Source organism: Artemia sp. Qi Xiang Cuo, chromosome 13 (assembly GCF_049724085.1).
Source record: "Artemia sp. Qi Xiang Cuo chromosome 13, ASM4972408v1, whole genome shotgun sequence".
NCBI lineage: Eukaryota > Metazoa > Arthropoda > Branchiopoda > Anostraca > Artemiidae > Artemia > Artemia sp. Qi Xiang Cuo.
The window spans coordinates 19,466,864-19,610,964 of NC_142806.1; the positions used below are offsets into that span (position 1 = coordinate 19,466,864).

General features: G+C 35.5%; 3 protein-coding genes across 3 annotated transcripts in view; all 3 read left to right on the plus strand.

The window, feature by feature from the left end:
• Positions 1-4,454: 4,454 nt before the first annotated feature.
• On the plus strand, positions 4,455-13,363 carry LOC148945045 (F-box only protein 22-like). Its single transcript, XM_089098933.1, has 3 exons — positions 4,455-4,507; positions 6,526-6,700; positions 11,449-13,363. The coding sequence occupies exons 1-3, from the start codon at positions 4,455-4,457 to the stop codon at positions 11,725-11,727; spliced, it is 507 nt and encodes a 168-aa protein (XP_088955059.1). The 3' UTR covers positions 11,728-13,363.
• An 18,800-nt stretch (positions 13,364-32,163) lies between these two features.
• LOC148945046 (mitochondrial inner membrane m-AAA protease component paraplegin-like) lies at positions 32,164-89,494 on the plus strand. Its single transcript, XM_089099506.1, has 12 exons — positions 32,164-32,271; positions 49,342-49,387; positions 54,510-54,764; positions 60,003-60,143; positions 66,752-66,988; positions 72,418-72,582; positions 76,065-76,216; positions 79,625-79,841; positions 80,914-81,207; positions 83,880-84,179; positions 88,005-88,193; positions 89,264-89,494. The coding sequence occupies exons 1-12, from the start codon at positions 32,210-32,212 to the stop codon at positions 89,441-89,443; spliced, it is 2,238 nt and encodes a 745-aa protein (XP_088955632.1). The 5' UTR covers positions 32,164-32,209; the 3' UTR covers positions 89,444-89,494.
• Positions 89,495-102,563: 13,069 nt separating this feature from the next.
• Positions 102,564-144,101, plus strand: part of LOC148945047 (choline/ethanolamine kinase) — a 99,246-nt gene continuing 57,708 nt past the window's right edge. Inside the window, exons 1-3 of the mRNA XM_089099355.1 lie at positions 102,564-102,698; positions 105,004-105,097; positions 110,461-110,689. Of these exons, the coding sequence (XP_088955481.1) occupies positions 102,602-102,698; positions 105,004-105,097; positions 110,461-110,689 (420 nt within the window). The 5' untranslated portion in view covers positions 102,564-102,601. The remainder of the gene's footprint in view (positions 102,699-105,003; positions 105,098-110,460; positions 110,690-144,101) is intronic.

Consider the following 144,101-nt stretch of genomic DNA (forward strand, 5'->3'; position numbering starts at 1 on the left):
CCAAATTTTAATATTATTTGATTTATTAAAGTTATAAAAGTAAAAACATTTATATTATTAAAAATTATGTTATGTATTAATACTGATATTAAAAATATCAGTATATGTCAGTCATTTATTTATCGATGCTGATTTGTGGTAGTTTCACGCTTGGTAGATTATAATAATAATATATAATAGGGCGAAATAACTCCTAATATCAAAGGAAAATTAACAAGAATAATATCCGACAATAGGCAAGTAAGGATTGAATAATGATGAAAAAAATATAAATGTTTTTACTTTTATAACTTCAATAAATCAAATAATATTAACACTTTGATTACTAAATATCAGTATATGTATATTAAACTGACAGTTCATATTCATTTGTATTTTTTCAGTAAAGTGCAAATTGTGTTCTGGCCTTGGGAAGGAATAGGGGTTTTGAGCCCTATTTATGTTAATTTCTGCTCATTTTGAGTTTGACTCGGTTATTTATTTTAATTTCTTTTCGTTTTGGGTTTCATTTATTTATCGATTCTGATTTGTGGTAGTTTTATGCTTGGTAGATTATTTGATTTTATTTTTGCTCATTTTTGTTTAATGGAATTCTTTACTGGAAAAAGTTTTTTTAATTAATTTCTGTTCGTTTTATATTTACATAGTCTTTTCAGGGAAAAAGAAAATAATACTTCAAATCTTTTCTTTTTTTTAAGGCTTTATGGTTTGGCCTGTTATTTGTATACTGTAGAAAAATTTTCAGCAATTTTTAACAACATACACCCTTTTAAAAATCCGGGCACAAATAGTAGCGGCGTTTAATTTAGTTTCATACCTCTTCTAGTTGACCTAAAATACAAAACTCGCAAAAAAAATCTGTTTACTTTCTTTGATAGCTTGGATACACTTACACTATTTTAATTTGGTTCAATTTTAAGAGCAAAAGTAGCCCCGAAAGTTTGAACATAATACCCTCCGTCGTTCCTGGGATACTGCTGAGATGCCTTATTGGGAATTAGCATTAAAACAGTGCATTTTTACTTGATCTTAAGGCAACATTTTGTTTTTAAACATAATGGGCAAATGGGTGGGTTGGCGTGGGGGGGGGACTAGTTGCCTTCCAATCACTTTCGACTATTAAAAAGGGCATTAGTGATTTCTATTTTCAATTGAATGAACCCTTTTCGAAGTTCCAGCGACAACTCCTTCGATACGAAGTGCCCTAGTCTAAACAAAACATAATGCATTGTACCCAGATCGATCTTAACTATAAAAATGTCAAGCCTTTCAATCACTATCAAAAATTAAGAAGGGCACTAGCCCTTTCAATTTCCAACCGAATGAGCCCTTTTTGAGTTTCTGCGACAACGTTATCTATAAACACCTTAATATCCCCCAGGGCATAACTTACAACCCTTGTTCTGAAGGCTGTGAGGGGGTTGTCATCCTCAAATACCTAATTTCAAGAACTTTCAACTACGTTAAACAGTAGAAAAAAAGGCTATTTCAAAATTTTATTTTATTTGTTTGGGGAAATGGTGGGCGTGATAGGGGATTAGTTGCCCTCCAATTACTTTCGATTATTCAAAAGGGCACTAGCTATTTCAATTTCCAATCGAATAAGCCCTTTTAGGAAGTTTCTACGACAACTCTTTTTATAAAAACCTTATATGCCCCCAAAGCATAACTTACAACCCTTGCCCGGAGGGCTGTGTGGGGGGGGGTTGTCATCCTTAACGACCTAATTTTCAAAACTTTCACCTACGTTGAACAAAATGACTATCAAAAAATTTTGATCAGATGTGTTTGGGGAAAAGGTGGGCTTGAGAGGGGAGTTAGTTGTCCTCCAATCACTTTTGACTATTAAAAAGGGCACTAGCCCTTTGAATTTTCAATCGAATGCACCTTTTTTCAAGTTTCTACGACAAATTTTTAAATAGAAACCTTATATGCCCCAGGGCATAACTTGTAACCCTTGCCCTGAGGGCTCTGAGGGGGAGGGGTTGTCATCCTCAAAGACCTAATTTCCAGAACTTACAACTACGTTGAACAAACTGGCTATCTCAAAATTTTGATTGGATGTGTTTGGATCAGTGGTGGGCGTGAGAGGGGGGGATAGTTGCCCTCCAATAACTTTCGACTATTAAAAATGGCACTAGCCCTTTGAATTTCCAATCGAATGAGCCCCTTTTCAAGTTTCTACGACAAAGCTTTCAATGAAAACTTTATATGCCCCCAGGGCATAACCCTTTCCCTGACGACTGGGGTGGGGGGAATGTCCCGCTCAACTGTATAATGTCCAAAACTTCCAACTACGTTGAAAAATTTGGCTATCTCAAAATTTTTGGATGTGTTTGTGGAAATGGTGGGCGTGGACGGGGTGTTAGTTGTCTTCCAATAACTTTTGGCTAGATTAAAAAGGGCACTAGTCATTGAAATTTCCAATCGAATGAGCCCTTTTTTAAGTTTCTACGACAGCACTTTCTATAAAAACCTTATAAGCCCCCAGGGCATAACTTATAACATTTTCCCTGAGAAATATGGGGGAGGTTGTCATCCTCAAAGACCTAATTTACATAATTTTGAACTACGTTGAACAAAATGGCTATCTCAAATTTTGATTCGACGTGTTTAGGGAAAAGTTGGGCGTGAGAGGGGGATTAGTTGCCCTCCAATCACTTTCGACTGTTCAAAAGGGCACTAGCCCTTTGAAGTTCCAATCAAATGAGCCTTTTTTGAAGTTTCTACGACAATACTTTCTATAAAAAAAAACCTTGAATGCCCCCAAGGCATAACTTACAACCCTTGCCCTGATGACTGTGGGGGAGTGTCCTCCTCATAAACATGATTTCTATCTGGAAATCAACTACGCTGAACAAACTGGCTATCTCAAAATTTTGATTGGATGTGTTTCGGGAAATGGCGGGCGTGGATGGGGTGTTAGTTGCTTTCTGATCATTTTTGACTGCTAAAAAGGGCATAAGCCACTTCAATTTCCAATTGAATGAGCCCTTTTCGAAGTTTCTAAGACAACTTCTTCGATACAAAGTGCCCTGGTCTAAAGGAAAGAAATATAAAATAATACATTGTGCCAACATCGTACTTATATGCCCCCAACGCATAACTTAAAACCCTTGCCCTGAGGGCTGTGGGGGAGTGTCCTCCACAAAAATATAATTTCTATCTGGAAATCAACTACGCTGAACAAAATGGCTATCTCAAATTTGGATTGGATGTGTTTTGGGAAATGGTGGGTGTGGAAGGGATGTTAGTTGCTTTCCAATCACTTTCGACTATGAAAAAGGGCACTAGCCGTTCCAATTTCCAATCGAATGAGCCCTTTTCCAAGTTTCTACGACAACTCCTTCGATACGAAGTACCCTGGTATGGAAAAAAAAAAGAAGAAAAATAATACATTGTACCAATATCGTTCTTTACTTAGGCAGCGTGATTGCGCTGCCTATGATATAAGGCCCTAACTACTACTACTACTAACAACTCACTGCAGCACCAAGCCGCCTGAGGCCAACACAGCTACACTCGCTTCTCCTCCATCACGATCTATTCAAAGCCTCCCTTTTCACACCCTTCCAGGAAGTTCCCATTTCCTTTAAATCTTTCTTTATGAAGTCCTCCCATGCCCAGACGAGAACGACCTGCTCTCCGTTTAGCCCTAGACGGTTGGCCGAAAAGAACAATCTTCTGCAATCTGTCATCCTTCATCCGCACAATGTGCCCTAGCCACCTCAACCTTTCTTTCATTATAGCCCTATAGAGTGGTATTGAACCACATTTTTGTACAGCATATTGTTTGAAATACGGTCATTCAGCCGGGTACCCAGAAAAATCCGTAAGCTATTTCTCTGGAAAACATCTAGCAAATCTTCGTCCGCTTTTCGGAGCGTCCATGCTTCAGACCCATACTTGACTACGGTCATAAATGTAGCTTCTAATTATTCTAATATTGGTTTGCAGACTTATCTCCCTATTCGTCCAAACTTTTTTTAACTGTAAAAAAAAAAAAAAACTCCCTGAGCCTTGGCTATTCTACTTTTAACATCTTCACTGATCCCTCCATCTTTACTAATAATACTACCAAGGTAAGTAAAGCTGCCCACCTGCTCAATTTTTTCGTTACCCAACGTCACTTTTTCATCTTCACCTTACCCTATCCGTAGTGGCTTAGTGTTTTTAACATTAATTTTTGAACGTATTCTAGCACCCTGAACTTGCAAGACCTCTAAAAGTTCATTCATTTTGCTCACACTTTCATCTTAGAATCGTAAATCATCAGCATAATCTAAGTCCAGGAGACTTTTTCCTCCCTATTTGATTCCGTGGTCTCCCATTGCCTTTCCTGTCCTCCTTAAGACAAAGGTAGTCCTAATTATTTCCATGGTTATCAATTTTGAACAGTTAAGACGTAATATACCTGAAATTCTAATAATAAACCTTGTGTGAATTATGTGACAATGGGGTTTGGCGTGGCAACCGCAGAAGAACCAGGTAGACGGGAAAGACCCAGGCAACCTGCCTATGGAAGAAAACATGTGACTTTTGTGATAAAGGGGTGTACGCAATAAGCCATTGGTGAGAAGCGAGACGAGAAAGATTAGGCCGCCTTTCAGGGAAATGACCCATTAGGTGCTCCGGTTCGAAAGAAAATGCTTTTACAAGTGTGCCAGCAAGTATGCCAGTTAGTATGACAGACCAGGTTGGCAAAAAGTTTAGAATACCTGATTTCTCCAGAAAAGTTTGAGAACATAAAGTTTAATGTGAGACACCAAATGTCGGGATTCAATTCCCATTTGAAGATGATTTGGTTATTCTAACTGCGGAATTGAAAAAAAAAATAATTAAAAGAGCAATTAAAAGAGACTGCAAATTAAAAATTCAGTATGAGATACCAGCATATATTCAGTTTAAGTTTTAATAAGATAAATTTATTGTAAATCAGAAAGAAAAAAAATCCAGAAAAGACAAAAAAAAACGATAAAGAGAGAGTATAATTTGAACGCTCTGGTGAAAAACACAGACATTATTGTTTGATTCTTTTGTGAAGATGAGTTGTTTGTTTTTACTAAAAAAGTAAGGAAAATCAAGAAAGGAAAAAGGAGTGTAAAAAAAACATGGTATGAAAATTTAGTCTGCCCTGGTTGACAGTAAAATTCTACGTGAAATGTCAGCCCACATTTGCGAACTTAGGGGAGGAGGTTTCTGTTCTATTAGCGCAAAGTAGAGGTTATTGGGAAGGAGAATGGGAAGGACCAAACTGGGTTTTGGAAATATATGGTAGTATTGACGTTGTGTTGACTTCGTGAGCCAAGAAAGGGACTATCAAATCTCTGAGGCAGTTGGACCTTGAAGGTGAGGGGGGGGGGGAGTCCTGTCTGGAGATCAGAAGTAATAGTCAGTTCCCTCAGCCAATAACCAGTTGTGACTGTTCATGGCTGGAGTTACCTTATCCACGATTATCCTTTCCTAAGTTCGGTCCCTGGGGGATACCCTCTCCTGTTACCAGTTACTACCTATTCTCCCCAAAGCTTAACTCTGTAGTCCTATACCTACTCTTACAGTCAGTTGTTATCAATAATTCCTACCTGTTTGACTGTTCCGTGGGTTGGGACCCATAAGAAGTTACTTTATGTTCGAACTTTACTTCATGTTACCTCTTATATTGTGAATTCACCTCCTCAAAACCAAACTATTTTGCAATGGTTTTGTAGCATATTAATCAAATAATCCTTTACTAGACACTCGTTTGATGGCAATGGATCTTCGGCTAAGCCATTACAGGCAAAATTGGGTTACCCTCACACTGGGCACAGATGAGTAAAAAAAAGAGAAGAAAAGATGCATAAAGTTTGATATTCTATAGTTTGACTTCTTTTTTTTTTACTAACCAAAAGGGAAGCGACTACTGCCATTTATCTTCGTGGGGGCATGTTGTGTAATAGTTAGTTGGATGGCTAGTTGAAAATTAATTTTTTTGTATAACTCGCTTTGTTCCTTTGTTATCTCGTGGAACATAGTTTTTTATTAATTTATTGTCTCGTAACATATAAGCCAGGTTTTGATTGGTTGATCTCCCGCTTGTTCCGAGTAAAGATGTGACCTTTCTTTGTGTTTATTTTGGTATTTCAAACTGATTTCTCATTTTACTATTGGTCTGATATTATGCATGTGAGTTTTTTTAAGATATCACAGGAGCTATTTTCCTCTAACCTGAGATAGGTTAGGGAAGATTTTCTTAGTCAATTTGTTCAGCCTTAGAGTGTGATACATACTTTTCGAAGTGGTATCCCTAGAAATACGGAATGCCTGAATATTGTGTTTAATGCTTCCGAGATAATCGAGGCAGTTATCCGCCGCCAGTGACAGGCAGACAAATATATGTCCTGTTTAAATTTTCTAAAAGTTCCTCAGACAATTCAAAGTTAGCTGTGGGACATGAAAAAAGAAAACACCTAGCAGAACCCTATTAATAGTAAATATTAAACGTCAATTAATTTTTTTTTCATTAATGTCTTACTTGGATTCTAGTACTTTTGAAGAAACCGTGGCTATAGGTGGTGGATTCGTCGACTTATCATTGACTCTGCCCGGACCCGGGTTTGGGTCTGTCACTGGAATAGCGTTCAGTGGAGACGGTGTGGAAGCAGCTTCTGTTGTTATCTCAAGCCAGGAGCATAGCGGAGTGGAGGAGAAAATGAAAGAGGTAAATTTAGCTTCTAGTTATTTGACTCCAAGCAAATCATAACAGAAATAAAACGGCATCATATTGTTGAAAGCTTTTTTGGGGGGAGGGATGACTGAGAGTGTGTCTGTGGTTGAAAGGAGAGAATATTTAAAGGGAAAGGGGTGTAAGGTCATACGCGGTCCAATAGTGCTGCCTAATTAAAAGGCGATATGAGCACGATGTATCATTTATTTACTGTTATTATACTTTTTTTTTCAAGGCACTTCGTATAGCCGTAGGAACTTCGCAGAGATTTTATTCGACTGGAAATTGAAAGCTTAATGCCCTTTTTCAGAGTCAAGAGTAATTGGAAGACAACCAGTCCCCTTTCCCACGCTCATTAATTCTCCAAATACATTCAATCAGAATGTTGAGGTAACCATTTTGTTCAACATAGTTGAAAGGTAAAGTAACTATGTCTCTGGGGATGTCAACCTCCCACAGTCCTGGGAGTGAGGGCTTTAGGTTATGCAATTTGTCCATTGTTCACATATATTATTTGTTATTGGGAAAGAGGGTATGTTTGTCGTTTATTGTTCCACAAGACCAAGGGAATTCAGGTGAAGTTTTCAGAGAATGTTTAAGGGAGTATTGAACTAAATAAAGACACATTATGTGCATATTGGTTTTCAAAAGGGTGTAACTCAGGAACGACTGAGGGTTTTAAGTTGGAACTTTCAGGGAATGATGAGGGGTATGATCAAATGACCAAAAAGGCAATATTTGTATGCTATTACTTCTTCCAGCACTACTACAACTGCTGCTTTTTAGTGACCACTTCTAAAGCTTTGGATATTGAGGTGAAAGTTGGAGGAAGTGTTGTGGGGAAAGTTGAACTAAAGAAAAACATACAATGCGCAGACAGACTGTTTAAAATGTCTTTTTTATTGTCGTTTACTATGGGCTGTGGTTTACTCTTACTAGGTTGCAGATATCACTGCTGCCAAGATTATTATTATTATTATTGATTCATTACCCGTCAATGTACTCAGTGAAGAAAATAAAGTAAAAAAGGAAGGAATACAGATAATAACACAGAAAATACTTGATAAAATCACATGAATCCTTGGCTATTGGAAATAAAAAAGTATATATACAATGGGGATAAAACAGAGTGTAAAAAGAAAAAAAAATACCATGTGACTGTTGTTTAGTGTGCAGCTATTGTAAATTTCTCAAGAGTGGAATTTCAGAATTCGTATTCATTCTTTCCATAGATTGTGATTTCAGATTGTGTACAAAGGGAGAAGGCCAAAATGTACATATTGAAGACAAGGCAAAATAAAAAAAGGAACAAACACATTTTTGCTGTTGCCCATTTTAAATTTATCAGGATTGTGATTTCAGAAGGTTTCAGAAGATTCATTAGAAAAGTGATCCTTTTGGGTATAATAGCCCGTTCAGACGCATGGGGAAACGCTCAAAAATCGTTAGGAAAACCGATCTGTTTTGAGGATAGGACTTTTTTCTAGTTTCCCTATAATACTGACCGATTTTTCGTGTGTCATCGAGCACAATGAGCAAGAGTTTTTGGCAGTGGAAAACAAGTCAACTGTTAAGCACGAGAAGGTTCGAGATTTGGTGATTCTTATCAAGAACCATCAATTTTTGTCTAACCTGAGTAATGCTTCGTTCAAAACTAACACGAAAAAAAAAGATACTTGGTACGATATACACTTGATCTAGAGACTTGGCGCATACAAGGGCATGTGATCTGTGTTTTTTTGGAAAAACTTTCCACCTATCGTTTGAACACTTTTCCTCTCGTACCGATCGGTTTTTTCATCAGTTAGTTTAAATAAATAAGAGTTTAAATGAATCATAATAGTAAAACTGGGAACGCTGCGAATGGAACAGAAGTATAATATACTGATTGATTTTCCAGTATATGGTGGTCAGAAGAAACAAATTATTTAAACAATTTGGGTTTTATTTTACTGAACCGGTTTAGGAAACATTTGGGAAATACTTTATCAAACCATTCCTGATGTTAAGAAAATATTATTTCAAATCGTATCGTATCTGAAGATCAGTCAGTTTTCAAATAGCAGTTTAATGTTGGATTATCCAAATTTCGACTTAATTTCCAAGAAATCCGGTGACACACTAAAAATGAAATATGGGTAAAGAATCAGCCAAAAATAAGCAAAACGAACATTCGTTTTAAGTTTGAATTGTTATTTGACTCTGTTTTTGCTTATCTTTTGTTTATATAGCTCTTTAGTTTTCTTTGTAAAACCTATTTTTGAAAAAAAGTTTCTTTTTAAATGAATTCATTTCAATTTTCAATTGATGTTTTTTTTCTGTTGGTCAATAATAAGGAATGTTTTTAGAATTTATGTCAGTTTTTCTGCTTACAATCATTCCCCTGAACATCCCAGAAAAGTTTCTAATCAATAATCCTAGCCATTCCTGAGGTATTTCAGATACCTCAGGCACTTTTGTCAATTTGGATGCACATGTTTTTTTTTTGTGTTTTTTTTTGTTTTTTTTGTCACCCGAAACATGTACTGAAATTTTAATGTCAATACACTCAGCCGTTCTTTAGCTATTGCAGATACGCATTCTTAACAACCTGCGTGCACATTGTTCGTTTGATTTAGTTCCACATCTCCCTCAATATTTTCTAAAAGTTTAAGCGTTATATTCTTTGCCCTTTTAGGGCACACAGGATCAAATATGCACCTCTTTCCCAATAATCAAACTATATCTAAACAATGGGCAACTTGCTTAATTTACAGCCCTTGCCTGGGGGTCTCTGGGATGTCACTTTTGGGCCTTTCGTCTGTTTCGAACATAATAACTTTTCAAAATTTTGATAATATATATTTAAGGATTGAGAAGGAGCTAAAAGGGCGTTGGGAGGGGACTAGTTGCCCTCTTAACATTTTTGACTGTTATAAAGAGTGCTAAAACTTTCAATATCCAGCCGAATGAGGCTGCTTCGAAGTTTTTACCACAGTGTTGTTAAGTTGTCTATTATATGACATGGAAGATTTGACATATGAAAAAAATAGTGATGCGGAGCTGTACCCTTTTTTCAATATTTCCATATCTTTTTAATTGTAAGTTATATTCGGAATTGAAGCCCGAAGATTATTTGGGGGATATTCACGGTATATGAACTGTCTGAATGATAGGTTCTAGGAAAATAAGAAAAATTTTAAGAAAGTGGAGGAAGCATTAAAATATGAACTAAGGAGGTGTAAAGTGGAGGCCATGGATAAAATTGACTAAGATCTGGAAGATGCAGCTAGACGGCATACTAGTTAAATATTGTACTGGTATGTTAATAAATTGAGAGAGATTAGTCAGACTGGACTTGTCCCAGTTAAAGATAGGAATGGGGCCACAATTAGTGACAAGGTAAGAGTTAAAGAGAGATGGGCAGAACATTTTGAGAATGTGCTAAACTGGAATAGATTAACAGGAAAACATATATAGGAGAAAAGCAGGAAAAGAATGAAAAAGTTTTTGGCATCTTTAATGTGAAGGAAGATTTATTTTGTGAGGAAGAATTAGCGAGTACTGAAACGATTAGAAAACAATAAGGCCCCAGGTGCTGATAGTGTTGTAAATGAATTTCTTAAATATGGTGGCTATGAGGTTAGAAATAAGTCTGCACCCACCGTCTTTACTAAAAATATTACCTATGTAAGTGAAGCTGTGCACTTGATCGACCTTCTCATTACCAAAAGTCACCTTTTCATCTCCACTTAATCCAAGCCTTAGCGACTTGTCTTCTTAACATTAATTTCTTAGCCTATTCCGGCACCCTAAACTCGCGAAACCTCTAAAGTTCTTTCATTTTACTCACACTTTCATCTAGGATGCTTATTTCTGCAGTGAAGATGTTAAAAGTAGAATAGACAAGGCCCAGTGTGTTTTTTCACAGTTGAAATAAGTTTGGAAGAATATAAAGATAAGTTTGCGAATCAAAATTAGAATATTGGAAGTTACAGTGATGACAGTGGTTTAAGTATGGTTCTGAAGCATGTATGCTCTGAAAAATGTAGGAAGATTTTCTAGATGTTTTCAGAGAAATTGCTTTCAGATTGGTATGGGTACAGAACTGACTGACCTTATTTCAAACAGTACGCTGTGCAAAAAGTGTGGTTCAATCTCGCTTTCTAGGGCCATAATGAGAGGAAGGTTGAGATGCCTAGGATATGTGCTTTGGATGAAGGAAGACAAATTGCCGAAGATCGTTGTTTACGGTTTAACCATCTACGGCTAAACGAAAAGCAGGATGTCCTCGGTTGGTGTGAGAGGTTGTCGTAAGGAAACATTTAAAAGAAATAAGAACTTTCTGGGAGGTTTTAGAGAGGGAGGCTTGACATGGAGGAGGAGCATGCGGAACTGCTTCGGTTTCAGGCGGCTTGATGCTGCGATGAGTTCATAGAAGAAGATTTGTTAGAAGGGTTACAATTTGCCTTTAATGTAATCTAAAATCTTGGGTTTGCTTTAATGACAATAGATTTCAATTTTATTCGAATGACAATCTTCCACAGTTCATCCTCCTTCTCAACCCCCTCCCCCGGCCCTCAGAGAAGTTTTCATTGGATTTAACATAACTCGAGTTTTTGTAAGGGTTTATTTGTGTTAGATATTAATTTTTTTTAATATCAGCATTTTTCTATCTGTTTTATTTCCTTTTATCTCCTTCTCTTTCTCTCTATTTCTTTATCTCTTTTGTTACTAATGGTAATGAACATATTCCATTTCAGTTAAAAGCTGCAGGCCTGCCTGAAGAAAAGTCCGTGTGTTTCATGTTCGCTTGTGTTGGAAGAGGCTATCACATGTTTGGCAGAGAGAACTTTGAATCACAAATGTTCAGCAGATATTTTCCCAAAACACCACTATTTGGATTTTTTGGACAGTGTGAAATAGGAACTGATTGCATTCCAAAAGTTTCAGATTCGAATGAAAAAAGACTAAAAATCAGTCGTGAGTTTGTCCATGGCTATTGTACAATACTAGTTTTCCTGTCTTTTAAAAAAAAATAATTATTAGCTAGCTCACTGTTGGTTACTGTCTTATAAACGTGAAAATTTCAGGTGTGACCTTTATGCCTAACCGCAACAATATTCAGATGTACAGTGTATAATGTGTGTGTATTAGTGTGTTTTTGTGTGCAGGTGTATGGTCTTTATATAGGCTTTAGACTTGCTTCTTAACACTTGAAGTTAGACATTTTTTTTTATTGCATCTTGAATGATTAATTTTCCAAGTTTTTTAGCTATTAAATTTTCGTTTTCCTTTTTTTTATACTTTTTTCTCCCGAGCTGTATAATAATCTCAAGCAGTTGATTATTTATTATCTCGTATTATTTAGCCAAATAATGCATTTTTCGAACTTTTTTTGCAATTTTTTATGTATTCCAACCATGCTTAGACCGTAGCCTCTCTCCCAAGAACAGGTAGATTGTTTGCGCTAACTTGACCCCTCCTCCTCCTTGAAAAACATGAAACGTCTTGTAAAAGATTTTTTGCGCTAACTTGACCCCTCCTCCTTGTAAAACATGAAACGTCTTGTAAAAGATTTTTTGCGCTAACTTGACCCCTCCTCCTTCTTGTAAAACATGAAACTTCTTGTAAAAGATTTTTTACGCCAACTTGACCTCTTCTCCTTCTTGTAAAACATGAAACTTCTTATAAAAGATTGTTTGCGACCCCTCCTTCTCCTCCTTGAAAAACATGAAACTTATTGTAAAAGATTTTTTGCGCTAACTTGACCTCTCCTCCTTGTAAAACATGAAACGTCTTGTAAAAGATTGTTTGCGCTAACTTGACCTCTCCTCCTCCTTGTAAAATATGAAACGTCTTGTAAAAGTATATAGTTTGTAGCAGTTTAATTCCTAAAAACAAGTTGACAGATACTTCTAAGTTTGGTATCCTCCCCCCCCCCCCAAAAAAAGGTTACTGCATTCTTAGCAAAATTGATTTAATTGAGTTCACTTTCCTATCAAGCGTAGCAGCAAAAAACTCATTCAGGCTGGTGTAAAAACCAGGACAATTGTAATCTTATCGTCGTTCAACTTGGTGTATCTTCTCCTCTTGGCTGAAGACAGAAGTTCAAGAAGGTATAGAACATATAGTTCAAGAAAGAAGGAACAGAAGAAGAAGGCATAGGATAAAAAACAAACGTGTAGGATTAAAGAAAAAACCACTAAAACAAATACAAAATAGTAGAACTATATAAAAAAAAACTATCTAATTTCTCGAAGTTTTTTTTCTGTCAGTTGCTCATTTTCTTGTTTTCTTTTTAATTTTTGTCTTTTCTCTCTTTCGTTCTATAGGAAAGGATAATTTGATAACATATATATATGTAATGTAACCTTAAATGTATAGGAAACAAAATATTAACTTTGCATCCCCCTTTGTGTAATAAATGTATCAATTTAATGTTTGTAATATATATATTTGTAATGTTGGTTTTGTTTCTTCATTGTCCCTTAGTGTTCATAAAACTGATACACTCAACATAGATCACAGACAGAAATGGTTGGTAACAGGATGGCACAACTTCCCAAACTTCGGGCCGATTAAAACTGGCAATCTAGTGTTATTGAACCTAGATATATTACGTTAAAATCTTCACATGGGATTTTAACTCCTTTTAAGTTCCGGTAAAGGAAGTCAAGATCATTTTAAATTATGATGGCTGCTCCTCTACCTTTTCAATGTCAGTCTTTTGTTTAGCCAGTCTATTCTGGTTATTTCATATACATTAAAATTTGAAATAATTAAATTGCACCACCAATGTCTCGTGTAGATAAACTATCTTAGGGGTTTTCATCAATTAACATCTTCTTAAATTCTACTAGTTTTTATTTATCTAAGCTGTTGCAGGGGAGTTGCCAAAATTTCATTTTGCTATTTTCAGTGTCCCTATTATCTTTGTTGATCTGGCTAGTCAGGGATAAAATCCCTGGGATAATGATTTATCCCCGGCTGCTGATTAAAAGACTTCTTCTAGTTCCATATCTGTTTTGTCAAAATAAATCATTCTGGGAGCATTTTTTGGCAACTTTTAATTTCCTATAACTTCAAGTTTTTCGTTTATGTTTGGCTTTGACACAATTTTTATTTTACAGACAAGAAGCTTTTACACTTGCAAAATTTTCAGTTTCGTTGCTGTTCTCAATCAGCATTGGTAAACTCAGCGGTTCAATAGTAACTTATCCAGTAATGAAAAAGGTAATAGCATAAATAATAGTACCTTCTTGCTTTGTCTACATGCTTATAGCCATTCGTAATAACTTCAAAGGAATTTTCGCCTAATTATTATATATGTTAATAAAGTACGATATTATTATTAGCGAGTGCTTCGAGGACCCGAATTATGGTATTTAAATCCTTTTTTTCAATAATTTTTGGTATATATTTAAAATTAATAGAGCCTACAGATCATTCATAAATCTTTGCTTTTTTGTCGACAGAGATAATTATATCAAGGAGGCACACTTGTGCCTCTATAAAGAGGCGACCCACCACAATGTTAAGCGATTTCAGGTCCTAGAGGTCGCAGAGAGACGGCGGTAATCGCATTTTGTAGCCCAAGCTCAAACTAAGAAACTTGCAAAATTTCATCCTCCTCCGAATTTATCTTCATGGGGTAAACTGGGCCGGAAGTTTGGACCCTCCCACCACAGCCCCCTTTAACGTTGTCCGATTGGGCTGAAATTTAGAGGTTAAGCTTTCCTAGGGCCCGGGAGCTTATCCTCGAAATTTCAGCTCAATCCGATCACTACTTCCCTGTTTTCAAAAAACCAAATATCGCCACTTAAAATTCATCATCATTTCTTTTTTTTCTTAGCCACGCCTACAGGCCATAGTTGGCAACGGATCCGGTTGAATGAGGACTCATTCGAAGCAAAATTCGACCTGTTAGGGCCTTTTGATATTTTCAGACCGAAAAAATTATCCCCCAAATTTACATTTACGAAAAACCTTGTTTTCCTATATTAGCCCATGTTAATTTTTCCCCCCCACAACCCCCCTTTTACGTTGTTTGATCGGGCTGAAATTTAGAGAATGATCTTTCCTGGGGCCTGGGAGCTTTTCCTCGAAATTTCAGTTCAATCTGATCACTCCTTCTCTGTTTTCCAAAAACCAAATATCAAGTTTTGCTTGCGTCAAGAAGATTCACTACATTACTAAAAAACAATTTCAGTTATGTCCCTTTAGTGTAGTGGTGAGATTCCTGACTGTCAGGCGGAAAACCCGAGTTCGATTCATCATTAGATCAAATTTTTTATATACTGAATTTAAATTAAAAAAAAAAATCAGTTTCTTTTTTAAATTATTTGAAAAAAATTATGTTTTCTAAAGAGTTAAAGAGGCTGAGTTACAAGGTCGACCCTTAAAACACCCTGTCGAGAAAGAAAAGAATAATACACAATCATCTAAAAGTTAGTCAAGCAATAATAAGTAATAAACTGTACAAAAACGTGCAGAAATTATTTGAAAAAAACTACGTTTTCTACAGAGTTAAAGAGGCTGAGTTACAAGGTCGAACCTTAAAACGTACAGGGATTAGGAGGCACAGTTGGGGGGCTGCCGCCCCCCAAACCCCCCGCTTTCGCAGCCTTTAAATAAAAAAAAAAGTTTTTTAAACTGAAAGTAAGGAGCGACATTAAATCTTAAAACGAACAGAAATTATCAAGGAGGCACACTTGTGCCTCTATAAAGAGGCGACCCACCACAATGTTAAGCGATTTCAGGCCCTAGATGTCGCAGAGAGACGGCGGTAATCGCATTTTGTAGCCCAAGCTCAAACTAAGAAACTTGCAAAATTTCATCCTCCTCCGACTTTATCTTCATGGAGTAAACTGGGCCGGAAGTTTCGACCCTCCCACCACAGCCCCCCTTTAACGTTGTCCGATTGGGCTGAAATTTAGAGGTTAAGCTTTCCTAGGGCCCGGGAGCTAATCCTCGAAATTTCAACTCAATCCGATCTCTCCTTCCCTGTTTTCAAAAAACAAAATATAGCCACTTAAAATTCATCATCATTTCTTTTTTTCTTAGCCACGCCTACAGGCCACAGTTGGCAACGGATCCGGTTGAATGAGGACTCATTCGAAGCAGAATTCGACCTGTTAGGGCCTTTTGATATTTTCAGACCGAAAAAATTATCCCCCGAATTTACATTTACGAAAAACCTTAGTTTTTTTCAAATAATACAGATAAACAGGTTAGACATGCTTTGTTATGAAAATATCTGCGCGTCAATTTTCATAACAAAGCATGTCTTACCTGTTTATGTGTATTATTTAAAAAAAACTACGTTTTATAAAGAGTTAAAGAGGCTGAGTTACAAGGTCAACCCTTAAAACGTACCGGGTTTAGGAGGCACAGTTGGGGGGGGGGGGGCTGTTAAAGAGGCTGAGTCACAAGTTCGAACCTTAAAACGTACAGAGATTAGGAGGCGCCCTGTACGACGTGATTTGAGTATTCAGGAATTAAAAGCCTTAACACAAGAATGTTCAAGAGCGGGGGGTTTGGGGGGCGGCAGCCACCCAACTTCAACTCCTGACACGATCAGCTAACAGTTAGTCAAGCAATAATAAGTAATAAACTGTACAAAAACGTGCAGAAATTATTTGAAAAAAACTACGTTTTCTAAAGAGTTAAAGAGGCTGAGTTACAAGGTCGAACCTTAAAACGTGCAGGGATTAGGAGGCACAGTAGGGGGGCTGCCGCCCCCAAACCCCCGCTTTCGCAGCCTTTAAATAAAAAAAAAATTTTAAACTGAAAATAAGGAGCGACATTAATTCTTAAAACGAACAGAAATTATTCCGTATATGAAAGAGGCTGTGCCCTCCTCAACGCCTCGCTCTTTACGCTAAAGTTTTTATTGTTTAAAAAAAAGAGTTGTAAGAAAGTCAAACTTTAGCGTAAAGAGCGAGGCGTTGAAGAGGGCACAGCCTCTTTCATATACGGAATAATTTCTGTTCGTTTTAAGTTTTAATGTCGCTCCTTACTTTCAGTTAAATTTTTTTTTTTATTTAAAGGCTGCGAAAGCGGGGGGTTTGGGGGCGGCAGCCCCAACTGTGCCTCCTAATCCCTGCACGTTTTAAGGTTCGACCTTGTAACTCAGCCTCTTTAACTCTTTAGAAAACGTAGTTTTTTTCAAATAATTCTGGCATAAAGCCCTTTTGCTACAAGTATAAATGTTATTAACAGAAAAGATAATTAATTCTAGTCAGTAATGGTTTCAATTAGACCCTCTTGCCGCGCCGGTTTTCTTTTTGGTGCCGAATACTTGAAATTTATGGGAAACGGCGACACGGCACCGGAGAATTGTTTTCTACAACGACGTGTCGGCGACTGACGCCGATTTTTCTTATTGGGAACGAGTTTCAAATCTTTTCAAAACACCCTGTGTGAGGTATCGTTTAATTCTGAATAAATAAAGCGAGTCCGAACCTTTGAGTAAGCCTTTTAGAACTCTGAGGGCACGTACCGCTGAAGAACCCACGCAGATTCGAAAAAAACGTATTTCTTCGTACTATATAATGACACACGCAGATTCGAATAAAACGCGGCACAAGCAGCAACACTAAAAAATCTGTAGGATCAAGAATTTTTTCAGACTCTTTATCTTTCTATTCAGTAAACGGTAGCGCTGGCTTCCCTCCGTGTCTGTGTTTTTATTATGCATGTAATTGTACTCAATGAAACAGTATTCACAGCGTTATACCTTTCTACCCACTGTAGGTCTAAATAGTGAAAAAGCTTCGTGTGCAGTAGAACGCAGAAGAAGCTAAGAACTCAGTTTATTTGGGAAAGAAAAGAAAAAACACAAACAATAACGTCTTGCAAAATAACGTCTTAAAGCGTTTAAATCGGAACCAGTTTGAAGGCATTAACCAGGACAAAATTTGAACAAGCCGTAACGCATGTATAAGCAAGCGGATGATGCTTTTTTAATCTCCACTCTAGCTGGTAGGAGCGTCGTGACGCAGGGGAGGGGGTGGTAACACCCCCAAACTTTTTGAGATTCGGTAAAATTTGGACCACAAGTTCGAAATTATACTACTTCTATTGCTAACAACTCACTGCATCACTAAGCCATCTAAGTCCAATACAGCTACGCACATCCTTCCTCCATCCCAGTTTATTCAAAGATTCCCTCTTTACACCCTCCCAAGAAGTTTCCATTTCCCTTAAATCTTCCTTAAGACAACGTCTCATCTTAACTGGGGACGACCTACTTTTCGTGTAGCCCTACACGGTTGACGGAAAAAGACAGTCTTTGACAGTTATCCAAGTTAATTGTCTTGGACGAATACGGTAAAATACGAAATTCGTTAACTTGGTATTTTCTTAGTTTTGCCAAAGCGGCCTTAAACTAAGAATCCAAAATCTGTTGCTGACCTAAAATTAGTAATTTGCTTACCGAATTTACGGCTTTTGCATTGGTTTTTCCTATTTTATTTTTCATCTTTTGTCGCCAAATTTGAAGAGCGATCAGCAAAATACAGCATTTACTGCAAAAGTTCAAGAGTATACTTCGAATTGCATCTTCTCAGGAAAACTCTTAATTTAAAATCACTAACATGAGCTAGTTTGTATCTGCGTTTAAAAAAAAAATTGATTTAATATATTACCCCCCCCCCCCTTCTCCCCAGTTTTCAGTTTGCAAAATCCGAAAAAATAAGTACAAACTATTGCGGTTTGTTCAGTTAAACAGTTCGTAGTAATAATCTATAAGTACGAAGTTACTCAGCCCGGTAGTGCCCGAAACTCTAAAAAATGGAATTCTGATGACAATACACACATACAAAAAAATTTTGTGCTGTGACTAAAGAAGATTGACAAATAGGCATGCAAGAAATAATCGAACCAGAGTTCTAAGAGCAAATAAGAGTGTTGAAAGGTCATATAAGTTATATCTTGGGAACAGCTTACCGTATCCAGCTGAAACTTCACGGTGGTGATGAGCAGGATGTTCAACTGACCAAAATGCAATATGGGCATACTTCTTTGCTACTTCAACCGCTGTAACTGCTGCTATTATTACTTACATGATACTATTACTACTAAGGCTAAATATCTGACGGTGAATAACTAAGAGAATATTAAGAGGAAAGGTGAACTAAATCAAAACACGCCATGTGGATGTAGGTTGTCAAAAGGTAGTTTTATAGGGTTCATTTGACCAAAAAGCAAAAAGTTCATATTCCTACTAATAATGCTACTGCTAATCCAACTACTACTTCTAAGGCTAGGAGTCTTAGGTGAACATTTGCAGGAATATCGAGAAAGAATTTGCACTAAATTAAAACACACTATGGGCATACAGTTTATCAAAAGGGCAGATCGGCAATATAATAGCAATGGATAATAATATTAAGTTGAAAATTACAGCACTTGTGGGGGGGACTCAACTGACCATTAAGCAACAGACTGTTACTTGTCCTCATGGGCGGGGGGAGGGGGGCAGCTGCCCCCCCTAAACCTTCAAATTTACTTTAGATATGGCTGAAAAAGCAGATGGTTTGGAAAAAGCAGTTGATAAAACTCCATCACACTATCGACTGCCCCCTCCCTAGACAATATGCTGCCTACGCCCATGCTTGTACTACTGCTGTTAGTGATACAAATAATCTTATAACTTATACTACTGCTGCAACTAAGGCTAATGGTATGCGGGTAAACGCATATTTATAAAACAAGCCCGAGCTAACTGACCCGTTACATTTCAAAAAGAAATCTACTAAAAAGTAAAATCTCGGTCTATCTTAAATTTCATATGATCTTCTCTTCTGCTTAATCTTCTTTTCTTCTGACTAATCTTCTGCTTAACACCATCTATTATATGGCCCAACAAGAAAAAGAAGAAATAAAGTGGGGAAACACTAATATGCAAAAATATGATTTTTTTATTTTGTTGGATTAAACTTAAACAAACAAACAAAAAACACAATTTAATCATTTGACAAGTAGCCGTTCAAGAAGAAACAAAGCTATGAGGACGGACGACTACAACAACCAATATAAATAATTTCATCTAAATATCTCAATATACATATTTATACATACACATGTATATATATATATAATAATAACATGTAAAATAAATATCAAAAATTAATCTCTCGTAAAAAAAGTATATAAATATAAATATATTAATTTAAATAAAAATAAACAAAGACTACACAAACTATGGTTCCTCAACCTTCCCTACCAAAAAATACTTCTTTAATATTTTCTTAAATTGCTGTAGATGTTCAGCCTCCTTAATACTCACCGGAAGCACATTCCAAACACTCGGTCCCACATAGCAATTTGTAAATCCTACCCGAGTACTCTGCCTATGCTCAATCACAGGGTTTTACACATTTCTAGTGCTATACTCATGTAAGCACCTATTACTCTTATAAAAATGAGAAACAATATCTGGGTATATATCATTCCGACATTGATATACAAAAATTGCAGCCTGATTATCCCTGAGCTGTCCAACATTCATCACTCTTAAATTTCTGTAGCACGTCTCTGCATCATTAAAAACTTTCACATATTCTCCAATTATTCTAACCACTTTATTTTGTAAAATTTGGATATTTTTATAATTAGAGTAGAAATTACTTGTCCATAAAACACAACCATATAAAATATAAGGATTAACTATTGCATGCTACAAAAGAACTGAAATTTTATTTGCAAGAAAATTTTCCAACCGACGAATAACTCCAACTCCTCTAGCCAGTTTAGTAGCAACTAAATCGCTGTGCCGTTTCCAAGATAAATTACAATCCACATAAAAACCAAGGTATCGCACACAATTTACCTGATTCAATGGCTCTCCACTCAATAAAATTTTTCCACCAAGGTCAATCCGTGTTCCCACTCTATTATACACCATAAAATTAGTTTTACTCACATTAACTGATAAAGGCTAAGACTAGTGAATATATAAAGTTGAACCCTTACACTATTAACCTTTTCTATTCACAATTCAACACAACAACTATAAAAAGTAAGAGCAGTATCATCTGCAAACGAAGTAAGGCAAGCACCCGGCAGGTAGAATCTCATCGTATCAACATAAATAAGGAAAAACAGTGGGTCTAGAACAGAACCCTGCGGAACAGCACTTTTCATAAAATACTGGCCATAAATAACATCATTTAATACAACTCTAACAGATCTTCCAATTAAAAAACTTTCAAACCACTTCAGATGTAAATCTCTGACGCCCAAACATTCTAATCTACGTAATAAAATATTAAAATCTACTGCATCAAATGACTTTAAAATTCACAAATACTGTAAGAGCAAGTTCACCTTCTTCAAGATGAGTATTCACTAAATCCGACAGGCACTGCACAGCATGGGACGTCGAGTGATTCTTCCTGAATCCAAATTGTGTTTCGTAAAGAAGTCCTTTTTTTGTCAAAAAATCATACAAACGACGGTCCACAATTTTCTCTATTATCTGAGAGTATGATGGTAGGATTGAAATAGGACCGAGTCCGTTGATTTTGAATTGAACATCAAGTATTTTACAGTAGGTTGCATCAAGAAATGGCTAATTGTAGAAAGAAAAAGCCAAGACAGATAGTCCAAGTAATTGAGAGGCATTGAGACCTATTTCCAATGGTAGGATTGAAATTTATGCTCTTTCACAGCCTGGATATATTTACACTTTTTTTATTTAGTAAAATTTTAAGAGCAGAGGTAGTAATAGAAGTAGCCCCGAAAATGTGAACTTAATACCCTCAGTCGTTCTTGGTATATTGCTGAGATGTCTTACTGGCAACCAGAATACTTTGATTTAATTGTAAAGCAACATTTAGTTTTTAACCATAATGGAAAAATTACACACCTGTGGAGGGGGGGGGGTGGTGGCGTATACAATAACCCTAAAGATATAGTTAATAGACCATACAGCTATGCAGAACAAAATGGCTGTCTTAAAATTTTGATTGGAAGTGTTTGTAAAATTCTGAGCTAAAGAGGAGGGGTGATTGACCCGCAATCCCTTTTGACTCTTAATATGGCACTAGAACTTTTAATTTTCAATCAAATTAGCTCATTTAAAATATAAATGATACTACTAGCTGTGATAGAGCATCACTGCCTATGTCCTTATGTGACCTATAGCGCTTATATGCCCTTTTAATACCTGCATGCATATAGGTTTTTCGTTTAATTAAAACTCCTAAACTTTCCCTAAAAGTTTGAACGTAATGCAATTAGTGTTGTTAGTTACAGTAACCGTAGAAGCAGCATTAAATGAATACACACAGTGTCTTCTGCCTAGATCAATATCTACATCGTATGAAGGTATGAAGGTTAAATTTTCAGACAATAGTTCTGTTTTATGGATGACAACCTGCCATCCATATGCAGGTTGTTAAAAGGGCATATCGGCAATATCTTAGGAACAGTTTCGTGTATGAAATTAGAACTTATAACGCTTGTTGTGCAGGATCTTGAAATAACCAAAAGACAATCTTTGCATCATAATACTAATGCTTCTACTCCCATAACTAATGCTACTATTACTATTACTGCTGCTACTACGACTGCTACTAAAGCTAAGACTACTACTATTAACTGTACTTCTACTGCTAGTACTATATTTACTGGTGCTACTACTACAACTAATAAACCTAGGTGTATTAAGGTGAAAATGTTTGGCAATATTGTAACTGTATTGAGATAAATCGGAACACACTATGCCCATATATGTTGTCAAGAGGACGTATCAGCAATGCTTCAGGACCGGTTGATGGTATTAAGTTAAAAATTTCATGGTGTGTAGAAGGGGATGTTGAAAAAAAAGTGCTATTTGCATACTGCTACTAATGCTACTATTGCTATGCATAATTACTGAACCTTTTAACAATGCTGAAAAAATGGATGTCTCAAAACTTTGTTTGGATATTTGTTATGGGAAATGACGGGAGTGGGGGGGGGGGGTTTCTCTCAAATCACTTTGATTTATTAAAGGGAACTATAAATTCCAACTTAAAAATCAAAGAAGACTCATCTTAATTTAAAACGACCATCTATTCTATAAGAATTTCATATTTCCCAAGTGCATAACTTAAAGTCCTTGCCCCAAGGCTTTGGGGGATTGTGCCAACCCTGGATGCATTGGTATATGTTCTTTTGACTATTTTAAATAAAATTACCATCGCACAATTTCAATAAAATGTATTTGGTGAAAAGAGGGGTTGTTGGGGGGGGGGGAGTGCTTCTTGACCTCCATCACTTAATTGGCTCTTGAAAGGGAACTAGAACGTCCAATTTTAACCAAATGAGCCACCTCTAAAGCTTATACAACCATCCCTTTCATAAGAACCTTAAATTCCCCAGGGGCATAACTTACAACCCTCGCCCTCAGGATCTGGTGGTTTGTATCAACCTCAAAAACCTTGTTATATGATATTTGGGCTATTTTAAATAAAAGGACTGTCTCAAAATATCCTTTGGATACATCTCAGGAAAACACGGTATGTTTGTGTGGGTGTTGGGGGAGGAGGGGGGGGTAGCTGCGCTCGGATCATTTTGACTCTTAAAAAGGGCACTAGAACTTATGATTACCAATCCAATGAGTCTCCTCTAAAACATATACGACCACCCTTTTTATAAGAACCTTATATGCCCCAAGGGCATAACTTACAACCCTTGGCCTGAGAGCTTTAAGGGGTGGGGGTGTATTTTTCAGAGATAGAAATTCTAAAACCTTCAACAGCAATGAATAAAGTTATTATCTCTAAGTTTTGAGTGAAGGTGTATAGCCAAATACAGAGCTTGGGCGAGAGGGGGGCTGTCTGCTGTCAAGTCACTTTGAGTCTTAAAAAGGGCACTGTAACTTCCAATTCAGATCAAATAAGCCCCATTTGAAGTTTATACGACCGCCCATTCCATTAAAACCTTACAAGCCCTTATTAAATAACTTACAATCCTATCCCCAGGGCGCTGGGGGGTTTTATCATCCCTAAAGAGATGATTATATATTCTTCAGGCTATTTAAAAAAAAAGTCGCTATCTCATAATTTCAATCAGATGCGTTTGGTGAAAGGAGAGGTTTTAGGGGAGGGGGGGGGGCTAAATGCCCTCCATCACTTTTGACGCTTGGACAGGAACTAGAACTTCCAATTTTCAACCAAATGAGCCTCTTCTAAAGTTAAATATCCATCCCTTCCATAAAAACCTTAAATACACCCCGGGCATAATTTGTAACCCTTGCCCCTAATCTCTGGTGTTTGTTTCAACCCCAAAAGCCTTGAAATATGACATTAAGACTATTTTGAAAAGAATGGCTATCTCAAAATTTCTATTAGATACATCATAAACAAAAAATCGCGAAGAAAGGAAACGAGGACAATTAACAGCCAGTGAAAAAATTGAAAAATTATGCAAATATTTCGGTCAAGACCTCCGCTTGACCGTCCTCAGTGCAGAATAAAACTGATAAAAATATAAAAACCAAACCTTAAAATAAAAACACGAAACTAAAATTGGACGACCCTTTCCTAGTAACGGTGAAAGGGTAACTGAATAAAAAACACAAGTCTAAATGGCATTTCAGAATTTCATTTTGCGTAAAGCACTTATAAAGGCTGATCGCTTTCCAGTTTGATTGTTATCGGAGTTTGATTGTTATTCAGACCCCACCGATAAGTTCACACGTTTAGTACGAAAGGAGCTAGGGATTTTGCAAACTGAAAGACTTATTACTCCACAAATGTATAAATTATTTTACCCTAAAGGTTGTTCAGCTCCTAAATTTTACAGGCTCCCAAAAATCCACAAAGATGGGGTCCCTCTACGCCCAATTGTGGCTTCTTATAGTTCTCCGACTGCCAGATTGGGGAAATGGTTGTCAACACTTTTTTGCCCCCTTATACAAACACAAACTTCATACATAAGAAACTCAGTTCACCTTGTTGAAAAATTAAAAGACATTGAAATAAAAAAAAGATACAATTTTGGCCAGTTTCGATGCCATTTCTATGTATACGTCTTGCGATATTAAAAAATGTGAACTAGCTCTTCAAAGGAAATTAGAAGATAATATTGATCAAATAGACTACAAAACACTCGATATAGAAACTATTATGCGTCTCGTCCGTCTTTGCAATAGGTCCTCCTCGTATTTCCGATATAATCATCAATTTTTCACCCAAATTAGGGGTTTACCCATGGGTACAAGTCTTTCACCATTTTTGGCAACTTTTTATATGGAATTCATAGAAATCTCTGCTCTGGAAAATTTTCCGATAAAACACCGTTTCTGGGGTAGGTTTGTCGATGATGTTATTTCTCTGTGGGAGCACGGAAGAGAGTCACTTAACTCCTTCTTAACTCATCTAAACACTTTGGACTCTAACCTTCAGTTCACTATAGAACTAGAACATAACCACAAACTTCCTTTCCTAGATGTTTTAATTTTCAATAAGTCTCCTGGCCTTGAATTTTCTATTTATAGAAAGCCTACGCATAACGATAGGTATTTGCATTTTTCCTCCAACCACTCTCCTTGCATAAAAAAAGGAGTTGTTATTTCTTTGGTTGACCGAGTAATAAGAATATGCTCAGAGCCTCACATAGACTCAGAATTGAACTATATTAAGGACATTTTATTTTGCAATGGCTACCCTATAAAATTACTTGAGACCATTATAGACAGAAGACGAAAAAAAGGCAGAGGGGAGGGCATCAGGTCCACAAGTCCCAACAGTTACCGTCCCATTGGTGGATGATAAGAAACTTTTCACTGTTCCACCCTACATTCCAAAATTGAGTGACAAATTGAAAAGAATCCTTAAAAAACATAAACTTAGCGTCGCCTTTAAAAATTCAAATATTACACAGAACTTTTTTAACAACAGCAAAGATAAAACCAGCCCCATTCTGGGTAGTGGTGTTTATAGAATCCCTTGTTCTTGTGGCTGTTTTTATGTTGGTAGAACCCAACAGCAATTGGGGGAGAGGTTATCTGAGCACAAGTCCTCAATTGACAAGGCAACGAGGTTACGCCAAAGGCCTGAGGTTTTTGATTCCGCCTTGGTGCAACATGTGTACGAGACTCCACACCATTTCATTTTGTTTGACGAGGCCTCTATCGTTGCCCCCGTTAAAGGTCTCACGCAAGTTTTCAGGGAGGCAGTTGAAATAAAAAAGCACATTCACGAAAAGGTAGCTCTCAATAGAGACACTGGAGAAATTTTTCTAAGTCCCATTTATGACAAAATTATTAATTCTGATCGTTTTTACATACATCCACAAAGTTATATTGTGCAATCGAATAGAGTCTCCGATAACAATCAAACTGGAAAGCGATCAGCCTTTAAAAGTGCTTTACGCAAAATGAAATTCTGAAATGCCATTTAGACTTGTGTTTTTTATTCAGTTACCCTTTCACCGTTACTAGGAAAGGGTCGTCCAATTTTAGTTTCGTGTTTTTATTTTAAGGTTTGGTTTTTATATTTTTATCAGTTTTATTCTGCACTGAGGACGGTCAAGCGGAGGTCTTGACCGAAATATTTGCATAATTTTTCAATTTTTTCACTGGCTGTTAATTGTCCTCGTTTCCTTTCTTCGCGATTTTTTGTTTATCATGATTAGCCAGTGTGGTCTCAGAAATTATTTACGACTAGATACATCTTGGGACAATACGAGATGTGTGTGGGGGGGGAGTATAGTTGCCCTCCGATCACTTTGACTCTTAAAAAGAGCACCAGAGCGTCGGATTACCAATCCAATGAGGCCTTTCCGAAGTTAATATGACCACGCTCTCTATAAAGACCTTATATGCCTCTAGGGCATAACTTACAACCCTTGCCCTGAGAGCTGTGGAGATTTGTTATCCTCAAAGAGTTAATTTCCGGACCTTTCAAATACCTTGAACAAAATGGCTACCTCCAAATTTTTATTACAAGTGTTTGAAAAAATGATGGGCGTGGGGGGGGGGTCATTTGCCCTCCGATCTCTTTTGACAATGAAAAAAGACACTAGTCCACTCAATTTCCAATTGTATGAGCTCTTTTTGAAGCTTATACGACAACACTTTTTATAAAAACCTTATATGCCCCGAGGGCATAACTTACAATCCTTGTCCTGAGGGCTATGGGGGGGGGGGTTGTCATCCTCAAAGACATAATTTCCAGACATTCCAACTATGTTGAACAAAATGGCCATATCCATATGTTGATCAGAAGTGTTTGGGGAAATTATAGGCGTGGGCAGGGGGGTGATTCTCCCTCCAATTACTTTTTACTATTAAAAGGCAATAGCCCTCTCAATTTCCAATCGAATGAGCCCTTTTTGAAGTTTTTTACGACAACGTCTTCTATAAGAATCTTATATACCCCCAGGGCATGACAGGAGGGGAAGGTTGTCATATTGAAATACATAGTTTCTTGACCCTTCAACTATGTTCAACAAAATGGCTGTATCAAAATATTGATCGGAAGTATTTGGGGAAATGATGGGCGTGGGGGGGGCGTTTGCCCTCCGATCGCATTTGACTATTAATAAGGGCACTAGACTTCTCAATTCCCAATTGAATGAGCCCTTTTCGAAGTTTCTACGACAACGCTTTCTATAAGAATCTTGTATGCCTCTGGGCATAACTTAAACCCTTTGCCCTGGGGGCTTTGGGGGTTTGTCGTCCTCAAAAACATAATTTCCGGGCCTTTCAACTACGTTGAACAAAATGGTTATCTCCTATTTTTATTGGATGTGTTTGGGAAATGGTGGGCGTGAGAGGGGGGATAGTTGGCCTCCAATTACTTCCGACGATTAAAAAGGGCACAGGCCTTTTCATTCGATTTCCAATCGAATGAGCCCTTTTTGAAGTTTCTACAATCACACTTTCTATATAAACCTTATATGCCCCCAGGAAACAACTTATAACCCTCGCCCTGAAGGGTCTGGGGGGGGGAGGGTGTCATCCTCAAAGACATAACGTCCAGATCTTTCAACTACGTTGACCAAAATGGCTACCTCACAATTTTTGATTAGATGTGTTTTGGGAAATGGTTGGCGTGTAAGGGGTGTTAGTTGCCTTCCAATCACTTTTGGCTATTAAAAAGGACACAAGTCCTTCCAATTTCCAATCAAATGAGCCCTTTAAGAAATTTATACGACAACTCCTTCGATACGAAGTGCCCTGGTCTATGAGAAACAAAAAAAATAATAATACATTGCGTCAACATCGTTCTTTACTTAGGCAGCGCTATTGCGCTGCCTATTATTTAAATTGTGAGAGCAGAAGCAGTAATAGTAGTATCCCCAAAACTTTAAACTTAATGCCCCCAGTCATGTAAGCTATTTTTGTGAGGGTGCTGAGGTTGTCTTATTTTCAACCAAAAACACAATACCATTTGATAACTATTAAAGCAAGATTTAGTTTTAAAAGATAATTGGCCAATTATATAATTGTGGGGGGTTGATATGCCTAATATCTCTAAAGACATAGTTGCTGGACCGTTCTACTATGCTGAACAAAATGGCTGTCTCAAAAGTTTGACTGGATGTGTTTGGAAAATGAATGGGCTTGAGAGAACGACTGCTTTCCCTCCAATCTCTTGTTACTCTTAGAAAGGGCACCAGACACTGGTGCTGTCATTGGAATGCAAGGAAGAGGACTTCCCCTTCCTTATATCTAGAAAAACATTTGAAACAAGTTAAAACAAAGTGAAAACATTTTAAATATATATTGTTTTCAGTAAAGTGCAAATTATTTTCTGGTCTTGAGAAGGCCTCGGGGTTGTCAGCTCTACTCATGTTTGGCCTTGATTTGCGCTCTTCTACTACAACAAATGGCCATCTCAAAATTTCTATCAGATGCATTTTGAGAAAATCTGGGGTGTGGGGAGAGGTGTCCACCCTCCGGTCACTCTGAGTCTTAAAAAGGGCACTAGAACTTCTGATTACGAGTCCAATGAGCCCCCTCCGAAGTTAATACGATCACCCTGTGTTTAAATACTTTATATGCCCCCAGGGCATAACTTACAACTCTTGCCCTGAGAGCTGGTGGGGAGAGGGGTTGTCATTCTCAAAGACATAATTTCCGGACCTTTCAATTACGTTGAACAAAATGGTTATCTCAAAATTTTGATTGGATGTGTTTGGGGTGTACAAAGACTCCAAAAATATAGTGCGAGAAGACATTTTGGGGCTTTTTCCAGAAGTGTCTAATACTTGGACACTTGGAAAGCCTAGGAATAGCTTTGCAAAATTTGATGGCGATTGCCTTTGACAATGCCAGTGTTAACCGTGGACATCAAAAAGGTCTTGGTTTACTGTTAAATGAATATGTGCAAGATTTGCCTGTGCTAGGCTGCACTAGCCATTGCGTTGCTCTCTGTTCTGTATATCTAGCTAAGAAGTTGCCAGATGGAACTGACATTTTTATTCGTGACATAGCTGCATATGTGGCAAATAGCCCGAAAAGACAGGATAAACCAAAGATCTACCAAAATTTATGTCACGTGGAAAACTATAAGCTTTTGCAGACTTCAAATACGCGACAGCTCACCCTTGAAGCTTCCATTGAACGGATCCTTGAGCAATGGAACCCACTCCTTTTATTCTTTACCAACCATGGAGAAGGTGACTCCGTTGGAGATAGAGTAGCCAAAGAAAAGGCTTATAAAATTCGCGGTTTTATGCGTGATTCATCTGTGAAAGTTACTTAGTATTTTCTATCATTTGTCTTACAAAAGATCAATGCACTAAAAAAAGAGTTACAAGCTGAGGGAACATGGATTCACAGGCTTTTGGGAAATTCACCACAGGCGTATCTGCTGCTCCTCGAGGGCTTTGTCAAAAAGGAAGAAATAGGGCGTGTACAAGATCCATTTAAAGTTCGGTTGAGCCCAGCTCATTTTCTTGCACTTGATTTTATAAAGTAGGGACCAAATGCACTGTGCCCCATGAGAAGCTACAAAACACTGGCCTATTGAGTGCTCAGCAGGGTCACCGCATCCAAATGAGCAGTCTAATTTTTTTTGGAATGGTGCTCACAAATGAGAAAACAGATTGACTACAATGACCTAACGTTGGAAATCTCAAAAGCTTAAGTCCAAATGTTGTCTTATCTGGAGATATCGACACTCCTGTGCCTCTTGTCAAAGATATATATATATATATATATATATATATATATATATATATATATATATATATATATATATATATATATATATATATATATATATATATATATATATATATATATATATATATATATATATATATATATATATATATATATATATATATATATATATATATATACATTATAAGCCCCCAGGGTACAACTTACCTTGTCCTCAGGGCTGTAGGGGTGGGGGGAATTGTCATCTTCAAAGACGTAATGTCCGGTTTTTTCAATTACGTTGAACAAAATGGCTATCTCAAAATTTTGATTGGATGTGTTTGGAGAAAAGGTGGGCATGAGAAGAGGTTAGTTGACCTCCGATCGCTATTGGCTATTAAAAATGGGCACTCGTCCTTTCGATTTCCAATCGAATGAGCTATTTTCAAAGTTTCTACTACAACAAATGGCCATCTCAAAATTTCTATCAGATGCATTTTGAGAAAATCTGGGGTGTGGGGGGAGGTGTCCACCCTCCGGTCACTCTGAATCTTAAAAAGGGCACTAGAACTTCTGATTACGAGTCCAATGAGCCCCCTCCGAAGTTAATACGATCACCCTGTGTTTAAATACTTTATATGCCCCCAGGGCTTAGCTTACAACTCTTGCCCTGAGGGCTGTTGGGGAGAGGGGTTGCCATTCTCAGACATAATTTCCGGACCTTTCAATTACGTTGAAAAAAATGGTTATCTCAAAATTTTGATTGGATGTGTTTGGGGTGTATAAAGACTCCAAAAATATAGTGTGAGAAGACATTCTGGGGCTTTTTCCAGAAGTGTCTAATACTTGGACACTTGGAAAGCCTAGGAATAGCTTTGCAAAATTTGATGGCGATTGCCTTTGACAATGCCAGTGTTAACAGTGGACATCAAAAAGGTCTTGGTGTACTGTTAAATGAATATGTGCAAGATTTGCCTGTGCTAGGCTGCACTAGCCATTGCGTTGCTCTCTGTTCTGTATATCTAGCTAAGAAGTTGCCAGATGGAACTGACATTTTTATTCGTGACATAGCTGCATATGTGGCAAATAGCCCGAAAAGACAGGATAAACCAAAGATCTACCAAAATTTATGTCACGTGGAAAACTATAAGCTTTTGCAGACTTCAAATACGCGACAGCTCACCCTTGAAGCTTCCATTGAACGGATCCTTGAGCAATGGAACCCACTCCTTTTATTCTTTACCAACCATGGAGAAGGTGACTCCGTTGGAGATAGAGTAGCCAAAGAAAAGGCTTATAAAATTCGCGGTTTTATGCGTGATTCATCTGTGAAAGTTACTTAGTATTTTCTTTCATTTGTCTTACACAAGATGAATGCACTAAACAAAGAGTTTCAAGCTGAGGGAACACGGATTCACAGGCTTTTGGAAAGTTCACGATAGACTTATCTGTTGCTCCTCAAGTGGTTTGTTAAAAAGGAAGAAATAGGGCGTGTACAAGATCCATTTAAAGTTCGGTTGAGCCCTGTTCATTTTCTTGCACTTTATTGTACAAAGTTGGGACAAAATGCACTGTGCCCCATGAAAAGCTGCAAAGCACTGGCCTATTGAGGGCTCAGCAGGCTCACTGCATCCAAATGAGCAGTCTAAATTTTTTTGGAATGGTGCTCACAAATGAGAAAACAGATTGACTACAATGACCTAACGTTGGAAATCTCAAAAGCTTAAGTCCAAATGTTGTCTTATCTGGAGATATCGACACTCCTGTGCCTCTTCTCCAACGGTTTCCAAATTTGATGGGTGACACTGAGGCATAACGTGATAAAATGCAAATAAAATGCAATAAACACGCAATTTTGTGTGCTCTTTTGAAGGATGATAAATCTGCTTTGTTTCTGCTTCTATTTTTTTTTCGCTGTGCTAGGGTACGGTATTTGACTTGACTACAGTGAAGTCAGCTATAGTTCACGACTAGTTACTTGAACCTCTTATATTCCTTTCAAACGTTTGGATACAATGGAGATGAAACTTTAATTAAAAATTGGATGCAGTCAACTATAGTTCAGTTAAAGATCTAAGCAATCAAAATAAACACCTGCAAATTTCAAGCAGAGTATTACCTTTTAAGCTAAGAAAAGAATGATAATCATTATCTAACTTATTGTTTAGAGGTTGATTTCCTAACTTTATTTTAAATACAATTGAAAAATTTAAAGATAATCTGTTTATTGATCGAATGGTAACTGACAATTATGTGTAAATTGCGTAAGGGCGCAAATTTTTTGACTTGCACACCCTTTTAACAGCTTGCACTCTTGTTTGGCCTTGATTTACCCTCTTTTTCACGTCGGCTGTTGGCAACCCTGCAACCCCTATTTGGATAGAAAATAAATTTTAGAATATGCTATAAGAGGAATGTTTAGAAAATTGCCTAGAAGATCTGACCCTGGAATTAAACTCTTTTTGTTGCCTAGGAGGTTTGAAATGATTAAATCGGTCATATTCTATAATTTAATCTCTATTATAAGTGTATTTACTACTGTTTTACTTATTGTTACAACTTCCAGTTACATAATGCCTCCTTGCCTTTTTCTTTGTTAATTTTTATTAAAAACAGAAATAACAAATAAAGTTTAAGAATATGCAATACAATCTATTAACCTTCTTATATTGAAAATATATATTTATTATTGATGAATCTGTAAAACATTATGTAGGGCCTACTATTTTCAAAAAATTAGAACAGAATAGGGCCTAGGCTCATAGAAAGGAAGCAAAATGCTGCACTTAACTAACTCAGGATGATTTTGCAAATAATGCTTTCAGGAATAAATATATTAGACAGTTAGGCTAGGTCAATATTTACCAAATCATATTAGGCCTATTGAGTTTCAAATAAAGTGAATACCGTATACCATTTGATGCCTTTTTTTATGCTGATTACAAATATAACAATCATTTCTATCAGAAATGAATTTTAGCCCCTCCCCTATATATGCCAATTCAGGGTATATATTTCTACATTAGCGGGGGTTGGGGCAAATTTTATTTGTGATGTAAATGGGAGGTAAGTTTAAACTTTACCCCCACCCCCCCTTAATGTAGAAATATACACCCTGAATTGGCCTATATAGGGGGGGGGGCTAAAATTCATTTCTGATAGAAATGATTGTTATATTCGTAATCAGCATAAAAAAAAGCATCAAATGGTGTATTCACTTTATTCATAACTCAATAATATGATTTGGTAAATATTGACCAACAGTTAGGCCTAGGGTGATATTTGAAAATACAGTTGGACCTCTAGCCTGCTTTCAAGCATAGGCCTAATTAGGTAGGCTAAACTTTGAGTTTTTTCCATTACTTAATTCAATAGAAGATGAACATACCACTCAGTATGTACAATCTTTTTATTCTCTTTCAAATATTTCCATTGGGGATACCACTTGATGGCTGATTTAACAGTGCATATATATACAAATCTTTAAATTAGCCAACAGTAGCTTATTTTAAGCCTGGAAGCCCAGCTGGATATAAGAAAACATGTTAAAAAAAAACTATTCTTACTTCATAATATGCAGAATAATCATAGTTAATGCATTTGCAGGGGGAGAACCTTCATCTTCACTTCTTTCCTTTGGTTTTGCAGTTTTTCTGAGAAATTCATGAATTTTTTAGAGCCTATATATTTACAGGATATATACCCCCATCCCCCTAATGTGCAATTATATACCCAGAATTGCATCCTGAATCTAAATATAACATTCATTTGTATCACAAATAATCTTTACCCTCATATTAGCCATATGATGGATGTCCAAAATGGTCACCAGAAATTCTAAACAGATACTAAAAAAAATATATAAAAGTCCTGAAAGGGGTGCAGAGACATGCTACCAAAGTGGTATCTGGCATGCTGGAGCTTTCCTACCCAGCAAGACTATCAAAGCTGAATCTCCCTACACTTGTTTACAGGTGAAATAGAAAAGATGCCACCCCTCTCAGCATTATTCCCTACTGTTGGTTCCAATTCGAGAACTAGAGGCTATTCCCTAAAACTTGTCAAACAGTCCACCTTTTCCTTTAGAATTGTCAACAGTTAGAATAGACACTCCAAAGAAACTGTTACTGCTGAATCTTTGGACATCTTCAAACAAAATCTGGTTGCTAAGTGGCCCTCCAGAGTGTAAACTCAACTGGAAAGCTATTAATCATTGTAACGCTCCTTGTCACTGAAGAATTTTGAATACAACTTAAATCATCAACTCTGGAGCTTAACAAGGAGTAATCCTTGGATTGCTCCAAGCTGCAATTTAAGGTAATACTGGTTCTGGTGTATAATCAGTAGCAGTTTTAGGCCTTATAATTTGGGGGAGGGGGTAGTAATACCCTAGGAGTGTAAAAATATAAAATGAAAGGAATTTGATGTCAAATATCAGAAAAACTGGGGACACCTGCTCCCTCTTTCTGCCTAGGCCTAGTACCACAACTGTATATTCACTCCTCTTGAGAATTAAATGTTGTAAATTTATAAAACCATATTTAAAACTTCTAAGACACTTTCTTATATTAATCATACAGGTCGTTCACTTTATTTACCCCCCCCCTCTCTCTCTCTCTCTCTCTCTCCCTCTCTCTCTCTCTCTCTCTCTCTCCCTCTCTCTCTCCTTAATGTGATAATATATAGACTAAGTTGTTCTCAGTATTTTTAAAATGTTTCTTTCTTAAGAGTGTTAATTTTTTATTAGTACAAAAATTGTCTTTAAATAATCATAAATAATTACTCATGCTCATATTGTTTTACTCACCCTCCCCTTATGGATAAATATTGCCTATAGGGTAAAGGTACCAATGATTTGACAGTTTTTGTAAAAAAAAAAAACACTTTTTCTACTCCAGAAGACTTAATTTAAAGACTTTTGGTTTGAAAAGGGTTTCAGTATGTAGGAAAAATATCTACAAATCTAACTGTTTCATTAGGAGTTTGAAGTTTCATCAAAAAAGGGTACAAAAATCCGATTTTTTTAAATTGGAGCATGTTCACCTACAAATTTGACAGAGCAAAAAATTCAGCTGTTTTCAACATAAGTTGGAACCTAATTTGACATGTGTTGAAATACTTGGGGGCAGATCCTGGTGGATTTGACATTTCATTCTTTTTACTTTGTTTCTTTGTTTCTCTTCATTTTTTTAAATGTGTAAATGTATAGAATAGCCTACCATTCAGATAGTGGAAGCAAAAAATTGCCTCAAGTATAGGGACAAAATTGGATAATCAAATGGAGTGTAATTGTGTGACCTAGATCTCTATAATACAATGTGTGATGTAGGGCTCTTTATCAATGCTATCTGGAAGTTAATTTACCAGTTTAATTTACTTAAAAAAATTTTTGTTTTGACTATCCTTTGTCTGGAAAGTCCAGAATTCTTGAAATATGCATGTCCTACTTAATATTATTAGAAGTTTGTAACGCCGAGGAGTTTAACAAGTTTCATTAGAATTTTGCGTGGGGTATGAATCCTATGCTAATTAGGAAGAGGTTCAGAGAGAATATTTGTACTTTACAGTTTAGGATCTATTTGAAACAAAACATGAATAAAATTTACTAAGATAGGGTGTACTTCAAATTTATTCAGCAATAAGTAAATTAGGGTGTTGTGATCAACCAAGTCAAATGCTTAAAAATATGAACATAGCATGAGGTCAAACAGAAGTTCCTCAGATGATGGAAAAACATAGCATCAAATCAATAAAACTACAGTTAAAAAAAAACTTTGTTTAATTTTTTTTCATGTGAAACATTTTTATAAAAAATTATCATCAAAATCTCTTGTTGTTAAGAAAGTACCTGTAAACTTGATAACAATGTTTTTTTCAGAGAACCCTTGAATTTTAACACCATCTGTTTATCATATATTCCACACGTTCACTTAAGTTTTGACAGAGTCACCTATACTTTGACAGGGCCTTTAGCTGTCTGTCAAAAAGTTTGACAAGGTTACTACAAGAAATTCTCAAAAGAAATGACTCTCATAATTGGCTGAAGAAACATTTTTAATTGGTCTGGTATTCCACTACATCAGACAAGAATTTTTGACACTTGGAACTAAGTTTCATCAATATAATAATAGCTGCCATTTTAACTTAATTTTATCAACAAAAGACCAATATAACTACATTTTAGAGAAGATCAGATGTATCTAGATGCATTGGTGCTAATCCCAACTTTTTTTTACAAACAAATAACTAAGTAATGACAGTTTGAACATTACATAGCAAAAATATTGTTGGGAGCTCATTTTGTGTTGAAAACAGGAAACTGACTGTATTCAATATTCTTTTTTTTATCTGTGTGTATTGTATACAGTGTCCACGTTTCGCATTCTCAAAATATAACAATGGTTTTCAAAAGATGGTGTTCCAAGTCACAACTAAGCAGAGTTATTCTGTTTTGAAGGAAAATTTTGACAGTGGCTCCAAAATTGCACTGTCAAATCATTGGTGCCTTTGCCCTAGTCTTCCCTTGGATTTTTCATTTGTACAACTCTTTTCTTCTATACTATTAAATAAAAAAACAAGTTTTTTTAACTGAAAGTAAGGAACAACGTTAAAACTTAAAACGAACAGAAATTATTCTGTATAAGAAAGGGGCTGTCCCCTCCTCAACGCCTCTCTCTTTACGCTAAATTTTTTAATTGTTTAAAAAAATATAGTTGTGATTAAGTCAAACTTTAGCTTAAAGAGCGAGGCGTTGAGGAGGGGACAGCTCCTTTCATATACGGAATAATTTCTGTTTGTTTTAAGTTTTAACGTCGATCCTTACTTTCAGTTAAAAAAACTTGTTTTTTTATTTAATCTTTGAATGTTTTGAATTAATGCAGGTTTTGATTTTGGCTCACAGTACATGAATAATTAAAAAAAATTGAATATTAATTTTACTTTTATTTGGTTAAATGGCTTTCTTGAAACCTGTTTAATTTTATTTACAAACGTTTTTATTAGTAATAAATATACGTAACTTGCGAATGTTTAGGTAACGAACCTCTATATTCTTATATTTTTAATACGTATATTAGAGGGTTCGCCCCCTAGTCAATGCCTTGCTCTTTAAGCTAAAGTTCAAATTTTGTTCCAATTCTTTAAAAATGACCCCTTAATCACAAAGGCCATTATTTAGAATAATTAGCTCTTATGAAAGTATTAAATAATCTTTGGCTTAAAGAGCGAGGTATTGACTAGGGGATGAACCTAATCATATACGTAATGTTTTCTGTCGTTTTAAGTTTTGATGTTGCTCCTTACTTTCAGTTAAAAAACTTGATTTTTTATATATAATTTCTGATCTTTTTTTAAATAATGCTGGGAAATCCGGCGCCCCCTTCATAGCAATGTCCCTTCTCCCATGAAAACTTCCTTCATGGTAAGATCCTCCAACATAACCCCCAACCCACTCCCCCCCCCACTACCAGAAAAAATCCCCTCTGATAACGTCTGTATACTTCCCAATAACCAATACTATATGTTAACATTGGGTAAAGTTCATAACTTTCAGCCCTCCCCTCAGGAACAATGGGGGATTAAGTCAACCTAAAAGACATAGTTATCATATTTTTGATCATTGTGAACAAAATAACTCTCTCAAAATTTTGATTGGATGACTTTGGGAAAAAAGTTAGCGTGGGAGGGGGCCTAGTTGTCCTGCATTTTGTTTTTCACTTAAAAAGGGCACTAGAACTTTTAATTTCCGTTCGATTGAGCCCTCCCACGATATTCTAGGGCCACTGGGTTGATACGATCACCCCTGGGGAAAAAAAACAAACAAACAAATAAACACACATCTGTGATCTTTCTTCTAGCAAAAAATGCAAAATTCCACATTTTTGTAGATAGGAGCTTGAAACCTCCGCACTAGGGTTCTCTGATACGCTGAATATGATGGTGTGACTTTCATTAGGGTTCTATAATTTTTAGGGGGTCTTTTCCCCTTTTTTCGAAAATCAGCCAAATTTTATCAGGCACATAACTTTTGATAGGTAGGACTAATACTTATATAAACTTGTATATTTATATATAAGTAAACTTATATATTTGAAATCAGCATTAAAATCTGATTCTTTTGATGTATCTATTGGTATCAAAATTCTGTTTTCTACAGTTTCAGTTACCATTGAGCCAGGTCGCTCCTTACTTACAGTTTTTTACCACAAACTGTTTGATTTTAGGTAAATATCTATGGATATATATATATATATATATATTATATATATATATATATATATATATATATATATATATATATATGTATATATATATAAATATATATATATATATATAAGATTCCATGACTAGCATAGGGACAAAATGAAAACATTAATTCATTTCTTTTTTATGTGGTTTTCAAATATAATAAACAATTCACTTGCAAATGCACCCCATCCTTCAATGGCTCCATATATAGCCCAAGTTGTATATAAAAACTAATACAAAACACAAAAAACAATATAATTTTTATGTATAAATTAATCTGATTATCATATTTTTCTTCTATTATTATACACTTTTCAAAATCATTTCAATCATTTATCTAGCATGGACCTTATTTTGCTCCAAAGTGCAAATTAAGGTAAAATAATATTTTAGTAAATGATGTACACAATCACATATGGAAACAAATTGCAAACTTGGAAGATAATCAGGTTAAAATGGGAGCTAGATGGTATGATTATATTGATATAATCAAGAGATACATTAGAATAACATAGGCTACATTAAAATATAGAGTCAATAAATGTATACATTGATGTAATCAAAGAAATCAAGCAGTATGTTCACCTTGTCACCATGTCAGTTATAGAATCTTGTGTGTGTACCTTTTTTGCTAATGAATTACTACTCCTAAGAACTCACTGCAGCATCAAGCCATCTGAGTCCAACACTGCTATACATGGTCCTCCATCCCAATCTATTCAAAGTTTCCCTCTTTACACACTCCCAGGAATTTTCTACTTCCCTTAAATCTTTCCTTATAACCTTCTCCTTACCCATTTGGGGACTATCTGTATTTTGTTTGGCCCTAGATTCTTGGCTGACAAGGACAATCTTTGGCAATTTGTCATCTTTCATCCACAGAGCATGTCCTAGACCCTTTCCATGTAATGGTAAAAGGGGGATTAAATAATAAATCTGACATTGAATGGCATCTGAGTTCATTTCATTTAATGCCTTTTAAAGCCCAATTACTTACCATGTCTGGTATCATCTGACATTCTATTAGGTTGCAAAATATTATGATGTAAAAGTGAAAAATCTAAATTGATTATTTCATTATGAATGAGGCTCAAATAATTTTCTCTAGTATCTATATTAAGGGCTAAGTTTTGTTGTAGGCCTTTATATTTCTGAGTTTCAACTGCCTCTCTGAAAACCCACAATAGACCTTTAACAGAGGCAGTCATGGAGGTATTTTCAAGTATTAATTAAAAAAAAACTTTCCACAAAATAAGTTTTTTAAAGGAAAGTAAAGAACTCCATTAGACAAAAAATGAGCAAAAATAAAATCAAATAATCTACCAAGCATGAAACTACCACAAATCAGTATCAATAAATAAATGAAACCCAAAACAAGCAGAAGTTACAATAAATAACCAAGTCAAACTCAAAACAAGCAGAAATTAACATAAGTTGGGCTCAAAACCCCTATGCCTTCCCAAGGCCAGAATATAATTTGTACTTTAACTGAAAAAAATATAAATGTTTTTAGTTTTAAAACTTTAATACATCAAATAATATTAACACTTTGATTACTAAATATCAGTATATGTATATTAAACGGACAATGCACATTCATTTGTATATTTTTGAGTAAAGTGAAAATTTTTTTCTGGCCTAGGGATGGCATAGGGGTTTTGAGCCCTACTCAAGTTTATTTCTTCTCGTTTTGAGTCTGACTTGGTTATTTATTGTAATTTCTGCTCGTTTTGGGTTTCATTTATTTATCTATGCTGATTTGTGGTAGTTTCATGCTTGGTAGATTATTTGATTTTTGCTTATTTTTTGTTTCATGGAGTTCTTTACTTTTCTTTGAAAAACTAATTTCTTGGAAAAAGTTTTTTAATTAATTTCTGTTTGTTTTATATTGACATAGTCTTTTCAGGAAAAAAGAAAATAATGCTTTAAATCTTTTCTTTTTTTTTAAGACTTTATAGTTTGGCCTGCTATTTGTATGCTGGAGGAAATTTTTTAATTTTGACCTACTTTCTATTACGTTGAACAAAATGGCTATCTGAAAATTTTGATTGGATGCGTTTGGGGGAGGGGTGGGCTTGAGAGGGGGTTAATTACTCTCCACTCACTTTTGACTATTAAAAAGGGCAATTTCAATTTCCAATCAAATGAGCCCTTTTTGAAATTGCTACAACCACTTTCTATATAAACCTTATACGCCCCTAGGGCATAACCTACAACACCTGCACTGAGGGCTCTGATGGGGTTATCATCCTAAAAGACCTAATTTCCAAAACTTTTGACTACCTTGAACAAAATGGATAGCTCAAAATTTTGATTGGATATGTTTGGGGAAATGTTGGTCGTGAGGGGGTGTTAGTTGCCCTTCAATCACTTTTGACTATTAAAAGGGCACTAGCCCTTTCAATTTCCAATTGAACGAGCCCTTTTAGAAGTTTCTACAACATCGCTTTCTATAAAAACCTTATATGCCCCCAGGGCATAACTTAAGACCTTTGCCCTGAGGGATTTGGGGGTGGAGAGGTTGTCATCCTTAAAGACATATTTACAAAAACTTTCAACTACGTTGAATATAATGGCTATCTAAAAATTTTGATTGGATGTGTTTGGGGAAAAGGTCAGCGTGAGAGGGGTGTTAGTTGTCCTTAACTCATTTTCGAGACTATTAAAAATGGCATTAGACCTTTCAATTTTCAATCGGATAAGCCCTTTTTCTAGTTTATACGACAAAGATTACAATAAAAACTTTTACACCCCTAGGGCATGACTTATAACTCATACTCTGAAGATTGTGGGAGGTTTTCTAATCAAATGTAAAATTTCCTGAACTTTAAACTACATGGAACAAAATGGATGTCTCAAAATTTCGATTGTATGTTTTTGAGGAAATGGTAGGCAAGGAAGGGGTGTTAGTTGCCTTCCAATCACTTTCAACTATTAAAAAGGGCACTAGCCGTTTCAATTTCCAGTTGATTGAGTCCTTTTTGAAATTTCTATGACAACACGTTCTATAAAAACCTTATTTGCCCCAAGGGCATAACTTGCAACCCTTGCCCTAAGGGATGGGGGGGGGTTGTCATCCTCAAAGACCTAATTTCCAGAACTTTCAACTACGTTGAACAAAATGGTTATCTTAAAATTTGGTTTGGATTTGTTTGGGGAAAAGGTGGGCATAGAGGGGGGTTAGTTGCCCTCCAATCACTTTCGACTATTAAAAAGGGTACTAGCGCTTTGAATTTCCAATTGAATGAGCCTTTCTTGAAGTTTCTACGACAACGCTTTCTAAGCCCCCAGGGCATAACTTACAAACTTTGCCCTGAGGGCTGTGGGGGAGTGTCCTTCTCAAAAACATAATTTCTATCTAGAAATTAATTATGCTGAACAAAATGGCTATCTAAAATTTTGATTGGATGTGTTTGGGGAAAAGGTGGGCGTGAGAGGGGGTTAGTTGCCCTCAAATCACGTTTGACTACTAAAAAGGGCACTAGACCTTTGAATTTCCAATCAAATGAGCCCTTTTTCAAGTTTCTATGACACAAATTTCATTAACAACTTATATGCCCCCAGGGCATAACTTATAACCCTTGCCCTGAAGACTGTGAGGGGAGTGTCCTGCTCAAAGGTATAATTTCCTAAACTTTCGACTGCATGAAACAAAAAGACTATCTCAAAAATTTTAACTGGATGAGTTTGGGGAAATAGTGGGCGTGGAAGGAGGGTTAGTTGCCCTTCAATCACTGTTGACTGTTCGAAAGGGCACTGACCCCTAGAATTTCGAATCGAGTGATTCCTGTTTGAAGTCTTTACGACATTGCATTCTATAAGAACCTTGTATACCCCCAGGGCATATTTTACAACCCTTGCCCTGAGGGCTGTGGGGGGATTGTCATCCTCAAAGACCTAATTTCCAGAATTTTCAACTACGTTGAACAAAATGGCTATCTTATAATTTTGATTGGATGTTTTTAGGGAAAAGGTGGGCGTGAGAGGGGACTTAGTTGCCCTCCAGTCACTTTCGAGTATTAAAAAGGGCACTAGTCCTTTGAATTTCCAATCGAATGAGCCTTTTTGAAATTTCTACAACAAAGCTTTCTCTAAAATCTTATATAACCCAAGGGCATAACTTACAACCCTTACCCTGAGGGCTTTTGGGGAGTGTCTCCCACAAACTCCAATTTCCAATTGAATAAGCCCTTTTTGAAGTTTCTGCCCTGGTCTAAAGGAAAAAAATATTAAATTATATATTGTGCCAACATTATTCTTATATGCCCATTAGGCCATAACTTAAAACCCTTGCTCTGAGGGTTGTGGGGGAGCGACCTCCTCAAAAACATATTTTCTATTTGGAAATCAACTATGCTGAATAAAATGGCTATCTCAAAATTTTGATTGGATGTGTTTGGGGAAAGGGTGGGCGTGGAAGGGGTGTTAGTTGCCTTCCAATCACTTTCGACTATTAAAAAGGGCACAAGCCTCTCAAATTTCAAATTGAATGAGCCCTTTTCGAAGTTTCTATGACAACTTCTTTGATACGAAGTGCCCTGGTCTAAAAGAAAAAATAATATGTGCTAAATTTGTTCTTATATGCCCCCAGGGCATAACTTAAAACCCTTGTCCTGAGGGCTGTGGGGGAGTGACCTCCTCAAAAACATATTTTCTATCTGGAAATCAACTATGCTGAGCAAAATGGCTATCTCAAAATTTTTATTGGATGTGTTTGGGGGAATGATGGACATGGGGGAAAGGGGGGGGGCTAGTTGCCATCCAATCACTTTTGACTATTAAAAAGGGTACTAGCCACTCCAATTTCCAATCGAATGAGCCCTTTTCGAAGTTTCTACAGCAACTCCTTTGGTACAAAGTGCCCTGGTCTAAAACCAAGAAAAAAAATAATACATTGTGTCAACATCGTTCTCTTGTTAGGCAGCGCTATTGTGCTATGACAGCCTATGACAACGAAATGGTGTGAGCTGTCATACATGTGTTGGGCCAAGATAAAATAAAAAATTATTGGGCATTTGTTGTAGCTTCATGGTTTTGTCAATTGAAATATTTGAAAAAATAATAAATAATACATTGTGCTAACATTGTTCTTATATGCCCCTAGGGCATAACTTAAGACCATTGCCCTGAGGGTTGTGGGGGAGTGACCTCCTCAAAAACATAGTTTCTATCTGGAAATCAACTACGCTGAACAAAATGGCTATCTCAAAATTTTGATTGGATGTGTTTGGGGGAATGATGGACGTGAGGGGGGGGGGGACTAGTTGCCCTCCAATCACTTTCGACTACTAAAAAGGGCCCTAGCCAATCCAATTTTCAATCGAATGACCCCTTTTCGAAGTTTATACGACAACTCATTCTATACGAAGTGCCCTGGTCTAAAGCCAAGAAAAAAAAATTAATAAATAGTGCATTGTGCAACATCATTCTTTACTTAGGCAGCGCTATTGCGCTGCCTATGAAAACGAAATGGTGTGGGCTGCCATACATGTGTTGGGCTAAGATAAAATAAAAAATTCTTGGGCCTTTGTTGTAGTTTCATGGTTTTGTCAATTGAAATATTTGCTTGGCATTTTTGCTTTTCATTGTTTGGAAACATCCTTGTTTTTACTCCTGCTTTAGTTCTTTTTCTTATTGTTTTATATCATTTTGGCCCTAGAAAGTAGAATTGATCCACATTTTGTACAGTTTACTGTTTGAGATAGTCAGTCAATTGGTTACCCAAAACAATCTGTAGGGTAAAGGTACTGATGATTTTGAAAGGTACAAAAAAAACAGTTTTTCTACTTCAGAAGTCCTAATTTAAAGATTTCTGGTTTGAAAAGGGTTTCAGTATGTAGGAAAAACACCTAGGAATCTAATTGTTTAATGAGAAGTTTGAAGTTCTATCTGAAATGGGTACAAAACTCCAACAAATTTTCCGAAATTAGAGCATTTTCACCTACAAACTTGACACAACAATAAAGTTACCTGTTTTCGACGCAAGTCGGAACCCAATTCAACACATGTTGGAATACTCCGGGAATGCCTGTTGGTGGAACCTGGTGTATTCAACATGTGTTGAAATACTTGGGGAATACCTGTGGGCAGAAACTGGTGTATTTGACATGTATATTCTTGTTTCTTTTTTTTTCTTCAACTTTATTTAATGTACAAAAGTATAAAACACTTCAAAAAGTAGAATCAATAAAACTAAAAAAATTGTTTCAAGTATGTAGTATTTAATATAACAAAATTGGTTAATCATAAGGAGTGTGATATTGTGACCTAGATCACATAAATTTTCTTTTTTCTTAGTGTTGCATATTTACCACAGGAATAGCATTTCCAAATGCCATCTGAAATGGCCCACTTCCTGTCAGTTTTAATGACCCAGCAAAGATTTGTTTATTGTTGACAGTGTAAATGTCATCAAAATTTGGTCATTTCAAAGCGTAATCTGTGATTCTAATCCATTTAAAAATTTTAGTTTGGACTGTCCTTTGTCAGGGAAGTCCAGAAACCTAACGACAAAATATGGCACCTCATTTTTTGTTGCTAAAGAAAACAGCATAGTATTTGTCAAGCTGCAGTTCAACTTCCAACCCAAATTTGAGAATTTTTTTTTTTTTAGTTTCATTGATAAGTGCTAAGGAAAGGGAAAAATGACTTCCATATGAACCTCTGCAAATTTTGGCAGTAGTGGGTACCCATAAATTTGACAGCAATATTTTTGTCAGTGGACCCTGGAATTTCAACACCAATTTTTTCTCATTTGTTTTACATGTTCAGTGAAGTTTTTGCAGAATCACCTATATTTCGACAGGGCCTGTTGCTGTCTGTCGAAAATTTCGACAAGGTTACTACAAGATATTCGCAAAAGAAATAAATCAGTTTATAAAAGCCATTATCTGCATTTGAACTTGACTAAAGGAATATTGTTTATGCGTCTGGTATTCAAATACATTAAAAAATAATTTTCAACACTTGGAACCTAGTTTTGAAAATGCAATATGTGTTCCCATTTTAATTTAATTTTATCAAGAAAAACTACTGTGACTAGAATTCAGATGTATCTTGATGCATTGGTGCTAGACCCAATTCTTTTTTTTACAATAAATAACCAAGTAACAGCAGTTTGAACCTTGCCTTCCTGAAAAATTGTCGGGAGCTCCTTTCTTGTTGAAAACAGGAAACTGACTGAATTAAATGTTCTTTTCTTATCTGGGTGTAGGCTACTGGATATTGTGTCAACGTTTCCTATCGTTGAAATACAAAAAATGGCTTCAAGAGATGGCGCCCCAAGTCACAATTAAGCAGAGCTATTCCGTTTTGAAGGAACATTTTGAGAGGGGTTCCAAAATTGCACTGTCAAATCATTGGTACCTTTACCCTAGGTAATTTCTCTGGAAAATATATAGTAAATCCTTCTTTGTTTTTGAATCACCCATGCTTCAGAACCATATTTGATGCACCAGATGCAAAGAATGTAAAAAAGGTATTCAGTAAAATTTTCATACCTACCAAAATAATCAAGAAAACCAAAGATATATCCCCAATGTTTGTCTGGTCACAATTTTAAAGCCAAGGCAAATATGCGTTTCAAGTCTGCACTTTTTTAAAAAAGATCAAGAACAAGCTTGTTTAGGTGATGCCATTTTAATTAGCCTGTAAGCTATTTTGGACTAATACACTCCCATTATTATTTCCCTCTGTTGGTCCCCTACTATTGTTTACAGGAGAAATAGAAAGGATGCCATTTAGCCTATATTTTAATGAAGACTAATACCCTCCCAGCATTATTCCCTACTGTTGGTCCCAATTCAAGAACTAGAGGTCATCAGTTGAAACTTGTTAAGCCGCCTATCCTATCCAGAGCCTGTTCTCAATTGTTTTCCTCAAGAATTGTCAACAGTTGGAATAAACTCTCTGAAGAAACTGTTACTGCTGAATGTGGGGACATCTTCAAACAAAGACTGGATGCTGAGTGGTCCTCCAGGGAGTGTAAACTCAACAGGGAAGTTATGGATCAGCATAGTGCACCTGGTCACTAAAGAATCCTGAATTCAACTTAAATCGTCAACTCTGGAGCTCTACAAGGAGAAATCCTTAGATTGCTCCAAGATGTAATTTAAGGTTTGAAATCTGTAACATAGAGAGTGGGCTTTAAACATGCTTGCAAAACAAGCCAATAACAAGCCAAATTCTTTATTTAAGTTTGTTTCAAGCATGCACTTTTGACAATATACTTGAAGTAAGCCTTCAAAACAAGCCAAAAATAAAGAAAATCTTCAATTCAAGCTTATTTCAAGTTAACAACATTGAAAGTCTACTTGAAACAAGCTTACACTATAAGCCAATGGTAGAGCAAATCTTTGATTCAAGTAGGCCTATTTTGTAAGGTAAATCTCTGATCCAGGCTTGTTTCAAGTCTGTAATATTGAAATTGTCCTTGAAATAGACTTGCAAAATAGGCCAATAGCAAGGTGAATTCAAGCTTGTTAAAAGTCTGCAGCATTGAAATTAAACTTAACTGAACAAAAGTAGGCCAATTAAGAAGATAAAGCTCTGAAAAAAAGCTTGAAAAATTATCTGTTTTCTAATGAACACTGATTCAGTCCATGTGATTTGGTTTGTTAGAGAAATTCTTTAGTAATTTATCTATCAATTTTCTTTTAACCTGCATAAAATACAATTCCTACTGAACAATTCTTATTATGATGGGAGAACCAATGCTAAAATCAGGGGCCAAATGAAAAATTTATCATGATAAAAAGAGACTAAATCAGGAGCAACACTTTTGTATTGCCTATTGCATATAGTAAAGAGCCATAAGGCTTCAATGTATTTTTTTTTAAAGCCACTTCATATGGAAAGGGTAGTCAGATAAACTTCAGAGAAGGCTTATCAAGGAGGCACACTTGTGCCTCTATAAAGAGGCGACCCACCACAATGTTAAGCGATTTCAGGTCCTAGAGGTCGCAGAGAGACGGCGGTAATCGCATTTTGTTGCCCAAGCTCAAACTAAGAAACTTACAAAATTTCATCCTCCTCCGACTTTATCTTCATGGGGTAAACTGGGCCGGAAGTTTCGACCCTCCCACCACAGCCCCCCTTTAACGTTGTCCGATTGGGCTGAAATTTAGAGGTTAAGCTTTCCTAGGGCCCGATCAGACCCTTGTCTGATCGGGCTGTTTTCAAAAAACCAAATATAGCCACTTAAAATTCATCATTTCTTTTTTTTTCTTAGCCACGCCTACAGGCCACAGTTGGCAACTGATCCGGGTAAATGAGGACTCATTCGAAGTAGAATTCGACCTGTAAGGGCCTTTTGATATTTTCAGATCGAAAAAATTATCCCCCGAATTTACATTTACGAAAAACCTCGTTTTCCTATAAGAACCCGCTATAAGCGGGCTAGCCCGCGAAAATGCGGGCTCGTTTTCCTATAAGAGCCCGCAAGCGATATCCGGTCCTAGCGGTCGCAGAGAGACAGTGGTAATCGCATTTTGTAGCCCAAGTTCAAGCTAAGAAACGTGCAAAATTTCACCCCCCTCAGACTTTATCAAGGAGGCACACTTGTGCCTCTATAAAGAGGCGACCCACCACAATGTTAAGCGATTTCAGGTCCTAGAGGCCGCAGAGAGACGGCGTGGATTGCATTTTGTAGCCCAAGCTCAAACTAAGAAACGTGCAAAATTTGATCCTCCTCCGACTTAGTCTTCATGGGGTAAACTGGGTCGGAAGTTTCGACCTTCCCACCACAGCCCCCCTTTGACGTTGTCCGATTGGGCTGAAATTTAGAGGTTAAGCTTTCCTAGGACTTGAGAGCTTATTCTCGCAATTTCAGCTCAATCCAATCACTTCTTCCTTGTTTTCAAAAAACCAAATATAGCCACTTTAAATTCATTTCTCTTTTTTTTTGTTATCCACGCCTACAGGCCACAGTTGGCAACTGATCCGGGTGAATGAGGACTCATTCGAATTAGAATTCGACCTGTTAGGGCCTTTTGATATTTTCAAACCGAAAAAATTATCCCCCGAATTTACATTTACGAAAAACCACTTAATAAAAAAAAAAAGTTTTTTAAACTGAAAGTAAGGAGCGACATTAAATCTTAAAACGAACAGAAATTATTCCGTATATGAAAGAGGCTGTGCCCTCCTCAACGCCTTGCTCTTTACGCTAAAGTTTGACTCTGTCTCACAACTTTATTTTTTAAAACAATAAAAAACTTTAGCGTAAAGAGCGAGGCGTTGAGGAGGGCACAGCCTCTTTCATATACGGAATGATTTCTGTTCGTTTTAAGATTTAATGTCGCTCCCTACTTTCAGTTTAAAAAACTCTTTTTTTATTTAAAGGCTGCGAAAGCGGGGGGTTTGGGGGCGGCAGCCCCCCAACTTTGCCTCCTAATCCTTGTACGTTTTAAGGTTCGACCTTGTAACTCAGCCTCTTTAACTCTTTAGAAAACGTAGTTTTTTTCAAATAATTTGATTAAGAGTTGAAAGTTTCAGTGGTCTTTAAAGAGTCAAAAGTGATTGAAGGACAACCATGCACCCCCTCCCCCACACCCCTTTTCCTCCCAAAGACATCCAATCAAAATTTTGATTCATTTTATACAACATAGTTCAGATATTAAATAGCTATGTCTTTGGAGTTGAAATAACCCAACTAGCCCCAAGGACAAGGGCTGTAAGTCATGCAAGTTGTCCATTGCTTACAAGTAAGGTTTAAGCCATAAGGCTTCAATGTATTTTTATTATTTTTTTTCAGGACCACTTCACATGGCTGGGGGTGTCAGATAAAATTCAGCAGGGGCTTATTTGATTGAGAATTGAAGGTTCTAGTGTTATTTTAAGAGTCAAAGGTGATTGGAGGGCAATCCCGCCCTCTCCCACGCCTTCCCCCCCCCCCAAAGACATCCAATCAATATTTTGATTATTTTTTGTTCAAAATAGTTCAGAAATCAAATAACTATGTCCCTGAGTTGACTAACCCCCACAGTCCCTTGGACAAGGGCTGTAAGTTATGCAAGTTGTTGATTGTTTACATGTAAGGTTTGTTCTCAGGAAAAGGGGTGAGGACAAAGAGTTGTAAGTGATGCAAGTTGTCTATTGCTTACATGTAAGGTTTGTTATTAGGAAAAAGGGGCGTGTTTGGTCCTGGATCTCTGAAAAGGCTATGGCTATTAATTTTCCTTTTTGGAACTTTTTTTCCACTTCCCACCTTCTCTGTCTCTCTCACTCCCTCTATATCTTTGTCAATCCCACTCTCTGTCTCTTTTTATTATCCACATAATAATGTTGTTGACTTTTATAGGACTATTCATAGCAGATTGCCTCTGAAAAGATGTATATCATGGATGGTGAGTTTATCCGTTTTATTTTTTTTTATTATTATTTTTTATTGAAGACCTAGTGTCAAATTCTATTTGTCAGAAATTCAGATAACTGAATACCCCAGATAAGGTGAAATACGGAAGAATTGCCCAGCTAGTGGCTGGGTAAGGAGGGACACTCCCTCCCATCATCAAAATAATATCAAAGCATATCTAAAGTACACATGGGACTTAGAAAATCCCCCTAAGGCCTGCTATAAATTTTTGTTATCCCTGCAAGTGTATGCTTTATCAAGTTGCCACCTAGCCAAAATTAGAGCCTAGACTTGAATGTTTACTTAGTGTCTTTTGGAAGAAATATGTAAATAAAGTATATGTGTAGTTTTGTCATCAATAAAACTAATTTAGCTCAAAAATAGTTTAAAAAAACAAATTTTCTTTCTTGCGTTTTGGAATAGAGCATATTCATTTGTTTCAGTAAGTTCAGGCTAGCTGAGGTGTATCAATATACACTCCAATGGAAAACTTACATAAAACAACACAAAATCTGTAGTTACAAGTGCTATTTTAAAGACAACACTGTTGGATTAAAAGAAATATCAATTTATGAAATCTTTTATTATAATGATAAATACATATTCTACAGAAGAAATACAACATATCTAAATTTTTGAAATTGAATTGTCTTAGATTCTCTATTATATCCTGTCCAGTATTTCTCATGGAAGGGGCAGATTAAGGCAATTCTGGATTTATGTGGAATGTCAAGTGAATGCAATGGGGGCTATAGTTTGGGTAGAAAAATATGAGAAGCTCATACTGGTTCAAACTACACTGGAGGTTCACAGTACACTGGTTCATTCAATTGTAGTTGATCATGAAATTCAGAAATTGTAATGTCAGGTCTAAACCCCAGGCTCTTTTGTTTTGTATTCTAGCATAAAAGAGACATAGGGGAGGAAGTATATTTTAGAACTGGGTTTCCAAGAGATGATGTTGAGTGTTTAATTTCTTGTAGACGTAATTTTATCCTGCTTGAAGATAGAAGAAGATATTTTGAAAGGGCTTGAATGAAGATTGCTTCTTACAGTTGTCTGAGATGTTGAGACTGGGAAAAAAAGTTTGCTGTATTTTCTGTGAAAGTGTGAGGGATTTGAGATGTGCAGTTTTTCAAATGAGTGAGGGGAAAAAGTTTTGAGTGGAGAAACTGTTTGAAAATGGGTGTTTTATAAGGTATTGAGAGTCTGGCATGGTTTATTGGTGTGAGCATAACCCACTGAGAGGGTTTTCTATGATGGTTGTGCTTTTGCTATTGTTTTGTTGGAATTTTTTACATTTTTTTTATTATTATTATTATTTTGTTTAATTGATTCTTATATTTACTTTGTATCGTTTTTTTCGTTTCTTATTACAATTTACCTATGGGTCTTTTTGTCAAATATGAATAAATACATATATTTTGCAATTTCTGTTGGCATGGAGAAAGGACACAATGGTGATTGTTGGAACAGAGGAATTTTAGTTTGAAGTCGGCAGATTGTATGTGCTGCCTCAATTTCATTTCTTGCTTCTTCTTTTGTCTCCTCCGTTATTGGGACTTGCCACAGCTGTCTCTCCCTCTGGGTGGCCTGCTGTGTAAGTTTGCAGAAGAACAGAATGTCATGTGTAAAAACTTTTGCAGAAAAACAGAAAGTTTGCAAAAGAACCGAAAATGAAATGGAAAGCAGAATATTAAATTTTTCATAATTTTCATTGTTGAAACGGAAAAGAAAAGTATATCTGTATTGGAAAAGCGTTCATTTGAGAAAGTCGTATGTACTAGTTTTCTATTTGTGCTACATTTTGAGACTGTGAGTTCTATTGAAGTTCTATTAATTGCATTTCTTTCACAGCTTTTGCAATTGTTGTTTAGGAATAACTATAATTTTTTGTCTCAAGACGTTATGATGGATAACGTCTTGAAATCCTTCAAGACGTATGAAGGATTTCAAGTCTAGCGCGCCAACCACACACCAATTCTCAGAAGAAAACCCCAAAAAGTTAAAACCATAAAACTTGTACAATTTCCATCAATAAAAATAGGATATTTTGATAGATGTCTAACAATATTTATAAAAAGACTTATAAGTAAAATTAAAGCAAAAAAATTAGGCGCCAATGAAATCACTCACCTTCTTAGAGATGCTCTTTGTTTATCTTCAGCTTCTTTGATTTTCCTTTTGCTTTTCGTGCTCTGGATTCGAACCAACAACATCCAACATCTTAATGGTAGAGCCTTTAGTAGACCTATCAGCCAGTGAAAGAGTCATCTTTCTATGTGTAAATGAGTCAGTAGAATGTGTACAAAAGCTGAGTTTTGTTTTTTTGAAAGCCGCATTCATTCTTTTGAAGAGCCAAATGCGGCTCGTGAGTCGAAATTTAGTCTTGTGTGCTATTGACGTTCTTTTCAAGTATTCCCTTGTTGTTCAAGGGACGGTAAGTTTCCTATATAGAGGCTTCGGACAAGGCAGTTCTAATGGTGTACTTCGATTTTTTATCTAACTCTAGTTTTAGGAGTTACGGACTGTTTCATTTTTTACTACGGGGCATGATCGTCTCTTACTGGGCTGCTAGCTACTGCTGCAACCTGGATAATATAGTATAAACACAGAGATTTCAAGTTTAGACAAATTTTAAGGCTTGCTAATACTAACAACTACTCACTTGTCCTTTGCTTTAAGAGAATTTTCACTTGGAGGTGGTTGCAAAATGCTAAAGAAATGGTTACTTTTAGGCTGCTATTTTTCTTGGAAGTGGGCTATTTGAACATAAGAAAACTGGATATAAGGTGATAACTCCCGTACTCAGGTTTAGAAAAGCTTATATTGGTATTCTTTTTGAAAAAAACAACGGAAAAACAAAATTCCCCTCATGCTCCTGGATTTTTTTAAATGCGTTTTTGTTGCTCCATTAAAAAAAGAAAAATAATTCTAGGCCTACTAAATTTTGTGAATTGACGCCCTTGGCCCTTTTCCATTAAATTAGTATTAATGTTCAGCTAACTACATTTATTTTGTGGTTGTTATATATTATTACTTTGGACCTGAACAAAATTTTCTAAACTAATACATCAATATTGGTCCTTCCCAGTGAGGAGAAAAAAAATCGATAGGGGATGGGTTTGAAAAGGCTAAAAAAAAGGTCAGTTTTAGGCTGATATTTTTCTTGAGAATATGCCTTTTGGGCATAAGAAAAGTAGCATGCGGTACAAATGACCTTTGAAAGAATAACCAGGCTTCATTTCTTGTTGGTTGCCTAGATTTGCAGAAGTGTTATAAAACCCTTTCAAAATGAATACTTGAAAAAAGAGGTGTTATTGTTCCTCCTCATTCCCTGTAATTTTTATGGAATGGCATTTCTGGATAGATCCCTCGCAAAGGAACTTTTTATGAATACTGGGATATAAAACTTATGAATATGCATGCATCTCTGTAAAAAGGAAGAAAATTTCCATTTTGATAATATCCTCGGATTAATTTTTTATTGGGGATACCCTCGAAAAGCGTTGTTTAATCTGATGTTTTGACATGTTTAAATGCAGAAAAGAATATAGCCTAGATATTAAAAATAAACTTTATTTTAAAGTTCGTTTTTTTGTCCATATGCACTAAAAATAAAAAAAATTTGTCTTTTTCTCCTACCTGGAAAAAGCTTAATTTTGTAGATACTAAAGGTGAAAGTATAGAGTAGCTATTCACTACTATGAATGCGCCTTTGGATGTTTATGTATTTCTTTTAAAAAAGGAAAAATTGTCCATTAATCTTGTTAATGTCCTTGGATAATAACCTTTTAATTTTCATTAGGGTTACCCTTGAAAAAGGTTATTTTATTTGATTTTGATATGTTTCAATGCAGAAAAGGACAACAATACTAATAATACAGATCCTTTTAAAGTCCATTTTTACGTACATCTACACTAGAAAGGACAAGGAAAAGGGAAAAGGACAACAGTACTAATAATACACACCCTTTTAAAGCCTTTTTTACGTACATCCGCACTAAAAATAAAGATATTAATTTCAACCTCCTAATTCCTACCCCGAAAGCATGTAATTTTGTTAAGACTAAAGACGAAAGTATAGAGTAGGCTAGTTATTAAGAGGTGGCGAATGTATGCTGGAAAAAACAAGTGGACATTCAACTTAGGAAAGTGTCTTATCTCAAATCACCAACGTACAACCAATAATATCTCTTGAAATGGGAAATATCTGTTTCACACTTAGAGCTAAAAATTCCCCGATCTTTATACACAGTCCTTCAAAGCAACTTACATCCTTCCCATACAAATGTAAGAAAAAATCCTCCAAAGGTTTAGATGGAATTGAATGGCATGATTGAATCATGCCAGATAGAAAAAGGTCCGGCGATGATTCATGATGAAGACTAAAAACCTATCTATGCCGCACGCCATAGAATACCTAATCAACAAACTAAATGGCTTCTGCACTTTTATTGATGTTAATTGATGTTTTTTTTATCATAAGTACTACTGTCAGTATTTATTTATGACAAGAGAAGAAGTCTACTTTTTGCTTTAAAAAGAGTGTTTTAATTTATGAAAAAAAGAGACTACAAAAGAAAGCTTTGAAGGTTTATTGATTATTTTGAGCAAACAAAATATTTTTCAACACCTAGGGAGGGGAATAAAATCTAGGGGCGCATAGGACTCCATTCTCTTAAATTGTAAATAAAGTAATCATTAAAATTGTGAGTTAGTTAATCAATATTAATTAATTTGATTTTGTTATCAGTACGACTATCTTAATTTGTGAATTTTCGGCCCTACTAAACCACAGGAAGCTGGTAAAACATATTGTACTAGATTAACCCCAGCAGATTACGTTAAATTAAATAATTTTAAAAAAGGACGAACCAACATAATTTTCGAATTCGGGCTTCTTTTTTGCGCATCTGTCGACAGACAATGCTTAGGCCTTTATCATACCTATATAGGCTATTTTTATATGGCATTATATAGCACTTTATATAGGTTTATGTATGATACCTTTATGGGCTCTAATGTTGACTATTTTTTTCTTCTTAAAACTCAATTTTTAATCCCAGGTTTGTTCTTCTATTTCATGCCAAATTTTGAATCACTTTTTTCAGGGCCACCAGAGTGCAACACTGTCAAGTTCCTCGGTCTTACCGAAAGGTATATTAGGCGCAACACTTAGAAATTTTAATACAACCACTTTTCGATATCAGAAAGATGAAGGTGATGATAAGAAGAAAAAAGAAAATGAGCAAGAAGAAGCTAGAAAGGCTGCCATCTTGAAGTTTGTCATTGGCGCTGTAAATGCCTACATTGTTTGGATGTTATTCCAGATGTTTGTTTTGGAAAGGAATGACCACGATCCAGAGGTTGTTTTTTTTTCTAATTTTTAGAAGTTTTTCTTAGGAATTTTAGGGGAAAAGAGAAAAGTCAGGTATATTTTTCAAAATCTAGGGGCATTTTTTTTTTTTTTTTTTACCAGAATTACAAAAAAAGCATTTTTGAATGAAAATACTCCCCTTTCCCCCTAAAATTTTTTTCAAAACCAAGGGGGGGTGAAATCTAAGGGACACATGAGACTCCATTTTCTTAACTTTTTTTTGTGTTAGAGTAACATAAGTTTATTTTCCACACACAGGACCACGCGCAAAAAGCAAAGCAAATCGGACTGATCCAATTCACAAGGTCATCTGTTTGAGTGGATAAATACCAGTAGAAACTAAACTAAAGGAAGAAAAGGGCAATAAGGGGAGCAAAATTGCATAAGTTGTAAAAATGTTTCTGGAACACCAAGAAATAATTTGAAAAATAGTAAATAAATACAATAAAAATTGTTGATAACGCTTTTTAAGGTCTATGTTTCTTATGTTTCTGCTTGTCTACGGTTTTAATCAACGAAAAACAGCAATTTTACTACCATTCCATAACTGAGACTCAGTTCTACCCAATTGCCGAATTAAATTTTTGAATTTTGTTTAACATAGTTTTTAGATAAAAATAGATTGAAATTTTGTTGGAAACCATAAAAAAAAAATTATTTTCCTATTTTCTTCAGTAAGTTTTAATGCTTCTGTAAGAAAAAGTCCAAATAATTCTGGTCTAAAAAAATCCTTTTGGTGCAGGTTAGAGCTGTAGGCTTGTCGCAAAATTGCTTCTTTTAGAATATATAGGTTACGTTCGACGAAAAAAGAAGAGAAAATATAATTAGAAAATAACCAAGAAACCGAGGGCGATTTTCAGTCAGTGGACAAAAAGAAGCGAAGAGGCGAAAGCAGATATTTCAGCAAAGACCTCCGCCATGCCGTCCTCAGTATTAAAAAAAAACTAGCTTTTTTTTACTTCAAATCTCAGATGCCTCATCAGGGAAAACGCTGGAGTTCTCTGTGTCTACCACAGTGAATCTGAAGGCAGATACCGAGAAAGTGATTGATGTCTCAACGAACAGTTCACCGTCACTAATGTCTGAAGTGATAATCACAAAAAAATACCTCAAAACTCCAGTAAAACCTATATATTCTGGATAAAATGGGTTAAATTTTAACTAGTCGAACAAAATTTCGGAGGGGGGGGGGGGGGGTTAAACTCGGTATCCCCCCCCCACAGATACGGCCTTGATTGCAGGTGTGTCAAACTGAATATTTCGAAGTGCCAGTCATTTTGTCAAAATTCATCCGCTGGTCAAGTTTTCAAAAAAAAAAAAAAAAAAGAAACGCTGAGGAGGTGATTGTTTCTTCTGCTTTTTTTGGGTTTACTTCAGAATTTTTTTTTTTTTTAGTTAGTAACTAATGGAGTAGGTTTTCTTAGAGTGCTCCTAAGGTCACTGAACTCTAGGAATTCAATGTCATGTATAATACTGTATTTATATTTAGCCATTCACACTCAAAAAATGTTTCACACAAAAAATCGTAATTTTTTCCAAAAGTAGAAGTCAAAGGGATCGTTCTTAACGTGGCAAAAGGCATTCTGCTACCCCCTCCTTTTTTATGGGGGTGGTAAATTCAGTATTTAGTAGTTGTGGAACCTTACGTCTTTGTTAAGTCGTTGTAAATACCCTTTAAGGTCCTTGATCAATTTACAAGCCTTAACGTATGTAAGAAGGATGTCTATCTTAAGAACAATATAAATTTTTACCATACGAATTGTGTTGTCAGCTAAAATGAATGAGCTCTGCACGTGAGGCATCAAGCCAGTCATAGAATTTGCATGTTCTCCCTTTGCTGGTGCTCTAATCGCTTCAAGTATTCAAAACCGAGTAGTTCTTGCAGCACTTTCTAGCAACTCTGGAGGTTCATTTTGACGTGACGTCTATGTCGGTGTTCTACGCATAAATGCATTGCCGTCCATCTGAGGAGGTAATGAAAGCCGTTCTGGACAGAGCAAGGCCTTTGTGATCAACTCGGCAAAATACAGTTTCTCAGGACTACTTTGTGTAGGGTACACCCTGCCAGCAACAGTTGAAAACAAATTTCGCCTGACGATCCACCGCTTCATGGAAAGCGGGGTACTTACCAGGACTTACCCTGGGTTCCCACTGATGCGATTTCACGCAAAAACGGCCGTTTTTGCGTGACCCGTCAAAGTTACTCTGTTTTTGCTGGAAGTTTATGCGTCACAACGATTCAGCGGCTGCGTTGAAATATTTCTACTGAGCCGTTGAAAATCGCATCCGTTATTTTGAAAGCATTGTAGAAGCATAAATTGCAAGTAATTGAGAAACTAAGAATATTATAGATAAGAATTAAATTTTTAATTAGGCGTAGGTAGCCTAGGCTATTGCAGTTTAGCCCTTTGAATATTTTTCTTTGCTTTTAGAACTTGATTTAGCCTATTCCTATGCATATACTTTTTAAATATATCATAGTATCTTTGCGCTACAACGGCTGTAGTGAACCGTTTCTATGTGAACATTTTTGCGATTTTCCCGCATCCGCGAGCCGTTTTGCGTTAAAAAAAAATAATCGCACCAGTAGGAATCAAAGGTTAGGCATATCCTCCCTTGTAATGGAGCGTGAAGCATATAATAATAAAAAAAAATAAAAAAAAAGAACGAGTAACTCATCATGAGAAAAATTAGAGACGAGCTAGATTATTTCTCAATAGAATTGGTCTTTTACTTGAGGCAGATTTTTATTGGTTGGCACATTACATATGACTGTGAAGAATTCCGCATGATTAGGCTTAAAATGGGTTCATAGCAGACGGCCTGTTATAGAACCATAGTAAAGTGCCAATGTGGTTCTCTTATCAAGTACCAAACCAACACCGGCTCTCTACGTTCCATTGATTATCGCCTATTGGCGCCAAGCCCTCTTGATGCTCGTCGGGCAAGTGCATGTCAATCCTTTTTAAATTAAATGGTTGAAAAACCTAGGATTAAGCAGTTGAGGCTTTGGAGAATATTTAAGTACCAAGGACATGAAAATAAGAAATATTTTTGTCTCGACCGGTTTTAGGTTTAGTCGTACCTGAAAGTCATACCTAAGGGTTTTTGTTCAAAATTGTCAGTGTTGCCAGATTGAACAGTGAAAATAAATAAGCGAAACTAATTAGTTAAATTTGACAAGCTTTTTGTCCATAAATATTCACCCATTTGCAATTTGTTTATTCCTATTTACATTTTTAAGCTGTTTGAGGCCATATGTTTTTAACTCATTTTTTGCTGATTTTTTTACCCAAGTTTCTTTTTTTTAATGTGACGCCCTTTATTACCAAAAACTGCATCATTGCCAATGAAGTTCTCTCATTAAAAATTAATTTCTGTATTTAACCTGTTTTTAAAGGTATTTATAGTTATGCTATTTCCCACTTAACCAGTTCAAACTAGCATATTCCACTTTTATTGTTCTTGATGCTTCAGGAGTTCTTGTCTGTGATATGGTACACTTGAAGGAGGTGCATTTTTTTTATTTAATCAGTTTGTCTTGCTGGAAAGTCCGTTATAATGTGCATCGGTCAGTCCATAACAATATCCTTATAATAAAGTAAGGCTGGAAATTTAAATTTGAAAAATATCGCTGCGTTTTTAGTTTCTATCATAAGCATAGCCCTACCTCAGTCAAGTAGTTTTTTTTTTGTAAGAACAGAAAGCGGTATTTGGCGAACATTTACAGCATGAAAAACGTTTTATCCCTTTTTTCGTGAATCAGTTTCTTTGAATTTACCTTGAATTTTAATTCTAAAATTTCGACCCTGAACTGGCAACCCTGACTTACTCCTTGGTAAACCTCAAATTTTCTGACCTGGGACAGAGGATGGCAGTGATGGGTAAAAAATCTCCAGTTATCACCCTACGTTGTCCATCTTGATGGAATAAGTTTCTTCTTCATGGACACCTTTTTTATGAGCTTCTTCTATATCAATCAATTTCTTTAAATTTACCTAGAATTTTAAACACACCTGAAAGTAAAGAGTATCCTGCCACGTGGCATTGTATTCGTCTAATGTATTTCGTCTATACATAATGGTGGTTAATATATATAATTATCTGCATTTGACTCTATTTGAATTGTTTGCCATTTGACTGGTTTGATTCATCTGAGACTCTAGTCATTTGTTATAAATATTGGATACTGGCTTAAGAAGAAGGTACAGAATACGGGGGATAGAGTAAGAAAAGGTGTATAAAACCTTGCAAAATGCATTTTTGATGCAAATTATTCTGTTTTCCTTTATATTGATTCAGGTAGTTGCAGATCCAGGTTTGAGGAGTGGGGTATCAATTCTACAACAGTAGTGCATATTATAGTTTCATGAACAATTTTATTCGGAAAATGCTTCTCCAAACTAAAAGTGTCCTTAGACCTTATCATTATTTTGTTTATTGTATTGGTACCAATCTCTTTATCCTTCCAAAGTCTCTTTTTTTTCTTTTAATTTGCTTGTTTCCTTTTCTCTCTTGTTTCCTTTTTTTCTCTATGCCTTTCAAATTTAACTGTGATAAAAAAAAAAATCCCTTTTCAAGCCTTAGATTTTCTTTGATCCTTTGTTTTGTACAGTCTTTTTTTTATAGCAGCATTATTTTTTCCATGGCACATCTTATTAAATATGCTTAGTCGCTTTTGTTTATTTCCTTTTGAAGTTTTTTTTAACCAATTTCTTACCTTCTGTTAAATGTTTCCAATTTGGAATTTAATGATTCCACTAAATCCTGCCTTTTTTGTTCTTTTCTTCACTACTCTTTCTGTTCAATTATTTTTTTTTTCTTACAAGTAACAGTCTATGTATCTTTGCTCTTTAAGATACAAAGAGTAAATCTTTAAGATACAAAGACTAAATCTTAGCGATATTTGTTTCCGATACTTCTGCCTTTCAATGGAGGAGTAGATACCCTCCCCCCAAACATTGGCCCAAGTGATCCCTTCCCTTAAATTTATGCCCTAGATATTCACTTAATATATTCTAATAACAATATCCCCACTCTCTAGTGCTCAAACATTTTGAGTGCTTGATTTTCGATATTCTTTCTCCGCATTAATATATTTATATTCATATATTTGATAATATAATTGTCATAAAAAAATGTTGCCTTTTTTCTTTAAATGGCAATGGACAATTGTATAAGAGCTTGTAACTAAATTTAAATATATTTTAATTGTGTTTTGTTTCAGACAACGTTACGTTATGTGTCGTGGAATGAATTTGTTCACTTTATGCTTGCCAAAGGAGAAGTGGAAGAAATTATCTTGCGTCCGGGTGTAGATGTCGTGACCGTAGTTCTGCATGATGGTGCTGTCATTAAAGGAAAGAAAGTAGGTCTTAATCATGTCATAAAGCTTTTTTTTATTATATTTAATATATATCTTATTTTCAATAAAGCGCAAAAGACTTCAGAGTGCTTATGGTTACGGGAGTCCATACTGAGATTGTGGAGTATGCGATTTTGCAGAGGAAAAAGAAGGATTTATTAAAAAAAAACACATTATTTTATTGTTAATAATTTATTTTATTTATAATAATTTATTAAAAGATCTATTAATAAATATTAATAACATATTTTACTACCTCACTTAAAAGCAGTGCTTGTCCATAAGGAAGGTACAGGAAATAGTCACGGAGGAATAAGGTGGGAAAACACTTTGCCACCGACGTCACCAGTACCACTGCCACCATATAAAAAGAAATATGTTCTTTTCTTTACTCCGAAAACTATATATCATAAAAATTTCCAATAAACTGTGAATAAATAAAATATAAGAATTCATATTTTATGGGAAAACAGTTCCTTAATAGTTTTCTGATTAAATAATGACCATAAAATAGTCAACATCACTGTAAAAATATTCTATTTTTGGACATCTTTTCCATGGTATACCTGTGTATGGTATATGGTATCCTTTGTATAGTATCCCTTTGTATCCTTTGTATAGTATCCCTATGTATGGTAAACTATACCATTGTCCGGTATCCCACCAAATGAACTTTTTCAACATAAGCAAAAGTTTCAGTTTTGGGGGGAAATGTTTATTAAGATTCCAGCATTCGCGGGGGGCTTTTTTTATTTCTTACAACTTACAGAGAAATTTTATATAATGCCCGAAATACAGGTAGGTTTTGTTTTGAATCGTCCTTTGGTACTTGTATTATATAGCCCCTACAGCTGAAGTTGTTCATTCATTGACGCATTATAAAACCGTTTTTTTTTTTTTGTTAGTTTCTTTCAGCATTGCGTGAGACAAGACAAAAAGAAGTGACAGAATAGATGGAAAGTATGTAATTTGGGATGTATATTTGTATATTAGGAGGGGGGTAGTTAGAAAACAATTGTGAAACTAGAAAACAATTCTTACTACATAATAATAATAATTTATTTATGCCCGCTCATGAACAAAAATGACAAGCGGAGTACAAAGAGAGAAAAAGGAAAAAAGCAAAGAAACTGCAACAATCAAAGTCATACACATTATAATACCACACTAACTAATCAGCACAGTGATAGAGGGTGTGCACCGGCAATAACTCGGATAATTTTTCGAATTATCTTTTTCTAGCCTGATTTTCCAGATCTGGCAGAACTTCGGTTGGGTTGCGCAAATTATACGAGCTCAGGAGACAAGTGTTACGTTCGTATAACGGTAGACGCTGCAAAAATTTCAGATACTTCCAATAAACTGATTGAAGTTTCATTTTTTGCTGTTGCCGTTAACCAGTCCCAAAGCGGTGAGATATATAGAAGATGTGGCAATGCAATCGCTGAATAAAGTCGTGATAGCACTTTTTTATTGTAACTGTACTTGAGTGCTGCTAACTTCGAATCGTGGTAGATACATTTTCGGTGAAGCAGGGTCCTAGAACGGATGATGCCAGAGCCATACGTAACACCAAGGTAGTTAAGTTGATGCACCGAAAATATTTTCGTTCCAATGATGATGACATAAGGCTCAATTCTAGATACTAGACTACTCGAGGGCGACCGTGGATGAATAACCTTGAACTCTGTCTTTTGAGCATTCACTTTGAGACCTAAGCCATTGTACCCACCAATCAGCTGGTCGGGGTTACCCTGGAGGCTTGCAAGGTTGCTACTTATCATAAGCACATCATCAGCGTAACATAATAAACTAAAATCACAAAGACCTAGGGAGAACCCTCCATATATATGCTTTGTTACTGACGAAGTAAGAACATTGAACATCACCGGACTAAGAATTGATCCCTGTCGAAGCCCTCTAAAAAGCCTTATAGGACTAGATAATTCTTGACCTAGTTTAACCCAGATAAATGAATAACGATAGCACCAAGAATGGCAAGCTACTACATAAGCATTAACACCATTTTCCAACAAATTAATAAAAACCTGGGCTTGAATTGCCGATTCGAAAGCAGACGATATATCGACACTACACACAAACAGGGGCTCCCCGAACTTCCTGCTTTCGAGATAATACGCTTCAAAACCTGATGAGCAAACGCGCAGCTCAGATTTCGACGGAACTCAAACTGACCGTAATCTAAAGAGCATTTCGACACTATTTCCGGCAAAATAATTCTTTCTAAAACGTTGCTGAGGGTTGTAGATACTGTTATGGGACGATAACCAGAACATTCATTTGGGCTTTTACCCTTTTTTGGGAGATTACTCAAAACACCCGCACAAAAAATTTCGGGACCACTGCAGAATCTATGCACATTTGATACAGAAGTGTTAGATGTTCTAATAGTAGTGTAGAACCATTAGACAGATGTTCATACGAGATTGTATCAAATCCAGGAGCTTTCTTTCTCTTTAGCTGTTTAATAGCAGGCCTAACATCAGCTTTCTTAACTACGAACGAACTTCTCTTTTGAAGCAGGGGTTCTAGTTTACTTTTCAGTTCGGACTCACTAGCACTTTCAAGACCCGGATCTTTAGATCCAAAAACAGATGAATAATGTTTTGACCATACATCTTCACTCATATTCGTAGCCGATGCCTTAGGCTGCGGTTTTGATTTTCTGAAGCAATTCCACATACTGGTCGGATTAATTAAAGCGTCACTTGATGCTCTTTCTGCTTCGTTCATTTTGAGATTTTCGACTAGCAAACTATAGTCTTTTTTTGTAGAACGAAACAAGTTATGTAAAATACCTGACCTAGGCTTATCTGATTCATGCCATATATGATATCATAGCTTTGCGCATCGTTTTGCGACTTTGATTGACGGACACTCATCCCAACCCGGTCCACGAGTTCCTTTTAGCACTCGACACTTTGGCACGGCAGCCGACTCTTTAACTTTCATAGCATGGATGATTTCCGAACTGTATATATCTAAAGCGGTTGGGTCTTTTGTACCATGCATCAGTAGATGGAAAGGCACTTTGATTTTGTTCAAGATGTTGTCGCAAGTTTCTACATATACTTCACAGTTTATCTTACGCCACTCAGTCTTTGTGTAGAACATACCGCCAGTGTTTCGTATCGAAGTTGGGCTAGACGGAACTCTGAAGTTTAGGCCAAGATGGTCCCTCACTACGTGATCTAAGTCAACTTGAACTGAACCGCTCAACTTTAAGTTTGACAGTACATGGTCAATGTTGCTGGTAGAACCAGAGTTATGAATACATGTGAAATCCTGTGTTTTATTATTTACTGCAACACAGTCAGGTAAAGAGGCTCTTAGAATGTCGGATAATTTACCTGGTAGCATGAGGTCGCAGTGGAAATCACCACATATAACATACCGTCTGTTACCAAGCCTTTGCGCTAATCTGCCTAAGCGGTTACACGTTTCGGCAAACTTCTGCTCTGATCGTATATTGTTCATATTTGCTGGTAGGTACACATTCACAAGAAAAAATCCAGTAGGACCTTGGAATCCCACTGCCGTGTAGAAATCAATAGATTCAAGGAATTGACATTGTAGGCGGTCGTCAACAATCACTGCAGTACCACCGGATGACCTTCCCCTGCTGTAACGACGCTTAGCTTCGTGAATAAATACGGATTTGCCCGGATATTGCTGCAGGAGTCCGAAATTATCACGGGTAAGGAGGTGCTCTTGAAGACAGACGACGTTATAAATCCAACACAGTTCATGAATATAATTGAGCTTTCCTGTATTATGACCATACACGTTACGGGAAAAAATGGACAGATCTGTCATTTGTTTCCTTGTTTATTCTTTAGCATAGATTTCTTTACGGCAGGACAGCGAAGGCTATAACAGGGGTGGTCAATAATGCTGGCAGGGTACAGTGCACATTTCACAGGTTGAGATTTATACGGGTTGTCCTTGGTTCATTCGTGGGGGTTGGTACAGCGGGGGTACCTCATCTGCTGAGTATAGTCTTTAGCTATATGATCGAAGGATTGGCACTTATAGCACCTTCTCAGCACTTCTCTGAATTCGGTTACTCTAAGGTGAGTATATCCACATAAAGTTCCATGTTTCAGGGCCTTGTCCCGAGAGTATGCGTCAGAGAATAGTAACTTGACGCTGCCCGAGTTATCGTATCTCCGGGCTTCGGTTACACTTGGGTTGCGACTGCGAATGTCATCTTCCGTTGTCTCTTGGGGTACGAATTTTGCTATGGCGGCAAAAATCGGTTTACGATATTTTACTTTCAGATCTGGCTTACTGGCAAGGGCACTTGAAAGAGATTGGGCAGCATCCTTTGGTTTCAAATATGCCATCATACCACCCTCCACTAAGTCTATTTTCTAAATCGGGTCATTCCCAACATGGTTAGTCAAGAATTCCTTTTGCTTGAGACACGATTCCCTAACATCAGGAGGGATGTTCCCAATGAAAACTCGGTTCAAGTTCATTTGGGCAGGAGGGAGTGGGGGCTAGTCACCAGGAGTCAGGACAGAGGCTACGCAAATGAGCGACTCAAGTTTATCGGTACACTCGTTTACGCGAACGGTCAGAGCTGTCAAGACATCCTGAGGAACTCTAGGCACTTCCGAGATTTTCCAGATGGTGAACCGGTATTTCCATGCGGGAATATTGGCAGCTGTCTTGAGGCTATCGTAAATATCGCCGAGCAGAATATCTATTCCAACTTGAGATCGTCTTTCTTTAAATCAGGTTTTCATCAAATCCTACGAGCAGCTTAATTAAGAACTCTTGTGCTTGCTTGATTGCTTCTTTCGGAAAAAAATTGCCTTAGGTGCTTATTACAAAGTCTTTCACAATATCGGCATGTCGCAAACACATTTCGACAAAGTTCATTACTGGCGAATACACGTAATTATAATCGCCCATTTCCACTCACGCACCGTTATCAAGTCCAAAACCAAGTAATATTCGTTACCAAAAGTACCGAATTACCAAATTACCAATCCGCAATCCGTTATCAAGTCCAAAATCAAGCTATGTTTGTTATCTATGCTCGCACAATAATAATCAATTTATGTAGCTTTGACCTTCGCACCGCGACTGCTGAATGAATAAAGAAAAACTTGTCATACAGGTTTGTCAATAGTCCAAAGTTTATTCCAATGATCCAGTGTTCACTCAATGAAAGCTAGTTACATATGCAGAATAATCGTACCTAACACAATAGGCATGCGGATTCGCTGTACTCCCACCCACCCCCAAGGTGCAAATATATACCCCAAATTTTTTTATAAAGCATTCTGTTTTTATCATACTTAGGTATATTTCATTAGGATTGAGCGTCAGAGAAACATATTAGAAGATTATTAGGTAGGGGTATGTCATACAAGTACCTTATTTTTTAGGATTATTTTCCTTTTTTTTTACCTTCGATTTGAAAATAATTTCACAGTATTTTGCTTAGTTATTACTTAAAAAGATTACTATAAAGTTATGGCTCGTATCCCACAAGCTGGACTATACAAAGCAGAAAAACACATACCGGAAGATATTGTATTGTATCTTAGCTCTAGGATATTGTATTATCCTAGCTCTAGGATATTGTATTGTATGCATGTAATGTCAGTTTTGTAACTCAAATTGCTGAAATAAATAAATAGAGCAAATCCACTCTGTTTTCTAAGAAAAGACAAGAATAAAAAATAGAATGAAACAATAGCTAGAATTGATGTCACGCCACCTTTAAGGTGGCAAAGGTCCTTTACTTTTTGTATTGGATCTTGTGGAAGCTTCATGAAAAAGCTTGTCTAATTATTTGTTCATTTTATTAGTTTAGTGTAATTAGATTTAAAATTCTTAATATTTTGATTGATTAGTGTTTTAGTTTTTCTTTATTAATGTGTTTAGTTTGCTTTTGCCCAAGCAACTTTGAATTAAGATCAAACTAATCTTTACTAGTTTTGATTTTATTTTGTTTAATTTTTTGTTTTATTATATAATTAATATTCGTTTTAATCATTTATAATAATGAATACTAATTATATATTGACAATAATTATTATAATAATATTAAGTAATCATAAATTGATGAATAACAATAATTTATCATTTTAACCTTGCTCTCTGCTTGTTCAGATTGGATAGACTGAATTGGTCTATATATATTTATGACAGATCAACTTTTAATTTTAATTAAATTTATTTTTAATTTTTACTTAATTTAATTTTATTTTGTTTAATTTTTATTTTATTATATATGTAGTGTATACTAATTATTCATTATTTTACCCTTGTTCTCTACTTGCTGAAACTGAATAGACTAAATTATGCTATATAGTTTTATGACAGATTATAACCACAGTTGATTTCATTAGCAAGAAAAAATCACTAAAGAATCACCAAAATTTGAAAGTTTACAAAATAAGAATTGCTTTTTTGCCATATATTGGATGGCTTTTTAGCAAGAGTGCATTATTTCTTTAGAGCTTCTGAATTGTTTTGATTTATCTATTTGGGTTTGTTGATAAATTGCCAGTATTGGCAACTCTGGTTATAAGCAAATAAAGCTCTTGCATTGTATATTTCTCTTACTCTAGGTAGAACATAAAGTGTTTCATGTCAATGTGCCTGACATAGACAAATTTGAAATGAGACTTCGTGATGCTGAGCAGAAGCTTGGCATACCATCTAGTGATGCTGTTCCAATTGTCTATGAGCGATATTCCAGTGTTGCCGGCAGAATATTATTTTCTCTCATTATGTTTGCCATACTTCTCTCAATCTTGTCCAAGCGAAAAGGTGGAAAAGGTTTTATGTCCCAATTCGATATGTTTGTAAGTTTGTTTACTATGATAATTTCTTAAACCACATTGGCCTGACATCACATAAAGAAAGAAAAACGAGCAAAAATGGGGTTTTTAAAGGCCAAATGAAAATACTGAAAAAACACAAAAAAGCGAATATTTCGAGAGGACAAACGCCTCCCTTCTTTAGCACGAAACGAAATAATGTATCCAAGGAAAGTGCCGAAGAAAAAAACAACAAAAAACAAACGCGTAAAGTCAATGTGAAAAGAGCCAAAAAACAAAAAACTTAAAAGATGAATAAAATTCAATAAAAGCCAAAAATTATGAGAATTAAAACCAAATACCTAACAACCATAAAAGTGAGCTATTCGCCAATATCCGCGATTTGCACAAAATCCAAAAAAATATGAACTTCCATCGACGGATACTAGCGAACAACTGAGAAATAAACGAAAACAAAACAATTCATTCACTCAAAAATAAAACGAACCAGCAATTAAATAAGTTAGAGAACTAGGCTATGTCATCTGACTTCGGATTTTAATTAATGCATTTCTTGCAGACACCCTTTGAGACCTAAGGGGTTGTTCACGTGTTTGATTATATGACTGGGAAAGTGGTTCAAGGTTTATTTCAGGGATTACTAAAGTATCGGCTTCCTTTTTTGAGAAAACCGAAATATGACTCGTTTATTCTTAAATCACCGGAATCTCTGTTTAAAGTTAGACCTAAATGTTGGTATTTATAAATTTCAACAGCTTCTCTGTAGTGCTGGACAATACCTTTGTCATGCGAAATTAGGCCAGCTTAATTAAACAAAATAGTATGGTTTGGGTTTTCAAAAATGTGCTCTGCAAGAGCAGAGTTAAATTTTTTTGTTTTTTTTTCCGCTTTTTAAGTGTATTGTTTATTGAACTAGAGTGCTGAGTTAATCTATCCGTGAGTCGCTGATCAGTTCTTCCGACATACCAAAGACCACACGAACAAGGAATTCTGTAGACACCGGAGTTTTCACCTGTCGGGACAGGGTCTTTACCTTGATAAATTTGGGACCTGATAGTTTTTCTGGGTCTATAGTAAGTGTAAATGTTATTATTTCTTAGATTTTTTAAATGTGGTCTGAAACCCCTTTAACGTATGGGAGACCAAGATAAACTGAATTTTCCCTTTGATTTGTGTTTTCTGTGTAATTATCTGATAATCTTTCAATGCGTTTTGCAATTACAGAATTTATTAAACTAATTGGATAACCATTTCCAAATAAAATATCTCTAAGGTGGTTGAGCTCTATATCCAAGAAGTGTGTTGAACAAATTTTCAATGCTTTATCAACTAGAGAAGTGACAACTCCTCTTTTCACAGCAAGTGAATGATTAGAGGAATAATTTAAGTAACAGTCATTATATGTGGGTTTCCTATAGATACCAAACTCGAAACATGTATCATTTCGGTGCACCAGAACCCAGAGACTCGTCTCTGGGTTCTTTTCTTCACTTGCTCTACTCCTTGGATCCAAAACTTAAATTTACTCAGGAATCAGAGGTAGAGAGGCGTCTTCTTTTCTTAGATGTTCTGGTGCACCGAAATGATACATGTTTCGAGTTTGATGTCTATAGGAAACCCACACATAATGACCGTTACTTAAATTATTCCTCTAATCATTCTCCTGCTGTGAAAAGAGGAGTTATCACTTCTCTAGCTGATAGAGCATTGAAGGTTTGTTCAACACGCCTCTTGGATTTAGAGGCGTGTTTGGATTTTAGATTTTAGACTTGGATTTAGATTTGGATATGTCTGTATAGCTTTTGGACAGTTTAATAAGCAAATTTTTCATCGACTGTAAATAATAATTATCAAACAGTTCGTGGTAACAAACTGTAAGCAAGGAGCGACCCGGCTCAATAGTAACCGAAACTTTACCCAATAGTAAACGAAACTTTAGTTTTACCCATCAAAAGTTACGCGCCGGAGAAAATTTGTCTTATTTTCGAAAAAAGGGGGAAATACTCCCCAAAAAGTCATAGAACTTCAATGAAAATCACACTATCGGATTCGGCGTATTAGAAAACCCTACTGCGGAAGTTTCAAGCTCCTATCTGCAAAAATGTGGAATTTTGTATTTTTTGTCAGAAGAAAGATCATGGATGCGTGTTTATTTGTTTGTTTTTTGTTTTTGTTTTGTTTGTTTGTTTTTTCTTTGGTTTTCCCAGGGGTGATCGTATCGATTCAGTAGTCCTAGTATATCGTAAGAGGGCTAATTTGAACGGAAATTAAAAGTTCTAGTGTCCTTTTTAAGAGACTAAAAAAAATGGAGGTCAACTTGGCCCCCTCCCATGCTCATTTTTTCCCAAAGTCACTAAATTAAAATTTTGAGATATCCATTTTGTTCAGCATAGTCGAAAATCTAATAAATATGTCTTTGAGGATGACTTAAGCCCCCACAGTTCCCGGGAGAAGGGCTGGAATTTATGAGCTTTGCCCATTATTTACATATAGTATTTGTTAATGCGAAGTATAAAGACGTTTCAGGAGGGATTTTTTCTGATGGGGGGAGGCGTCGGAGGAGGGGGTTACGGGGGAGGATCCTTCAATGGAGGATGTTCCCTTGGGGGAAGGGACATTTCTAAAAAGGGGGCGCCGGATTTCGGAGTATTAATTAAAAAACGATCAGAAATTAAATAAAAAAACCAGGTTTTTTAGCTGAAAGTGAGGAGCAACATTAAAACTTAAAACAAACAGAAATTATTACGTATATGAGGGGGTTCGCCCCCTGGTCAATACCTCCCCCTTTTCGCTAAAGTTTTTTTAGTACTTATAAAAAAGCTATCTATTCTAATTAACCTGCCTTTGTGATTCAGGGGTTTTTGATTCGAACAAAATTCGAACTTTTGCGTAAAGAGCAAGGTATCGACTAGGGGGCAAACTCTCTAATATACGTAATCAAACTTACGAATATAGAAATTCGTTACGTAAGTTAATTCGTAAGCTACGTCAGAACAAAATTTCGAGAAAGCCATTTAGCCAAAAAAAGGAAAATTAATATGCAAATTTCGTTTTAAGTATTCATGCACGGTGACCCAAAATCAAAGCTACATTAACTCAAAAACGTTCAGAAATTAAAAAAAACATGTTTTTTAAAATGAAAGTAAGCAGTGACATTAAACTAAAAACGAACAGAAATTATTCCGCACATTAAAGGGGTTGTCCCCTTCTCAATACCTGGCTCTTTACGCTAAAGTTTGAATCTGTCACACAACTTAATTTTTTAAAACAATAAAAAACTTTAGCGTAAAGAGCGAGGTATTGAGAGGGACAGCCCCTTTCATATACGGAATAATTTCTGTTTGTTTTAAGTTTTAATGTCACTCCTTACTTTCAGTTAAAAAAAACTTGTTTTTTTTTTTAATCTACTGATAGTCTGAATTTTGTTGTTGTTTTATTATAAGTAGTTTTAGAAGAGTCTGTAAAAATTAATGTAATAATGTCTATTAATGATTTTCAACAAACTTACGAACAAGGAAAGTAGGGTTTCTTGTGTTTTTCGGTTGAAGGCTGAAACCAATGTTGAATTAGTCTCTGACATGCTGTATTTGATGGCATAATTTTTTCCATAAAAATAGCACTTTTAAGTAGGATATGTCCCGTATGTCTAAGCTATGCAAATGTCCTTGAACTAATTACTTCAGGTGGGTAAGCCAAGACTTCATCTAGAGTCAGTGTAAAGTTAATATACCTTGTTGTGCATTTATTTTTTTGGAACTATAGTTTTTAGTTCTCTTTTTTTATTATTTTATATTTATTATTTTGTAATAATCAGCTTGGTTTTAATGTATTTTATTCTAGTAGGAATTAAATTTGTCTATTTTTTGTCAAAGAAAAAAAAAATGCCTCCTTCAAAACAAAATAAAAGAGTGAAATTAGAACTAAAAACGAGCAAATGTACGGAAGCAGAATGAAGAAATGAAACCTAAAACAAAAATGGAGTAGAATGAGGGAATGAAACCCCCAAAAAGGAGCAAAATAATGAAAAAACGTAAAACAAGCAGAAACTACTGTCAGTTATTATTTCAATCTATATAATCTGCCCCGTAAGGCTCCGTTGCCAGGAAGGAACAGGTGAGAAGCATTAAATAAAAGAAATTTACCAAAAAAGAAACATTCAAAAAATCCGATCTTCCACCATGAAAATCCCGAAATCACAGGCTAAACAGAAGAGTAGCGCAAGCGATTTCAAACGAAACAACCAATAAAACTTAAATAACCGAAATAATATTATAAAAAACGTCTCAATCTAGAGATATCAACTCCGGGGAAGATAAAAAAAAATTATATTACTAATTAGATATTGTTTGACTTTTTTTTGAAGATACAGAACGAGTCGGCGCTTCGCGCAGATTCTGGGAGCATGCTCCAGATCGTATTACAGCCTATCAGGGGGTTGAAGTCCGACTGCAGGGATGGAGCATAAGGAATCTCTAAGTTGTTGGAATTGCGGAGATGATAATTAGATTGATCAAAAATAAAAGAAATATTATTATACAGGGGAGCAGGAAGGTGACCGTGCAGTTGTAGAGGATGAAAGAAGTACACTATAGAAAATAAAGAAAAATTTTATATCAAGCAAGAGTTTAAACTAAGAAGGGCTAGTTTCGAAAATGGCTTCTTTAAAAAAAATAAACCCTACCTCTTATACATGATGAATGTTGCAAAAACATCGGAAGACCCTATATGAATGGGCAAAGGTTTTGATTAGTCCTTTAGTTGCGTAGTGGGTTTGACCTCAGCTTGGCAATACGGGACCCAGGGATCGAACCTTGCTGTAACAACACACTGCGGGTGTGACGCAGGGACCTTAGTAGTCAAGAAGCGTCATTAATCCGGTTACTTACTTACTTATAGTTTTTAATAAGTTAGTGTTGAGACAAGCTTTTGAAACCTACTTTTTGCCATTTTAATTCTGAGCTTTTGTACCAAAAGCGTGGCATTAAAAAATCATGCCTTTTTATCGACAGGTGCGGCTCGGATATAAATGCTTCTACATGAGGTACGTAAGGTTCTCGTAAAGCACCGTTCCCATATGTCTTTACCTAGACTTACATGTCTTATAGAGAGTCTTATTTTTATTGTTATTGCACTGAGGACGGCTCTTGGCTGAAATATCTGTATTTTTTCTTTATTTTCTCTGTCAGCTAGTTCTTGTCGCTCTTTTCACTGTCGCCGATTTTTCTTATTATCACCCCAATTTAAGTAAGCTTTTAATCTCTTGACGTGACCTGCCCTTTGAGTCCAAGGACCTCCCAATTTATGAAGAAGAAGAAGGCTTATGTATTTTAATTTTATATTCTAGGTAGATGTTCTTCATTCGAATGACATTTTATTGATGTATTTTATCTGTGGATTAGGCTCCATTTTCTTTATTGTACATAACACTCGTTTTTAAATGTAATTTTTTTTAGTCGTCTGCATCACGAGCAAAATTCACGTTGATTGATTCGACAGCGGGTCAAGGAAGAGGTGTTCGTTTTAGAGATGTTGCAGGATTAAAGGAAGCCAAACAAGAAGTTATGGAGTTTGTGGACTATCTCAAACGACCTGAGCGATACAATTTTTTGGGAGCCAAAGTAAGTAGTAATTAAAAAAGAGATATTTGCAAGACGAGTTATTAAACTAAACTAAATGCAGTAAAATAAAAAAAAATAAAAATCAAGGTCGGGCGGCATGGTTGTGCATGGATTTGTTGTTAGTAGTAATGGTAGTAGTAAATGCAGCAAAAATAGTGGTTAAATTACCCTCCATAAACTGTTACTCTATTTCTGTATGTATTTTAGTTCAAAAGTGGTTATATGATGCCTTGATAACCCCAAAACAATAGAAGAATTTTTTATCTCTATAATTGGAGACACCAAAGTCTAGCTATTTGATTCTGAGCTCCTTCTGAACTGCAACCCTAGATTAGTTACTTTTATGGAAATTGTCATTGTTATTCTTATAAATGGTAGAGTATCTCTAATTACTAGAAATAGTTGCTAGAAAAAACCTGATACTTAGGTAGCTACTAGAAAAAATAACCACTGTCACTTGCATGAAAATTTGCGACAAAGATCGACTTAGCTCACTAGCATCCTGTATTTTTGTATTCGTTTATATTAGGCATTGAATTTTTATTTGTATATTATTTCTTATAATTATTATCTGTAACACTACTATGTTTTTATTGCTGCATTTTGAGTAAAACGAGTAATAGATAAGATAAGATTCGAAAGTAGAAGATAAGAAAGATAAGAAAGTAGAAGATAAGATAAGAAAGTAATAGATAAAATTGCAGAAAGTCTGCGGGCCATAGCAGCACAGAATACAGCTACAAACAAAGCATAGGAACAAAATGCAACTTTAGATAATATAAATAAATAAAAAATACTACTATATGCTAGAATAATACTACTACAGTTTACATATATATATATATATATATATATATATATATATATATATATATATATATATATATATATATATATATATATATATATATATATATATATATATATATATATATATATATATATATATATATATATATATATATATATATATATATATATATATATATATATATATATATATATATATATATGTATACATGTATATATATGTATATATATATATATATATATGTATATATATATATACAATTTTAATTGTATCAACCGTTTGTTATTCAATTATACATTCATACATATCTTGCCTAAGATTCGAAGATATCCTCCCTCTTAATGATCTTGGCATAAAACTGTACTTTTTCTATGTTTTTACCCCCTTCACTTGCTTAAGGGTGTATATACTTATGGTTAGAAGTGCCCTAGGTTCTATGGTTGTTGTTGTGTGTTTTTTTCGTAATTTTTATTCTGTGCTATTTTCTGGTTCATTTCTGGGTGTTCATAAGCGTTTTTTGTTGTATAGGAAATTATAATCTATAGTTTTTTTGTCGAAGTTATCTTATTTCGGTAGAAGTCGCTGCGTTTTTTGGTTGAACTTTTGTTCTGCCTTAAGATATTTTTTTTTTCTAAATATCGTTTGCATAGAATATTTTTTTCAGAATATTTTTGGAGACTCCTTGAAATTTGTGGCTTATCACTTTTGATTTTACCATATCACGTTTGCAAGGGTGCATCAAGAAATTTGGTTTGGGGAAGGTAATAAGAATTTTCAATATATGTTTTGCTGCAAATGAAACTGACAATTAAAATTACCGGGAAAACCAAATTTTCTGTACCATTTTAGCTATTTTTGTAACACGATTCACAAAGGGGAAGGAGCACTTGTATGTCCCTAGCCCCCAGGGTATGCCCCCAATTGAATGGATTTTGGAATCCCCCTTACTGGTTACTCTTCTTTCTTCTGCTTCTTTTTTATATGTTGATTAATTATACCTTTTTTCCATGGAACCAATGTGGAGATCAGTAAGTTCGTACACATTATTTTATATTTCTTGATTTTTCTACTACCCATAATAAGTGACTTCTTACCGTACCGGGTAGGGAAGATTTTACAAGATTTTGGAGTGAGGATTTATGAAAAAAACAGATAGGGTAAAGATAATGAGGTGGCAAAAATGATCGGAAATGTTTTACGAGATCAAGAGGTATAAGTTTGGGACTATGAAGCCTTTCTGATCCATCTTCTGTGTCTCTACGCCGTAGTACTGCCTTTCTGCTTCCCAGTGCCTCTACATGGTGATACAGTCTTTCTATATCGCTGTGCATCTATGCGACGGTAAAGCCTTGCTGGTTCCCTGTGAATCTACGTGGTGAGGAAGGAGAACATAGGTTGAAGAGGTACTTTTTAAGGTGTGTTTCAGAAAGGGGGAATTAAAGCACATTATTATTAAAGGTGAATAGTTCACCACTACTACTACTACTACTAACAACTCACCGCACCACCAAGCCGCCTGAGGCCAAACACAGCTACGCACGCTCCTCCTCCATCCCAATCTATTCAAATCCTCCCTTTTTACACCTGCCCACGAAGTTCCCATTTCCTTTAAATCTTTCTTTATGACGTCCTCCCACCCCAGAAGAGGACAACCTGCTTTTCGTTTAGCCCTAGACGGTTGGCCGAAAAGAACAATCTTCGGCAATCTGTCATCCTTCATCTGCCACAACCTGCCCTAGCCACTTCAAACTTTCTTTCATTATACCCCTAGAGAGCGGTATTGAACCACATCTTTTGTATAGCCCATTGTTTTAAATATGGTCAGTCAGCCGGGTACCCAGAACAATCCTTAAGCAATTTCTCTGGAAAACATTAGCAAATCTTCATCCACTTTTCGGAGCGTCCATGCTTCAGAGCCATATTTGATCGCTGTCATCACTGTAGCTTCCAATATTCTAATCTTAGTTTGCAGACTAATCTTGCTATTATTCCAAACTTTTTTAACTGTGAAAAAACACCCTCAGCCTTGACTATTCTACTTTTAACATCTTTACTGGTCCCACCGTCCTTACTAATAACTACCGAGATAAGTGAATCTGCCCACCTGATCAATCTTTCATTGCCCAAAGTCAACTTTTCACCTTCACTTATTCCTAGCCTGTGTGACTTCGTCTTCTTAACTTTAACTTTTAAGCCTATTCTTGCAATTTGAACTCGCAAAACATCTAAAGCTTCATTCATTTTGCTCACACTTTCATCTAGGATGCTTAAATCATCAGCATAATTTAAGCCCAGGAGACTTTTTCCTCCCCTTTTGGTCCATCATAATAATCCATATAAAGGGGGATAGAACACAACCCTGCTTAACTCCTGTTTTAATACAAAATCAGCTGCTAACCTCATTTCCTACCTTAACCGCAGCAGTGTTATTCTCGTACATAGCACTAATCACTTTAATGTATTTGTCTGGTATACCATACAAGGATAAAACCTTTACTAAAGCTCTTCTATCAACAGAATCGAACGCTTGCTCATAATCTATAAAACTGAGGTGTTTGCGTAATGTTAATGAAGTGGGAAATAGTTAGAATAGCATTTTTCATTTTATGTTGCCATGGCTTAAGGGCTTCTAGACGAATACCCAGTTTTATAATTATTATTCTTGTTTTAGCCACCAAAGGGAGCATTGCTTCTTGGACCTCCAGGATGTGGAAAAACACTTCTTGCCAAAGCGGTTGCAACAGAGGCTGGGGTACCGTTTCTTAGTATGAACGGCTCAGAATTTATTGAAATGATCGGTGGCCTTGGTGCTGCTCGAGTAAGGTAAATATTGTGCCTTTAGTTTTGTCAATTTTCGCTGGTTTTTATCATTGCCCTTCTCGCATTTGCTGTCTTAATCAGGGTTGCCATCTGAGTATCTTTTCTGTGACTTGTTTCTTATTTTTCGACCTTGCAACACAATGCCACTTCTTCAACCTTGAAATGCTTTTGATTTCAGAATTAGTTATTTTTCCCTTAAAGAGCCTCTTTTTTAATAGCTTTTTTTCTCCCGCTTAAAAAGTTATCACTTCATGATCTTGCCTCTTAGTAGTTTATCTATTCAAATCTATGCAAATTATTATTTTTCAAATTTTATCTTTATCTTTATTTATGCAAATTATTATCTTTCAAATTTTATCTTTATCTTTATTTATGAAAACTGTTATCTTTCAAATTTTATCTTTATCTTTATTTATGCAAATTATTATTTTTCAAATTTTATCTTGATCTTTGTTTATGCAAACTATTATCTGTCAAATTTTATCTTTATCTTTATTTACGCAAATTATTATCTTTCAAGTTTTATCTTTATCTTTATTTATGCAAATTATTATCTTTCAAATTTTATCTTTATTTATGCAAATTATTATCTTTCAAATTTTATCTTTATCTTTATTTATGCAAATTATTATCTTTATCTTTATTTACGCAAATTATTGTCTTTCAAGTTTTATCTTTATTTATGCAAATTATTATCTTGCAAATTATCTATTTATGCAAATTATTTTAGAGTAAAATAAATTATCTTTCTATCGATCTAATTGCTGGTCAAAAATCAACTTCAAGTTCTTATGTTGAGTAATGTGGGTTCATGTTTCAGGAAATTAGTATCACTCAGCGTTGTTAGACCAGGCGCATTCGCGCTATTTTGGTATTCTTAGGCTTGCGCATTGGCCTCTTTAAGTCAGTGAATTTTTTGTTCATAAAAGTTGCACCTTGAGTATGCCTTTGCCCCAAAAATGATACTTTAGGTGCATTTTCACGGTTAATACTGTGCAATCTTACACCAGGCATCTGGTAACACTGGTACGATAATATATGTCTGTGACCTTTTTATTTTTAAGGAATCATTCCTCAGCTTTAGGTGCATTTTCGTAAACAGTGGTAAAGGTTTGAAAATTTCGTGTTTCACCTGGTTATATGAGTATAATAATAGAGGCCTGAAGCCTGTTTATTTCTAAGGAATCATTCCTTAACTTTTGGCGCCCTTTTTGTTATTTTGTTAACACTGGTAAAGGTTTGAAAATTTTCGCGCTTCTTCTAATAACACTGGCCATAATAGAGGCCTGAGACCTGTTTATTTTGAATGAATGATTCCTCAACTCTCAGTTCGTACTTAACAAAAAATTTATTCAGTTCATACCTTAACAAAAAAAAAAACTGAATCATGAATGAATTGGAATGGCGGTTTCTTATTAAACTGGTATCCAGTTCTGCCGAACCCTGAAATAAGGTAGAATGGCCACACGTGCAGGTGCGTTGCTTTTCTTGTTTTATATTAGATGTATATTACCAGATGAGTTAGTAGTCCTCTAGTGTCTTATAGCACTATTATTTTTTTTTTTTTTTTTTTTTTTTACCCACTTTTTCTCCTCTCGGTGACATAAAAATCTTTTTCAACTAATTTCAAAACTTTAATGTCACCTACAATAATTTAAAAACGTCATTAATTTTTTTAATTGGGTAGCCAAACAATATTGATGAAAACAAGGTATGCTACTATAAATATTTAAACTGATCAAAATTTTTAATATGGAGTATTAGCCTTCATTATCATTTTCTGTATTTTTATCCTATATATTTATTTTTTTATGGCATTTTTCTTATGGTATTATTTAAATTAAAACTTTCTTTGATAAAGGTCTATTGCACGAAAAGCATTAATCGCATCTGTATAAATTTCAAATTGAAATAGTCGCCAACAATAAATTTCAAAGTAATTAAAGCTTTAAAAAAAAGACCATTGGAGCAGGGCTATAGCCCCGTCATCCGAATGTTAGGGCATAAATTAACAGCTGTTGAAAGCGAAAGATGCTTTAGATGTATTTATCGTTTTTTATATTGTTTTGTTTTGTTTTTTTGTTTTTTTAAGAAAGGATTTGGAGTTGTGTCTTATTAATTATGATGTTTTGATTTTAAAATAACAATAATAACAATCACTTTATATGTAATAACTTATTTAAAGCCAAAACCATAGTATTTAAAGGAAATAAAAATGATATTTCAAGTGGGAATAACAACTAAATGAGAAAAGTAATGGCGCAAGGGGGGGGGATACTTTTATATGCATATGGGTAGTTTGCCAACAAGATCCATAAGGTTCAAACTAAGGTATTTAAAAGCCAAAGGCCATATACATGAATATTCAATCAACTAAACAAAAATAATGAAATTACACTAAACAAAAATAATGAAATTCAACTAAACTATTGAAACAAGAAAATAAATTTATACAAACAACTAAAAGTTTCTTCTCGTTATTTTTTAACTACACACTTTTCCTTAAATTCAAAACTTCCTCAAGGTAGCTGCAAACTGCCTCTATCACGGGTTTTGCCCTCGACTCAAGAATACCAGGGAGAGAAGGAGCGTTTGACGTTTCGACTAATGCACCACACAGGCAAATAATAAACAGAAAAACTGGAACTGATATGACCAGACTAAACAAATACCTTTGTTGCAAAGAAGAGAGAAAAAAGAAAAAAAAGAGAAAAACGAGGAGAGAAAGAAGAAAAAACAGAAGGACCTGTAAAAACCTGGTGTAATCCTGTATGAAGCTTTGTTAGTGTATCCACCTCGATTTTCAATGTTGTTAAGTCATAAACAAAGTTGAAATACACCATTTTTTTCAATTGTAAACTTTATTTTTTAAATGATTTATTTGTCAATGAACGAAATAAACAATATGTTTACAACATAAATGATAAACAAATAACCCATCTTAACCGCTCTTCTGGGCTGCCTTGGAACCTGACTCCAGATTATCTTAAGGGGCAGACCGTATTAAATTATGTTTTATGTATTAAATTTAATTATTAATTATATTAAATTATAATTATGTATTAAATTAAGTTAAAATTAAGATAACATAAATCTCACACTTTAAAAGGATAAGTATGCAATCATTTGGAATAACAACCTACATGACTAGCCAGTTATTTTTCAATCTTTTCACCTGTGAGCCTCATAAAAATAAGAGCTAAAAAAAATGCAAAAAAAAACTGTCAATCCAAAGAATGATTGTATTCAACTTAGAAACATGAGAAAGCGCAACACTGCTCAAATGATACAATCTGAACCTGTCAAATTACCGTAGATCCGCCCAATTACCTACAAAATAATCTGTTAAATATCAATCCTTCATTTTCCTCCAATTCCCCACAGAAATAAAATTCATAAGTGTTTTTTTAGGGACCTATTTAAAGAGGCCAGAAACAGACTTCCTTGTATTATTTATATTGATGAAATAGACGCAATCGGTCGAACTCGAAGTGATTCCACTCTCGATATGGGAGGTGGTGAAGCAGAACAAACCTTAAATCAGCTGTTGGTTGAAATGGATGGAATGGCGACCAAGGAGGGGGTCATTGTATTAGCATCAACGAATAGAGCTGACGTTTTGGACAAGGTAGAGTATTCTACTTCTTTTCCGACATTTGAATTTTAATTACTATAAAATCTGATTACTGTGTTTTAGAAAATTGTCAACTATTGCTGAACTAGAAAAAAATATTGCTCAATTATCAATTGTTGATAAGAAAATAATAATAATAAAACTTGGTGTATTCTCTTCGGAGCACCGGAGAAAAAATATGCTGCATCCCGTTTCACCAGCGCAAATTTGAGTTGCACTTTGAATTTGAAAACTCCCCGCCATCGAAAATAAAGAAAAACCAACACTTTGTTTTTCTTTTCTTGTTTTTTTTTTTTTTTTTTTTTTTTTGATGCCTTTTGAGTTTTAATATAATTTTTTGTGGATTTGTTAGATTATCCCTCCTCCATATCATGCATTGGCATTTCGAGGGGATATTGTTATGCTAAGTTTTTCGTAAATAATTGATATTAAATCAATGAAAAACTATAAAAAAAATGAATGTTTGGAATTTGTTGCTCCCTTTCATGTAATTTTGAAGAACTCAGTTTTTTTTAAGTTTCTTTTACGTTTTCAGTTTTTTTTTCAGTTTTTTGTATTTTTGCAGCGTGTTGGCATGTAATTATTCTGTTATTCATTGGAATCATATTAATCTCCTTAATACAATTTTTTTATATAAAAATATTTTTTGTAAATTATTTTTTTATAAAAATATTTGTTTTTAAAAAATTCTTATAAAAATATTTGTTTTTAATATTTTTTTCTCTTTCTTTGTGGAGGCTAGTACCTGTTTGTAAGTATATACTTATATAGTGTACGTTTTTGCAGTCATGGGGTGATTTTTTTTTTTTTTTTTTTTTTTTGTATGGTATTTTTTTTTTTTGAAATCATCTTCAAGATTAAACTCCTAGTGACAAAAAAACATTAAAAATCTACACACCAAAGATGAGCTAAGGGCCTGCAACTAGTCCAAGTAAGTAAGTATAATGGAAGGAAATCAGTTGATCTTTTGCAATTTTGTAATAAAAGGAAATTATATTCAAAAACTTCAACAAATGTCAGAACATCTAAGAAATCTAAGACTTTACTCAAATTTCCGTCTGTTTAGGCCCTTTTACGTCCTGGGCGATTTGACCGACACATAATGATCGAACTACCTAACATGGCTGAGCGGAAAGAAATTTTTGAAGAACACCTTAAGGGAATTGTTTTGGAACGCCCTACTTCATACTATTCCCCACGGATGGCATCGCTAACCCCTGGATTTAGCGGAGCAGACATAGCCAATGTTTGTAATGAAGCTGCGCTCCATGCTGCAAGGCTGAAAAATAAAGTTGTTACTGGCGGGGACCTTGAATATGCCGTAGAGAGAGTTGTTGGTGGGATTGAAAAGAAGTCACAGGTAAATTTGGATTTTATGTTGGAAATTTATGTATTGTCAAGGTCGTATCCGGGAGGAGAGGTTACTGGATTTGAACCCCCTCTCCCCGAAGTTTCTTTTCTGAATCGCAAAAAAAGTATCAAAAATGCATATAAACAATTTTTGTTGCTTTTTGTAAAGTTTTTTGTAATTATTTTCCGCCGCATGAATCAAAACTAAAAAAAGGATTTTTTTATTTAATTTTTTGTCCTCTTTGTTTTATGGGATTTGGTCAGATTCGCTATTGAACTGTTCAGATCTAGGTAGCTATGTAAAGACTAAGGTATAATTACTCGATGATGAAGTCTTGATTCATAAAAATAAGACTTGCGTTACTTTTTCTGTTATTTTTCTTTGTATGAATGTTTCCTAACGGGGATAAAGACACACATAAATAATACTATCAGAAGACTTTCAGGCCACAGCTTAAAAAAAATAGATTTTAGTGGCACTTGACTTGCACCTAAATATGCACACTTTCAAAGATACTTTGTGAAAGCATCCATACCAAAATTTGACAAAATACCTTTGTCCTTTAAACACTAAATAGTTAATGCCAATTAACTATTAAGGTAATTATATAATTATAGTTAATATAATTAACTATATGGCCAAACTTCTAAACTCTGAAAAAGTTCTCAATGACTCTTCACAAAAGAATTTGAACAACCGAAAAAAATGTATGATATGATCGAAAAATGTCTTTTTGGTGGTGTTTTCACAACAAAATGTCTTTTTTGGTATTTTTATTGAAATTGTTGGGGAAAACTACGATTTTGCTTCTCCTCCCTAAATTTGAAAAATATAATTTGCCCTCCGTTCCAAGTTTTTGTGAATTGACGCCACAAAGTATGTTTTGGCAATTAAAACCAATAATAATAATTATAGGTAATAGCAACAACAATAATAAGATTCAATGCATTAATTACAAATATTTTCCTGGAAATCGACTGAATTTGACTTAGCATCAAACTTATAACTGCAAAAAAAGGAAGTAAATGGAAGTTGAGAGCGAGATTTGGTCGATGGTAATACCAAGGCCGGGCTTGTCAAAGTGATAAATTTGGTCAAAGTGATGAAAGACTTAAAGTCTGATTAGAGTTAAGCAATGACAGATTGTCTGTGAAAGGTAAATTCATATATAGCACTTTGTTTGAATTGTATCCGCTAGTTCTTTGTCAATATTATTATATGAAGTTGTGCAGCTTCCAGGTGCGTCAGTTTTTCCATCCATAAATGTGTGGTTTGATTTCAAGAATTTAAAATCAAAACCTGGCCTGCACAAGCTAGGCCTAGGTTAGCTAGAGAATATCCTGATAGGCTAAGCAGGTTAGTTGATTTTAAGATTGTAGGCTTACCTTCCCCTGCGTATTGAAGTATCTGTGAAGACAAGTATGGAGCAGTTTTGAGGTCAAACAAAGTCGCCAGACGCTAGATGGCTTTACTGGTTTTCTTTTCGATTCTATCTCCAGTCTCCACTTGTGTAAATTTCCTGGATTCAATGGACCGAACCAAGAAGAACAGAAGCCTGATAAGAGAGTAAACTTGTTCCTCTCGAAGAAAAAGTAACCAACGCCATCTAACATAACAAGCAGCTTTTTTCATTTTATCCTTTTTTGTTCTCTTTGCTTTTGGGCCGAAAAGCTTACAATAGATATATTTGTCTGCATTTTTTTTACTAGCCTATGTTCTGTATATTAAAGTAGCCCTAACTAGTTATAATCAATGCTTAATTACTTATTTCAGAGGGATATGGTACCTTAAAGAATCGCCCTATATCGTTCTTTACAAAGTTTTTAGTTTGTTTTGCTAAACTAATGAGAATTAATTGGACCATTATGCCATTGTGTATTGATCTTGGATAAGTAATCCGAATAAAGGACAGAAAACTAAAAGCTGACACCTGTTTTCCCAGAAATCTTAGAAAGACCATTTATCTTCTCCCGTTTCATGCAGGAGATAGGGATATTTAGATTTAATGGAACTGACATTATTAGAAAGTATGGATTTTTTTCGATTCAACGGAGCTGCATTTTCTTTTTATATTTCAGGAAAGGGCAGTCCCTAAAAATGTTCTAGCATACCTATTAGGAAAACTTATTCAGCTCAAATGAAACATTATTGGGACAATTCGGCAGCTTTGGGAGTTCCCTGTTTTGCTACGTGCTTTGATTGGAAACTTCACTGATACAGAGGATGTATATGCTGTATAGTGTAGGACATTGAATGGACAGCGCTTTGCTTAACAATTGTTAAGATATTGTGTTTTTTTTTCTTTACATTAAACTAGCTTCTCGTCAGCTTTTCGAACTGTTCACTCATTCAATGTCCATTATCAAGGTAGGTATTTTTAACTAAATAAAAAAAATATATCATTTGAGTAATGTGGCAACTTTGAGAGTTCCCAATGGCGCTGGGGAAATTCCCCTAATGAGTCCATTGTTATTGAGATGATCAGGTGACGCTGAGGTTCACTAAATCTATTTAATATATTAAATGGCCTTTGACTTGTTTTGAATGCTGTAGTTCTGCTGCTTTGTCAGTGGTGCTAGCGGTTTCTATTCTTAATGAATCCGTGCTAAACTACTTCAGTTCCCTCTCCTTCCAGTTGCTCGAACTGAAGTGATACTGAAACAGAATTTCCTTTTTTTAAGGCTATATCTCCTGCCGAAAAAGAGGTTGTAGCATACCATGAGTCTGGCCACGCCCTTGTTGGATGGCTATTGAAGAACACAGACGCTCTCCTGAAAGTGACAATTGTACCACGGACCAATCAAGCTCTCGGTTTTGCTCAGTACACGCCCACTGACAAACGACTGTATTCTGAAGATGAATTGTTTGAAAGAATCTGTATGGCCTTGGGTGGTAGGGTTGCTGAGTCAGTTGTATTTAACAGAATTACTACTGGAGCGCAAAATGACTTACAAAAAGTTACAAAAATAGCTTATGGACAGGTGAGTCTTTTTTTTTTTTTTTTTTCTTTTTTTTGTTTTCTTTTTTTTTTGACCCTTTGTCCGTGAGGACGGGGGTTCGATTCCTGATTTTTGCCGGTCATTTGGTTTAATGGGGATCAGTCGCGTGACACTGTAAGTCCAAACCTTGGCTGAAACCGTGAATGTTCTGACAGATCCTCTGCAATTCCACCATTGAATTACAAAGAAAACGACGCAATTCTTTCAACTATTAAAATACGAGAATCTCCTGCGAGTCTCAAATTTTGATCCTTATAGTGAGCTTGACTTGTTGTGAATCGTGTCTTGGCACCTAAAAGCTCCATGACCTTCTTAAAATGGATTCATGCAAACAATATATCGAGGACCAGCTGCATCAATGACTGAGTTCAATTTATACTGACAGACCATCCAACTGGTAACTCGTCGAATTTATTCGAGACTTTTTTTATATCCCTTTCGGGTTTTTTTTATTATTCTTTATTACGACGCTGATAGTTCCATAAAAGGCATTTCTTCCAAAAGTGTTTTATAATCTAAATTTTTTCACCCTCTCCCCTCGTACTTTGAGGGAAGACTTGACAAGTATGGCAATAAAACCTGCTACCTGTTACCAATCTTGTTACAGAAAAGACATCTTTTTGTTTGTTATGATTTCCATTTTATTTAATTTTTGGCATTAAATAGCATAAGTGTCAGTTTTGTAGGTTTCTAAGTCCTTTTTTTTGTTTTTTCATTATCTACGGCCAAGAAAACTCTAGAAAGGACACCTTATTTGCTAAAATGGGATATGTCATTGTTTTTTGGAGAAAACCGCTTCCGTTTCAAACACTGAAGAGGAATTCCCAAAAATATCCCTATTGTACTGGTGATGGACCAATTTTATATTCATGTTTTTTAATCTATGACCCCAATACCCCCATAGAAGACTTATTTTACTATGTTTTATCGGATAACGAACGTTTTGCTTCTTGTCCCTCATCCGCAATTTAAGGGTGAGTTTTACCCATTTCGCCTCGGGTTTGCGATGCCGATTTTGGATATGTTGATAAGCGCGTTTTCCTCTATCGAGTGGTATAAAAATCGTTTCGGTTGCAATTTGTTCAAGGTCTATCCCTTTTTTGTCGTATATTTATTTTACATTGAGTTTCATTAGTTTGGAGTGTAATTTTAACGTACAGTTTAACGTAATGCCTTTTGAATTAAATGAATTGTATTGTTAACATTTGTGCTATACTAATTTTTTGTTGGTCACTGTTGAATCCAGGGGGTGGGGGATCCTGCCCCCCCCCCAAAAAAAAGAAGATTTTTCTGGTGTTCATTCCGTGTTTTCTCTGTTTTTCACTCTGTTTTAAATTAGATTGACAATTTAGTCAATTATTGGCGCCCTTATCACGTTAGACCCTCCCCAAAATTTTTCTCAAGATCTACCTTTGTTGTTGGTGATATGTATAACAAAAATTAAAGAAAAATGTATCTCTCAAAATATCTCAAAAATGTCTCAAAATTGTCAAAAGCGGTAAGATGTAAAAGTGCTCCTAGCGGTGAATTTACCGAGTTCGAACCCGATCTCACCTGTATAAGGAGGAGCTCCCTAAATTATTTCCGTCAGGATTTTTGACTGAAGGGGTTGTCGCATTTCTCAGACCTCGCTTTGCCCCTTCCCCTGACCCCAGTTTGACCTCAGCTGAAATTCAGTTTCTTCAAAAATCTTGCCTAAAAACTAAGATAAGCCTGCATAATTCAAGCATCCACAGAAATAGGTCAATTCCTTTAGTATATCTTTACCTATAATAATAATAATAATAATTTATTTGTAACCCACTTTTATACAAAACAAGCGGATTAAATTACACTAAAAAGGAAGAAAAATCAAATACACAGAAACAAAGATAACTTAAACCTTTATCACAGACAAAAACACACGGATAATATTATGGTTTGGGCCTAGGGGCACAAAGGTATGTCCTGTTAAATTATTACTAAGCAATTCAAACGATAGGATAATTTCGGTAGCACCAGACTTCTCAATAATACGTGTATTACGATATGAAGTGGGGAGGTACAGTAAAAATTTGCAATATCTAAAATAAGCGATACGGATCTGGCGCAAATCATTCTTATTCAATAACGAATACATTCCACTTTAAAACAAGACAGAATGGTCACAATATGTGGAATATATTTTAGCTAAAGCTCGGCGTGAATATTGTCCATGGCTAGGTACAATTTTTGCATATCCGGTATTCAACTTTTCTTTAAAATCTCTCAATACTTGAAGTCGCAAAAGCGTGAGTGTAGAAAAAATATTAATTTCTAATTACCATAAGATCGTAACATTCTGAATTACTGAGGCTCCACAGAACAAGTTATTAGCTGATGATTTGGGATTGAAGACTAAATATTCGTATTTATCAAAATTCAAAAACAGACCAACATACCGAAACATCATAGAAATATGTTGCACAGATAATGCCAAAATAGACTTGGTTCGGCTTAAAACTAGCAGGTCGTCCGCATACGCAATATAAGACACATCAGATAAATTATAAAAATACGAAGGCTTGATTCCTAATAACACATTTTGAATGCAGGCATTAAATAGATAAGGTGGTAACACTTACCCTGTCGTACTCCAGATTGAACTCGTATATTACCGCAGTACCCTGTACCAGATTTTAAACGAAGAAACGAATTACTATACCAAAATTTAAGCAAATGTATGACAGAAGGGTTCACTCCAAACTCTGACAAAGAATGCCACATTTGTGCATGGTAAATACTATCGAAGGCTTTAGATAAATCCAAAGCGCAAATATGTAATTCATAACCTTTAGACTGTGCATCATAAAGAGTTGAAGCTAAGACCTTATGCGCATGTTGGCACCCAATACGAGGTTGAAATCCAAATTGGTTAGAGTCTTTCGCAGTTCGTTCAATATTATATGGGAGCAGAACATATTCAAAAACCTTATTAATATTGGAAGCGACAGTGATGGGCCTATATGAACTGCAATCAAAAGGGTCTCTTCCACGTTTAAGAATCGAAGTTACCGTTCCGCAAAGGAAGGAATCAGGCACCATTGACAAACTGAAAAAGTAACTGGAGCTGAGCGACTAGTGCTGGACAATCACAACGTAAATGGTGAGCGCTAATCCCATCAAGATCACTCGATTCAGACTTAAGTTTAAGCATACAATTAAGAATACTTTTAGTTGAGACGGAAATAACATGACGTTGCAAAGCTTTAGTAAAAGTTTAGAAATTAAGCACTGAAAATGATAAATAAGTTCAACCTTTAAATAAACTGGTTGAAATTGTGAGAAATATAGGTTAAATAAACATTTTAATTAAACTGGTTGTAGCTTTACAACCAAATGAAACTCCGAGAAGAACATGGGTGCTTAAAAAAATACTTTTATACCTCCATTTAAAAAAGGAGAAATAAAATTCCATGTCCATCTAAATTTTCATGAATTTATCCCTGCGTCAGGATCGCTAGATTTTAACATTATTGGTAGTTTGAACTTAAGATTATTGACAGTTTAAACTTAGAGTTAGGCTTAACAGATGGTACTCAAGTTTGAATTTTTGTTTCTTTTTATTCCTTTATTTTCTTTTTTAAGTTAGATATTTAAATAAACGGGTTCTTGTCGAAAATCATGAGGAAAGCGTGAAACATTGTGTAAAAACTACTTTTGTGTCTTCATTTTAAAAATCATAAAAAAAGATAACACCTCCCCCTCTCCTAAATTTTCGTGAATTGACACCCGTGGATCAAGATGACGCGAAATTTTAATCTTATTCACATTTTGAACAATTTCTAGATTCGATCTTTTGGTATGAACCCTATTGTTGGTCACGTATCATTTCCTGATAACGAGGCCGAATTCGGAACTCGACCTTACAGCAAAAAGTTGGCGAGTATCATCGATGAGCAAGCCAGGGTTTATATAGCCAAAGCTTATAGGCGAACAGAAGAACTCCTCAGCTCAAATAGAGACAAACTTGAAATGGTTAGTAACTGTCTTATCAATTTTTTTTATTTTTTAATATCGTGTACTTGTATTGATCACAAATATTGGTAAATAAACATAAGGACAAATTTGTGAAAACAGCAACTTCTATGCAATCCTGTGTTAATTCAAGACTCTATGTACAAAAAACGTTGGTTGTTTTGTATTTTGTGGAAACTTAGGTAAGACCACGCCCTTATGTCTAAGTATTGTGTACTTTGTACGCATGTGCGTTTTGAAAGAAGGTGAAAATTTGGAAAAATGGAAAAAAAGTATAGTAATTTAATTGAAAATGTAATCGTCTGTAAATAGTAAAACTCTTGAATTGTGGGGAGTTGGTTCCAAGGGGCTTTGTCCCTATGTATATGGCTAAATCGTACCCTCTAATGTGAATAATCATGATATTAAAATAAAGAATAAATGAAATGTTCACTTATGCCCGTGTTGCAAAATGCTTCAAGCAAAAAACTCTTACCATAGGCTATTTAGTACTTTTTTCTACTAAAAATCTTTAAAAACTTACATGCTAAATGTATTATAAAAAATTAAAAAAAAGTTTTGAAAATGGTAAATCCTATTAAATGTAATTTTTTTTTTTTTTTTTTTTTTTTTTTTTTTTTTTTTTTTTTTTTCCTTCAGGAATAAAGTAACTCGTAAACTTTGCTGTAACCAAAAAAAAACAAAAAAACTCGTAACTTGGTTTACAGTAGCTACCTTTACTGGGTGCTAAATTTTACCTTTTTTATTATTTTTATTCTTTTTCTGTTTTATTCTTTTTTTACCTTTGTTAATAGGATCTTCAAATCCTCTGAACCAGGGAAAGTATATAGATTTGAACTTAAATGCCTTTTTAGGACCCAATCTAAGATTTAATTACCGTTCGTTAAAGTGTAGTTAAATTGAACAGACTAGGACGGAGCTTATTGAAAATCTCTTTCGCTTACTAATACCCTTTTTCTTACCCACATTTACCCATATTACTCGTACTTCACCTTTCGATACTTGACGAGCATAAAACTGCTAAATCTTAATTTTATTTTTAAAAAAAATGCTAAATCTTTGTTTTTCAGTTGGCAAGAGCGCTTTTGAAGAAAGAAACTTTGAACTATCAGGATGTTGTTGACCTAATTGGCCCTCCTGCTTTCAAAGACAAAAATTTGGTTGAACCAGTTCAGTTTGAAGCCATGCTTAATGAACAAGCCGGCGTACAACCAGGGAGAATGAACCCCCCACCACCAACGGAAGATTAGATTATTTTGTAAATATTCTCGGTTTAGCATTAAACGTTACATTTTTACGTGTTTTAGAGGTCAACGTTACATTTTTACGTGTTTAGAGGTCGACAAATCGTTTCTATATCCATAATGTATTAGAAAACTTCTTTTTCGAAAAGTTTTTTTTTTAATTAATGACAAGAAATGATGAAGCACACGTAAATTAGCTTAACAAAGAAAAAGGCTTAATAAAGTAAAAAGTTTGCTTTTGTTAAGGATGATGTCATATTTGCGTGATTCTGCTGTCTGACTCCCCGTTGTTCGTTCTTTATTAGGTTCCAACTAAGCATGGGCACTGTTCTGTTTTTCTGAAGAAACAGAAAAAAAATAAACAGGGATTGAATAAAACAGAACAGAAACAGAACAGGTCAAAAATAGAACAAAAAACAGAATACCTGTTTCTGTTTCTGATCTGTTTTTTGGTAAAAACAGAAAACAGCTGTTTTTGATAAAAAAAACAGCTTTTTAAACCGCTGTTTTTTATTAAAAACTACTCGTGCCATGGGTAGTTGTTTTTCTGTGGCGGTAACACTTTTGAGAAACCCTAGTACTCTTGGAGTATTTTTTCCACAAAAAGAGCAGTTTTTCTAATATAGGGACGAGACATTGCCTGCGCACATAAATATTGCTATCATTTTTTTCTTTATGGTTATTTTTCTTCTATTTTCCCATTCCAAAAATAGACTTTTATATGTTTATAATACATACTAGTTACTCGAGACATTTGGAAAAAAAAATTCAGCATGAAATTAAGCAGTTAGCTCAAAGTCATTAGTATTTAAGCAGAGCATATAGTTGATTTGGGAGGGGAAATTTTGCCCCTCCAGACCATTCTTCCCCCCCCCCCCCACTCTATCTTGATGTGTGGAAGTCATCTTAAACAAAAGTAAGAAAGAAGAAAAATGCACGGGAAAATGACACTTCTTACTGTCAATTAAAAAATTGTTTGTTACCTTGCAGCTTAAAGCAACCTTTTAAGATTAATTATTTCCAAGCCAAATTGTGTGAAAAATTTTCAAATTAATACCCCTCAAATAAACCCCTATGCCTTCCCAAGGCCAGAACAAAATTTGCACTTTACTGAAAAAATATAAATGTTTCAATTTTTATAACTTTAATAAATCAAATAGTATTAACATTTTGATTATTAATTATCAGTATATGTATATTAAACTGACAATGCACATTCATTTGTATTTTTTCAGTAAAATGCAAATTTTGTTCTGGCCTTAGGTAGGAATAGGGGTTTTGCACCCAACTTATGTTAATTTCTGCTCGTTTTGAGTTTGACTCGGTTATTAATTGTAATTTCTGTTCGTTTTTGGTTTCATTTATTTATCGATGCTGATTTGTGGTAGTTTCACGCTTGGTAGATTATTTGATTTTATTTTTTTTCATTTGGGGTTTAATGGAGTTCTTTACTTTTCTTTGGAAAACTTATTTTGTGGAAAAAGTTTTTTAATTAATTTTGGTTCGTTTTATATTGCATAGTATTTACAGAGGAAAGAAAATAATACTTTATATCTTTTCGTTTTTTAAGACTTTATAGTTTGGCCTGCTATTTGTATGCTGGAGAAAATTTTTTAACAACCTACACCCTTTTAAAAACCTGGACACAAATAGTACTATTTGATTTAGTTTCATACCTCCTCTAGTTGACCTGAAATAGAAAACTTGATACCATTCGCAAAAAAATCTGTTTACTTTCTTTGATAGCTTGGATACACTTATGCTATTTTGATTTGGTCAAATTTTAAGAGGAGAAGTAGCCCCGAAAGTCTGAACATAATACCCTCAGTCGTTCTTGGGATACTGCTGAGATGCCTAATTGGGAATGGGCATTACCACAGTGCATTTTGATTTTACCTTAAGGCAACATTTAGTTTTTAAACATAATGGGCAAATGGGAGGGTGGGTGTGGAAGGGGGATTAGTTGCCTCCAAACACTTTTGACTGTTAAAAAGGGCATCAGCCCTTTCGATTTCCAATCGAATGAGCCCTTTTCAAAGTTCCCACGACAACTCCTTCGATACGAATTGCCCTGGTCTAAACAACAACAAAAACTAACTAGTTATACATTATACCCGCATCGATCTTTACTATAAAAACGTCAAGCCTTCCAATCACTTTCGACTATTAAAAAGGGCACTAGGCCTTTCGATTTCCAATCGAATGAGCCCTTTTGGAAATGACAAAGCTTACTATAAACACCTTATATGCCCCCAGGGCATAAGTTACAACCCTTACCCTAAGGTCTGCTAGGGTGGTTTTCATCCTCTAACACCGAATTTCCAGAACTTTCAACTACGTTAAACAAAATGGCTCTCAAATTTTGATTGGATGTGTTTGGGGAAATGTTGGGCGAGAGAGAGGCGGTAGTCGCTCTCCAATCACTTTCAACTATTAAAAATGGCACTAGCCCTTTCAATTTCCGATCAAATAAGCCCTTTTGAAGTTTCTACGACAACGCTTTCAATAAAAACCTTATATGCCCCCAGGAAATAACTTACAACCCTTGCCCTGAGCTGGGGGGGGGGGGGGGGTTGTCATTCTCAAAGACCTAATTTGCAGAACTTTGTACTACGTTTAACAAAATGACTATCTGAAAATGTTGATTGGATGTGTTTGGAGGAATGGTGGGCGTGAGAGGGGGGTTAGTTACCCTCCAATCACTGTCGAATATTACAAAGGTCGCTAGCCCTCTCAATTTCCAATTGAATGAGCCCCATTTGAGGTTTTACGACAACTCTATCTATAAAAACCTTATATTCCCTCAGGGCAGAAATTACAACCTTTGCCCTTGGGGCTCTGGGGGGTTTGTCATCCTTAAATGCATAATGTCAAGAACTTTCGACTACGTTGACCAAAATAGCTATCTCTAAAATTTGATTGAATGTTTTTGGGAAAACGGTGGGCGTAAGAGGGGGGTTAATTACTCTACTCACTTTCGACTATTAAAAAGGGTAATTTCAATTTCCAATCAAATGAGCCCTTTTTGAAATTTCTGTAACAACTTTCTATATAAACTTTATATGCCCCCAGGGCATAACTTACAACCCTTGCACTGCGGGCTCTGAGGGGGGTTATCATCCTAAAAGACCTATTTTCAAGAACTTTCCACTACGTTGAACAAAATGGATATCTCAAAATTTTGATTGGATGTGTTTGGGCAAATGGTGGGCGTGAGAGGGATGTTATTCGCTCTCCAATCACTTTCAACTATTAAAAAGGACACTAGCCCTTTCAATTTCCAATTGGACGAGCCCTTTTGAAGTTTCTACGCTTTCAATAAAAACCTTATATGCCCCCAGGGCATAACTTACAACCCTTGCCCTGAGGGCTATGAAGGGGGGTTTGTGACCCTTAAAGACCTAATTTCCGAAACTTTCAAATACTTTGAATAAAATGGCTGTCTAAAATATTGATTGGATGTGTTTGGAGAAAAGATGGGCGTGAGAGGGGGGTTAGTTGCCCACAAATCACTTTCGACTATTAAAAAGTGAACTAGCTCTTTGAATTTCCAATCATTTTCAAGTTTCTACGACAAAGATTTCAATAAAAACCTTATATGCCCCCAGGGCATAACTTATAAACCTTGCCCTGAAGGCTGTGGGGGGAGTGTCCTGCTCAAAGGTAAAACTTCCTGAACTTTGAACTGCGTGGAACAAAATGGCTATCTCAAAATCTTTATTGGCTGTGTGTGGGGAAATAGTGGGCGTGGAAGGGATGTTAGTTGCTTTCAAATTACTTTTGACTATTAAAAACGGCTCTAGCCCTTTGAATTTTCAATAGAATGAGCCCTTTTTGAAGTTTCTACGACAACGCGTAGTTGTCGTAGACAACTGTCCTCCTCAAAAACATAATTTCTATCTGGAAATCTACTACGCTGAACAAAATGGCTATCTCAAAATTTTGATTGGATGTGTTTCGGGAAATAGTGGGCGTGGAAGGGGTGTTAGTCTCATTTTCGACTATTAAAAAGGGCACAAGCCGCTCCAATTTCCAATTGAATGAGCCCTTTTCGAAGTTTCTACGACAACTTCTTCGATACGAAGTGGCCACTCTAAAGGAAATAATCATTAAATAATACATTGTGCTAACATCGTTCTTATATGCCCCCAGGGCATAACTTAAAACCCTTGCCCTGAGAGTTGTGGGGGAGTGTCCTCCTCTTTACTTAGTCCCCGTTTCTTGTCTCGTTCTCGAGTGTCCCCGTTCTTAGGCAGCTTGATTACGCTGCCTATGATTTATACAACAAATTTCTATATAAAACTTATATGCCCCAGGGCATAACTTACAACCCTTGCACTGAGGGCTCTGAGGTGGTTATCATCCTAAAAAGCCTAATTTCCAGAACTTTCAACCACGTTGAACAAAATTGATATCTCAAAATTTTGATTGGTTTGGGAAAATGGTGGGCGTGAGAGGGGCGTCAGTCGCTATCCAATCACTTTCAACTATCAAAAAAGGCACTTGCCCTTTCAATTCCCAATCGAATGAGCCCTTTTCAGGTTTCTACGACAATGCTTTCAGTAAAAACTTTATACGCCCCCAGGGCATAACTTACAACTGTTGCACTGAGGGCTCTGAGGGGGTTATCATCCTAAAATGCGTAATTTTCTAAAGCTTCAACTATGATCAACAAAATTGCTATCTCAAAACTTTGATTGGATGTTTTTGGAAAATGATGGGCTTAAGAGGGGCTTTAGTCGCTACCCAATCAGTTGCAAATATCAGAAAAGGCACTTGCCCATTCAATTCCCAATTGAATAAGCCCTTTTGAAGTTTCCACGAAAATGCTTTCAATAGAAACTTTTTATGCCCCCAGGGCATAACTTACAACCCTCGCCTTGAATGCTGTGGGGGGGAGGGGTTGTCATCCTTAAAGACCTAATTACCAAAACTTTCAACTACTTTGAATAAAATGGCTATCTAAAAATTTTGATTGGATGCGTTTGGGGAAAAGGTGGGCGTGAGAGGGGGGTTAGTTGCCCTCAAATCACTTTCGACTATTAAAAAGGGTACTAGCCCTTTGAATTTCAAATCAAAAGAGGTCTTTTTCAAGTTTCTACAACAAAGATTTCAATGAAAATCTTATATGCCCCAAGGGCATAACTTATAACCCTTGCCCTGAGGGTTGTGGGGGAGTGTCCTCCTCAAAAACATGTTTTCTATCTGGAAATCAACTACGCTGAACAAAATGACTATCTCAAAATTTTTATCGGATGTGTTTGGGGGACCGATGGGCGTGTGGGGTATAGTTGCCCTCCAATCACTTTCGACTATTAAAAAAGGCACTAGCCCTTTGAATTTCAAATCGAATGAGCTTTTTTTGAAGTTTCTACGACAACGCCTTCTATAAAAACCTTATATGCCCCCAGGGCAGAACTTAACACCCTTGCCCTGAGCGATGTATGGGAGTGTCCTCCTCAGAAACATATTTTCTATCTGGAAATCAACTACGCTGAACAAACTGGCTATCTCAAAATTTTGATTGGATGTGTTTGGGGGAAATATGGGCGTGGAGGGGGGGGGCTAGTTGCCCTCCAATTACTTTCGATTATTAAGAAGGCACTAGCCCTTTGAAGTTCCAATCAAATGAGCCTTATTTTAGTTTCTACGGCAACGCCTTCTATAAAACCTTATATGCCCCCAGGGCATAAATTAAAACCCTTGCCCTGAGGGTTGTGGGGGAGTGTCCTCCTCAAAAACATATTTACTATGTGGATATCAACTACGCTGTACAAAATGCCTATCTCATAATTTTCATTGGATGTCTGGGGGAATGATGGGCGTGGGGGGGGGGGCTAGTTGCCCTTCAATCACTTTCGATTATTAAAAAGGGCACTAGAACTCTCGATTTCCAATCGAATGAGCCCCTTTTGAAGTTTCTACGACTACCCTTTTCATATGGTGCCCTGCTCTAAAGCAAAAAAATTATAAATGATGCATTGTGCCAACATCGTTCTTATATGTCCTCAGGGCATAGCTTAAAACCCTCACCCCGAGGGTTATGATACGAAATGCCCGGGTCTGGAGGGAAAAAAAACAGAAAAAAACATTGTGCCCACATCGTTTTTATATGCCCTTAGGGCATAACTTAAAACCCTCGTCCCGAGGGTTGTGATACGAAGTGCCCGGGTATGGAGGAAAAAAAACAAAAAAACATTGTGCCCACATCGTTCTTTACTTAGGCAGCGCTATCGCGCTGCCTATGATTAGAATTAAAGAATGGTCGTATTTCTTCTCTTCTTATTCTATATTTCACTATTTCATTATCCTCTGTGTCACTTGCTTTGCTATTGGGAGCTTTCTTTAGGGCAGCAGCCTGACTTGATATATATTTTTTTTTTAGTTGGTTTGGATTTGTTATTTACTGCACCAGCCGCATATACTTCATTTTTGTGCACATCAATTATATCCTTCCTTTTAAGATGGTATATAAATGTCGTGGTAGAGACTCCCTTAGCCTTTAGAGACACTTTGCAGAAGTTGCACCTGACACTTTCTGTGATTCCTTTTTCAAATGGGATACTCAGAGAGATAGCTCAGAAGTTTTAGTTGGAACATCCAAGTCGTCATCAGAAGATGACATCATGCTTTTCTTAGCACAAAGGTTGATTTTACGATTTTTTTACAAAATTAGAAGCACCTTCCAGTAGCCTACTATTTTAAATATTGCATCTCTACCCAAATATCCGAGCTCTTTAAACTCACTAATATAACTAGGAGAAAAGCGACCAATTGCCTCCTGAGCTGTTTTTTTTGTCACAGTAGGTCAAAGAATCTGTCTGCTTATAAAAGCGGAATGACATATCACAACTAGGGTTTCATAACAACTTCGACCATTTGAAGCACAATATTAATTTTTACGGGAATTAGCTTGTCTACACTTGGTATTTATGAGACATATACATGAAATAATTCACCGCTTAGTGTTAATTTTTTGAATTTCTTTTGCTGTATGGTAAAAAATACTGTGTTCACCGGAAGATTGGTATCCTATGGAATGAGAGAAGTATATCAGCATTTTATAAGAATTTGTCCCTTCCAGAAAATCAGCTAGTTTCAACTCTAGACTTTTCCTTGAAAGGATTTCTATCGATTGTAGAGATGATTTTAGTAACATGAGAAAAAGTATATTTGGCTATCTTGTTATGTTGATGCAAAAAAGATTTGCTAGCAAAAACTTATATTTCTGCTGGACAAGACTTCAATCTAATTAAATTGCTCTCTGACTAAGCATTTAAGAGAATTTTACAAATTAATAATCAGTATTTATCATGCATAGACCAGCATGGTAATCGTAGCAAGTCACTGTTATTTAGCAGCATAAACTCCATAAAAACAGTTAAATCAAAGTTATCCCGACTAAAGGTGCAGATTACTCCCCATGTAATGTAGGAGACAGAGGCCCTGCCAATAGAACCAGGATATACAGTAATAAGTGATTTGTTTGTATCCTGTTTTTCCTGGACAGTAACTGTGCAACTTTCCCGCTCAATTGATGGAATAATATACTGTAAGCAATACGTCTTTTTAGAGGAATTAAACTGCACCTTTACCGTCTTAACATTCAGGGGCTGATTTAAAGTAAAATCTCTGGTGAGGCCTAATGTGACAAGGCCACCAATGAGCAAAATCTTGGGGGGACCCAATGTGACAAAGGTACCAATAATTGACGAAATTGAAAGATTTACTCTAAACAAAGGAGTGAAAAACAAGTAAGGAATGAGGGTGCAGGAAAAAATCTTTAGGGGGGGAGACGGGTCCTCCATGGATTCACCACTGCTAACACTTACGCAAATGCCTACTATTATCTGACTCCTAGTCCCTAATTCTGCCTAGCTGAAACAATCAAACAGAACTATGTGATACGCTTGACAGACTGAGTTCCATCATTTTACTTACGTTCCAATTCTAGAAGTCCTATGAGGCGTAACCACACTTCTACACAATTTCAAATTGTGGTTTAAAAATCATTTTGTAAGTTCAAAATCCTCAAATATTTCATTCTTGTATTACTTAAATAAAATCAGAAAAAGAAGAAAAACAGGTAGGAAAAAAACAGAAACAGGACGAAATAGCTATTATCAAAACAGAAACAGAACAGAACAGGTAAATAAAAAACAGGTCATCTGTTTCTGTTCTGTTTCTGGTTTTTTTTGCATAAACAGAACAGAAACAGGTACTTTAAAAACAGAACAGAAACAGAAAACAGAAACAGTGCCCATGCTTAGTTCCAACTAAGAGAACGCCGATAGCTTTTTCTCTTGTGATCTATAATTAAAATCATGGCTGCATGGATGCATTTTAATCTAGGAAGACCAAAGTGATTATTTTTACGCTAGCTTTCTTATTGCAAATAATGTGCTTACTTTGCAAACAGTAAGCGTTGCACACAGTAAGTGTGTGCACAGAGTAAGTTGCACATAGTTTTAGAGGTCAACAAATCGACAAAACGTCTCTATATCCATAATGTTTTTTGTAATTTTATATTTATTGTCTGACATTTTATTTATATCTTTATGAAAAAAATTTTAATTTTTATTAATCTTAATTATTTGTTTTATAAATCTTTTAAACGCTTTATTGCAGTTGTAAGATATAATAAATCTGCTATAAGTACAAGAATAATTAGTTACGTTTAAAAATTGTAATCCTGTCCCCCTTCTAAGTATTACAGCAATACTGCTATGTGGACACAACGAAGGACCGTATGTGAATTAAAAAGCTTATATACGTAAGTTATTTTTAAGAAACACATTTTTATAATAAAATTGTTTTGTTTTTTTTTGTTTTTTTTTAATCGCGAGAATGAACCCATCACCATTGGTCGAAGATAAGATAATTTTGTAAGCATTTTTGATTCGGAATAAACATAACAATTAATTTTTCTATGAGACAAGTTCAACACAAAGAAACGTAGTTTTTTCATGATTTCAAAATATTGAGAATGAACCCACTACTACCGGCAAATAATAAATAATTATTTATTACAATTAAGTAAATATTTTTGGATAAAACTAAACTGTATATTTTAACGTCTTTATGAGAGTAGCTCGACAAAATATGAGTCAGGTTCAGGTAAAAGTATGTTGTTTCTTTTATTTTAGAGGTTGAGTATTCTAAATAGTGACGCAAGAAGGATTGATACCGCAATACGCCTTAGATAACATATTTTTCATTAGTATTTTTTAATGTTTCGAATCCCTGTTGTATAGTTCTCCAGTTCACCGTGTCAGATACGTGATTTTTTTTTTTTTTTTTTTTATAAAAAAATGCTTGTATTGATTCTTAGCGTGAAATGTTCTTCTTATGTTGATCTAATTCAAATTTCATGCCGTGAAGACGCCTCAAAAAAGTTTCAGAAACAAAAAGGAAAATCAAAAAGGAATTTCTATCCAAAGTTCCTTAAGGTCTATCAAAATGATCCATATAAAGGGGGATAGAACACAACCCTGCTTAATTTCTGTTTTTTTTTTTTTTTTTTTTTTTTTTTTTTTTTTTTTAGATGACCAATGGATCCTACAAGAGACTGATTCTGCGTTTTCTGTAATATGACAGGATAATCGAATCTGGAGTAACATGATTCAAAAACAAGGGGCAAAGGAATGTTTTAAAATAATAAAAGTACATAAAACTAGGTAACCACTGTGTTGAAAAAAAGGAACATGAACAACACGGGTGTTAGAGGGAGAACATACGTTTTGGACTCTGAGCAGTATCTATGCTTTCAGTATAGGCTTGGCGAAAAGCAATCAACGCCATCCAGCATCTAGCAACAATTGATGATAAACCAAAACAGTAAGCATAGTCATCCAATATCTACCAACGAAGCGGTCTAAAAAAAAAACAATTGATGAGAAAACAAAACAGTATTCGACACCACACAATGATCCCAGAGCAAACGTTTACGTCCTAGCAGAAGCCAAATTCCACGCAAAGCTCTTAACTAAACTATTTATGAAAGAAGAAATCTCGCATACTAGAGGACTGCCTCAATGACTGTCATGATATAGCTAGCGCAAATACCATCTCTAGCCAAATGGGGGAGCTACGTGGTAAGGGAAGAAAAGGTTAAGTATGCAGCACCGGCCTTAATAGTCATAATAACTAATATTATTGAAAAGAACTAATGAATTAAGATTGACAGTTTAACAAATATTGATTCTTGAAAAACTCAGCAATTTTAATTTGTTAATGTTACAAAAGCGGAAACTTTTACAATGTATTTTGTTTTTGTAAAGCATAAGTGACGCTCTAGTCCTTATAAAACTTTGGGGGCATAAGCCCTACTCTTATTTATTGGTTATGATTTCTGTTTATTTTAAGGATAAACTATTATTTGGCTTTATTTCTTCTCGTCTCTGATTGATTGCAGCTCTTTACTTGATGTTGAAAAACTTCTTTTGTGAAAAGAAGTATTTTTAAACTGATTTATGCTGGGTTTCATTTGAACATAGTTTATTTTATTGGTTGATAAAAGGAATATTTATGAAGCTTTTTCGTCTTTTCTCCATAATAATCACAATTCTGGCTTGCTTTTTTTTATCTTGAATAAAATTTTAGTTACAGTTGTTTTATAGAACTTTGGATGAATGGGAACGAGGGTATTATTCGAATAAATGAATTGAAAATATGCACGGCCTTTGGGCTTCAACAGGGTTGAAGCCATTCTAACCCTCATTATGCTACACCCTTGAGTGTAGACTAACATTTATCTTCCATTACAGCATAAGAATCTCATTGTGTAACATTTGTTTTAACTGCTTATTTTGTTTAAATAAATACATTGCTAACTCATTTATTAATAATATTTCCGATTTCTTGTCTTAGAAAAAGGAAAAAATATGACGTCAACAATCAATACAATCAGATTTTTTCCTAGATGAGGTTTCCTTTTTGTTTTGGGCTTCAACAGGGGTGAAGCCATTCTAACCCTCACTATGCTACACCCTTGAGTGTAGACTAACATTTATCTTCCATTACAGTATAAGAATCTCATTGTGTAACATTTGTTTTAACTGCTTATTTTGTTTAAATAAATACATTGCTGGCTCATTTATTAATAATATTTCCGATTTCTTGTTTTAGAAAAAGAAAAAAATGTGACGTCAACAATCAATGCAATCAGGTTTTCCTTTTTGTTTCTGAAACTTTTTTGAGGTGTCACGGCATGAAATTTGAATTAGATCAACATAAGAAGAACATTTCACGCTAAGAATCAATACAAGCATTTTTCAATTGAAACATTTTTTATCCTTGATGGAGGTTTGGAGGGCCCCCTTAGTTTCCCCAAGACAAAATTTTAAATCAAAACGATCTTTCCGTCCAATGATCCCTCACAGTTTCAGCTGGGTCCCTTAAGCCGCTAATTTGTATCATTAGCCGCAACTAAAATATTGCATATATGCCCTTTTGACAATCTGGATGCACGTAGTGTCTTCTAATTTAGTTCAATATTCCCTGAACGTTTCAATTTAGTATCCTTAGCTGACCCTGCTATGTTTTAAATATGCCTTTTTGACAACCAGAAGGCATTCGCATCTTTCAAGCGAGCTTAGAGACAAAATTGAGTCAGTCCAATAGCGTTCGCTCAGGATCATCTATAAAGAGAGCAAAACTCCATACTCCTTCCTCCTTAAATCCGCAGGTATTACCACGTTAAAAGAAAGGAGATTACAAATTTGTTTGCGTTTCGCTAAATCCGCAATATCAAATCCTCGTACTGAGGGCATCTTTCCTGATTTACATGACCCCAATAGACCCTGTCTCCCCCACTTAGCTTCCTTGGCAATTCCAACATATTCACCTATCCATACCGTTACTGAGAGGTTCCGGAAAAGTTTTATCCCCTTTATTTTGGCGCACCTAAATAACCCCTGAACTATGCTCTGTACCAAAATTAACACCTCCGTCCCTTATTTTAGTTGCTGTGTATGTTCACAATAATCATGCGTAATTTTTTTCTCTTTGTCTTTGTCACTTTTATTTTCCCTTTTGTTGATACTTATTTATGCTAAATTTCTTTTCTGACCTTTAATTTTAAATATTTTTTCCTTTAATTGTATTCCTTTCTTTAATTGTAAATATTTCTTTTGGCTTGATTTTAAGTGTTTTTTTTTTAATTTTATGTACTTGACCTTGAACACGATTTCGGCAATGTTTTTCTTCTTGACTGTGATTTTCTTTTACCCCCCACCCCTTCTTCTTTTATTTTTCTGTTTCTATTCTAGCCATTTGTTAAATTCTTATCGACCATTTTTATGCTTGATTGGTGTTTCTTTTCTTGCTGTATTATTTGTTTCTTCATTTTGCTTTTTCTATTTCTTTTTGACATATGAAGCGAATTGGGCTCTATTAGAGCTTGTGATAGCCTTTGGAAAATAAATATTATCTTATCTCTTATCTTATCTTATCACAGTCTTTCCCCCAGGGGCTTTCAGGGTCATGTCAACCCCAGAGGCAAAGTTATTTTATTTTTTGGCTATTTTGAGCAAAATGGCTGTATCAAATTTTCATAGGATGTTTATAAGACTAAAGAGGCAGTCAAAATAAAAAAAAAGCATGGGAAAGAGGCTGGTTTTCCTCTAATCTCTTAAAAAAGGCACTAGAACTTTGAACTTCTAATCGAATAAGCACTCTCTGAAGTTTCTACGACAACCCCTTCCATAAAAAGAAGCCTTGGAGAAAATAATAACATTACTACAGGATAGCCACGTTGGCTAAAGTCCAAGGTCAACACGTACACAAAGAGGTGTTTAGATGCTGTTCCTTGTTCTGGATTTCATCTAAAGAAATCTTGTGGTTTTGGGATCCATGCTCGTCAAATACAACTTTGTTAGTTTTTAAGTCAGTCTCAAGGCAAATGTGATGTACTGCCCACACAGGTTGGTGGTTTCCAAGTTTTATTCCTTTCCATTCCTTTTTCTCTCCTTATTACTAAAACTGGAAAAAATACGTCACAGTTTGTTTCTGAAAATTGTAGATGTGACAACTCTGCCTGCTCTGCTGTTTGCCTCCAGGAAGAAGGCAATTTGAATTAAGAAATTTTAAGGTTAGTCATTTGTGCTTGAGCATTGAAGAAGTTGTTGTCCACTTTTCTATTGAAAGTTTAATTTCAAAAGGATTATGTTGATTAGCTACGAATCACCTGTTGCAAACCTTGCTGTGAAAAATAATAAGCAGTCCACAAAGGAACAGAGAGGTCCTGATAGGACTAAAAATGGCAAGTTGATATTAACCCCTCATGGCCCAAGGGGGGTACAACTGTACCCCAGGGCGTTTTTTTTGTACTTTTAGGAGATAAGCACAATTCCTTTTAGGACTTTTATTTATTTATAATTATGCATAGGATAGGCCTACATATAGGCTAGTTATAGCCTAACCTATAGGCTACCAGTCCTTAGGCTGCTCCCAGCAGACAGGAAAATGTGGGTTCCAGTCCTTACAGGCTGGTGAGAGTGGATATAATATTTTGACTGTATTGGTTAGGAGTGTCCAAAACCACATCATTGTCCTCATGTGTTATCTCTCTATTCAGGTTACAGGCTTAGAAGGTTGTAGCTATATTCAGGTTCATAGCCTAGAGGCCTACAGATGTAGGCCCTTGCGCTCTTGCTGGCTTGTCACTTGATTCCTAGCAGTAGACAATGGAAGATAATTATATTGACAGTACTAACCTAGGGTAAAAGACCTCTTATTGGGAAAGACCACTTTTCTTTGGTGGTAAATATTTACCAAATCATATTGCATAAACATCAAAATTTTGCTAAAATACCAGAATATCAATTTTTCAAAAGAAAGTATAGAGCAATTTCTGAGAAAAAAATATACATATATACACAATTATTGCTCATTTAAAGAGATAATATATATATATATATATATATATATATATATATATATATATATATATATATATATATATATATATATATATATATATATATATATATATATATATATATATATATATATATATACTTCACTTACTATATATATATATATATATATATATATATATACATACATATATATACTAACAACTCACCACTGTACCAAGCTCCCAGAGGCCAACACAGCTACACATGCTCTTCTTCCATCCCAATCTATTCAAAGCCTCCCTCTTTACACTATCCTAGGAAGTTGACCCTGAAAAACACTCTGAGCCTTGGCTGCTTTACTTTTAACATCCTCACTGCTCCCACTATCTTTACTAATACTACTACCAAGGTAAGTGAAGCTGTCCACATGATCAATCTTTTTGTTACCCAACATATTCTTTTCATCTTCAGTTATTGTTTGGCTTAGCAACTTAGTCTTCTGAACATTAATTTTCAAGCCTGTTATAGCACCCTGAATTTGCAAAACCTCTGAAACTTCATTCATTTTGCTCACACTTTCAACTATGATGCTTAAGTCACCAGCATAATTTAAGTCCAGGAAAGTTTTTCTCCCCATTTGATTCCGTATTCTCCCATTGCCTTCCCTGTGCTCCTTAAAGTCTATCAAAATGATCCATATAAAGGGGGATAGAACACTACCCTGCTTAATTTCTGATTTGATATATATATAAGCTCCCCGAGGCCAACACAGCTACACATGCTCTTCTTCCATCCCAATCTATTCAAAGCCTCCCTCTTTACACTATCCTAGGAAGTTGACCCTGAAAAACACCCTGAGCCTTGGCTGCTTTACTTTTAACATCCTCACTGCTCCCACTATCTTTAATAATAATACTACCAAGGTAAGTGAAGCTGTCCACCTGATCAATCTTTCTGTTACCCAACATAACCTTTTCATCTTTACTTATTGTTAGCCTTAGCAACCTAGTCTTCTGAACATTAATTTTCAAGCCTGTCTTAGCACCCTGAATTTGCAAAACCTCTGAAACTTCATTCATTTTGCTCACACTTTCAACTATGATGCTTAAGTCACCAGCATAATCTAAGTCCAGGAAAGTTTTTCTCCCCATTTGATTCTGTATTCTCCCATTGCCTTCCCTGTGCTCCTTAAAGTTTATCAAAATGATCCATATAAAGGGGGGTAGAAGACAACCCTGCTTAATTTCTGATTTGATACATATATATATATATATATATATATATATATATATATATATATATATATATATATATAGAGAGAGAGAGAAAAATTCAATTTGCAAATTGTAGGGATGTCAATCAATAAGTGTAGGTGTAATGGTTTTTTTTTACTAAGGAAATGAAGATTATAGAAAGCACCTATTGAAAATTTTATTAAAAAATATGTGACACTTAGGAAGTAAATCAAGAAAATCAACTGAAAAATCAGGGTATAAAATTGATTTCATTCATTCCCTTCTGTTTTGAAAAAAACAATGCTGATACCCTTGTTCCATCTCAAGGTTGTTTCTGTGTATCTATACATTTATCAAACATCTGTATCTACATCTGTATGCTACTCTGTTGAGGTATGTCTACCTAATGAACTTTGTTATTGTGGTACTACTAGACTTCTAGAAGGACCATAATTTATCTACTTTTTTTCAGATATGAGAGATAAGGCATATAGGATTTGTCGGGACTACCTTAACGGAGCTTGGAAGACAATAGGGCCAGATACAATGGTACTTAAGCAGATAAGGTAAAAGTGAATATTATTATTATTTTTTGTTCTGTGCTTAGAAAGGATTCTGTGCTTAAATATGCCCTTTTAAAGATATGTGGATCTGTATGACTGTTTCTTAATTTACATACCTAAAGTTTGTTTGGACCTTAGCATCAACATTATCAGGATAAAAAAAAACAATTGGTATAAAAAAATCATATACCCAAGACTAAGCTTAGATAAAGACCTTAGTACCAAGATTATCAGGAAATAACTTCAAGTAAGATTGTTAACAGTATTCTAAGATTTTAAGATTAAATACAAGGTTTATATAAAAAAAAAGAAAACATACATAATGCTTATTTAGAGTATATCAAACCTTTAAACATACATAATATAATTAGATAAGGAAATAAAAATTAAGAAACAGAAGAAAAGAAGGAAAAAAAATGTGGACTTGCTCAGCTCCAGGTTGCAACAATCCTTCATGTACTGACTGTACCTCATTCCATGTACCAACACATGCAATACCCCTCCATCCATCCAACAAAAAAACAAGCCAAATGCAACCCAAATTATCAAGAAATGACTTTCAGTTAGATCTTTCTAAATGTAAAAGCACAACAGGCTTGAGTAAAAGCACAACCAATGGGCTGGGCACCTCTTTTGAAAGCCTCCAAGACTACCAGCAAAGTTCATCTACATCTTTTACCCTGTCATAACCAGCTGGAAGTGACCCTATAGTCAGCTAAAGAAATAGGGGTCTGACAGTCTATTCAAGTTTCTCATGGTTGCAAACATGAGACTTGGTGAAGCAGTTGCCATAGACCAAAGTGGATAGATGAGGCCAATGTCATTCTGCTGAGTAGCACCTGGGAGAAGATTTTGCCCTGTATCCTTCCCTTCTTAAGTACCACCATATGTACAAATTTTATTGGTCCTAAATTCTTGGTTTACCATTTTTTTTTTTTTTGGAGACCAACCATTCTGAAATGCTTCATCTATACTTTCATTGAAGTGTTAATTCTTTAAAAAAAAAATTGCACTAACAAATGAATTTTAAGTTATACAAGTTCAACTCCTAATGTGAGGTGCATGTAAAGCTATTTATGTGAGGTGCATGTAATCTTATGTGAGGTGCATGGAAAGCTACAACCTAATGTGAGGTGCTTGTAATATCTATAAATTCCTGAGTAATTTGCTCCAGGTGCAAATCTGCTTCAAGTTAAACAACAAAAATAAACCTTCTGTGTCACACACCCCGCGACCCCTCTTCCCTCCATGGGCTTAATGGTAAAGAAATAGGGGAAATATCAACCCCCCCCAAAAAAACAAACAAAACAAACCTGGTGCTAATTATCACAACTAATCAATTCAAATCTTGTGGTACAAGGTTTCACAGCCCTGGCCAAAAAAAGGCATATAAAAGAAAAAGGTTAATTTCACCCTCTTATAACCAATACAAAAACACAATACCATGATATAAAACGCCACCCTTGTATAACCAAGTCAGAATAAAAAATGGAAGTAGTTTCAAAAATCAATCATTAATGTGTGGCAGAAAAAGAGTCATACTAAATGGACATCCACCATATGGCTAATATGGGAGTAAAGTTCATTTGTGATGCAAATGGGTGTTATATTTAGATTGAGGATGCAACTCTAGTTATATATTTGCTCATTAGGGGGTGGGGGTATATATTTTGTGAGTTTATAGGTTCTAAGAAATTTTTGAATTTCTTAGAAAAAATGGAAAAACAAGGAAAGAAGTGAAGATAAAGGCTCTCCTCCTGCAAAATGTGTTAACTAGGATTATTCTGCATATTATGGACTAAAAATTGTTTTCTTAATATGTTTCCTTATGTCCAGCTGGACTCCTAAGCTTAAAATACTGGTTGACCAGTTGGTTAATTTAAAGATTTGTATATATATACACTGTCAAATTAGCCATCTGGTGGTATCCCATATTAAATGTACATATCCAAGCTTTATGACAGAGTAATAAATGATCTTTCAGTAACTATTTATATATTTATGTAAACCTTTAAAAATTCAACCATCAGACATTTGAAAGTCCCAACAGAATGTCAGTCCTGTACCACAATTTAAAGCTCATTCCAACACCTCTAAGATGCCACCAGAAGGTTAAAATCAGACCAAATGCAGGGCATGGTAGATATTCTGATGCTGTCACAACATCAGCTACTTATTACCAACTTTCTATTCAAGCACATACATTTTCTATTACATGCCTAAACAGAGGTGATATGTTGGGCCAGAACCTGAATCTCATTCTGCTCCCTGTATTCTAAACCCTTCATACAGCACATACATGACATGTTTAAAATTTCGCTCCATGAATGTAGACAATACATGTGTTTGACATTTTTGCTTTGACAAGCACTAATAATCAGGGCGCTATTCAGATATTGTGCACTTAGGGCCATTGAAGTGTCAGGGCCTTTAAATAGAACATATTTCATAAAAAAAACGAAAATTTCCAGGAACAACCTTCTAATAATAAGTTTAAACAGAAATCAAAATGCATTGAACAAAAAATATAAATTTCCTGCTCCCTAGATTTTTTGTCTCCTACTCCCTACATTTTTAAAAATAAATTTTTCTTCTATTAAAAAAAAACTGTGTATTTTTGTCCCCATAATACCCATTTACCTAATGGTTTGTCAATATTCTGTTCTTAACCTATATGTTGTTGTATTTTAACTTTTGCCCCATCTCCCCCTTGTTAGGGACCATTGCCCCCCCATCAAGAATTTTTGGTATCTTACTTGAAATAAAGAAAGCAAAAAAAAAAAAAATCAAAATTGCCTCTCCCCTCCTCCTTCCTAGATATTGAAAAGGTCTTCTGGTTCTTCATTTTGAAAATAAAAAAAACTTGTCTCACCCCTACATTTTCATGAATTGGTGCCCCCATGGTTACCCCCTGCACATGAAATGAAGTTTTGGGTTCTGGTTATAGTGACATCTCAACTGATCATTAAGCCTGATTAATGCCATTTCTTGTTTATATGGTTACGAACATAGCGCTGCTATGCAACACTGGTAAGAATGTGAAATTCAGAATCTAGGAAGATATTGTGGACTCAGGGCCATTGAAGTGTCAGTGTCTTTAAATAGAATTAAATAAACAAGAATCTGACGGTGTGATTTTCATTAAAATTCTTTTACTTGTAGGGGATGTTTCCCTCCTCTTTAAAAAATCAGGTAAATTTTCTCAGGCTCGTAGCCTTTGATGAGTAATACTAAACTTAATAAAATTTATATATTTAGAATCAGCATTATAAACACATTCTTTTTATACATTTATTGACATCAAAGTTCCGTTTTTAAAAGTTTCGATTACTATTGAGTAGTATTGCTTGTGTTTTTTATTGTTTTTTTTTATTACGCATATGTTATTATGTATATGAGGGGGTTCTCCCCTTAGTCAATACCGCGCTCTTTACATTAAAACTTAAAAAAAAATTTTCATTCACAAACCCCTGAATCACAAAGGCCGTTTAATTAGAATAGATAGCTCTTTTGAAAGCACTAAAAATAAACTGTAGCGTAAAGAGCGAGGTATTGACTTGGGGGAGAACCCCCTCATATACGAAATAATTTCTGTTCGTTTTAAGTTCTAATGTTGCTTCTTACTTTCAGTTGAAAAAACTTGTTTTTTTTTTAAATTTAATTTCTAATCGTTTTTTAAATAATGCTTGGAAATCCGGCGCCCCCTTCATAAAAACGTCCCTTACCCCAAAGAAACATCCTCCACGGAAAGATTCTCCCGAGTAACCCCCTCCTCCAGGCCCCCCCCCAAACCATAAAAAAATCCTTCCTGAAAATGTCTGTATACTTCCCAATAACCAATACAATATGTAAGCAATGGGCAAAGTTCATAGCTTGCAGCCCTTCCCCTGGGAACTGTGGGGGATTGAGTCATCCTAAAAGAAATATTTATTAGATTTTCGACTATGCTGAACAAAATGTCTATCTCAAAATTTTAATTGGGTGACCTTGAGAAAAAAATGAGCGTGGGAGGGGGCCTAATTGCCCTCCATTTTTTTTGGTCACTTAAAAAGAGCACTAGAACTTTTAATTTCCGTTCCAATGAGCCCTCCTACGATATTCTAGGACCACTGGGTCAATACGATTACCCCTGGAAAAAAAAAAAAATAAACACGCATCCATGATCTTTCTTCTGGCAAAAAATGGAAAATTCCACATTTTTGTAGATAGGAGCTTGAAACCTCTACAGTAGGGTTCTCTGATACGCTGAATATGATGGTGTGATTTTCATTAACGTTCTAATTTTTAGGGGTCTTTCCCCCTTTTTTCGAAAATCAGCCAAATATTCTCAGGCGCGTAACTTTTGATGGGTAAGATTAAAGTTGATAAAACTTATATATTTGAAATCAGAATTCAAATCTGATTCTTTTGATGTATCTATTGGTATCAAAATTCCGTTTTTTAGAATTTCGGTTACCATTGAGCCGGGTCGCCCCTTACTTACAGTTCGTTACCACGAACTGTTTGATATATTTCATCAAAAAAACAAAAATTTCCAGGAACAACCTTAAAATAATAAGTTTAAACAGAAATCAAAATGCTTTGAACAAAAAATCTAAGTTTCTTGCTCCCTAGATTTTTTGTCTCCTAGTCCCTGCATTTTCAAAAACACATTTTTTCTGCAATTAAAAAAAAACAACTTTGTATTTTAGTATTTTCGTCCCCATGATACCCATTTGCCTAATGGTTTGTCAATATTCTGTTCTTAACCTATATGTTGTCGTATTTTAACTTTTGCCCCTTCTCCCCCTTGTTAGGGACTATTGCCCCCCCTCGTCACGAATTTTTCGGTATCTTAAATGAAGTAAAGAAAGCAAAAAAAAAAAAAAAATCAAAATTGCCCCTCCCCTCCTCCTTCATAGATATTGAAAATGTCTTCTGGTTCTTCATTTTGAAAAAAAAATTGTTTCACCCCTACATCTTCATGAATTGGCGCCTCCATGGTTACCCCCTACACAAGGCTATACCCAGGATTTTTTTTCGGAGGGTGTTTTACTAAAAAAAATCGGGGGGGGGGGGTTACACCAAAAACCTCAAAAATGCATACAAAATTTGTTTATATCCATATTTGTTACGTTTTTACTAGTAAAACAAATATTTCGGGGGGGGGGGTCAAACCCCCCTATCCCACCCTCTGGGTATGGCCTTGCCCCTGCATATGACATGAAGTTTTGAGTTCTGGTTTTAGTGACATCTCAACTGATCATTAAACCTGATCAATGCCATTTCTTGTTTCCATGGTTACGAACACAGTGCGGCTAAGCACCACTGCTAAGAATGTACTTGTATAAATATGTTTTCTGACTTCTGTTTTTTTTTTTTTTTAGTGGAGGCCTGAGTAATTTTCTCTATTATTGTGCTCTTCCACACGGAACAAAAATAAAGCGAAAAGAGCCCAGCAAAGTTTTGCTCCGAATGTATGGAGACATTCACGGAGAAAGGGCACTGGACTCTCTAGTCACTGACTCAGTGATATTTGCTCTCCTTTCGGAAAGGAAACTTGGCCCAAGACTCTATGGTATTTTTCCCGGTGGACGACTTGAGGAATTCATACCGGTAAGAGTTTTTTGTATTTCTGTCTGAAATGCTCAGTTTGTTTGTCTCGTTTTTTTTCTTTGGAGGGGGAGGGGGGATGTTGAGAGTCATGGATTTCCAAGTGGATAAGACCACAGATACAACTTGTAATAGTTGGCTATAATGGCTTGAGAGTCGGTTGTCCTCCTGAAATATTTGCCTTGTTTTTCATTATTTTCAGTTGGCCTTAAAAACCCCCGTTTTTGATCGGTTTTTCTCTAGGCTATGATCATAAACTCTTAGAGTCAAGTGTGATTGACTTTAGTCACAGGACTTGAGGTTTTTTTGTCTATAAAGGATTCAAATATTAAGAGTATGTTTCTGTTTTTGCGGGGGGAGGGATAAATGTGGACTTAAAAATTGATTTTATAGGCATGCAAGTGGGTAAAAAATCTGTTATGGAGGGCACCTTTCTTTTTGGAAAAATTTTTTTTTGGGAAAGTTTTGTCGGGGGGGGGGGGAGTTGACTTCGAATTTTGCATTAGGACATAGGAGGTGACAGAATAATTTTTGGTGTTGGGGTGGAAGAGGAGCCTGTGCAGCAGTGTTGACCTCGGACAGCTTGGCGCTGCAGTCATTTGTTAGTAGCAGTAATACACCAATTTTTCCCCAATCTTCACAAAAGAGTATACACTGTGGTTTTTTTCTTTTTATGTCTGTCGTTTGACATGCTTTGCTGCTATTTTCCATATAACTATAACTATAATCGACAACTGTATAGTCGCCGCTTATCTCTATCCCTTGGCATTTGTTGTTAGTTACAATAAGATTAAAGAGATTACGGCATTGGACTTTACAGTCCCTACCGGCGGTGCTGGTCTCCGTTTCTTGGCCCTTCAGCCAGGAAGTGCAATGGAGGGTTGGGGGCCAACCATCCTGTGCTTTCGCACACCCTTCCTGTTTACCTTCTCCAGATTTCTCTGGGTACCCATTTAGAGCTTGGTCGACTCTGGCTGAGCTTACAGAGTCACACCACTGACCCTCGTACCAAACCAAATAATTGGGTATACCAGGATTCGAACCCTCGCCCTCTAGGACAAAGAATCCTAAATCCAGCGCACCAATCATGATCTTGGGTTAGATTTTTCCACAAACTTAACTTACACTATCTTTTCTTACCTTAGTGGTGTCAAATGGGGGGGGGGGGGGGGGCCCCGGACCCCAAGATTTTGAAGAATTGCCTTTTTTGGTGTTTTCATTGGAAAATAACACTTTTTTGGTACTTTCTTTGAAAAGTTTAAAAACTAAAAAATACCCCTTTATACATTTTGAAAATTTTATTTTTTACCCCATCTTCCTTATTTCTCTGAATTGATGTCACTGGTTCACCTAGGCTTTGAAATCAAATTTTTTTGAGTATTTGCTTTTAAGTTGAAAAATGAAGATTATGAGCCTTATTAAATTCTCTTGTTTATCGTTTTTTTTTATTTTTTTAGTAACTAGTGTTTATTGTATTAGTTATGATTATTTTATTTAGTGATTTGACTTATTTCTTAAAGCCAATATCTTTGTTGCACCATATAATTATGCTCTTCTCTTTCTTCATTGCTTTATTGCTGCTATTATTGCTATTTCATTCTCTGCCTTTTCTACATTTTACTTAAAAAAAGCTCAAAATGTCTAATGAAACCCTAACTATTTGCTTTTCAATATAATGAAAATTCAACAAAGGTAGAATAAATCCAACTTGGCTGTTGAAGTTTCATGCTATTGACTTTCGTTATTTTTGATTTGTTGAAAATGACATTTTTATTTTTAAATGTTACAAGCAACTTTCTGCTGAATTTTCAATGTTTTGTAAGTGTTCAAACACTGGTAGACTACCCAATCGTTTACCTAATTGACCCAGCTGAGATAATAATTGTAGAATCGATTCTAGTTAACAATGGGAAATGCTTGCTACCAGTTCCCTTTCCTTCTCTGTCGTGCTCACTTGTATAATTTTCATTTCTTAATTTATTTGGCCAGAAATAGTTTTATGTATAAATCTTTAGATAACGATATTTCTTTGATGAACCTCCTTGTCATTATTTTCTATCCCGTGCCTATTTTCTACCATTATTTATTATCAATTATATTACTTATTGTATATTTTCTACCATTATTTATTATTCGCTCGCCTCTTTGTCTTTGTATCATTGGATCTCTTGTGCATGATTAGAGACATAAAATGGGTCTTAACCCCTTCAAGCCCCTCCACACATGTCCCGCTTAATACCAAGGGCGTAATTTCGTCAAAATCCTGGGGGAGGGGCAAATTTTGAGCCAGTTTTCCCAAATTAAGGGAAAATGACCGGGAAAACGGAAAAATTAGTCATATATTACCATAAAGGCAAAGATATACTAAAGAAAACTGACCTATTAGTAGTAATCAACCTTATACTTTGCTTGCGCCCCCGTACCAAACAGGTTTCTGGTAGGTATAATCTGGTTTGGAGGGTACAATCTGGTTTGGTGGGTATAGTCTGGTTTGATGGGTAGAGTCTGGTTTGGTTTTTCAAAGAGAGTGACTATCCCCATGCATATAGGTAAACATTTCTACAGGGCTTTACACCTTTTCAAAGAGATTCAGAGCTCCCTCACATGGCCTCCTGGATTTGCGCGAAGCTATAGCAATTTCTATGTTATTCTGGACCTTGTATACACCTTTTCAAAGAGATTCAGAGCTCCCTCACATGACCTTCTGGATTTGCTCGGAGGTATAGCAATTTCTGTGTTATTCTGGACCTTGTATACCCCTTTTCAAAGAGATTCAGAGCTCCCTCACATGGCCTTCTGGATTTGCGCGAAGCTATAGCAATTTCTATGTTATTCTGGACCTTGTATACACCTTTTCAAAGAGATTCAGAGCTCCCTCACATGGCCTTCTGGATTCTATGGAAGCTATAGCAATTTGACACCTTTCCAGTGTATGTACCTATGGATCTGGTTTGGTGGGTATATACGATAACTTGATTTGTGGTTGGGATTTGAATAAAAGAAATGGTTTTCACTACAATCCATATTAGTAAGAGAATTGAATTCAGATTCAAGTATTATCACGACCAGTATATGCCTTAGCAGATATTGACAAATGTTAATTGCCTTAACTCGAGAGTAGTTTGTTATTAAAAAAAAATTGGATGTTACAATTAAAATTGTTTGATTGACATTTGCCAAAAGGGGTAAGGGATTCGTGAAGTGAACTGTACGAACGATCTTATTTGAATAATAAGGAAAAAGAGCTAGATAACATTTGCCAATTTTAAGACGGAGAAAAAAAGGGTTAAAATGATTAGCAGTCAAGGTAACCCTGAAGAGCATGTTAATTCATTAGCATTTGCGAATACTTCGATGTGTTTGGTATGATACACAAGTGGTGTTTTGAACAGGGTTGTCAGTTTAAAATGGAGTCTAACGAGGGCTTGTTAACTCAGGCAATTTGTTATAAACGGGTATGTATAATCTAGTCGCTTGCTTCACTACAGATAAGGCTATTGTGTTTTTTTTCTGAACTTTCTGCGGGAAGTGGGTGGGGGTAAATATTTGGTTTAAGAAATTAGTTTACAAGTAGAAAAATGCTTCACTTCAGATAAGGCTATTGTGTTTTTCTGAACATGTGTGTTTTTTTTCTGAACTTTCTGAGGGAGGTGGGGGTAACTATTTAGTTTAAGATATTAGTTTACTAGAATAAAAATGTTTCACTATAGATGAGGCTATTGTGTTTTTTTTTCTGAACTTTCTGAGGGTGGGGTGTGGGGATAACTATTTGGTCTAATAAATTAGTTTACGAGTAGAAAAATGCTTCACTACAGATAAGGCTATTGTGTTTTTCTGAACTTTCTGAGAGAGGTGGGGGGAAACTTTTTAGTTTAAAAACTAGTTTACGAGTAGAAAAATGCTTCACTACAGATAAGGCTATTGTGTTTTTCTGAACTTTCTGAGGGAAGAGGGGGTAACTATTTAGTTTAAAGAAATAAGTTTACGAGTAGAAAAATGAGGTGGGTGGGGGTAACTATTTAGTTTAAGAAATTAGTTTACGAGTAGAAAAATGCTTCACTACAGATAAGGCTATTGTGTTTTTCTGAACTTTCGGAGAGAGGTGGGGGGTAATATTTTAGTTTAAAAATTAGTTTACGAGTAGAAAAATGCTTCACTACAGATAAGGCTATTGTGTTTTTCTGAACTTTCTGAGGGAGGAGGGGGTAATTATTTAGTTTAAAGAAATTAGTTTACGAGTAGAAAAATGTTTCACTACAGATAAGGCTATTGTGTTTTTCTGAACCTTCTGAGGGGGAGGGCGATGGTAACTATTTAGTTTAAGAAATTAGTTTACGAGTAGAAAAATGATTCACTACAGATAAGGCTATTGTGTTTTTCTGAACATGTGTGTTTTTTTTATGAACTTTCTGAGGGAGGAGGGGGTAACTATATAGTTTATGGTAACTATTTAGTTTAAGAAATTAGTTTACGAGTAGAAAAATGCTTCACTACAGATAAGGCTATTGTGTTTTTCTGAACATGTGTTTTTTTTCCGAACTTTCTGAGGGAGGAGGGGGTAAATAGTTAGTTTAAAGAAATTAGTTTACGATTAGAAAAATGATTCACTACAGATAAGGCTATTGTGTTTTTCTGAACTTTATGAGGGAGGAGGGGGTAACTATTTAGTTTAAAAATTAGTTTACGAGTAGAAAAATGCTTCACTACAGATAAGGCTATTGTGTTTTTTTTTCTGAACTTTCTAAGGGAGGTGGGTGGGGGTAACTATTTAGTTTAAGAAATTAGTTTACGAGTAGAAAAATGCTTCACTACAGATAAGGCTATTGTGTTTTTTTTGTCATAGTTACATTCTCTTGATTCTTCAAAGTTCATTTCGAAGTTCTTCCGTTGAAATGTAAGAGGTCGAATATTCCAGTAGCGTTATGTAGTTGTTTACCTTGTCACAATTACATTTTCTTGATCTTTCAAAGTTCCCTTTGGTTTTATTTTATTAATCCGCAGGAGTTGGAATATTTCAGTAGGGTTTTTTCGTGGTTTTCCTTGCCACATTTACATTCTCATGATTATTTTAAATTTCATTTTGAATTTCTTTTATTGAAATGCAAGTGTTAGAATATTTCAGTGGTGTTTTGTTGTGGTTTAGCTTGTCACAGTTACATTCTCTTGATTTTTCAAAGTTAACTTTGTTTTTATTTCATTGAAATGCAAGAGTTGGAATATTTCAGTAGTGTTCTGTCGTGGTTTACCTTGTCACAGAATGGTTTACCATGTAACAGTCACATTCTCTTGATTCTTCAAAGTTCATTTTGAATTTCTTTCGTTGAAATGCAAGAGTTGGAATATTTCAGTAGTGTTTTGTTGCGGTTTACCTTGTCACAGTTACATTCGCTTAATTTTTCAAAATTCATTTTGAATTTTTATCATTGAAATGCAAGAGTTGGAATATTTCAGTAGTATTTTGTCGTCGTTTACCTTGTCACAGTTACATTATCTTAATTTTTAAAAGTTCATTTTGAATTTATTTAATTGAAATGCAAGAGTTGGAATATTTAAGTAGTGTTTTGTTATGGTTTACCTTGTCAGATTTACATTTCTTTTTATTTTTCAAAGTTCGTTTCTAATTTAAATCATTGAAGTGCCAGAGTCGGAATATTTCAGAAGTGTTATGTCTTTATTTACCTTGTCACACTTACATTCCCTTGATCATTCAAAGTTCGATTTTGTCTTATACAATTGAAATGCATGAGTTGGAATATTTTAGTAGTTTTCTATCGTGGTTTACCCTGTCACAGATATATTCTCTTGATTTTTCAAAGTTCATTTCGAATTTCTTTCATTGAAATGCAAGAGTTAGAATATTTCAGTAGTGTTTTGTTGTGCTTTACTACATTCTCTTTATCTTTCAATGTTCACAGTGGGGCGCCACTCTAAGTGAACCTAGATAAACCCAACTTTTTGGATATCTCTCTCACTATGACTCTGTTTGTGTGTCGTGGCAAATTTTGTCTACACGATGTCGGAAAAAAGGAGGCGTGAGAGGCGGCGTAGTTACCATCCAATCTTTTTGGTCACTTAAAAATGGCACTAGAACTTTCAATTTCCAGTCAAATGAGCCCTCTTACGATATTTTAGTACCACTAGGTCGATAGACCAAAAATATTTTGAAAAAAAAATTTAGTAACACATTCTACACTGTGAGCAGTGTAAAAACAAATCCTCTTGATATTATTTGAAGAAATCATTACATAGAAATTAAATTTAAAAAAAATATTTTTCCAATGTGTGTGTCTGTGTGATCTCTTTGTGTGTGCTGTCTCTGTGTGTTTGTCGTCTGTGTGTGTGTGTGTGTGTGTCGTCTCTCTCTCTCTGTGTCTCATCTCTTTGTGTTAGTCATCTCTATGAGTGTGTCGTCTTTCTGTGTAAGTCATCACTATGGATTGGTTTTATCTGTGTGTGTGTGTCGTCTGTGTGGGTGTGGTCTCTCTCTCTCTCTGTGTGTGTGTGTTGTCTCTCTGCGTATGTCGTCTCTATGTGTGTTTCGCCTCTGTGTGTGTGTCTCGTCTCTGTGTGTGTGTGTAGTCTCTCTGTGTGTTTATCATTTCTGTGTGTGAGTCTAGTCTGTCTGGGTGTGTGTGTTGTCTCTGTGTGTGTGTATCGTCTCTTTGGGTGTGTCATCTATGTGTGTGTGTCGTCTCTCTGTGTGTGTGTGTCGTCTCTGTGTGTGTGTCGTCTCCGTGCGTGTGTCGTCTCTATGTGTGTGTGTCGTCTCTGTGTGTGTGTTGTCTGTGTGTGTGTGTGTCTTGTCTGTGCGTGTGTCTTCTGTGTGTGTGTGTGTGTGCGTCGTCTCTGTGCGTTTGTCTTCGCTTTGTGTTTATCTTCTCCTCTGTGAGTGTGTCGTCGCTATGTGTGTTTCGTCTCTGTGTGTGTTTGTTATCTCTGTGTGTGTGTCGTCTCTGTGTGTATGTGTCGTCTCTGTGCATGTGTCGTCTATCTGTGTGTTGTCGTCTCTGTGTTTCTGTCGTCTCTGTGCGTGTGTCGTCTCTATGTGTGTGTCGTTTTTGTGTGTGTGTGTTGTCTCTGTGTGCGTGGTGTCTCTGTGCTTGTTGTCTTTGTGGTGTGATCGTATCTGTGTGTGTGTGTGTGTCGTCTCTTTGTGTGTGTGTGTCGTCTCTATGTGTGTTTGTTGTTTCTATGTTTGTGTGTGTGTGTCTCGTCTCTCTCTGTGTGTGTCATCTCTGTGTGTGTGTGTAAATGAACTTTGAAAAATTAAGAGAATGTAACTGTGACAATGTAAAGCACAACAAAACACTACTGAAATAATCCAACTCTTGCATTTCAATGAAAGAAATTCAAAATGAACTTTGAAAAATCAAGAGAATGTAACTGTGACAAGGTAAACCACGACAAAACACTACTGAAATATTCCAACTCTTGCATTTCAATTAAATAAAACCAAAGTGAACTTTGAAAGATCAAGAGAATGTAGTAAAGCACAACAAAACACTACTGAAATATTCCAACTCTTGCATTTCAATGAAAGAAATTCGAAATGAACTTTGAAAAATCAAGAGAAAGTATCTTTGACAGGGTAAACCACGATAGAACACTACTAAAATATTCCAACTCTTTCATTTCAATTAAATAAAACCAAAGTGAACTTTGAAATATCAATATAATGTAACTGTTACAAGGTAAACCACTACAGAACACTACTGAAATATTCCAACTCTTGCATTTCAATGAAAGAAATTCGAAATGAACTTTGAAAAATCAAGAAAAATGTAATTCTGACAAGGTAAACCATAACAAAACACTACTGAAATAATCCAACTCTTGCATTTCAACGAAAGAAATTCAAATTTAATTGTGAAAAATTAAGAAAATTTAACATCGACACTGTAAGACAAGAGAAAACACCATTGAAATATTCCAAGTCTTGCATTTCCTGGAAAGAAATTAGAAATGAATTTTGAAAAATCAAGATATTATAACTGTGACAAGGTATACGATGACAAAACACGACTGAAAAATTGCAACTTTTTCATTTCAGTGACATTAATCCAAAATGAACTTTGAAAAATCAAGAGAATGTAACTGTGACATTGTAAACCATTCTGTGACAAGGTAAACCACGAGAGAACACAACTTAAATATTCCAACTCTTGCATTTCAATGAAATAAAACCAAAGTTAATTTTGAAAGATAAAGAGAATGTAACCGTGACAAGGTAAAGCACAACAAAACACTACTGAAATATTCCAACTCTTTCATTTCAATGAAAGAAATTTGAAATGAACTTTGAAAAATCAAGATAATGTATCTATGACAATGTAAACCACGACAGAACACTACTGAAATATTCCAACTCTTGCATTTCAATGAAATAAAACCAAAGTGAACTTTGAAAGATCAAGAGAATGTAACTGTGACAACCTAAACCACGACAAAACACTACTGGAATATTCCAACTCTTGCATTTCAACGGAAGAAATTTGAAATGAACTTTGAAAAATCAAGAGAATGTAACTATGACAAAAAAAACACAATAGCCTTATCTATAGTGAAGTATTTTTCTACTCGTAAACTAATTTCTTAAACTAAATTGATACCCCCACCCACCTCCCACAGAAAGTTCAGAAAAAAAACAAAATAGCCTTATCTGTAGTGAAGAATTTGTCTACTCGTAAAATAATTTTTAAAAAAAATATTTAACCCGTCCTCCCTCATAAAGTTCAGAAAAACCCAAAAGCCGTATCTGTAGTGAAGTATTTTTATACTCTTAAACTAATTTTTAAACTAAATAGTTACCCCCTCCTCCCTCAGAAAGTTCAGAAAAAAAACACATGTTCAGAAAAACACAATAGCCTTATCTGTAGTGAAGCATTTTTCTACTCGTAAACTAATTTCTTAAACTAAATAGTTACCATAAACTAAAAAGTCACCCCCTCCTCACTCAGAAAGTTCAGAAAAAAAAACACAAGTTAGGAAAAACACAAAATCCTTATCTGCAGTGAAGCATTTTTCTACTCGTAAACTAATTTCTTAAACTAAATAGTTACCATCGCCCGCCCCCCTCAGAAAGTTCAGAAAAACACAATAGCCTTATCTGTAGTGAAACATTTTTCTACTCGTAAACTAATTTCTTTAAACTAAATATTTACCCCCTCCTCCCTCAGAAAGTTCAGAAAAACACAAGAGACTTATCTGTAGTTTATCATTTTCGAATAGTAAACAGATTTTTAAACTCCAAATTTACCCCAACCTCTAGACTTAATTTCAGAAGAACAAAATTGCGGGATATGTATTTACGATTGTTTCTCATCGTAAACTAATTTTTTTAACACATATGTTACCCATGCCGCCCTTCCAACGGTATTAATAGAACACTAGCGGTCGCTTGATTGACTCAAGCTTATACTATTAATCTAATTTCTTATTGTAAATGTTTACCCCCTCACACCTCCCTAAGAAATTTCAGAAAAAAAACACACCATCCGACCCTTTAGTGAATCATTTTTCTTATATTGAAATAATATATAAAATAAATAGTCAACCCGACCTCCGTCAGAAAGTTCAGAAAAAAAAACACAATATCCTTATCTATAGTGACTCATTTTTATAATCTTAAACTAATTTTTAAACTAAATAGTTACCCCCTCCTCCCTCACAAAGTTCAGAAAAAAAACACACATGTTCAGAAAAACACAAGAGCCTTATCTGAAGTGAAGCATTTTTCTACTCGTAAACTAATTTATTAAACCAAATAGTTACCCCCACCCACTTCCCTCAGAAAGTTCAGAAAAAAAACACAATAGCCTTATCTGTAGTGAAGCAAGCGACTAGAATATACATACCCGTTTATAACAAATTGCCTGAGTTAACAAGCCCTCGTTAGACTCCATTTTAAACTGACAACCCTGTTCAAAACACCACTTGTGTATTATACCAAACACATCGAAGTATTCGCAAATGCTAATGAATTAACATGCTCTTCAGGGTTACCTTGACTGCTGATCATTTTAACCCTTTTTTTCTCCATCTTAAAATTGGCAAATGTTATCTAGCTCTTTTTCCTTATTATTCAAATAAGATCGTTCGTACAGTTCACTTCACGAATCCCTTACCCCTTTTGGCAAATGTCAATCAAACAATTTTCATTGTAACATCCAATTTTTTTTTTAATAACAAACTACTCTCGAGTTAAGGCAATTAACATTTGTCAATATCTGCTAAGGCATATACTGGTCGTGGTAATACTTGAATCTGAATTCAATTTTCTTACTAATATGAATTGTAGTGAAAACCATTTCTTTTATTCAAATCCCAACCACAAATCAAGTTATCGTATATACCCACCAAACCAGATCCATAGGTACATGCACTGGAAAGGTGTCAAATTGCTATAGCTTCCATAGAATCCAGAAGGTCATGTGAGGGAGCTCTGAATCTCTTTGAAAAGGTGTATACAAGGTCCAGAATAACATAGAAATTGCTATAGCTTCGCGCAAATCCAGAAGACCATGTGAGGGAACTCTGAATCTCTTTGAAAAGGTGTATACAAGGTCCAGAATATCATTGAAATTGCTATAGCTTCGCGCAAATCCAGATGACCATGTGAGGGAGCTCTGAATCTCTTTGAAAAGGTGTATACAAGTTCCAGAATAACATAGAAATTGCTATAGCTTTGCGCAAATCCAGAAGGCCATGTGAGGGAGCTCTGAATCTCTTTGAAAAGGGGTATACAAGGTCCAGAATAACATAGAAATTGCTATACCTCCGAGCAAATCCAGAAGGTCATGTGAGGGAGCTCTGAATCTCTTTGAAAAGGTGTATACAAGGTCCAGAATAACATTGAAATTGCTATAGCTTCGCGCAAATCCAGAAGGCCATGTGAGGGAGCTCTGAATCTCTTTGAAAAGGTGTAATGCCCTGTAGAAATGTTTACCTATATGCATGGGGATAGTCACTCTCTTTGAAAAACCAAACCAGACTATACCCACCAAACCAGATTGTACCCTCCAAACCAGATTATACCTACCAGAAACCTGTTTGGTACAGGGGCGCAAGCAAAGTATAAGGTTGATTACTACTCCTATTTCTCTGGATTCTTGAATTATGCAGGCTTATCTTAATTTTGATAACATTTTTTGCAGAAACTAAATTTCAGCTGGAGGGGGACAAACTTGGGTCTGGAGGAGGCAGTTGCCCTCCTGCCCCATAGCTGGCCATAGCAAATTACGCCCCTGCGTAATACCTACTTTTTAACCAAAATCTAGGTATGCTGCGTAAAAAAGAATTCCGTAAGAGCTTTGTAATATGTTGACGACGATAAAGAAATAGGGGGAATCGTCCAAGCTTATTCTGTTAGTGTTGCTGGTAAATATTGAAATAATAAGAGGTATTTAAAATCAAAACCACTACTACTATTAACAACTCACTGAAGACTAAGCCGTCTGAAGCCAACACAGCTGCGTACTCTCTGACTTCAAAACTTTTTTTTGCCCCATCCCATGAGGTTCCAATTCCCTTGAAGTTCTAAATAAAAGTTCAAATAGGGATAAAATCCTTTTAATAGACAGTGTTTCACAAACAGTCATAGAAATTCATAAAAAATACCAGATATTTCGGTCACATATGCAGTGACCGTCATCAGTAGTACAAAACTGCATATGTGACCGAAATATCTGGTATTTTTTTGTGAATTTCTATCACTTTGTGAAACACTGTCTATTAAAATGATTTTATCCCTATTTGAACTTTTATTTATCGTCATGGAAGGGCAGTGTGGTCTTCGAAATTATCTATGAAATTCTTTGTAATGACCTCTTCCCGGCGCATTTGGGGACAAAATGCTATTGTTGGCCCCAGATCGATGGCCAAAAGCACAACTTTTGGGAATCTTACGCTAGGTCAAACGAATTCGTGAAACTATCCCTAGACAATTTCAATGGAAAACATTTGATAAATCCTCCTCAGCCTTTTGGAGCACCCATGTTTCAGGGCCTGCTGTCGTGCATCGTGGATTCCAATTTTCTAATTGTAGTTCGCATACTTATCTTTCCTTTTTCAAACTTTTCAACTGCCTCGATTTTTTTCCTCTTCAATGCATCTTACTAATTATACTACCTGGGTAAGCAAAGCTACCCACTTTTGGTCGGGAAGCTATCAGCTTCGGGGCTGTAAATGTTTGAGTGTGTCACTGGTTAGGAGCATTACGAGCAATATGTTAACTGCTATCGTAATAAGCTGTATTGAGATGAATGATAGTATGACGCGTTTATAATGTAAAAAAAAAATGGTTTGCGGTGTAGAAACCTCTAACATCATTATGATTTACCAACGTACGCAGGGTGGGGCCCACCCCTAATGTCCTAAATTTTGCAAATCTCTGGTTACATTTTATTCAACTTAACAAATAACATTGTATTTTTTATTATCGCCCTCCCCCAAGAAATTTTTTTTCGCACGTGCCGTGTTTGAAAGGCTTTTTATCTCTCGATTTTCGAACGGAAGTTTCTTTTGGAATTACGTGAAAAGGCTAATTTGCACCTCAGAGATGGTCTGATAAATTGATGTCCAAATATGACTCATTGACTATAAGTAAAAATTAGTGTAATTTGAAACTATTCCAAGTTTAGCGATGAGCACGTCATCATACCTTAGAAAATACTACCGTTTGTGTGTTCAATGAGCGTATTGGAATTGCTTTTGTAATTTTTAGCGTTCAATAGGTATTTATTGAAATGTATTCAAAAGCACTTATTGAAACCTATTCCAGACAATTAATTGCTTATTGTGCTTCAGAGCTCAATTAGCCGTAATTCGTGTTTTTTGCAGATAGAAAGTTTTTAGTATATTTGCTATCAGTATAAGCTAACTATATTTTTGGTTGGTTTCAAAGGTTCTATGGGTTCGCGGGTTCCTTTTGATGATTTTTCTTTTTTTTTGTAAATTATTCATTTTGATGTCCAAACCGCGTTCAGTAGAGCACAGTAATCATTCTTATTCAATAAGTTATTGTAATAAGTGCAATAAGCTCTCTTTACCGCGGGTTAGACTAAAGACGTGACAATACAGGGAACAGTCACGGAGTTGGGGCTATGGGAGCTAACAGGTGACGAGTACGTGCGAAAGCAGATATTGTAACTAGGAAGAAAAGATCCTTTGGTGGTTTGTGACTCCCATGCATTCCTCTTGTCAAATCCCTAATTCTGCATTTAAATCATGAATGGGATTAAATGCAATGGATAAGACTAGAATATTCCAACTTTTTTCATTAGAGATACATCCATAGAAAAGAAAGAAAAGTAAATATTTGGCAGCAAGTTGTTTTCAATAGAATTGATATACCCCAAGACATGTCTGTACGCAAGAATTAAAGTAAAGTGGGGAATAAATGGTATCCTACCTCCAAAAATCATGTTCAAACGATAAGGTTTGCCACAAGTGGATGTACATCACGGTTGGTGAAACAGGCTGCGCTCCAAGATGTACATCTTGTGGCTGAGTGTGGGTAACCCCTAGGAGGAGATCAACTAAGATTGATGCTAAGAGTGTGAATGGGTGCAGTACATTTTGTTGAGGTGCTTCACATTCGTAATATTTTATGAGTATATTACACAAGTAAAGTTGATGATGGTCATGGACCAGACGCTCTCAGTTTTTCTTGGGTTACGGCTTTCTAAAAGTATCAGATTTTTCTGTGGCTCCCTTAAAACAGGAGATTTTTTCCGAATTGTTTACTTTTTGACAAATTAGAAAACTTACCTTTTTAAAAGCGATTATTCATTTAAAAGTGAAGAATTAAAAATGGATGCTGTTTTCTTAGGAATAATCAACTATCTAATTTTAAGAACTTCGGCAATATTTATATTAAGTGTAGGTAGCGACCATGGTGTAGATTGCATCTGCTGGTTGTGGTGCAAATGCATTTAATAAAGGTCCGATAAGGAGTCGAACTAGACTTAAATGTGGATAGGTTAGTTTTAAAATAAACTACACAGGTTTTAAGTTCAGAAACAATTTATTGAACATCGACCCTGGATAGGTATCCTTAGTGGCGCTGCCTAGATAGCTGTTAGTATTTACTCAAATCTGTTTTGCTTTTATCTAAAGATACATCGCAAAAGGAGGTTGTAGGGAGCCAAACGCGAAAGGAGGTCTTAGGGAGTCTGCTCAATGAGCAAAGTTGCAAAATATAAGACAAATCGTTAGCCAGTGACGCACGCAGTAATTTTTCAAGAAAAAAAGGGGGGAGAAATGCTTCGAATTTTTTTCCAGAAATTGGGAAAATCTGTATTCTGATGGTTCCCAAGGCCCCCCTCCAGTATACATCCCTTAAGAATATATTCGTTTGCCAAAATTTAAGTAGCGTGAGCCAGGTATGTACGCACGAACTTTTTTTTGAAGGGGGGATAATAGAAAGACCTTTTATTTTAGTCTTCGAATAGGACATTTTCAGAAATCGGAGAAATTTGTATCCTGGGGGTCCCGAAGCACCCCCCCATCCTCCAGCATGCGTTCCTTAAGGATATATTTTTTTGCCAAAATTTAAGTATCTTTAGCCAGGGACATACCCTTGAACTTTTTTGGAGGAGGGGGGGATAATAGAACCAGAATAATTTTATAGTCATAAATTGATGTCATCCTACTTTTCTTTGGGTAAATTTGTCGCAAGATAGTAATTTGATTTGTTATTCGTGAAAGTATGTGTTGCGCAAATTGCGTAGCCGGAATTCATAATTATTTCAAAATTGCGTCACCTTTCAACTGAAAATAATTTCGTCGGTGAAACTTGTCCCTTTTATACAGTTGCAGCTATAATATTACTGGTTTTTATGTAATTAAGACTATTCATGGAATGTCGTAATTTTGGCATGTTTCCTGTGCCAAAGAAATCGCAGTGAAATTTGAGGTTGATGAGATATATAATTTGTGCGAATTTGTACCAATATTCTGGACTTGTTGGAAAAAGGGGAGCATGCATATATGGGCTATTTCAGACCATTGCGCTTACGTAGTGTCAGTGTGCTTGGGTAGCTGGGTTTGTATGGCGGGCATTACAAACTATTAGAGGTGCCAAATTCGAACCAGAAGAAACGAAATATCATCTGATTGGATGAAAGTAACTATGTGACATCACTTTCAATTAATCACAGGCCTTTTCCACTGAAGGAATTTTAAAATTCAAGGGGCGATAAAGAAAGCTGAATTGTGTCACCAGTATGCCTAACAGCTAGGGCCGGATTTAATTCTTTGGTGCCCCTTGGCCCAAGCAATTTTTTCGGGAGACACAGAGATTTACGGGTAAATCACCGAAAATTTGAGGATAGTGAAGCCCTGAACAGAGGGCAAGTGATGAGCCAAAAGTAATGCAAGAGAGAGGTGATACTGAGCTCTCAGCTGCCACTCTTTGGAGACATCTGACGGTTTATAAGCGCGTACTGAATTCTTGCGTTGTTTTAAAATCACTATTCTGTGAATAGGCAGTGCAGCAGCAAAGTGCACCTCTGGCACTTTGACGATAAATCACATCATTCCAGTTTTTGTTAAGAAAACAAAATCGCTAAGTGTTTTTTGGCGGCCCCTCGGCATTGTGTGAACTCAGGCCCGAGCCTAGTGAACCTATGCGTAAATCCTCGCCTTCTAACAACTTAAAGTCAGTAGTTACTAGCATACCACACATGCCGATATTTTCCAAGCTAAATGTGTGCCTGCTGTGTGAAGATGGGATTTTAGTAATGTTTTAAAACCAAAAAAACTGAACGATTATCACTTGCAGAGAAATTTAAGCTTTAATCCTGTAATATTGCAGATTGGTTATAACAAATTTTCTTAGATTTTTTATTTATTTTTTAATTAATTCGTCAAATGGTGCCCTGCTAGTGGTAGTTGATAGTTTTTAACTACTATTTTCTCTTGTTAAATTGCCTCAGATTTAGCCCTTATGAATTTTTCATTGTCTTAGCCGGGAACAACATCTGCTGGAAAGGACAAAGGGAAAAAAATGGAAGAAATTTATGCTTTCTCCGAAGCTTTACGTCTTGTAGTCCTAGTACGCCTATCTTAATGTATTAAATATTCCTTTTCCCTTCAACTTCTTATTTTCTTTAATTTACAACGTAACTGCACACAAGAAACTTGTCATATGCAGCCCCAGAATAAAAAAAATGGCCGAAAATATTAATTTTTCCAATTTTGAAACTGATGAGGAAAATAAATATTTTAATTTTGTAAATTGAATTTAATTTGTAGTAGATCTGAATTTATCCGGAACTCCTGGCCAACGGTACACTGCCGGTGGCGCTATGAGTCTGCCGTTTCCTGCAATAAAAATTTGAAATTATTAGAAGAAATAAAAATCTAGATAAAATAGGGATGGTTAAAACTAAAGCTTGTTTGCGGTCTAATTGTTTTAGAACCTAATTTATTTTTGGATTAGTATGACTGATTTATTTTGCCCTCTTTCCTACCCAAAGTACTCCAAGTTTTTCCAAGGAAACCAAAATGGAGTGGAAAGAAAAAAATAACGCACTGACTACTTTCTATCTAAGTGTTTCCATCACATGAGCGCGTAGCCATGGGAGGGGGCCTACCAGATCAAGATAGACCCTCTCCCAAATTTCCTCCTGTTTCCTGAGCCCTAAATTTAATCAGCAAAGCCTACTTATTCGGTATTGATGGCAGAATGTACCCCGATCTGACATTTTGGACCCCCCCCCCTTTCTAATAGAATAATGTGGTGATGCCCCAATACCAGCCTGCAAGAACCAAGGACAGTGAAAATGAAAAGTAATCGTTTTAATTGGTTATGTGAAAATTTGCACAACCATATAGGCTATATATATATATATATATATATATATATATATATATATATATATATATATATATATATATATATATATATATATATATAAATTTAGGGAAAATTGGAAATTCAATTTTTAATGAAATTGACAGCCATATATAGTTTTTAGTAGTAACGGGTGTCAATAAAAAAAAAAAAGTTGCCAACCAACGGAAAAATCTGATAAAATCGCTGTCAAGTGTGAACAGATTTAAGATGGGTTCATGGGATAAAAAACGTTCATATTCATGTCCTTGGTGCTCTAAGCTAAGTGCTTAGGCTAGAATAATATCCTTAGCTTTACGCGTTATTTTTCAGATGCATTGGATATCTACCAAACACTAGCCGGTATCTACTCTAGTTTCATAACCGGAGGTCAGTTACTTTTAGTTGTTAGCTCATCCAGCCAAGGTCAAGGGCGCTCTCTTTCAGTGCTATATCACTTTAGTTTAGAGCTATTAAAGTATGTATTTTATATCTTTCTAAATCTATAATTGGCAAGAACGTATCCAGGTTTTTCTTTTGGTGGGGAGGGGGGGGATTACAAATTTTTTCTTAAACGCATCTGTTCTTTTTTGTTTCGTTTTTACGAGTCAGACAAACATTTAGGGGGGGGGGTCAAACCCCTACCCCCTATCCCTCTGGATATGGCCTTGACAATTGATTATTGTATAAAACTATATAATGATATTTTTTGTTTCAAATAAGAGTTTATTTTTTTGCCGAAAGTTTCTCAAAATTAGAGTCTACAACTAACGAAAATTATCCAATATGTGGGGACTGCTGCTCCCCTTAATCCTTCCCGCTTTTAACCATTAACTTTGGCATTTTATGTCAATGCTTCAAGAATCTAAAACAAGATTGATGTAATACAGAGTCTAACTTTTTTTTTATCATACTTGTTTGAAAATGAAAGGGGAAAAATATTAAGGTGTATTTGCTTTAAGCAGTAAAATCTTCAATTTCATTTTTTCAAGGCAATCGATGAAAAAAAAAACTTGTTATTACCATTTGGCTGTATTTGCTATTTAAAATTATTTAAGATAAGTTCTAATTCAACTTTAGCTGAATGTTTGGGTGCTGTAGGCGGGGGAACGAGGAGCAGGACAGCTCCTTTCATTTATAGGATAACTTCTGTTCGTTTTGAGCTTTAATATCGCTCTTTACTCTCATTTCAGAAAATTTCATTTTAAGTTGAATTTAGGTTTATTTTTTCAAATATCTAGGGCTATCTTAAGCAGGGGTGCTACCATTTCGACTAGCCGTCACAAACACTAACCGTCATAACATCTAAAATGAAAATCCGTCAGAACCACTAACCGTCAGGACATCGACAAAAAAATTTATAAGTTTATATAATAGTAATAAGTATATAATAGTTTAGAAACAAATTTCGGCTATATATTTGCACATCAGGGGGGGGTGGTTGGTGGGGGTAAAGCATAGCATATATTAAATACCTAACCCCCCTAAACCCTAAAAAACTAAAGTTTCCCCCCCTAAACCCCAAAAAACTAAAGTTTTAAAATTTTAGATGTTATGACGGTTAGTGGTTCTGACGGATTCTTTTGTTGATTTTATGACGGATTTTGTCGATGTCCTGACGTTAGTGCTTCTGACGGTTAAATGCTATGATGCCTTCCCCTTAAGAATATGGGGTGTTATCGCCCCTTCAACTCCCCAATCTTTGCACTGAACATTAGTAACGTTTTTGAGGATCTTAAATCCAGAAACATTAATTTTTAAGCTGAAATTGCTGAACTCATAAAGGGGATAGACTTCTTTTGACAAACCCTGTTCCCAGAGAATGCTTTCCCTGGTACACCCACCTTACCCCCACAGTTTCAAAGTTGCTCGCTTAGACCAAATACATGATCTGAGGGACCACCTCATGAACTTTGGAAATTTTGTAGAAAATAAAATATATGTTTTTGACCCCCTCCCTCAGAAAGATTTAAGGACATTCCAGTGAATAGTTCGTGTGCATAAATGTAGAAATGGTACGCCAATGAATAAAAACGGATAATAATTTTCTATAAAAGGGATCGGCAACCTTTTTTCGCTGCAGGCAAAAATCAGTCAAAATGCGAATATTTGATTTTCGCCATATATTCAACTGTTGATCTGTTTCTAGCTGACAATGGCCTTTCTTTGAATCTCGTAATTATATTTGTATTCACATTTTCGAAGTCACTAAATAAGCATTTGGGACAGTTTAAACTCACCACATGTAAATTGTTCTCCCTTTGTACCAATGCTAAGAGCTGTGACAAAGCTGGCAGATGTAATGCGATTGTAGCTGTTAACCAAGTTCTTTAAGAATATATTTTCCCCCAAAATTTAACAGACGTTTAGCATTGTGTTTACATACCTTTATATGTTATATCATTCAGTTCTGGGGTCCTGAAGAAAAGTGTTGCTCAATATTGTAAGTCCTAGCGGTAATTACATAAAATACATATAAATTTGTCGCCATTTATAATACATCCATAACTTTTCATCCACAAATTTTGAAATAACCTCTGTTTTACTTTATGCGTGTCCGTGAAAATATTTTTTTTAAATAACAATATTTGTGTAATAGATAGATTGGCTGTGTAAAGTTTTTTTGGTAAATTTTTGGTGTGTGAAAAATTACGTGGTTCTTCGGTGTTAATATTACTTTGCTGCTTGTCTGCGCTTCTACTACCTTCTACTTCTGAATATTATCTACAGCTGAGGGAATGACACACGCCACACACCTAATAATTGCAAAATTTGTCCATAGTATGTCGCTGTATTCCACGTATTACAGCATCGAACTAAAATGTTCATCTTGGTATATTTTTTTAATCTGTTTTATTGCATCGAATAAAATGTTGATCTTAGTATCTATATCCATATTTTTTCCTCTATTTTATTGCATCAAACTGAAATGTTGATCTTAATATCTATGTTCTATTTTTTTTTTCCTGAAAATATTCGTTTCACGTTCATGTTTCATAATCAATTTTTGTATATTATACTTTTTTGGAACTAAAGTGGGTCAGGTCACTTCAAATTAGTAAATGGGTCACCCGAGGACCCTCGGGCCATCGGTTGCTGCCCTGGGTCTGTATTGACCATTCATTTTGAATCGACTTTATATATGTATAGGGGCGAATAAGCCACCACGTGGTAGTAGGACAGCTCAGACTGAGGGGCCGTAAAAAAAGACCTATTCTGGTTGGCTATCTCTTTTGTTACTGAAAAGGGACACTAGAACTTTAAAAAAAGGGCACCAGAGCTTTAAGTTCTATGTCCAAATGTTATTCTAAAATTCTGCGTCTACTCGTTTCGTACGATTAACTCTGGTGAAAAAAAAGTTGACCTTGGAAGAGGCATGAAACTTTGTATTTTTGTAGATAGTGCTTGAAACATCTGCTGTAGGTGTCTCAGGCAGGATAAATTTCATGATTTGTCAGGCCTTTAAGTCAGTACAAGCAATATTATTTTAATAATAACACCACTGCAGCATTGCTAACTCAGAGGAATGTTACAAGCATAGTTTAATACCGAAAAAAAAACTTAAAAAAAAATGAAAAAAGAGCAATACCCAACCCAAATGTCAAACCATTTACCGGTTTACCACGATACGGTGGGGAGTAGACTTTCCTTCAGATTGAAGAATTCAAAATCGTCCCACTCTGTAGAAACGGTTGGTATAGTAAGATAGAATAGATTAGCGGTTTCTAAAAAGAAGACGGAAAACGGAGAAAAACAACATTAGAAAGAATATAGAACATCAGTTAGCAGAAATACCGTACAAATGCTGGCTGTCAGACTTCCCTAGCCCCTTGGTTCAGTCAAAGAGAAAATGAGAAAATGAAAAATTTCTTATAATTTCAAGGTAAAAGAAATGCTGCAATTTCATTGGTTTACATCTGTGGCGTATTTCATTCCCCCAGTCAAACTAGGCTGTTCATTATTTCTTGAAAACCAGATAACTCCGCCTTTTAACAAACCTGTTATATTTTGAAATACCTTGTTTGACATTGTAAGCCAGTAAAAAGAAAGTTAAGTTCCATCTGAATGGCTCTCAACACGGGCTAATAGTTACTGAAGTTCTGAAAAGGGGAACTTTTATAGCAATTAATTAAAAAAACTTTCCGAAAAATAAGTTTTTCAAAGAAAAGTAACGGTCATTTTAAACTTAAGCTCAGGAGATACAAATGCCTGTTAAAATTCAAACTCAAAACGACCAGAAATTACTATTAAAGAATAAATGAAACCCAAAACAAACAGAAATTAAATAAAAAATCATAGCAAAAAACATACAACAAGTAATAATATAAATGAATAAATAGATCTTAAAGCGAGTTATGCTTAGATTGAATATGAAAATCAAGCTTAAAACGAAAACAAATAATTTGCTATTAAACTATAAATGAAACTTAAAACGAACAGAAATTAAATAAACAATCAATGCGAACAAACACACAATATATATTAATGTAAATGAATAAATAAATCTTATAACGAGTGAAACTTAAATTGAATATGCAACTCAAGTTTGAATCGAATAAAAATAACTACAAACAAGAGTTTGGGTATCGTCTCACTGCAGAAGCCTAAAACCTACTGCGTCATTGGCGCTTTACTGAAAACAAATTCTTTGAAATATTTTCACTTTTGTAACTTTAAGAAATCAAAAATTAATTAAAATTTTAGGGAATAAATATCAGCATATGTATACTAAATTGACAATGTACTTTTTTTTCAGTAAACTCATTTGATTTTTTTTTCAGTAAAGTACAAATTATATTCTGGCTTTTAGAAAGCATAGGGGTTTTGAACCCTACTCACATTAATTTATGCTCGTTTTGAGTTTGACTCTTATATTTATTTTAATTTTCGTTCGTTTTGGGATTTATTTATCTATTGATACTGATTCTGGATAGTTGTATGCTTGGTAGATTTATAATAGTCTGGACGCCAGGTGGTGAAAATGCGAACCATACCACGACGGAATGGGGCTGCCACGAGAATTAGCCTACCCTCCACCCCCTAAATTGACCATGCGGATTCAAAAATACCAATGGCACTTGCTTCCGAGTGGTGGAACGCTCCGAAACTTGACATTTTATTCTATTTTGATGTTTCATGCAAGAAAATCCATGTTCCACAAAGTTTGAGGTGCAGTTTTCCGCTCAAATAGAAATGCCTAGAAGCCATAGAATGTTTTCATAACAAACTAACACGATTAGTTACAAAAAAAGGCAGAGTTAAAAAAAAATGGCAAAACAATATGAGTCTTGAACAGTCTTGGAAAGTATAAACAAAATCAAATTGAATATTAGATATATAATGATATTAATTGTTGACAGATCCATCAGTTCAAGATTTTTTTTCACTGTAATTTTTATTTTCATTTTCAATACTGTAGAACTGGAAAATAATAAATTTGTAATATACGAGTAATTCGTTTTCAGTGAAGCACCAATGACGCAGAAGGCTTTAGGTTTTTACAGTAAAAGAAGGGGGCAGTATCCAAATTTTGTTTGTAGTGAAACTATATTTGTATTGACCAATCTTGAAAAGAACTAATAAATTCAACTAAATGTTTGATTCATAATGATATTAATTGCTGAAAGCTCATCAGTTCAAAATGTTACTGTAATTTTAATATTTATTTTCAATATTAAGTACAAAAGAAAACATTTGTAATATAGTTCGTTTTCAGTAAAGCGCCAATGACGCAGTAGGTTTTAGGCTACTGCAGTGAGGCCCAAACTCTTGTTTGTAGTTATTTTTATTCGATTCAAACTTGATTTGCATGATCAATTTAAGTTTCACTCCTTTTAAGATTTATTTATTCATTTACATTAATATATATTGTGTGTTTGTTCGTATTGATTGTTAATTTAATTTCTGTTCGTTTTTAGTTTCATTTATGCTTTAATAGCAAAATATTTGTTTTCGTTTTAAGCTTGATTTTCATATTCAATCTAAGCATTACTCGCTTTAAGATCTATTTATTCATTTATAATATTGATTGTTGTATGTTTTTTGCTATGATTGTTTATTTAATTTCTGTTCGTTTTGGGTTTCATTTATTCTTTAATAGTAATTTCTGGTCGTTTTGAGTTTCAATTTTAACAGGTATTTGTATCTCCTGAGCTTAAGTTTAAAATGGCCGTTACTTTTCTTTGAAAAACTTATTTTTTGAAAAGTTTTTTTTTAATTAATTTTTGTTCGTTTTTGATTGCAAAAAATTTCAAGTTTTTATGGCATGGGGAGGGGGTACTTACTGTCCGATTGTTCTTGACTTTAAAAATCGGATCTAGAACTTTCGATTTAAATCGAATGAGACTTTTTTCAAAGTCTATACGATTACCTCTTTGATAAAGACCTTATATATGAACAATAGTCAGCTTGCATAACTTGTGGAAAGCGATTGACAATAAGGAATGGATTGAAAAATAGCTCCGGTAAGGGGGTTTAGACCATTTCACTTGCTGACACTAAGAAATCACGACTGTTTTGAATTAACTTTAATAGGAATTTGTGTTCCAGAGCAATTTTGTATTTATCACAGAGTATTTATTTCAAACTTATAATTGGATAATTATAATAGATTTCCTATGTGTTTTTCTCATACAAAACCCCTTCCCATAAGTTATAACCCCCCCCTTAATACGTTATGCCCCAGGACATAACTTAAAATGCCGACCCGCGGGTCATGGGGGGCTTTGTTGACACCGAAGTTTTTTGTTATGAGAACTTTGAACTATTGTAACGAAATGTATATCTAAAAATTTTTATCTGGTGCGGTTAGGGTGTGAAAGAGGGAGACAGACTGATTACCCTTCAATCTCTTTTGACGGTTAAAAAGTGAACAAGAACTTTCAATTTTAAATCAAATGAGCCCTCTCTAAAGTTTATACGAGCATCCCTTCCATAAGAAATAATATGAAGGATTCGGAGAATCGTTAAATTACAACCCTTGCCCTGAGGGCTTTGGGAGAGTTGTAATCCTCAAAGACCGAATTTACAGAACTTAAAACTATGTTTAATAAATTGGCTGTCTTAAAATTTTGATTGGATGTGTTTGGGGAAAAGGCGGGCGTGAGAGGGGGGTTAATTGCCCTCAAATCACTTTCGACTATTACAAAGGGCACTAGCCCTCGGAATTTCCAATCGAATGAGCCTTTTTTGAAGTTTCTACGACACCGCCTTCTATACAAACCTTATATGCCCCCAGGGCCTAACTTAAAACCCTTGCCCTGGGGGTTGTGGGGGATTGTCCTCCTCAAAAACATATTTTCTATCTGGAAATCCACTACGCTGAACAAAATGGCTATCTAAAAATTTTGATTGGATGTGTTTGGGGGAATGATGGGCGTGGGGGGGATAGTTGCCCTCCAATAACTTTCGACTATTAAAATGAGCAATAGCCCTTTGAATTTCCAATTGAATGTGCCAGTTTTGAAGTTTCTACGACAACGCCTTCTATAAAAACCTTATATGCCCCCAGGGCATATCTTAAAACTCTTGCCCTGAGGGTTGTGGGAGAGTGTCCTCAAAAATATATTTTCTATCTGGAAATCAACTACACTGAACAAAATGGCCATCTGACAATTTTGATTGGATGTGTTTGGGGGAATGAGGGGCTTGGGGGAGCTATGTTCACTTGCATCAGTTTTGACTTTTATAGAGAGCACTATCCCTTTGAATTTACAATCAACAAAGCATATTTTGAAGGTTTTACAAAAACACCTTCTATAAAAACCTTATATGCCCCCTTTTGATTAAAATTTTGATTGGATGTGTTTGGGGGAATGATGAGCGGAGGGGGGGGATAGTAGCCCTCCAATCAGTTTTGACTATTAAAAAGGGCACTATCCCTTTGAATTTCCAATCGAATGAACCTTTTTTGAAGTTTCTATGGCAACGCCTTCTATAAAAACCTTATATGCCCCCATGGCATAACTTAAAACCCTTGCCCTGAGGGTTGTGGGGGATTATCCTCCTCAAAAACATATTTTCTATCTGAAAATCAATTACGCTGAACAAAATGGCTATCTCAAAATTTTGATTGGATGTGTTTGGGGGAATGATGGGCGTGGAGGGGGCTAGTTGCACTCCAATCACTTTCGACTATTAAAAGGGCACTAGCCCTTTAATTTCCAATCGAATGAGCCTGTTTTGAAGTTTCTTCGACAACGCCTTCTATAAAAAACCTTATATGCCCCCAGGGCATAACTTAAAACCCTTGCCCTGAGGGTTGTGGGGGGGTGTCCTGTTCAAAAATATATTTTCTATCTGGAAATCAACTACGCTGAACAAAATGGCTATCTGAAAATTTTGATTGGATGTGTTTGGGGAAATGATTGGCGTGGGGGGGGGGGAGTTGGCTAGTTACACTCCAATCACTTTTGACTATTAAAAAGGGCACTAGCCCTTTAATTTCCAATTGAATGAGCATGTTTTGAAGTTTTTACGACAACGCCTTCTATAAAAACTTTATATGCCCCCAGGGCATAACTTAAAACCCTTGCCCAGAGGGTTGTGGAGGAGTATCCTCCTCATAAATATATTTTCTATCTGGAGATCAACTACGCTGAACAAAATGGCTATCTCAAAATTTTGATGGGATGTTTTTGGGGGAATGATGGGCGTGGGGGGGGGGGAAGTTGACCTCCAATCACTTTTGAATATTAAAAATGGCACTATCCCTTTAATTTCCAATAGAATGATCCGTTGTTCAAGCTTCTACAAGAATGGCGTCTATAAAAAACACTATGCGCCCCCTGGTCATAACTCAAAACCCTTGTCCTGATGAGTGCGGGAGAAAGTCTTCATTAAAAATGTATTTTCTATCTCGTAATCAACAGTATTGAAAAAAATGGTTATCAAAAAATTTTGATTGGATGTGTTTTGGGGAATGATGGGCTTGGGGGGAGGGAGGGGGGCTAGTTACACTCCAATCACTTTCGACTATTAAAAAGGGCACTAGTTCTTTAATTTCCAATCGAATGAGCCTGTTTTGAAGTTTCTACGACAACGCCTTCTATAAAAATCTTATATGCCCACAGGTCTTAACTTAAAACCCTTGCCCAGATGGTTGTTTTGGGGTGTCCACTTAAGAAGTATATTTGCCATCTTGACACCAACAGTGATGGAAGAACTAGCTCTAGAAAAATTTTGACTGGAGGGGATTTGGATACTGATGGGCGTGGGGGGGGGGGCGGTTTACGCTTCCATAACTTTCGAATATTAAAAAGGGCACTAGAACTCTCGATTTCCAATCGAATGAGCCCCCTTAGAAGATTCTACGACGACCCCTCCCATATGAATTGCCTCTGGGAAAAAAAAATAAACATTGGAGCCGTATGGCCTTTACTATAGGCAGCGCTACAGCGTTGCATCTGATACATACATCAACAGAAATTGAAATTTTACAGTGATTCTGAATATATGAAGTTCCATCAAGTTTAAAGTTACACATCAAAAGTTACGAGCCCGAGAAATCTTGGCTGACTCTCGAAAAATACGTTTTCACCCCCCCCCCCCCCCGAAAAAAAAAAAACACAAACAAACCCCCTGATCTTGATGAAAATTGCAGCGTCAAATTCCCTTATTGTAGATGTTTCAAGCTCATATCTACAAAAAATATTAAATTCTACATTTTTTTTTTCGAGAAGGAAGACAACAGATGCGCGCTTATTTGTTTTGTTTCTCAGGGGTTATCATATTGAACCAACAGTCCTAGAAAATCTGTAGAAGTCATTTGTGCAGAACCGAGAAGTTCTACTCCTTATTTTTAAGTAGCCAAGAAGATTGAGTCATTGCAAAACGGCATTTTCTGCCATTTGGTTGAAATTGAAAATTTCAAACTGAATTGAAATTGAAAAACTTGAAAATTTCAAAACAGCCAATCGATTTTAAGACTGTAAAACGAACAAAAAGTTCTCAGTCATAAAGATTTTTTGTACTTGTATAATATAGCCCCTACCTAATATTCTTCTAATATGTTTCTCTGACGCTCAATCCTAATGAAATATACCTAAGTATGATAAAATTAATTGTTTAGAAAAAAATTGGGCTATATATTTGCACATTAGGGGGGGGGTAAAGTATAGCGGGTCTGGATGCCTTATGAGTTAGGTAAAACTATTCTCCATATTATGTAATAAGAATTGTTTTCCAGCTTCATACTGACCAAATACTTTACCCCCCCCCCCATGTGCAAATATATAGCCCAAATTATATATTTTCCATCTATTCTGTCACTTCTCTTTGTCTTGTCTCACGCTAAGGTGAAAGCAACTAACAAAAAAAACGTCAATGAATTCTATAATGCGTCAATGAATGAACAACGAGAGGTAGGGGCTATATCATACAAGTTACGATTTTTGTTGCAACTACTATCGGTTTTTCTTCAGTTCAAGGCTCACTGGCTCCTATAAGCAGACACAACCGTGTTTTTTTAAGCTCAATTTCAATTAATTTGGTTAAAGTACCAAGGACAGTGAAAATGAAATATGATTTTTTAAATAAAACTTATTCAAGTTAATTATTTAAGGTATTTTTTTAAGTAAAAACTTATTCAAAAATAGGAAAACTTGGGGATGCAGTTTTTAATGGAAAAGACCTCCGAACTCTGCCGGGTGCTAAATAAATAAATATATAAAAATTGTGATTGTTTGATGTCTAAAATCATTTGGCAACAAACATCTTTAGCTGGCGTAGCTTTCATTTGAACTTTTAATCAACTGACTGTTCTTGTTTGAGGTTTTACGGACAAAAAGCGCTCTGAAATTGAACTAATTATTTTTGCGGCTTTGATTTTTACGGCTCAGCGTTCCGTCACTGAGGCTGTGTCTCCATATTATCTCTTTCAAGCAAAGTCGCCCTTGTTTTTTTTTTTACTTTTTTCAGGCAGGCAGTCTCCATTAGTATTTTTTAAGGCTCAAAAAGGCAAATCAGGCGCATTTGAAGTGGGTTTTTTTTTTTCAGAAAACTCTATTTTTCAATGAACAAAAACTGTTTTTACTTGACCGACCTCGTCTGAAAAAAAAAACAGAATGAAGACAGGGCTTAAGCTAGTACTTATGAAAGTTGCCTGGTTTGCCAAAAAGGAAAAATTTGCTCGACATCCCTTTGCAGGAAATACGCCTAGGTTAGTTATGGTAAATTGCGGCAAGTTAAGGCTAGTTCAACCTGACGAAAATGTGGCACTGCCCTAAAAACTTCATAATTTCGAAACAGCTAAAAGAAAGTCTTAGAAAATTTTGGTTTTAGGTATGAACAGACCTAAAATGCGTTTAAGGGGTAAATAATTTTTCATTTTAGTGTCCTTAGTACTTCGAGGTTTATGCTCCCCGTGAAACTACAAGGACAAGATATGTCATTGGCATCATGATATATCATTGATATATGATATATCAAGGACAAGATTCGAGGTATATCATTGGTATTGTTGGGTTATCATCCATCCATTCGTCTAGCAGGAATCGGAATACACTTTATACTTCTTCTCAGATAATGATCTAGACTCTTATAAAAAAGTAAATTTGTCTTCTTATTTTTGCAAGTTTTCAGCCTATTTTCAATTTAGGCCTACTTTTCACTCCAACAAAAATGCAAACAATTTAAAAATAATTATTTGGTTGATTATGAATTATGAATAATGAAATTATGAATAAAGCTGGAATAAAACTAACGAATGTTAGTATTGAATTATTGAATTGAAATCTTGTAACACGGTTGAAACATTCAACCCGTAGGACTGAAGAAGATTAAATATATAAACTTGTACTTGAACTTGTACTTGCAATATGTTTGACAGTGGAAACGAAAAATCTTTCAACAGTCTGAACTCAAAATCTAGATCAATGAAGAACCAAGATTTTAAAAAAATCTTCCAAACATACCATATTAGTAGTTATTGGCAAGGACCACCTGTGTGAAAAACTTGATTTTTCTGGCTAGCTCTAGTAATTTATAATGGTAAACACGTTTATTCCAGGAATTTTGATAATCTTGATCCATAGAATTTATTCACTAAAATACTGAGATTACAGAACTAGCTATAAATAGAGATGATCTGCTTAAATGTAAAGAGCAATATGGTTTCAATGTATTATTTATTCCTTTTTTTACCATGCCCCTTTGTATAGAAGGAATTATCGTAGAAAATTAAGAGGAGGCTCATTCGCTTAAAAATTGGAAGTTCTAGTGCCCTTTCTAAGTTCCAAGAAAGATTTGAGGGCAAACCCCACCCCACGCCCTCTTTATCAGCCTGCCTCCCCCTAAACCCCAAAGACATTCAACCAAAATTTTAGGTTGCGCATTTTGCTCAAAACGGTCAAAAGGTCCAATAGTTGTGCCTCCGAGAATGACATGACTCCCCCTTATACCTGGGGCAAGGACTGTAAATTATTCAAGGCCCATTGCTTACATGTAGGTTTTGTCATTGGGAAAGGGGGACATGTTTGATCCTGGGTCTCCGAAAAGGCTTAGGGTATTGAGATGAAAGTTTTAGGGAATGGTTGAGGGGGCTCTTGGACTAAATCAAAAGACGCTATGTACACGCAGGTTGTCAAAAGGACCTTTCTCTAGTATCTCAGGAACGGCTTAGGGTATTAAATTGAAACTTAATGAGGATATTAGGGGATATATTGAACTAAACCAAAAGACACTATCTGCTTCTATGTTGTGAAAAGGGGATATCTGCAATATTTCAGGAACAGATGAGGTTATTTGGTTGAAGTTTCTGAGGAATGTTGAAGGTGTTACACTCATGTTGAATAAAATAAAATAAACACAATATGTATACATTTTGTCAAAAAGGTGTATCCACTATATTTCAGGAACAATTAAGGACATTAAGTTAAAACTTTCGGGGAATGCTGGGAGTGATGTTACATTAAATCAAAAGACACTCAAGTGGTCTAAAGGGACGCATCTGCAATATATCAGGAACAACTAAGGGCATTAATTTGAAACTTTCACGGAATGTTCAGGGGAAATTGAACGAAGTTAAAAGACTATGTGCATCCAGGTTGTCTGGTAGTATATATCTGCAATATCTCTGGAACTTTTAAGGGTATTAAGTTGAAAATTTCAAGGAATGGTTGGGGGGATGTTGAACAAAATCAAAACACTATGTGCATCAAGGTCGTAAAAGGGCGCTTTGAAAAATATCAGGAACATCTATGAATAGGGATAAACTTATGGGGAATGTAAAAATTTTTGGGGAATGCAGAGGTAGGTATTGAATTAAATAAAGAAAAACACTAAGTGCATCAAAGTTGTCGAAATGGCATATCTGCATTACCTCAGGAACAACTAAGGATATTAATTTTAAAACTCCTGAGAATTTTGGGGTGATGTTGAACTAAATCAAGATACTACATACATATGGGTTTTCAAGAGGGCGTTTCGCAATATCCCAGGAACGGCTTATGGTGTTAAGTTGAAACTGTCGAGGGATGCTGAATTACATCAAAAGACACTATGCACATCCAGGCTGTCAAAATAGCGTTTCAGCAGTATATCAGGAGCGACTAAGGGTAATAAGTTAAAACCTTCCGGGGAATACCTAGTAAGATACTAATTTAAATCATAAGATACCAGGCGCATAATGGTTCTCAAAATAGTATATATGCAATATATCAGAAGCAGCTGATCTCCTAGACTTATATTATGTTGGACGATTTAAGCATCTTAGAGGAAAATGTTCGCAGAATAAATGACCTTTTGGAGGTCTTGCGAGTCCAGGGGTGCAAGAAATAGGTTGTAAAATTAATTTTCAGATTAATAGGTTGTAAATAGGTTGTAAAATTAATTTTCGTGGGCGCTCCAAAAAACGGAGGAGGATTTGCTATATATTTTCCAGGGAAATTGCCTACGGACTATCTCGGGTACCCTACTGACTGATAGTATCTTAAACAGTAAGCTATACGGAAAATTTGGTTCAATCCCGCTTTCTAGGGATGAATGATTACAAATCGCCAGAGATTGTCCTTGCTGGCCAACCGTCTAGGCTCGTCCCTAAATGTGGTGGGAGGATGTAACGAAAAATTTAAGGGAAATAGGAACTTCTTGGAAGGGTGCTAAGAGAAAGATTTTGAATAGATTGGAATGGAGGAGGAGCGTGCGTCGCTGTGTTGGCTTCAGGTGGCTTAATGCTACTCTACTTTAATAGTAGCAGTAAGGGTATCAATTTGAAACTTTCAGTGAAAGCTGTGGGGGATGTTGAACAAAATAATTACAGTTGAACAAAATTACATATTAAGCTAACAATAAGAGAGTCATGCATACTCCTGCCATTTGCCCGTGCCCCAGCCATTTAAAGATTTGCTTCTCAATTACTTGGACTATCTGTCTTGGCTTTTCTCTGTCTACAATTAGCCATGTCTTGATGCAACCTATGCAACCTACTGCAAAATACCTGATAACTTCAGTTCAAAATCAACGGAATTCAATTATATTCACTAGTTCTTTTCAGGAATCTTTTGTCATTATGGTGATTTTTATTATTATTATTTTTTTGACGGAATGACAAATAAAACAAACTGCTCGAAATAAAAATTATATTATAAAAAATATTATTTAGTATATAATTATATTACATGAATATTATGTAGTTTATTATGAATTATATTTATTGAATTATATTATATTCTGTATAGCCCAAGTGACGGCCTGGTAGAGCACTTGAGGGCGTTAGCCCTACCTTCGTTTATGGCAATTTTTGTTCGTTTTAAGTTAGACTGGACTATTTATTATAATTTATGTTTGTTTTGTGGTTCGTTTATTCATTGATAGTTTATTTATCGTTTTTAACTTGAATTTGAATTTATTTTTACTCGCTTTTGCTTGTATGTAGCTCTTTACTTTTTTTTGAAATTTTTTTTCGCGGAAGTTAAAAAAATTAATTTAAGTAAATAGACTAAATAGAATGCTAAAATTGAAGGTTTAGGTTTGTCGATCTATTTTTATGCATTTGAAGGAACGAATTTAATACGAAATGAAAATCTATGACATATTAAACTAATGAAACTAAATGGTTTGGTATAAATAAGTTGATATCGAAAAAAAGAAATCGATATTAAAGATATTTAATTTTTAATGTTATAATGAGAGATTGACTATAAAATATGTTTTTTTTTTTAGTAAACTTCTCCCGTGCCCTTTTCCCCATGGGCATCTTGTAACCACTCATGGGATTGCATTAAAATTAGTGAGATATCTTAACACGTAGAATGAACGAAAGGCATACACAATGGGCCCCCAGGGGAGACATAACCTACAAAACTTATAAGGCAATAACTCCCAAATTATGCAGTTAGTCAATCCTTCACAGATCAATTCAGCTGCAACACTTTAAGAGATTAATTGGTCTTCACGTAACGACCCACAATCAGACAATAAAAGGTGACCTAGGTATATTTTCGCTGAGAATGAGTAGATTAGCACAGATGATCCGGTACTGGCTAAAGGTTCTAAGTCTGTCAGAAGATTGGTTAGCAAAAGCAGCTTATGTGGAGATGCTACGGTCGAAACGTAAAAGATCGTGGCCGTATCAAATAAAAAATGTTCTAGATGGATTAGGATTATCATATATTTGAAAAGAGGGGCTAGGACCCTCAGATCAGGGTGTGTCGGGTTTTACTATGATTGTAGAAAGAATAAAAGACCAGGAAGTCCAAATGTGGACCCAGGCAGTTAAAACATCTGAAACATTGAAGTTTTATTCCCATGTAAAAGAGATATTTGGATTTGAATACTATTTAAACTAGGATTACCGGGGGAGACATTGAGGGCTTGGTTTCGGATCCGAGCGAATTGCCTGCCACTAAAAAATAGAAAAAGAGTATTTGAAAGAAAGAGGGTGGCCCCAGATACAAATGCGGATTATTCCTGCCCCAGATGTAACCTAGGTATTGAGGATGTCGCCCATATTCTCACCGAGTGCCAGCAACTTTCTCTTTTAAGGGAAATTTTTTTTGAGGGTGGTAATTGGGAGTTCCCGGGGCGCCTGAACACGACTGTAAAAAGGTCAATCAGGCAGTTATGTAAATACGTAAATGAAGCGTTGTCATCAATGAGTGAAACTTGATATTTATGTTATTTTTCTTGTGGAGTGTGATTAAGAATACTGTTCTTTATGGCCTGTTTTTTGGCTTATAATAAAAAATTATTATTATTATTATTATTATGATACCTTTCAGAGGCAACGGTATAGCGTTGCCTATAGTAAAGGCCATACGGCTGCATGTTTTATTATTATTTATTCCCTTTTTTCCCAGAGGCACTTCATATGGAAGGGGTTGTCGTATAAACTTCAAAGGGAGCTCATTCGATTGGAAATCGAGTTATAGCGCCCTTTTTATGAGTAAAAAATGATCGGAGGGCAAATAGCCCCCACGCCCTTTTTTCCCAAATACATCCGATAATAATTTTGAAATAGCCATTTTGTAGTTCAATGATTACATAGCAAAAACTCCGGTGTCGACACAACCAAGGACCCGGGGGCAGGCGTTGTAAATCATGCCCTGGGGGCAAATGTGGTTCTTATGGAAGACATGCTCATAT

Excerpts from the sequence above, each read along its gene's own strand:
- LOC148945045 (XM_089098933.1), top strand. The coding sequence starts at position 4,455 with ATGGGGTTTGGCGTGGCAACCGCAGAAGAACCAGGTAGACGGGAAAGA. Across the intron at positions 4,508-6,525 it reads GGTAGACGGGAAAGACCCAG|TACTTTTGAAGAAACCGTGG; the intron begins GCAACCTGCCTA and ends CTTGGATTCTAG. Across the intron at positions 6,701-11,448 it reads TGGAGGAGAAAATGAAAGAG|TTAAAAGCTGCAGGCCTGCC; the intron begins GTAAATTTAGCT and ends ATTCCATTTCAG.
- LOC148945046 (XM_089099506.1), top strand. The coding sequence starts at position 32,210 with ATGTTTAGAAAATTGCCTAGAAGATCTGACCCTGGAATTAAACTCTTT. Across the intron at positions 49,388-54,509 it reads AAAGATGTATATCATGGATG|GGCCACCAGAGTGCAACACT; the intron begins GTGAGTTTATCC and ends CACTTTTTTCAG. Across the intron at positions 76,217-79,624 it reads CTTGGTGCTGCTCGAGTAAG|GGACCTATTTAAAGAGGCCA; the intron begins GTAAATATTGTG and ends GTGTTTTTTTAG.